At 49.3% G+C, this 134433-nt stretch overlaps 43 protein-coding genes and 2 non-coding genes across 45 annotated transcripts in view; 21 read left to right on the forward strand and 24 right to left on the reverse strand.

The window, feature by feature from the left end:
* Positions 1-20593: 20593 nt before the first annotated feature.
* Positions 20594-22132, forward strand: J4E87_008612 (uncharacterized protein; the record flags this gene model as incomplete). The annotated part of the gene is made up of 3 exons (XM_049380199.1): positions 20594-21047; positions 21101-21248; positions 21304-22132. 3 exons carry the CDS (start codon positions 20594-20596, stop codon positions 22130-22132), a joined length of 1431 nt encoding a protein of 476 aa, XP_049229941.1.
* A 1292-nt stretch (positions 22133-23424) lies between these two features.
* J4E87_008613 (uncharacterized protein) lies at positions 23425-25248 on the forward strand (the record flags this gene model as incomplete). Its single annotated transcript, XM_049380200.1, has 1 exon — positions 23425-25248. The coding sequence occupies one exon, from the start codon at positions 23425-23427 to the stop codon at positions 25246-25248; it is 1824 nt and encodes a 607-aa protein (XP_049229942.1).
* Positions 25249-25615: 367 nt separating this feature from the next.
* On the reverse strand, positions 25616-27407 carry J4E87_008614 (uncharacterized protein; the record flags this gene model as incomplete). The annotated part of the gene is made up of 3 exons (XM_049380201.1): positions 25616-26224; positions 26398-27209; positions 27266-27407. The coding sequence occupies 3 exons, from the start codon at positions 27405-27407 to the stop codon at positions 25616-25618; spliced, it is 1563 nt and encodes a 520-aa protein (XP_049229943.1).
* Positions 27408-31015: 3608 nt separating this feature from the next.
* J4E87_008615 (uncharacterized protein) lies at positions 31016-31804 on the forward strand (the record flags this gene model as incomplete). The annotated part of the gene is made up of 1 exon (XM_049380202.1): positions 31016-31804. One exon carries the CDS (start codon positions 31016-31018, stop codon positions 31802-31804), a length of 789 nt encoding a protein of 262 aa, XP_049229944.1.
* Positions 31805-32134: 330 nt separating this feature from the next.
* On the reverse strand, positions 32135-33984 carry J4E87_008616 (uncharacterized protein; the record flags this gene model as incomplete). Its single annotated transcript, XM_049380203.1, has 2 exons — positions 32135-32980; positions 33037-33984. 2 exons carry the CDS (start codon positions 33982-33984, stop codon positions 32135-32137), a joined length of 1794 nt encoding a protein of 597 aa, XP_049229945.1.
* A 314-nt stretch (positions 33985-34298) lies between these two features.
* Positions 34299-35849, reverse strand: J4E87_008617 (uncharacterized protein; the record flags this gene model as incomplete). Its single annotated transcript, XM_049380204.1, has 1 exon — positions 34299-35849. One exon carries the CDS (start codon positions 35847-35849, stop codon positions 34299-34301), a length of 1551 nt encoding a protein of 516 aa, XP_049229946.1.
* Positions 35850-36580: 731 nt separating this feature from the next.
* On the reverse strand, positions 36581-38614 carry J4E87_008618 (uncharacterized protein; the record flags this gene model as incomplete). The annotated part of the gene is made up of 1 exon (XM_049380205.1): positions 36581-38614. The coding sequence occupies one exon, from the start codon at positions 38612-38614 to the stop codon at positions 36581-36583; it is 2034 nt and encodes a 677-aa protein (XP_049229947.1).
* A 1211-nt stretch (positions 38615-39825) lies between these two features.
* J4E87_008619 (uncharacterized protein) lies at positions 39826-42875 on the forward strand (the record flags this gene model as incomplete). The annotated part of the gene is made up of 4 exons (XM_049380206.1): positions 39826-39968; positions 40016-40367; positions 40415-40661; positions 40708-42875. The coding sequence occupies 4 exons, from the start codon at positions 39826-39828 to the stop codon at positions 42873-42875; spliced, it is 2910 nt and encodes a 969-aa protein (XP_049229948.1).
* Positions 42876-43120: 245 nt separating this feature from the next.
* Positions 43121-44557, reverse strand: OLA1 (Obg-like ATPase; the record flags this gene model as incomplete). The annotated part of the gene is made up of 3 exons (XM_049380207.1): positions 43121-43669; positions 43865-44422; positions 44483-44557. The coding sequence occupies 3 exons, from the start codon at positions 44555-44557 to the stop codon at positions 43121-43123; spliced, it is 1182 nt and encodes a 393-aa protein (XP_049229949.1).
* Positions 44558-45168: 611 nt separating this feature from the next.
* On the forward strand, positions 45169-46028 carry J4E87_008621 (uncharacterized protein; the record flags this gene model as incomplete). The annotated part of the gene is made up of 2 exons (XM_049380208.1): positions 45169-45507; positions 45555-46028. The coding sequence occupies 2 exons, from the start codon at positions 45169-45171 to the stop codon at positions 46026-46028; spliced, it is 813 nt and encodes a 270-aa protein (XP_049229950.1).
* Positions 46029-46181: 153 nt separating this feature from the next.
* Positions 46182-46838, reverse strand: J4E87_008622 (uncharacterized protein; the record flags this gene model as incomplete). The annotated part of the gene is made up of 1 exon (XM_049380209.1): positions 46182-46838. One exon carries the CDS (start codon positions 46836-46838, stop codon positions 46182-46184), a length of 657 nt encoding a protein of 218 aa, XP_049229951.1.
* A 207-nt stretch (positions 46839-47045) lies between these two features.
* On the forward strand, positions 47046-48751 carry J4E87_008623 (uncharacterized protein; the record flags this gene model as incomplete). The annotated part of the gene is made up of 2 exons (XM_049380210.1): positions 47046-48028; positions 48076-48751. The coding sequence occupies 2 exons, from the start codon at positions 47046-47048 to the stop codon at positions 48749-48751; spliced, it is 1659 nt and encodes a 552-aa protein (XP_049229952.1).
* Positions 48752-49318: 567 nt separating this feature from the next.
* J4E87_008624 (uncharacterized protein) lies at positions 49319-50653 on the forward strand (the record flags this gene model as incomplete). Its single annotated transcript, XM_049380211.1, has 2 exons — positions 49319-49325; positions 49866-50653. The coding sequence occupies 2 exons, from the start codon at positions 49319-49321 to the stop codon at positions 50651-50653; spliced, it is 795 nt and encodes a 264-aa protein (XP_049229953.1).
* A 1256-nt stretch (positions 50654-51909) lies between these two features.
* Positions 51910-54381, reverse strand: J4E87_008625 (uncharacterized protein; the record flags this gene model as incomplete). The annotated part of the gene is made up of 1 exon (XM_049380212.1): positions 51910-54381. One exon carries the CDS (start codon positions 54379-54381, stop codon positions 51910-51912), a length of 2472 nt encoding a protein of 823 aa, XP_049229954.1.
* Positions 54382-58933: 4552 nt separating this feature from the next.
* RPL26B (60S ribosomal protein L26B) lies at positions 58934-59499 on the reverse strand (the record flags this gene model as incomplete). The annotated part of the gene is made up of 4 exons (XM_049380213.1): positions 58934-59091; positions 59145-59238; positions 59291-59353; positions 59404-59499. 4 exons carry the CDS (start codon positions 59497-59499, stop codon positions 58934-58936), a joined length of 411 nt encoding a protein of 136 aa, XP_049229955.1.
* Positions 59500-59934: 435 nt separating this feature from the next.
* Positions 59935-63573, forward strand: J4E87_008627 (uncharacterized protein; the record flags this gene model as incomplete). Its single annotated transcript, XM_049380214.1, has 3 exons — positions 59935-59939; positions 59964-63175; positions 63251-63573. The coding sequence occupies 3 exons, from the start codon at positions 59935-59937 to the stop codon at positions 63571-63573; spliced, it is 3540 nt and encodes a 1179-aa protein (XP_049229956.1).
* A 300-nt stretch (positions 63574-63873) lies between these two features.
* Positions 63874-64221, reverse strand: J4E87_008628 (uncharacterized protein; the record flags this gene model as incomplete). The annotated part of the gene is made up of 2 exons (XM_049380215.1): positions 63874-64026; positions 64138-64221. The coding sequence occupies 2 exons, from the start codon at positions 64219-64221 to the stop codon at positions 63874-63876; spliced, it is 237 nt and encodes a 78-aa protein (XP_049229957.1).
* Positions 64222-64461: 240 nt separating this feature from the next.
* Positions 64462-65608, forward strand: J4E87_008629 (uncharacterized protein; the record flags this gene model as incomplete). The annotated part of the gene is made up of 3 exons (XM_049380216.1): positions 64462-65053; positions 65106-65142; positions 65215-65608. 3 exons carry the CDS (start codon positions 64462-64464, stop codon positions 65606-65608), a joined length of 1023 nt encoding a protein of 340 aa, XP_049229958.1.
* Positions 65609-67120: 1512 nt separating this feature from the next.
* J4E87_008630 (uncharacterized protein) lies at positions 67121-69062 on the forward strand (the record flags this gene model as incomplete). The annotated part of the gene is made up of 2 exons (XM_049380217.1): positions 67121-67759; positions 67809-69062. 2 exons carry the CDS (start codon positions 67121-67123, stop codon positions 69060-69062), a joined length of 1893 nt encoding a protein of 630 aa, XP_049229959.1.
* A 648-nt stretch (positions 69063-69710) lies between these two features.
* On the forward strand, positions 69711-71298 carry J4E87_008631 (uncharacterized protein; the record flags this gene model as incomplete). Its single annotated transcript, XM_049380218.1, has 3 exons — positions 69711-70862; positions 70915-71129; positions 71196-71298. 3 exons carry the CDS (start codon positions 69711-69713, stop codon positions 71296-71298), a joined length of 1470 nt encoding a protein of 489 aa, XP_049229960.1.
* Positions 71299-71806: 508 nt separating this feature from the next.
* On the reverse strand, positions 71807-71911 carry J4E87_008632. The gene has a single exon. It is a non-coding gene; the product is annotated as a tRNA-Met (tRNA).
* Positions 71912-72423: 512 nt separating this feature from the next.
* Positions 72424-72497, reverse strand: J4E87_008633. The gene has a single exon. It is a non-coding gene; the product is annotated as a tRNA-Ile (tRNA).
* A 595-nt stretch (positions 72498-73092) lies between these two features.
* Positions 73093-73794, reverse strand: J4E87_008634 (uncharacterized protein; the record flags this gene model as incomplete). The annotated part of the gene is made up of 1 exon (XM_049380219.1): positions 73093-73794. One exon carries the CDS (start codon positions 73792-73794, stop codon positions 73093-73095), a length of 702 nt encoding a protein of 233 aa, XP_049229961.1.
* Positions 73795-74056: 262 nt separating this feature from the next.
* J4E87_008635 (uncharacterized protein) lies at positions 74057-75316 on the forward strand (the record flags this gene model as incomplete). Its single annotated transcript, XM_049380220.1, has 2 exons — positions 74057-74233; positions 74285-75316. 2 exons carry the CDS (start codon positions 74057-74059, stop codon positions 75314-75316), a joined length of 1209 nt encoding a protein of 402 aa, XP_049229962.1.
* A 5334-nt stretch (positions 75317-80650) lies between these two features.
* On the reverse strand, positions 80651-81103 carry J4E87_008636 (uncharacterized protein; the record flags this gene model as incomplete). The annotated part of the gene is made up of 1 exon (XM_049380221.1): positions 80651-81103. One exon carries the CDS (start codon positions 81101-81103, stop codon positions 80651-80653), a length of 453 nt encoding a protein of 150 aa, XP_049229963.1.
* A 1273-nt stretch (positions 81104-82376) lies between these two features.
* J4E87_008637 (uncharacterized protein) lies at positions 82377-83377 on the reverse strand (the record flags this gene model as incomplete). The annotated part of the gene is made up of 2 exons (XM_049380222.1): positions 82377-83044; positions 83374-83377. The coding sequence occupies 2 exons, from the start codon at positions 83375-83377 to the stop codon at positions 82377-82379; spliced, it is 672 nt and encodes a 223-aa protein (XP_049229964.1).
* A 238-nt stretch (positions 83378-83615) lies between these two features.
* Positions 83616-84772, reverse strand: J4E87_008638 (uncharacterized protein; the record flags this gene model as incomplete). Its single annotated transcript, XM_049380223.1, has 2 exons — positions 83616-84698; positions 84740-84772. The coding sequence occupies 2 exons, from the start codon at positions 84770-84772 to the stop codon at positions 83616-83618; spliced, it is 1116 nt and encodes a 371-aa protein (XP_049229965.1).
* Positions 84773-85029: 257 nt separating this feature from the next.
* On the reverse strand, positions 85030-85370 carry J4E87_008639 (uncharacterized protein; the record flags this gene model as incomplete). Its single annotated transcript, XM_049380224.1, has 2 exons — positions 85030-85161; positions 85308-85370. 2 exons carry the CDS (start codon positions 85368-85370, stop codon positions 85030-85032), a joined length of 195 nt encoding a protein of 64 aa, XP_049229966.1.
* Positions 85371-86236: 866 nt separating this feature from the next.
* Positions 86237-87121, forward strand: J4E87_008640 (uncharacterized protein; the record flags this gene model as incomplete). Its single annotated transcript, XM_049380225.1, has 3 exons — positions 86237-86288; positions 86345-86452; positions 86538-87121. The coding sequence occupies 3 exons, from the start codon at positions 86237-86239 to the stop codon at positions 87119-87121; spliced, it is 744 nt and encodes a 247-aa protein (XP_049229967.1).
* A 196-nt stretch (positions 87122-87317) lies between these two features.
* J4E87_008641 (uncharacterized protein) lies at positions 87318-87927 on the reverse strand (the record flags this gene model as incomplete). The annotated part of the gene is made up of 2 exons (XM_049380226.1): positions 87318-87346; positions 87396-87927. The coding sequence occupies 2 exons, from the start codon at positions 87925-87927 to the stop codon at positions 87318-87320; spliced, it is 561 nt and encodes a 186-aa protein (XP_049229968.1).
* Positions 87928-88689: 762 nt separating this feature from the next.
* On the forward strand, positions 88690-91129 carry J4E87_008642 (uncharacterized protein; the record flags this gene model as incomplete). The annotated part of the gene is made up of 2 exons (XM_049380227.1): positions 88690-88797; positions 88865-91129. 2 exons carry the CDS (start codon positions 88690-88692, stop codon positions 91127-91129), a joined length of 2373 nt encoding a protein of 790 aa, XP_049229969.1.
* A 415-nt stretch (positions 91130-91544) lies between these two features.
* On the reverse strand, positions 91545-92284 carry J4E87_008643 (uncharacterized protein; the record flags this gene model as incomplete). The annotated part of the gene is made up of 2 exons (XM_049380228.1): positions 91545-92180; positions 92237-92284. 2 exons carry the CDS (start codon positions 92282-92284, stop codon positions 91545-91547), a joined length of 684 nt encoding a protein of 227 aa, XP_049229970.1.
* Positions 92285-92929: 645 nt separating this feature from the next.
* J4E87_008644 (uncharacterized protein) lies at positions 92930-93876 on the forward strand (the record flags this gene model as incomplete). The annotated part of the gene is made up of 3 exons (XM_049380229.1): positions 92930-92951; positions 93130-93458; positions 93511-93876. The coding sequence occupies 3 exons, from the start codon at positions 92930-92932 to the stop codon at positions 93874-93876; spliced, it is 717 nt and encodes a 238-aa protein (XP_049229971.1).
* A 421-nt stretch (positions 93877-94297) lies between these two features.
* J4E87_008645 (uncharacterized protein) lies at positions 94298-95259 on the reverse strand (the record flags this gene model as incomplete). The annotated part of the gene is made up of 3 exons (XM_049380230.1): positions 94298-95103; positions 95153-95199; positions 95249-95259. 3 exons carry the CDS (start codon positions 95257-95259, stop codon positions 94298-94300), a joined length of 864 nt encoding a protein of 287 aa, XP_049229972.1.
* Positions 95260-95497: 238 nt separating this feature from the next.
* J4E87_008646 (uncharacterized protein) lies at positions 95498-96304 on the forward strand (the record flags this gene model as incomplete). The annotated part of the gene is made up of 1 exon (XM_049380231.1): positions 95498-96304. The coding sequence occupies one exon, from the start codon at positions 95498-95500 to the stop codon at positions 96302-96304; it is 807 nt and encodes a 268-aa protein (XP_049229973.1).
* A 2220-nt stretch (positions 96305-98524) lies between these two features.
* Positions 98525-105934, forward strand: J4E87_008647 (uncharacterized protein; the record flags this gene model as incomplete). Its single annotated transcript, XM_049380232.1, has 1 exon — positions 98525-105934. The coding sequence occupies one exon, from the start codon at positions 98525-98527 to the stop codon at positions 105932-105934; it is 7410 nt and encodes a 2469-aa protein (XP_049229974.1).
* A 585-nt stretch (positions 105935-106519) lies between these two features.
* On the reverse strand, positions 106520-108226 carry J4E87_008648 (uncharacterized protein; the record flags this gene model as incomplete). Its single annotated transcript, XM_049380233.1, has 4 exons — positions 106520-106770; positions 106870-107213; positions 107275-107381; positions 107543-108226. 4 exons carry the CDS (start codon positions 108224-108226, stop codon positions 106520-106522), a joined length of 1386 nt encoding a protein of 461 aa, XP_049229975.1.
* Positions 108227-109010: 784 nt separating this feature from the next.
* On the reverse strand, positions 109011-110407 carry J4E87_008649 (uncharacterized protein; the record flags this gene model as incomplete). The annotated part of the gene is made up of 2 exons (XM_049380234.1): positions 109011-110301; positions 110349-110407. The coding sequence occupies 2 exons, from the start codon at positions 110405-110407 to the stop codon at positions 109011-109013; spliced, it is 1350 nt and encodes a 449-aa protein (XP_049229976.1).
* A 1644-nt stretch (positions 110408-112051) lies between these two features.
* On the reverse strand, positions 112052-114725 carry J4E87_008650 (uncharacterized protein; the record flags this gene model as incomplete). The annotated part of the gene is made up of 2 exons (XM_049380235.1): positions 112052-112796; positions 112846-114725. 2 exons carry the CDS (start codon positions 114723-114725, stop codon positions 112052-112054), a joined length of 2625 nt encoding a protein of 874 aa, XP_049229977.1.
* A 4921-nt stretch (positions 114726-119646) lies between these two features.
* Positions 119647-120034, reverse strand: J4E87_008651 (uncharacterized protein; the record flags this gene model as incomplete). Its single annotated transcript, XM_049380236.1, has 2 exons — positions 119647-119760; positions 119813-120034. 2 exons carry the CDS (start codon positions 120032-120034, stop codon positions 119647-119649), a joined length of 336 nt encoding a protein of 111 aa, XP_049229978.1.
* A 2716-nt stretch (positions 120035-122750) lies between these two features.
* On the forward strand, positions 122751-123472 carry J4E87_008652 (uncharacterized protein; the record flags this gene model as incomplete). Its single annotated transcript, XM_049380237.1, has 2 exons — positions 122751-123011; positions 123065-123472. 2 exons carry the CDS (start codon positions 122751-122753, stop codon positions 123470-123472), a joined length of 669 nt encoding a protein of 222 aa, XP_049229979.1.
* Positions 123473-123715: 243 nt separating this feature from the next.
* Positions 123716-124171, reverse strand: RSM19 (mitochondrial ribosomal small subunit component; the record flags this gene model as incomplete). Its single annotated transcript, XM_049380238.1, has 4 exons — positions 123716-123758; positions 123825-124004; positions 124055-124070; positions 124129-124171. 4 exons carry the CDS (start codon positions 124169-124171, stop codon positions 123716-123718), a joined length of 282 nt encoding a protein of 93 aa, XP_049229980.1.
* Positions 124172-124450: 279 nt separating this feature from the next.
* On the forward strand, positions 124451-126832 carry J4E87_008654 (uncharacterized protein; the record flags this gene model as incomplete). The annotated part of the gene is made up of 3 exons (XM_049380239.1): positions 124451-124481; positions 124534-126701; positions 126755-126832. 3 exons carry the CDS (start codon positions 124451-124453, stop codon positions 126830-126832), a joined length of 2277 nt encoding a protein of 758 aa, XP_049229981.1.
* An 876-nt stretch (positions 126833-127708) lies between these two features.
* On the forward strand, positions 127709-130865 carry J4E87_008655 (uncharacterized protein; the record flags this gene model as incomplete). The annotated part of the gene is given in 3 exon segments (XM_049380240.1): positions 127709-127713; positions 127729-127814; positions 128119-130865. The coding sequence occupies 3 exon segments, from the start codon at positions 127709-127711 to the stop codon at positions 130863-130865; spliced, it is 2838 nt and encodes a 945-aa protein (XP_049229982.1).
* A 1616-nt stretch (positions 130866-132481) lies between these two features.
* Positions 132482-134433, forward strand: part of NRC2 (serine/threonine protein kinase, AGC) — a gene marked incomplete at both ends in the record, with an annotated part of 2060 nt that continues 108 nt past the window's right edge. The window contains 4 exons of the mRNA XM_049380241.1: positions 132482-133316; positions 133366-133665; positions 133713-134097; positions 134145-134433. The exon at positions 134145-134433 is cut by the window's right edge and continues 108 nt beyond it. Coding sequence (XP_049229983.1) covers positions 132482-133316; positions 133366-133665; positions 133713-134097; positions 134145-134433 — 1809 coding nt within the window. The remainder of the gene's footprint in view (positions 133317-133365; positions 133666-133712; positions 134098-134144) is intronic.

Genomic DNA, 134433 nt, shown 5'->3' on the forward strand with positions numbered 1-134433 from the left:
TTTGCGTTAGACTATATATCTTAAGCTTATAGATATATCTATTAGTGTTAATCTTATAGTTAACTTCTAGATAGTAAGGCGCTAGCTTACTAGTATTAACTAGATTAAATAAGTCTAGCATCTTCTTGTACAGCTAGTTAGAAACTAACTTATAGATCTTAGCCTTACTAATATAAAGGCTATCTATTTTCTTTATATAGTAGTTATAATTCTTCTAACTAATAGTAGTAAGCTCTATAATCTTGCGCTTAAAGGTATCTAAGTTATAGTTATTATTATTATCTAGTAGATTAGTAAGCTTTTTCTAATTCTCTAGTTAGATCTAAATAGCTTTATTAAGGTTACGCGCAGCTATTAAGTAAGCAGCTTTAGTAGTAATAATATAAATCTTACCTAGTAGACTAGCGCGTTACAATTCTAATTTAGAAGAAGTACTATTACTATAGACTATTTCTAGTAGGCTATAGTTAAGATAGAATAACGTATAGTAATGTAAGTTAAACGTTATACTCTATAGCAAAAAGGTAAGCGTTAGGTTATAATCTTTAAGCTATATTATTTCTAAGATAAGATTATATTTACTAATATCTACTATAAAGTATATTACTATAGAAGTGTAGCTACTATATTTAACTAGAAGCTCTACAGCTTTGTTTAGAGTATTAATAACCTTACTATTAGTAAGAAAAAGTCTAATAGGCGTAGACGTTACTATAGTTAGTAGACTATTATTCTTAATCTATTATTAGTTTACAAAGTAGGCACTAGCTCTAGTGTTAATAAAAGTGTTAGTCTTCTACTACTACTCTAGACATACTATAGTGTATAAGTCGTAGCGTAGCTAGTTAGTAGACCTAGAGTAACCTATAGTAGTTACTATAGAGATATAGTAATTAGAAACGTTATAGATATAGATATTAGAAGCTAAGTCTAATAATAGAAGTCTAGCGGTAGTAATCTTAAGGCGATTATAATGCTTACGTATCTTATAGTTCTACTAGATATCTTTACACTAGTTTAGCTTCTAAATACAACTAGTATTAGAAGTATTTAGTTTTCTAACACTAGGTTACCTATCTTATCTAACTTCTTCTTATTATTAGTAGTTACGTCTAATTAGGTATTAGCGTTAGTATTATTATTAGAGTTAACTATATACTTAGTATTAAGAGCGTTAAGGTAGACGCTACTAATCTTTATCTTAATCTTATTCTAGTCTAATACTAGGTAGCTCTTCTTATTATAGGCTTAATAACTCTTATTACTATATTAGAAGTAAACCTAAGCCTTTATTATAGTATTCTTTTATGCTTAGGTACGCTAAGAGATAGCTTCTTACTACTAATCTTATACAGACTTATTCTTCTAATTAGTATTATAGTTATTAGATAAATAAGTATAAGCCTTAGATATATAAAACTTATTCTTACTATTAGTAGTTATAAGAGCTAATAAGGTCTTACCTTAGTTAATCTACTACTATATTAAGTCTACTTTGTAAATAGAGTTAAGAAACTTAATAAAAGTATTCTCTTATTTATTGTTAAAGCTAATAGATATAGCCTAGATAAGTTGTAGATAAAGCTACTATTAATAGTATAAGATTATAATAGTATTAGCTATCTTAGTTAGTTAGTGCACTACTATAAGACAGCCTTACTAGTTAGTAAACTTCTCTATTTAACCTATAAGAAGAGACCTGTTACTAATCTTAGTCTAGGCCTTCTAGACTTACTTAAAAGTAGAGTAACTAAAGTAGGTATTAAGAGTTTTTAGAATATCTATATATAAATAGAAGTTATCTATAAAGTCTTTAATATAGACCTAGGTATTGCTATTAACCTTAGCTTCTAAGTACTAGATCTATTAGTCTATAGAGAAGGTCTTATACTTCTAAACTATAAGATAGCGCTACTTTAAGTAGTTCTTGCTAGTATTACTACTTTTCTATACTTTAATATCTAGAAGCTTAAAAGTAGTTATACGCTTACTACTAATAGTAGAAGTAACTTTCTATATAGTCTAGGTACTATTATATAGAGGCGCAACGTACTAGTAAGAGTTTATATTTAGTAGGTTTACAAAGTAGTAGTTACGTAAGTAGAAGTATAATTATAATAGTAAGAAGTAAGAGTAACGCTATTAGTTACGTAGTGTATTACGTTAGAAGAAATAAAGCTCTAGTTTGTAAGATATATTACGCTAGCTTAGGTAAGAATTTAGAGAAGTAGTGTAATAGTTAACACGCTAGGTATAGCGCTTAGATTCTACTAAAAAGCGTTATTATAAGGTAAAGAGTTAAAAGGTAGAGTTAAATATCTAAAGACGTTAGAGTACGTTATTATACTAACGCAACTACTAGATAGTAGATTTATTTAGCTTTATATTTATATTAGTAGCTAGAATAAGCTACTATTCTAGAGCCTTATTCTACTATACAACGTCTTTATAGTCTTTATTCTTCTTAGCGCACTACTTATAGTAACGCTTAGAGCGCGCCTTCTTCTTAACTAGTTATTTCTTAATAGCGCTATACTTCTTATAGTACTTTATATATAATATATAGAACTTATACGCGTCTTACTTTTTAAAGTTATAGTCTTTTTATAAATTAGCGTGCACTAGATTATTATAAATATTATTAGAGAAGAATAATAGCGTCTAAAGCACGTTAATATTATTCTTAAAGTTCTAGTTCTAAGCTTTAGCAGCGCTAAGAGAGGTGTAAAGTTTCTTAGTCTTAGCCTCTAAGTACTAGACTCTAATAAGAAGCTTTCTATTTTGCGCTTCTAATCTAGGTATAGCTCTAACGTGCTTATTAAAGTTTTTCTTAGAGATAGCACCTTTGCTTATATACAACGTAGAAGCTACTTTCTTAAGTTTATATATAATTTTAGTAAAGAGAGTACGTAGTAGACTAGGCTAGTTAGTAGTAAGCGCTTATAAGTTATTGTTAAAGGTAATAGTAAAGCAGGTATCTTCTATAATAGATTCTTAGCCTAGGTTTAAGTTATACTATTTAGTTTTATTATTATTCTTATTATTAGTATTAAAAATCTCTAAGTATACTTAGCTATTGCTGTAGCTTAGCTTTGCATACACTTATAACTTATCTTAGACTAACTATAGTTAATAGCTACTAAGATAGACGTTATATAGTTTATTAGTAGTAATAGAAACTATTATAAACTCTACCTAGGTAGTATCTTTACCTAGCTAATCTAATTCTATAATATTAGAAAGTGCAGAGTAGCTAAAGGTACTCTGCTAGCTAGGCTTAGTGTAGTAAATAGTAAAGAGAGAAATAATCTCTATATCTTAGCTAAGAGTGTTTTAGGTGTTAGTTAGAGAATTAGAAGTAATAGTAAGTAAATTACTATTATTTCTGCTAGTTCTACGTTACTTATAACTAGAATCTTAACTACGTAGAGTAGTAGATACTTTACTAGACTTAGTATTACGCTTAGTGCGCTAGACTAGGCTAGCAGAAGAGACGCGTAAGAGCTTAGCTAGCAGTAGACTTATATTTAATTAGTAGTAGCTAAGAGCAACGTTAGAGTAGAAAGTATTACTATTAGATATTATAATAATAGTTAATAGTTAAGTGTAATAGTAGTAGTATATATAGAGAGAGAAAGAGAGTAGAAAGTAAGAAAGTAGTGCGTTAAATAGGTAGAAGCAGAGCAAGTTTATTTACTACTATATAGTTCTACTTACTTATTATAAAGTAGTAAGCTAAACCTTCTACTATTTACTAAGGTATAGTATAATAATATTATTAGTTAGTAATAAGGTTAACTATAATTGTTTCTGCGTAGTAACGTAACACTCTCTTAGAGTTATAATACGCTTAGTAATATTCTTTAATAATAGGCTTCTAGCGTAATATACTTTCTGTAATTAGTAATAGCGCGCGCGCTATCTACTTAGTAAGTTCTACTCTATAGTTATATAATAGAGCCTTATAGTAGTAGCAGCTATTCTAATCTAGAGATATAACTAAAGGTAAAGAATATATTATAAGAGTGTAATAATTGTTAGCGCCTTAGCTATAGAGTTATAATTAGATATTTGCAAGCACGCGCTAATTTCTTTAGTGCAGTTACTACTACGTGTGTTCTAGGTACTATAAGGTAGACGTAATATAGTGTAAGAGACATTAATAGATAAGATAATTATATTAAGTTAAGTACTAAGTAAGATATTATATATAGGTTAAAGAGAGCTATATAGGCTAAACTTTAATATTTAGCGCATAGGCTCTCTACTAGTAGCTTAGCAAGCAAAGGTTATAAGTTTAATCTATAATATATTAGAAGTAACTAGCTAAGCTTTACTAGATTACTATTAAGATTAGAGAACTATAATAATATATAAGAGTTATATAGAGATTAGATAATAATATTATATTAAATTATAATATTATTATAGTAAGACTTAGAAAAAGTACTTAAAGGTTAAATATATATAGTATAGGCTATTAGCCTAAGATAGACCTAATACCTAAGAAACTAAACTATTATAGTTTTAATAGCTACTAATTTTCTTCTAGCTTTATAAAAAGTCTTTTTTTTTTTTTTTTATATTCTTTTATATTACTTATAATATATTTTACTTATAAAGAAGAAGATAGTATAACTCTCTTTATAATAGACTTAACTAGAAAGTTTATTTTCTAGCTAATATAAACGCTACTAGAATATCTATATAATATATATATTAGAAGTATTATTAACTTTTAATTATCTAGCTTACTAGAATTATTACTAAAATTTTATTAGTAGGTTAATTATACTAAGCGCGTAACGTATATCTTATATTTAGACTTCTAGAGTAGAGCTATAAGTTAAAGTAATCTCTACTCTAAGATAAGAAGCTATATAAAACTATTTTTTACTAATTATCTTATACTATATATAACTATTTTTGTATTTTTTTTTTATTTCTAAAGTAAAAGTGTTTTTATAGTAACTATATATTACTTCTAAGATAACTTCTTTTACTACGCTAGTAACCTCTTTTTCTATAGAAAGGTTATATAATTTCTAGTTTTTCTTAAGTTTAATATCTAATTACTTAACGTAGTAGTAAAAAAGTATTTATACTATCTATAGTTTAATAGAGTTAATAATAGAGTTAAACTTAATTACCTTAGTATAGTAGAGGCTTATAAGTATTCTTTCTATTAAAGAATATTTTAATATTAGATTACTTATTAGAAGATAAGACTAGAGATCTTCTAGATTCTACTTATAGTAGAATTTAGTTATAAAGTTTTCTATATTCTCTTAAAGAAAGAAATTACTAATTCTAATAAAGTAATATAAGTTTTTATAGAGGCCTCTATATAGATAATTTAATTAGTTATAGTAGTAAAGCTAGTAAGTTTTTATTATACTCTTATAGATTAAAAAGTTTATTTTAGTTACTAGACTTTTATTCTAGTTTAAAGAGAGTAGAGATAGTAATAAAGAACCTAGTCTTCTTTAGCGTAATAAAAGAAGTAATCTTATACTCTTTTTATCTTCTATCTATAAATTTAAAATTACTATATAATTACGTATCTAACTTTAGTATTTTAATAGATTAGATTTATTATAAGCTAGATAGTAGGTTATAGAACTAGTAGAGGTATAATAGTCTAGAATAAACTACTTATTAGCTATTTTTTTTTTATTTTTTTTTATTTAGAGTCTATTAGTTTTTGCTAATAAGAGTATATTTCTATTCTATATTACTTTAGTTATAATAGCTATAATTAAGACTTTACTCTATCTCTTTAATTAATAATAAAGTAGTATTTATATATTTTATATTTTTTATATTATAAAGCTAAATTCTCTATACTTATAGTGTTAAAATAGTATATAGAACGCTTCTATAGCTCTTAAAATAGCTAAGTTAGCTCTATATAGGTAATAATAGTAATAAGAAAGTATAGCTTATAACTATAGCTAGTAACTATAGCTAGTAACTATAGCTAGTAACTATAGCTAGTAACTATAGCTTATAACTATAGCTATAGTTTAAGCTATATTTATAAAGCTACTATATAAAGTATAGTAGTAAAATAGTATATAAAATCTTTTTCTCTTATATATAGAATTTCTTCTTACCTTCTATATAATATTATTCTACTAACTATTATCTTATATATCTTATTAAGATAACGCTTTATTAAAAAGAACTATTCTAACTAATAATTAAATATCTAATATACTATATTCTACTAATAGTTATATTCTAGTACTAGCTAACCTTATACGCGTCTCTAAAGCGCTTATAATATTTTCTTTACTTAGTAAAAAAGAGACTTTAAGAAAGATTATACTATTTACTATTACTATATATATCTATAAAAGATAGGCTTAGAACTACCTTAAAATATATAATCTCTAGAATATATATCTAGGTTATAGTAGTCTATATAAGAAAAGAGGTCTTACTACTTTTTAGTTTAGCGTTCTTACTACTAAGTAGTAAAAAAGAAATAAAATTAAGGCTTTTTATAATTATACTTATAAAAATAGGCTCTAAAAGTAATATAAGTATATTAAGTATATAAAGAAATAGAATTCTAGTAAATAGAAGTACTAGAAATATAACTAGATATATTCTTAGAATCTAGTTAAGAAGACTAAGCTTATAGCGTAGGCATAAAGAATCTATAATATAATTAGTATATTATATAGTAATATTATAGACTAAGCTAAGTCTTACTACTATTTATCTAGAGCTTATATTATAAGTCTAGTAGGTACTACTAAGTTACTACTAGGTTACTTATAATATTCTATAATAGATTATAATATATCTTAATAAGTAATATAATAGATAATATAATAGATAATATAATAAATAATATAATAGATAATATAATAGATAATATAAGAATAAAAGTAATCTAAATAGAGAGCGTAAGCGCGCGTATAATACTAGAGGCTAGTAGAATAAGCTAAGTAATAGTAGAGATATACTAGGCTATAGCGTAAGTACTATATAAGGTATAGCTAGATTATTATAATATTACTACTACTACTATAGGCTATATAAGTACTACGTAAGGCGTAGCAGAGCTATTATAATATTACTACTACTACTTTTATTATTATTATTATTAGTAAATAGAGAAAGTAATTAGCTAAGACTTTAAATAATATTATTACTTTCTAAGTTAACTATGTACCTACCTACGCGCGTATTTATAACTATAAGTAAGTAGTAAAGCGCTATAAGCGCGTAATATATATATAACTATAGTAATAAAGCTATAGTAGTACTTATTAGCTATATTCTCTAAATAAAGTCTAGAGTTCTATATATCTAGAAGATTACTATAAAGCTATAGATCTACACTAGAGTCTATATAAAATAAGTCTTTATATAGTATAGAATCTCTAAATAATAACTTATATAGTAGAAGTTTTATTTAAATAGATTTAAAGTACTTATTCTTTATAGATATAAGTAGAGATAGAAAGGCTTTACCTATATATATAAACTATCTAAAGTTAGTAGTTTTTGTTTTAGTTATATTAATCTATATTATCTTTCTCTTCTTTTATTCTTCTATATATATAGTGTAGTAGCGCTTTATTATTATAATATCTCTAATTAATATTAGAAGTAGTATTCTTATAGAGTATAATTAGGCGTACTAGTAAAAAGAAGCGTATTATTATTTATAGAGTAGAATAATTAAGAAATTCTTAGTATAATAATATAAGGTAGTTATAGATAAGTATAGTTAGTTAAATAACTTTAGAAACTATATAGAAAAATACAGAGTGTAAGAATTTTTATTATATAATTAAGTAGAAATATTATAGTATAGTAAGGCTAGAAAATAGTGTATATATAGTACTATTTATAGTATTCTAGCTTAGCTTATATTTAAGCTATTATATAGCCTAATTAATAATATAGTTTATATTTATAATAGCGCTTAGCCTAAGATAGTTTTCTATAGTAGTTAAAGTTAATCTTATTACTATATTACCTAGGTAAAAAGATATAAATACTTAATAAGTGTTAGATTATATAGGCCTCTTAAGCTCTTTAAACTAAGTTACGTACTTATAGTTTTATATATAGAGTTTATAGTGTTCTTTATCTATTATAAAAGTTTATAAACACGTATATAATAAGTTAAAGTATAAATAATATATAAAAAGAAAGATTACTACGTTTATCTATCTATATTAGTGCGTAGAATACGTATAGTTAAACTTTACGTACTCTACTATAATAACTATTTATATAAATTACGTTATAACTCTATAAATATAGATCTAATTTAGAAAGTAATTAAAGAAATTAAATTATATAAGTTAGGTATACCTATTTTATATTCTTAAGTTATAAAAAAGTATAGTATAGTATATAATAGTTTATAAGGTAGAGATATCTAGGTACTACGTAGTAATAAGATAGTTTCTTCTTCTCTTAATAAGTACCTTCTATATCTATAGAGATTATATATATATTATATATATAGATCTTTCTAATAGCTCTATAAAAGACTATTATAATAACTAAATAGAATAATATATAAATAGTTAGCTTTAGCTTTAATTTTAATAATGTAATAGCTACTACTTTAACTAATAACTATTAGTACTTCTATAATAGTAGTATTAGCTTAATATAGTTTCTAAACGTATAATCTAAGTAATTAAAAAGGTGCTTTATAGATATTCTATAGCGTAGCTCTAGTAGTTATAAGATTATCTACTATACTAATTAAATAGAAGTAGAGTAATATATTATATATACTATTTCTAGTTAAGAAAAAACTTACTACTAGAGAAGAACTATATATTATTAGAATATATAACTAGCTATAACCTTATAAGATATTAATAAAACAAAGTAAGTCTAAAACGTTAGGTTTTAATATAGTAGATTTAAACTCTTAAAGTTCTAGTATATAAAGAATCTAGCTAATCTAGTTAAAATAACTAATATATAAAGAAGCTTTTAATACTTCTAATAATATTATCTCTCTTCTACTTTATATCTATTATATTCTTAAGAAGCTAAAAGAGTAATAAGTTCTTAAGAAACTATTATAGATAATATATTATATTAGATATATATAGATATTATATAATTAGTAGCTATTACTTATTATTTTAGAGGTATTAAAACTATCTAGTAGTTAGAGATAATACTATTTATCTAGCTTTAGAATTATTAGAACTAGTACTTATAAGTAAGTACTCTAGTAATAAGAAAAAGATTAAGTAGCTTAAAGAATATACGTTGTATAAGCTAGAAGAGATAGCCTTAAAAAGTAACGCTAGTAAAACTTTTCTTCTTATAAATTAACTAATGTTAGTACTAAGTTATATAGAATACTAGCCTAAGAATAATAGTACTAAAGTAGAAGTTCTTTTAGATAAACTAAATAACTTAATAGAGCTATAAAAACGTATTTTAAGTAAATTAAATAATATAGTCTCTTATCTTAAATAATTTACCTAGAGAAGCTTACTTAAAAGTAGTAACTATATTAGATAGATAGATAGTGCTAGTGCCTATAACTTTAATAATAATATACACTACTCTAGAAAAAAAGCACGTAGAAGTTTATAAGATTAGATAATAAAAATTATATATTAAAGATTAATATAGAATATAGTATATAAGAGTTAAATATAATACTAATAGTATTTCTATATAGATACTAAAGTATAGTCTAGATTATAAACGTCTCTAAGTATACTCTAAACTAAACTTAGGCGCTAGATATTATATCTAATAGCTTAAGATTATATAATATAAATATACATTTATATTATTTTTAGATCTATTCTTTTTATTTATTAAGTTATATCTTTTATATTCTAAACTTTTTAAACTCTTTAAGCTCTTTAAATATAGTATCTACTACCTTAGTTATATCTAGTAATAACTATAGAGAACTATACTTTTAACTATTTTCTAACTTAATCTTATATTTATAGAGACTATCTATATTTAGATAGTTACTTATATAAAAAAAGTTATATAAAGAAGTTAAAAATAGTAAGAAATATCTAGTTAATAAATTATAGTCTATCTATAACACTAGTAATAGCTACACTAGGTTTAAGATAAAATACTAAGTGTAGATTAACGTATATTAATAGAACACTAATATATTACTTAAACTAGGTAGTAAGTAAAAGTAGATATTTACTAGAGTTACTACTATTACTTTACTTAGACACTAAGCTATATTAGAGATTAGATATATACTTTCTATATAGAGAGAAATTTATTATAAACTTATACTCTTTTTTAATACTTCTATAGTTACTAATATGTATAGTAGCTACTTTTATAGTAATATATTATCTTACCTAAGCTCTTTATTCTATAGCTATTAATAGAATAGTCTACTATTAAATAGTTATTTTTAAACCTAGCGTTAAAGAGTATTAATCTAGTCTTTAGTTTTCTAGCGTAACTTTTACTAACTTTCTTAGTTTCTTTTTCTTTTCTATATAATTTAGATAGTAGTAAGCTTTATAATACTTTATAGACTTATTTTAGATAATCTTCTCTATTACTAGATAAAATTTACTAGATATATTTAAGTTAATAGCGTAGAGAGTTAAATAAAATAGAAGTAAAGATCTCTAGGTTATTAATAAGATAAAATAATTAATAGTTTAAGATATATACTAATAAACTAATCTCTATAGAAAATAAAGGTATAGAGCTAGTAATATAGTAACTAGATTATCTACTTTTAGTAATACTATTTAGCCTTACTAGAGTTTAAGATTAAGCCTCTAACTATTATAATTTATATAGCGTCTAAGTTATAGAATAAAGTAGTAGGTTTTATATAGTAAATATAGTAGAAAGTAGAAACTAGCTAGTATAATATAGAATAGTAAGATTTATATCTAGGCTTTAGAAAGCGTAGTGTATATTTATTATAGGCTAAGCGCTATTAGAAACCTTATTACTAATAATACCTAGTAATAATCTTTATATAAGCTAAGCTAGAATACTATAATTAATATAACTTATACTCTCTTCTAATTATTCTATCTATAATATCTATACTTAATTATATAATAGTGTTACTAGAAGGTTACTATTATTATACGTATACTTAAAGAGAGAAAAGTATATTTTAGAAATAAAGCTATTATATAGCTATATAACTAATAGCTCTCTATATAAGTACTATAATTAGTAGATAGTAAAGAGAAGTTTAAGTTATAGCGCTTAAGTAAAGAAACTAAACTTCTCTTAAATATAAGTATAATAAAGTATATACTATACTATAAGTAAAGATTATTACGCTTTATATAACTAACTAAATATAGTATACTACTATTAGTATACGTGTAGCTAAGTTCTACTAATTTTATTTAATTAATTCTACTTAGTTAAGTTATAGCTATAATTCTCTACACTTTTCTCTATAACCTAATAGACTAGTAGTACTAATAGTACTTATTTAAAAGAGATTATTATTATAAAGAAATAAGCTACTTTCTTTTCTATTAAAGAAATTCTCTATATTCTCTTTTTAAAACTATTTTAAAAGTACTTTATTATATTTTCTTATACTCTTAAATATCTAAGATCTATTATACTCTAGAACTCTTATTAGTATATTAAAAACTTTTATAATATCTTTATTAAAAGTATTAGCTATATATTTATACTTACTTTCTCTACCTTTAAAGCTCTAGAGGTTAATATAAGTAAGTATAGTATAGGTACTTAGAATACTATCTAAGTACCTTAGAAACTTTATCTATAGCTTACCTAGCTATCTAAAGTAGCTTATTACTCTATAGAACGCGCCTAAATAATAATATATACTTATCTAGCTTTTTAAAGTAGTTTATATACGTACTATATTATTATCTAGCTAGACTTATAGAGCCTCTATATTACTAAGCTAGAATAGATTAAGTAGAAAGTTTATCTACTTTTTTATATTAATATTATAGAAGTTAGAGCTAAACTAATTATTTCTATTTAGGTAAAAGAAAAGAAGTTTAAAAAGTTTATAGTAGTGCTTACACTATTACTAGTTTATAGAATCTAATATATAAAGTATAAGAGATTATATAATTAAAAGTATAGCTTAGTGTTTTTTAATATTAATTAGTAATATAGTCTTTATTATTATAATAGTGTAAGAAGGTAAAACGTACTATATTAAATTAGCTATCTAAGATAGACTAAGCTATATATATAGATAGCTATAATAAACTATTCTAACTTATACTAGAGTAGCTCTAGCTAAAGCTATAGACTATTATAATTATACGTAGAGATATAGTAGTAAGAAAAAAAGCTAAGTGTATTAAATCTTTTAAGACTAATAGTAGTAAGCTCTAACTTTATAATATCTAGTGTTATAATATAGTATATAGTGTCTATAACTTCTAAGTAATACTATTCTAGCTTTACTATAGTAGCTCTATATAAGATATTATACGTAATAGCTATATTTTTATAGCTCTATAAAAGAGGCGTTACTAACTAGTAGCTATAGTATTCTACTAATTAAAAACTTTATAGTTATTTACTAATCTATACACTATATATAGCTCTAGCTACTCTATTCTTAACTTTTATAAACTCTTATAACTTAGTATAGATAGCTATTCTCTTTCTTAATAAGTTTAACTATATATTAGAAGTATAATTATCTAAATTACTTTTATATCTAACCTTACTCTTACTTTTCTCTTTATATCTCTTTTCTAGTACTTCTCTAGTACTTTCTAACTATCTAAAGGTAGTGTTATATTCTACTTACTTATCTACTAGCTAATAGAGTATAGTATTCTAGTAGAGTATATTTCTTATTTTTTTACTAAATAAGTAAAGTTTAAGTAAAGTCTAAAGTAACTATAAAGTACTACTAGACCCTAATAAGTCTTAAGTAAATACTAGCTTTTAATAATACTAATAATCTTAATACTTATAGAACTCTAGCTTATAAATAGCCTAAAGTAGTAGTATAACACTATAGCTATTTATACACCTTTAGCGTAATAACTAGTACTACTTTCTAAGATAAGTAATATAATAACTCTACGTAAACTATTAATATAGTAAAGTACGCTAACTCTACTTAAATCTATAATATAGTAAACTACTATACTCTATATATCTACTTTTTATAACCTCTTAATATATATTATAATATTAAGAAAGCTCTATCTATTACTACTAGCGTAAGCTTAGGTACTTTAAATATTAGCTAAAGCTCTTTTAAAAAAGATAAGAAATTTATTATTATTAACTCTAGAGACTATTATATACCTAGTAATAAGTATAACCTAGTTTATAAGATGTATAGTAGAAATAATTTTATTTAGAATAACTTAAACTACTACTAGAAGTTACTCTTTTATATAAACTAGTAAACCTTTAAATTAGTATACGCTAAAGTTATTTTAAACTACTACTATAATTAGCTTCTAGCTATTCTTAGTTACTTTAATAAATAGTATAGTTAGATAACTAAATACTATAAGTCTAACTTAGATAGAGTCTTTTTACTATTATTAAGAGGTAGAAGTAGAGATAGATCTTAGATAAGGTAGTTTAGTACTTTACTAAGGTTAATAAAGCTATATTGCAATTTTAATAACTACTTTTATTAGTACTTTTACTCTTTAGTATACTCTATACCTTACTAAAAACTAAATTCTCTACTATACTATATTATACGTAAAAATCTAAACCTAATATACTTTTTAAATTACTCTTTAATATACTCTTATTCTTATCTATTTTTAATAGCTCTAACTTATACTTTTAAAATAACTACTACTAGAATATTATTAGCTTCTAATTATCTTAAAGTTACTATAAGAACTATAGCTAATACTACTATAAAAGCTATATTATTATATACTAAGCGCTATTAGAAATATAAGTCTTATTACTAATAATATTATATAAGAATCTATATATAAGCTAAGCTAGAATACTATAAATAATATAATCTATATACTTACTTCTAGCTATTCTATCTATAATACCTATACCTAACTAGGTAATATATATCTAATTTTAATATATCTACTTTATCTACTATATATAATATAGGCTTTAACTAGCTACTACGCTATCTATACTAGAGTAGAGTCTAGCTATAGTAACGTTTCTTAGTAGAACTTTTAGAGCTATAGTAGAATCTTAGAGAATACTTAAGAAGGTTCTTAGACTACTATTACTAAACTTATAAAAAAAAATACTAAGTAATATAGCTAAGCTAGCTACTAAAATAGAATATTATTCTCTAATAATAACTAAAGAAAAAAGGTTAGAGAATAGCTTATACTAATAAGATAAACTTAAGAGTAAGCTTACTTTAGTAATTCTACTATAGCTAACGCTCTCTACGTATCTAGTATAAGTATAATACTAAGCTAATTACTATTTCTTAGTAGAAAGTAAAGTAATTAAAAATAAAAATTAGGTTATATTTAATATAGTACTATATGTATTTTTACACATTCTATTTTAAAAAAATACTTAACTTATCTTTACTTACCTCTATACACTTTAAACTTAATATAGAGTATTATTAATAGAATTAGAACTAGCTTTAGATATAAAGCTTAATATTATAGAAATAGTTTAAATATAGTAGCTATATTACTCTATATAAGATTATAAAGTATTTTAAAGCTTATATAAGGTATAAAAAAGAAGTTAGAAAATATAATATAGCTTAGATTAAAGAGTAATTAGTATATAAATATAAAGGTAAGAATAAGAAAAGAATATATAAATATCTTTTATAGCTAGATTTACTAGAAGAACTACTTTTAGATAATAACTAAATAAATAAAAGTAACGTTTATTCTCTTTCTATAGTACTAAGTTATTAGTATATAGAGAGAGTAGCTTTAATAGTTTAGAATATACTTTAATAGATACTTTAGATACTAGTAGTAACTATATAAATACCTAGAGAATATAGTTTTATAAATCTCTTAAGTATATTATTATAAGTATATCTTATCTAATAGAAGTACTTTATAAAGATTATAACTAAGATTCTTTTTACTTTTAATATACTTTAAGTGCTTACGCCTAAAATACTTACTAAGATTATCTAAAGTACTAAAGAGACGTATATATTATACTAATAGTAGTTCTTTATTACCTAAGTAAAGAAAATATATCTTTAGCTTTTTATCTTTAAATACTAAGATCTTAGCTACTTCTAATACTTCTTTATTATAGTATAGCTAGCTCTTAATAAGTAGAGTAGTATTCTTACTCTACTTTTCTATTTAGATAGAGTTTATCTTTCTTTTTTTAATACTATAGTATAGAGTAACTATATAAATAGCTCTATTACGCTTATTTATCTTCTCTTTTATAGTAGTTTCTAGATTTAATAAAACTAAGTTAGCTAGCTTCTTTTAAGCTAGAAGTATAATATTATAAATAAGCTTTAGATTATTCTTAGATTCTAAGCTAGTAAGCTACTACTTAATATTACGTATAAGCTATTTAAACTTCTAGCGTTTTTTAATATTTTTAAGAAGAGTATACTATTAATACTACTTTTCTTAGTAGATTTTAGAGGTAAGCGCTTTATACTTAGAAAGTTTTATTATATTTAGAACTATATATTTAAGTTACTCTTATTAGTTAAGTAGAGAATAGATAGAAGAGTTATTATCTATAGATATAGACTATTTCTATATAAGTTATTATAGCTAGTAATAATTAATTAAATAGCTTATAGTATAAGCTACCTATATAAAAGCTAGCTAGAGCTAGATATCTTATATAATAGTCTACGTATTAACTATAATATATTATAATAGATAATGCTTTAAGAACATTAATATACTAGTATAGCTTATTATTAAGTTCTATATAGCTTTACTAACATTATCTATATACTATATTAATTCTATATTCTATATTATACGCCTTATATAGAATAGATTAACTTACTATTCTTATTAAACGCTTTCTTTCTAGTATATCTAAGTAAATAGAGATAAGTAACTTAAGTAAACTTTATAATCTTATCTAAAGTCTAGATCTATAGTAGTAGAGTAGAGTAAGAAAGAGGCTTATTAGAAGAGATGCTCTAACTATATAAAGTTTATACTACTTTCTAAAATATAGAAATATTATCTAATATCTAATTTAGTTATAATAGTAGCTTATTATAGTCTAGTAGAATTATTAGTCTACTTAATTTCTCTAGAGAGATTAGATTATAGGCTATAAATACCTAATTATAAAAGAGTAAGCTAAGAAGAAAGATATATAAACTAAAGAGAAGTGTTTTATTATCTATAATTTTAGAGAAAGAAAAGATATTTCTTAGAAAAAAGTTAGTAAGTGTATAAGTTCTAGTATAAAATAATTATATATAAGTTTTTAATACTAAGAAACTTTTTTATAAATTTAAAAGTAAACTCTAGTAGTACTTAATAAAAGCTACTCTTAGAATTCTATAGTAGTGTAACTTATATATACTAGTAGTAGAGACTAAGAAAAGTCTAGAGCTAATTTACTATAAATCTACCTAGTTATAGATAGAGCTAGGCTTATATTCTATAGCGTTTGTAGAGATATCTCTTTTTAGTTATTACTAGATTTATTTATAGTACTTACGCTAGATTCTTAATATATATATAGATCTTATCTTAACTAATCTTTTTTAAATTATACTTTTTTACTAGCTTTCTTAGTACCTATTAATTATATTAGATATAAATACTTATATAATACTAAATTTAGAAAAGTAGCTTTTTATATCTTATATATACTTTAGTTTATTTTTCTATTTAGTTTTACACTAGTTACTCTTTTATACACTAAGTAGAAGACTTTCTAATATATCTCTAAAGAACTAGTAAACTTAGTCTCTTAATATTTTTTACTTTTCTTTCTCTTAGAGTAAATAAGTAGCTACTTAAAGAACGCGTATAAAGTAGTAATAGATATAGTTATATAATTATAATTTTAATCTTAGTCTAGGTACGTCTAGTATCTATACTAGAGTAAGTTTATACTTTTTAGTGTAAGCTTTAAGAAGAATAAAAAATATACTAATTCTACTAATCTTTTATATAATTAAGTAAGTAAGTACTACTATTCTTATAGTTTTCTTTTATATACTCTTATTTATTAAAATTCTCTAGTTATTAAAAGTATTACGTAGGTAGATAATTCTTATTAGATAAAAGCTATATCTTATTTTTATTACTATCTTAAATAATCTAATAGTAATTTAGCTACTAATTGTAGTAGTTTATAATACTATTTCTAGATACTAACTTACTATAAAATCTCTCTAATTATATAGACTATAGCCTAAGTAGAAGTATCTCTAGCTTTTCTATCTTAGCTAGCGTAGGCGTTAAATAAGTCTAAGAGCTAATTTAGTTTTCTATTAGAAATACTATAGTATGTCTATAACTTAACTTACTCTTCTAAATACTATAAGTAAATACTAACCTAACCTAAGGTTATTCTACTAGTAGAGTATTAAAAGCTTCTTTTTTACTATCTAAAGTAATATTAATAGAAACTTTATTTTTCTTTTCTTATTTCTCTTTTATAGCCTATATTATTATTTAAACTTTAATTCTTATTATATTATTTTATTCTCTCTTTATACCTTACCTTAGATATATAGCTTTAGTTATATACTCTACCTTTACTTACTCTACCTTTTCTACGTCTCTATAAATACTATATAATACGTAATAACGTTTACTAGTTAAGAGTTTCTTTTATAATAGTAATTATACTAGATCTAATATATAATAGTATAGAGCTAGACACTAATTAGATAGATGTTAATAAATTTACTAATATTAATAATAAGAGTAATCTTTCTCTTATACGCTTCTTTTAGTTCTATCTACTACTTAGGTATAGAGAAAAATTAAATACTATTATAATACTAAGAAGTAGCTTAAACTATTAATATATATTATATAATAAAATAAAAAGCCTTAGAATTATTTAAGAAGCTTTGCCTTTTAGTTTTATATAGAGTAAGTTCTCTATAAAGATTTTTATTTCTTTAAAAGGCTGTTATTATAATATTACAGAGTTGTAAACTTTAAGTAAGTGTTCAATTTTTCCCTGCACCTAGGTGCCGCCTGTTGTGCCTTTCTTCCCGTTCTGCATTCTACACCCACAGACTTGTGTGGCGCCAGCCACTAACCTAAGAATAGAGTTAATAACGTAGAATCTAACTAATTAGCGCCCCGCACTAACGTGCTACAGTGATATATCCTGCCTAGCACGACACAGCAAGATTATTCGTTTTCCTTATCTCTGGAACACCACATATTTGTTGTACGGAATTTTTTAAGTCTTAAGCTTTTACGACGTATACCCAAGACCGATACTGTGGGCTAAGTCAAGCTCCTAAGATCAATACTGCCATCTACACGATGGTGCCCTCAATTCCCGCAATACTGCAAACCCCTTGGCCTGAAAGACCGTCGACGAGGATTGTACAGCGTGATGAAGAGTCTCTTCGGCATGAAGCGGGGGAGACGGAGAATCGACGTGCGTTGGAGGAGTATCGGAGCCAGAAGAGCGCGCTGCAGGAGGAGAAACTGTATGTTCTCTCTACCGGCGCTTCCTTATTCTCTACCTGATCTCGGGTGTCTATTATGTGTCTATGAAAGGGGTTCCTCCGATCTGATGTTGTGTACAGTGCCGTATGTCCTCGCCTCACGCTTCGACTCTCGGATGCCAGCACTCTGTCTCTCAGGGATGGAACCTTGGATTTCACGGCGACGCTATGCTACACAATGACTCCTGAATTTGTACCTAGCCAGCCAATCGTTCTACACCTGCTTGGTCCTAAAGCTGGAGGCCCACTATCCGAGAACGCAGTGTACTGGGGCCAGTACCAGATCTTTGCTTCGCCTGAGAACCTCCCTGAACATCGCCTTCCCTTTGAATGGCGCAATGTGAGTTTACGGCGGCCAAGAGATGCAAACGGGCGGTTCATCGATTCGAGCGATAGCCATTACGCAGCGGCGCAGACTTATGTTGTCAGCGAGGCTGAGGGATGGATTGAGCTGTTTCCCGGACAAGAAGTCAGCCGGCGCGTGACGTTACAGCTTGATCAGGCTGTTGCTTGGCAACGAGGGGTCAGCTCTGGGCGGGATTATTGGTTGCGTTGGGCGCCAAGTGGAACGGTTGGTAATCCGAAGACGTTGTGGAGCTGGAAGTATGGCGGGTTGAAGGTACGTCACCGAGTTATTGTTAGGGTTGGCCATCCAATGTCGGGCAGTTGCTGACTGTTTCCACCGCGCAGGATTGGGAAGGGATCATCCTCAACAAGAAGGAGGATTCAAAATGCTGGATACCGATTCCTATCCAGTCAGAGGAAAGCGGGCTGAAGTTCAAAGTCGTTGATGGGGCCGAGTAAGATGCAGCTGACAATCATGAAACGACTTGGTTCGCTGGAGCACCCAAAATAAACGCTCAGCAGCGAATCCTTAGGAGAATCATATTCGGCCCCATTTTTTGTATTTGGCCCCCTGATTTTCCTAGTCGACCCCTCTAGGCAGAAGTATGCGTGGAAGTTTTCGAGCCTCGACTTCAGGACTACGCATACGGATCGGCGCGATGCGCAGACTTGGCGGAGAATGATGGCGAAGAAGCGTATGACAACGCAGATAGCTGGATGCTCATCGCCCTTGGAACGTACTGGGCGGACAAGTGCGGCCGCGATATTCCTTTGAGTGAGGAATAGGAGGATTGGATGTGCGCTGGCTCTTTCTATTATCAATGGGCGAGGGGATCGTTGGCCATAGCCATCAATCCCTCGAGAAACCCTGAATATAGGTTGTTTTTGTAGAACAAGAAGAGATGTGATTGTTCTATAGAAGAGGGAGGAAGCCCTGTATAAATACTACTAGGGCGACGCTAGTGCTAGCGTGGGTGAATCACGTGATAGAATCCTAACCAACAGTTTTCGAAATATTGTGCGGTTTTTGAGCCAATCAAGGAAAATGGCGCTAGATCTAGTTTGTTAGCAAATCGTAGTACAAACAGTATCCTACTACATTTGGCATCGCCAGAACGCTCTAAAGAATGCAGCGTGTGCAGGCGTTATCTAAGAATCTCTTAGCGTATCGTTTTTTCTTTAAATATAGTGACGCTGTCTAGATGCAAATGCGTGCTTAGCTTTTAATATTTTATTGTAGAGATATAGGTAATTAACAAGTCTGTAAGAGAGATGTAGTTAGAACGAGGTGCAGCGGCAGGGTCCGCGGGAAGGGCTAGCGCGGTTTTAGTGCGGGGCAATCGCCGATATGTGCACGAAACCATGCGCTAATCTCTCTACACGCCTCGCTTCCTTATCCCTCACGCTGTAAACGCTACGCCTGTCTTCTTTGGGCGATGACTGTGCCTCTTCCTTTGTTCTGGTTATTGTTGTGCGACAATAGGCACCCATCGCGATGACGTGCGACGTCCGTGCGCGAAATCGCATGTTCACCGTGTCCCCAGCACTGAGGTTCGTTTGCGCTGCATCTTTTTACTTGGTCGTTCCAAATCGTGACGAAGATGCTCAGCGCACATCGTCTCGTTCACTCTCGTCGCCATGGAGTCTAAACCACCTCTACCTGTTTCAGCGGACTCGTATGTCTCGACTCATAGCACTGCACTTGAGAGAGCTAGTTCACAGGCTTTGGTCGGCGATGAGAACCCGCTCAACTGGTCGGCACTGCGCAAATGGCCCTTGTCCATTATCGTGATCCTGATGTCCGCAACGATGGGCTACTACTCCGGTGTGCATGCTGCCTCGATCCAGGCAGTCGCAGATTTCTACGGATGTTCGGTACTCGCGTCCACGTCTGCGGTGTCGTTCTTTCTCCTCGGATTTGCTATTGGTCCTCTCTTCTTCGCACCGTTGTCTGAAATGCTGGGAAGAAACCCGATTCTCAGAGTCGCGTTTGGACTCTTCGTCATATCCAATATCGGAGACGCGTTAGCGCCTAACATCGAGACACTGTTGTTCTTCCGCTTCTTGGGAGGCCTTTTGGGAGCGCCGACAGGTACGAGAACGAATAGAGAGAGATGGCACCCATACTGTGCTAATATCCTGCAGTTACCAACACGGCAGGCTCCCTCACTGACATGTGGGCTCCACATGAGCGAGCTGTCCCACTCGCTCTTTTTACCGCAGCAAGTTTCTTAGGTTTTGTCATCGGCCCCATCTGTGGCGGACCTATTACGCAGTACGCTTCGTGGCAATGGTGAGCAACTCCCTCTCCTACGAAACTTCTCAACAATGTCTAACAATACCGTAAGGGGCTATTGGACTTCCATGATCCTCGGCGGCATAACCTACATCTGCGCCCTCCTCTTCCTCCCAGAAACGTACGCCCCACAACTGGTCCGCGCGAAGCAAATCAAAGCTGGTGGCAACCTCTCCAATGTTGACTGGAAGAAACGCGCGCGCGATAACCTGGTTCGTCCATGGGTTATGCTCTTCACCGAGCCCATCGTGTGGGCCTTGTCAACGTACATGGCATTCCTATACGGAATCATGTGTCTCGTACTCGTCGCCTATCCCATCGTCTATAAGGAATACAGAGGCTGGTCAACTGCCAAGATGAGCGTTGGATACACAGGCCTGGCAATGGGAATGGCTCTTCCAACAATCCTATCACCTCTGCTAAATCGCGCCCATACACATTTTGTGCGCAAACTAGGTCCGCAGCCTGAAGCACGCTTCCCACTGCAGATAGCTTTCACATGGCTAACACCTATTGGGCTCTTCTGGTTCGCATGGACGGCAACAGCGTCTGTACCGGCTGTCGTGCCCATTCTGGCTGGGGTTCCGCTGGGTATCGGTCTTCTGACGGCTTTTCTGGATATTGCTGCGTATCTTACCGATTGCTATGGTATATACGGGGCAAGTGCCCTTGCTGCAAATGGACTTCTGTGCCGACTCTTTGGTGCAGCATTTCCGCTCTTCTCGAAACGGTTGTATGAGAGCTTGGGTGTACCGTGGGGAACTAGTCTGTTGGCTTTCGTCGCCACGGCTATGGCGCCTATCCCGTGGATCTTCTATCGCTATGGGCCGACGATCAGAAAGAAGAGCGCATACCATCAAGCCGCCATGGGTCGTACATAGAATGCGATATGCGTTTCTTTGTGTGTTACATAGATTGAACGATGCGAATAGTCTGAGAATTGACGGACGCGACGAACAGTGATCGGTGTTGGTACATATATCTAATGTGATCCGTGCTCAAACGCGTTAATAGCTTCCAACGCGCTGCGCCCAGGCAGCTCCCCTTGCCACGACAATTGCTTCCTCAACCCAATACGCGCCCTACGCCCATCACCAAAGACATCACTTTGCTTGTCTTGGGGAAGAGATACTTCCACCGTGAAGTATCAACGTGCGCAATGTGTGGGCCTCGCTCGAGCCAGCACCGCACGACTTCAACGCGCACCCAACCTGGCTGGACGAGCTGATGCGCCTAGGTCGAGCCTGTGACGTCCAACCTCGTACCAGCCATCCCCTACAAGCTCTCTAGCTACGCTCGTCAACAAACGCATTAGCACGCAACGGCACCAACAACAAAGACGACTTCTTCGTTTCGAGCGTTTCCCTGCCATTGCCAGTGGTATCGCACCTCTTTCGAGCCTGTATCCCCGAGACCGCCGATAATACCTAGGTGGATAGACTGTCGTCCACAGAACCTATATCGCTTGCGCATCAATTTTGGTGGAGCAATATGCACGAGGGCATTCGTCATACTCGAAGGCAGGGCAGAGACACGGTACATCAGGCGTGATCAGACTGTGGGCAATGGTGACAGCCCTGGGGCCATGTCTGCACACACAACAATTGAATATGGCGGTACTTTACGTATTCCAACCAACTGATGTGCGGATGCTATGGTGCTGTCTAGGATCTAGTCTGGCTTTTGCATCTTCTACCACAGCTGTACGTTGTGGTTAGTTTTGCACCTGCCGCTGTCACCCACACGTGGAAGCAGCGGCCCACGTGCTGCCGTGGACCCTGATTTTCACGCCGTTACCGTTAACCCCGCAAACTCCTCCTCTCACGACATCTAAGACACGTAGTTCAAGTTCTAGATGCATGCTATCAGTACGCATTCTTTTTTTACTGCCAATAGTGGCCTGATTCGACGGGTAAATTAATGTAGTTTGCACGTACTACTACTGAAGCAGCGGGTCTGGGGGCCTAGGCTCCTCTTGAACGAATGGCACAAGCGCCAGGCGCGCATGAGGCTCCTGATGTTCATTTACACCTACCTAACTCTGCTAGTATACTGTAGTGCTTATCTGCTGTTCGGTCAGGGCGCAATGCTTAACCATATTATGGAGTGGTCGTATAGCCATGCGCGGCTTCACGCTTCCCATCTCTCAACATCCACCGTCTTTGCTCTAACAATGCCAGGCAGAGATCACACCGCCGAGGCCGAGACCTTCGACTTCATTCTGGTAGGAGCAGGATCAGCAGCATGCTTGATCGCGTCACGTCTCTCGCAGCGGCTACCCGATCGCCGAATCCTCGTTCTGGAAGCCGGGGAACATGTTCGCGACGACGCCATAGTCCAAACGCCCGGTCTATCGGCAAAACTGATGTCATCTGAGTACGACTGGCAATACATTTCCGTGCCGGAGCCAGGTCTGAACAACAGGAGAGTGAAGCATCCGAGAGGGAAGTTGGTGGGGGGAACCAGTGCGATCAATAGTCATAGTGTGGTGTTCCCTAATCACGAATGGCAAGACCGTATCGCGAATGAGCTCTTATCAGATCCGGGGAAAGAAGAGTGGAGTGCAAAGAGCATGGGAGATTGCTACAGCCGATGGCAGGCAGAACACCCCGAACCCAAACTTGACGATGGTATAAAGACATCATACCCGCGTACCATGGACTATCTCCAATCTCGCTGGACGGAAGCCTTTGAGGAGCTAGGTCATCCGACGGGCACTACAGGATTTGCCGAGAGCAATGCTGGCGCAGTCACTGTCACCAATGCGATCGACTCATCAAAAGGCGAGCGAAGCCACGCAGGCCAAGCATTCCTAGAGCCCGCCTTGAAACGGGGCAATGTGACAATAAGAACCGGCATAAAGGTCGACAAGATTGCTTTTGACGAGGCGTTGACCGCCGAAGGGAAGCTTAATGCCACGGGCGTTCACTTCACACACGAAGGCGAGGAGTATCTGATCGATGGTCGAGAGATTATCCTCTGCGCAGGCGTATTCGAGTCTCCCGCGCTATTGGAACGATCAGGTATTGGATCCAAAGACGTCCTCGCGGCCGCGAATGTCCCACTCTTATACGAGCTGCCAGGCGTCGGCGAGAACTTGCAGGATCATCTGAACTGCGGTCTGTCCATCGAAGCTGGAGACGACACTCCAACTCGTGACGACGGACTACGAGACCCTATGGTGCAAAGGGCGGCATTAGAAGAGTACGGGAAAAGTCGCACGGGTCGACTGGCTGAAGGAGGAGCGTACAGTTTCGCTTTCACGCCACTGCAGTTACTAGAAACTCACTCAGAGACGGAGGAACTGGTTGCAATGGTCAAGCATTCGGTGGAAGCAGAGAGCAACCCCAGCCTCAAAGCCCAGTACTCCGTCATCCAAAAGGCCGTCGAGAGCCCTAGCGAAGCAACAGCCACGACCTTCATGCTGCGTTCACAGCGTCACAGAGACCTCGAATCGATGCCTCCAAACACGCCATCTGTGGTCGATGGCAACTACATCACCATTGTTGCCATGTTGGCGCATCCATTCTCGCGCGGAAACTGTCATATCTCCTCCGATCCTTCGCTCAAGCCAGAGATCAAGTTTAACTACCTATCGCATCCTCTTGACGTGGAGATCTTCGCTCGCCACCTCCGTCTCATTGAGAGGCTCTTCCAAAAGCCTGTCTTTACTGCTATGGCAAAACCAAATGGAAGACGATTGCCTCGAAGCTTTCCCCACCCAGTGACGTCGCTTGAAGATGCGAAAGGGATCCTTCCTATCAATTCGGCAACGAACTACCATCCTTCTAGCACTTGCTCGATGATGAGAGAGGACCTAGGGGGCGTTGTTGACGAACGACTGAGAGTATACGGAACGAAGAATGTGAGGGTTTGCGACGCTAGTGTTTTGCCGATTATACCACGAGGGAACATCTTGACCGCTGTCTATGCTTTCGCGGAGAAGGCGGTTGAGATTATCTGTGCGGAAGCGAAATCGGGCTTTATCAAACCCTAAAGACGATCGATCCTGAGTCGAACATCGGGTCTCTTGACGAGTGTAGTTTGAAAGCTCATTGTAAGACATGAGTAAATGCATTTTCGGTCACGTATCAGCTATTCTTATCCTAGGCCCTCTTCTTGATGATATCCGCCGCCTTCTCCGCAATCGCGTACATAGTGGCCTGTAGATGCGTCGCAGGAATCATCGGAATGATACTTGCGTCCACAACACTCAATCCCTTGACTCCATACACCAGCAATTCATCACTTACACAACCACCAAGCTCTTCAGGCATCATACTGCACCCACCACTGGGATGCGCGAATGTGGGTTGTAGTGAGCCCGAGGCAACACCGCCCTGGATGATCTCCTCATCGGTTTGTTACTGAGGGCCAGGAGCTGTCTCCACAGGGTTATATTGCGCAAGTTCCTTGGACGCCCAGTGTGCGCGGTTGTATCGTGTAAGGGCTACCATAACATCCGCATCAACAGGGTTCTGGAACGTGTTCCATTGGACAATCGGATAGGCGGCAGGATGTGTATTGTTGAGTGTGATAGTGCCTCGTGAGAAGGGCTTGTTGTTCGCGATACCAGAGAAACCCCATGGCTGGATGACAAGTTCGCCTACAGCGGCGTCAGTGCCGGAGAACTGCTTCGCAAGGATGTCGCGCTGCTTCTTGAAACCGGCGAGAAGCTTCTTGTCCTTTGCGTAGCGTCCCGGGAGGAAGTTGGAAGCTACTTGAGATCGTATCTTGGCAACAGTCTTCTTGAACGAGGAATCGAAGTGTTGTAGTGCAATGAAGACGAGACCGTTGGCTTTGCCAACAGAGTATGGGCCGGTGCGCGACTTCAAGTACTGATCGTAAGCTGTTTGGTTGAAGGATGAATCTGTGCCGAGGGCGTTCATGTTCTCTGGATTCAGGTTTTGAAGGTCAAAGTTCATGTAGTTGGCGATGTGGTCTTGGAAATTTGAACCCACGGCTGGGAGATCCTAGGAAATGTCAGCACAGGTCTCAGGATCATCACCACCATCCTTACACCTCATACAAGGAGAATTCTGAACAGGTCTGCAGCCTACATCAACATGGAAACCTGCAAAGTAGGTGTCCTAACGTCGATGTAGGCTCCAGCCCTGTTCAAATTTTTCGAGGTTGACGTGCTTACCTTCTTAACGGTGACACCGGCAGCTTTCAGAACGTCCTTTGGGCCAATGCCAGAGTACATGAGCAAGTGTGGTGTAAACACGCCACCAGCAGCAAGAATGACTTCTTTTGCGGCAGTGGCTTCGACTTGCTTGTTGGTGTCTTTTGGAGTATACTTGACGCCCGTGGCGGTTAAGGCGCCTACTCTGTTCTTTGAGAACATAATCTCATCGACATGAGCGTTTGTTAAAAGTTTCAGGTTCTTCCTCGACACAATGGGATCGTAGTACGCAGTGCGCGATGTACTACGCATATCAGTCGCCTTGTTGATTGAGTTCGGTGACCAGTAGTGACCGACAGGCTCTGCAAAGCCCTCCTGTGGGTGCGGAATGTCGACATCATCCCAGGAGTGATAGATAGTCTTCATATCGGGGAATTGGTAGTCCGGTATCGACACCTTCAGCGGGCCATTTCCGTAAGCCTTGGCATCATAGGTGATACCAAAAGCCTTGGTTGTCTTCTTCGAAGGCGCATCGAAGTCGTTGCTCTTCATGAAGTATGGTTTCAGCCCCTTCCAATCCCATCCTTTGTTTCCGAGCTGGCCCCACGCGTCATAGTCTGCATCAGCACCTCTGTCAAACTGCATTCCGTTCACATAGGACCCGCCGCCGACGACGTTGCCGACTGTTACTAGGAAAGTTTGGTTGCCAAGATTGGGAACGGGTGCGCTGTAGATGTCGTACATAGCAGCAAGGTTGAGGCCGCCCGAGTTGCCGGGAATGCTGGATAGGGTGCCATTGTCGAGAGCGCCGTTTTCGATAACCAGGACCGCCTCTGTAAACAATTGTCAGCTCATTGCTCGAAGCACCTCTTCACCTTTCGGTACTCACTCTTGGGATCTTCGCTTAGTCTGTTCGCAACGACCAAGCCCGTGGTGCCTCCTCCAACAATGACATAGTCGTATGTGGTTTGGGCTGATGCCACTGCTAACACCGCAGCGCCAAAGAACGAAGGAGCGATGAATGAAAGCATGTCTGACTACGTATGAGGTAAACGAGAATTACCACAAAGATAAATTTGCTTGCTGACCCGTACGGATCACGGCTGGCTGCGAAGCTGAAGGATTGACGGCGTGCGGAAGAAACCATGAAGCCTTCCTGGGAACGATTTATAGGCCCTCATCGCAACGCTGCCAAGAGATCGTCATGCGTGGTACGGTCTGTACATGTAGACCCCTGGCTTCCATCGATATTCGGACGCATGTGCATCTGCCGGTCTTACTGTGGGTTCTCATGGATGGCTAAGGACCTGCGCCTTCGAGCGATGGATCGTGGCAAAAGGCCGGGTCAACACATGGCGGCCCCAGGGGTGTCAAACATCGGAGGGAATACGCCGGAAAAAAAACTTGACATGTAATCGAAAAGGCGGCGCATTGCTAGTCATGAAGATCAATGCCATGAGAACGGGACGTAGTGCCAACCCCGTGGAAATAACCTTGGAAAGGGTACGCGGGGTGCCTGTCAGGCCCGTTCCCACGCGCGACCGGCAACGGAAGCTACGAAACGGTCCGCCTCGTGGAGTCGCGATGTTGCGACTATGTGCTCAATCAATAGTAAGAGCTATATGTATCGTATTCTCTTCCACAAGAGCCTTCCTTCGCAGCTGCATCGCCAGAATGCTGCGTGTTCTCCACGTGCCAGTCAGGGACACGGGGAGTTCTCTGCACGCTCAATCGGGTATAGCGCATCTGACATCCCACCCCTGCGGAGCCAAATGCCGTCCCAGAACTCCAACCGAGCCGCCTCGCCAGGAGCGGGACGCAGACCCGCGTCGATACCCTATGGCACTGCCTGCCTGACATACTCACGTCCATAAGTTCCTGTACCATTGAGAGAAATGCATGTCGCTTTCAGGTGTTCATGTCACACTCAGAACGCAATTAGTTCATACAAAGTGTGCGCAACCCAAAAGCGATATCTTGCTAAACCTCATAGTGTTTACGCCAATGTTCTGGAGCCCAAAATCTTGCGGCCCTCAAGATTCAGATAAGATACACTACCCGGTCATTTGCCTCAGCGGTTAGCCACTTGGACAGCTCGACCCGTGCCACGCCGATCCGCTCAGACAAACCCCGCACATCTGTCTTAATGATTAAGCAGTTCACATAGAGTGGGTCTGGAGTAATCATGAGCTCGAATTCTTGCGTAAGACCCACCAGCTCAATCTTGCCTGCCTCGTCGTCATTGTGAACTAAGTGTGGCCGAATGTCGGAATGTTCCAAGTCATCGCGACATAATAATGCTCCTTCCAGTTCTGAAAACTCCGCGACAGAAGCCTCCATTATGAGGAGCTTATCCAGATCATTCGCCGACAGCTGCAGTGTCTCAAAGTCCGCTGCCTCCCTCTTCAGATCATTGTTTGGTGACAGAATGCTGATCTTGCACAAGTCCTTAATTTCCACATGCTTTCTGCTGGAAAAGAACTCTTGGGAACTTTTATCTTGAGCGTGCGGTCGCCGCCAGCCTAGCCAGGACCAGCTAGGATAGCCGGGTCGTCGTTCCAGTCCTTTAGTCTCAAAGTCAAGACCGTCCAGTATACGGTCTGTAGGTGTGGCCCAGAAGAATTGGGTGCCTTTCTGTTCGAGCCACGCTATAACGCCCGTACACGCTTTGAGAGTATCGGAATCGTACGTAAGCTCAAGTCTGCAGAAGCATTCCACAAAGCACAGGAAGTCAAACTCATCCCTGCTCGCTGGCAAAGACATCCGAGTCAAAGTTATTGCTTGTTTGAGAATCCGCCCACTATAGTCGCAGTCGATGCTCTCGTCAATCCACCCATCTTTACATTGAAAGACCACTCGATTTTCCAAGAAGAACAGACATCGCCTTGAGAATATTTGTTCCTGGAACGTCCAGCCACGCTGAGTCCAGCGTGCGTTCTTCAGCTCAGCTCCCAGTGGTGGCAAAGCTTCCATGAGAGCTATGTTTCCGATGGACACGCGGTGTTGCGACATAGGGCGTGCTATCGACACCCCGCTAAGGCCTGTCCACGATGAATCGGCACAAGCTGCTACAATTGTCATGACAGCTGTATCATAAATCTCCGTCATCTTGTCCAGATGTCGTGGAAGATCTGGCGCGTCCTGAATCAGACAAAGAGCGTCGACCCAGAGATATCGAATGCCGCATCCGATACAAACTTCCATGGCGTCTCTGATCGTTGCTGGTACCTCATCCCACCGTCGCCTCAATGCATTGCGCTTTGACATGGCTTCCACTTCCGTTTGGTGCAACTTCAGTTGTGTAAGGTGAGATGGGCCCCAGACATAGCTTAGGGCAGCGTATTTCGTTGGCAACTGCTTTGATTTCAGGCACATTGCTTTCACATCGATCAGTCGTAGCGTGTCCAAAGTTCTTGTTGTGAAGCGACTCTTCGCGCAATCGAAATGGGAGTCATGCGGGTCCTCCAAACATTTTCTCACCCACAATGATAACCCTTTGATGTTACAGTATGGCGTCAAACGCTCTGGCAACACAGTGATCCATTCGCGACCAGCAGCCGCTTCGATGTAATCAGGCCATGTGTTGGAGTATGATGCTTGGGAGGCTTGTCGATCGATAACCCTTAGAAACACAGCCCCGTGACTATCGCTCAATGCAACCTTGTTGAATTGTACAACCAGATCTTTTTCTGAGGCTGATATGTCGTCTTCCTTTATCTGGCCTCGAATAACGAGTAGAGACACGAAGAAACTACACATCGGGCAAGTCTTCGCAAGTCTGACGGTTTGCAGGGAGCGGACATCCCAGACCGGACGTCTTGAATGGTCTCTGATGACTCCACACGCGTAAGCAGGATATTGTTTGCCAAGAAACACGGTTGAGAAGTCCCATCGTGCGCAATCTGCGCATAAGTCTGCTGATTTCGATATCGTGCCCTTGTCCTCGGAGGTTAGTTGCAGAAGCTTGTCCAGCCATACCTTGATGGTGCGCATCTTCAATAGTCTTCGATAAAGAGCTACAATCCGAGATGCCTAGGTAGCAGATGAACAATGAGATGTTGGAACAATTACAGAGATGCCTGGGAGTGAACAAGAAGGCTGCGCCTACTCTTGAGTAAGACGAGGCTGTGTAGCCAGCCGAGTCTAACTGCCTCGGGCAAGAACGTTCCAGGCCTGCGAACCCAGCCTCATGGATTTCAGCCAGCATCGACAACTCTTCATACACAGGCAAAACATGCGCATTCCAACTCCACAAAGCCGGGCGAACGGGAACCATACGTTTATCCAGTTTCTCTCCCGTTTTTCGCGGGATCGCATTTCCTCCGCGAAACAACACCGATGACGTTCCCGTTGATTTCCCCGGGCCCGATTGGTGGAAATGCATCAACACGAACGTTACAAGCTACCCCAGACCATCTACTCTACCCCAGCGACCATCGGCCCCGAAAAGGAAATGATGGGGTAAAATTCCGATCAATTGTCATCTAGAAGGTAGACGATGTAGGGATGAAGGAGATCAGTTCATGGGTATATAAGTAATGAGCATCCTTCATCGAAACCGGCAGGCAAACCATCAGCAGCTCGAAATTTGCGATTCCATTCAATCTATCTCACAGCGGCAGAGCCAAATAGCATCAAGATGCATCTCCCAATAACCCTCACCTACCTCACCCTCCTCGCCACCGCATCCGCCCTTCCCTCTTCCAAGCCCAAACCCAAACCCAGCGCCCAAAAACCACCCTACTTCCTCCTCGCCGGCGACTCAACAACCGCCGTACAATCCGCAGGCGGCGGCGGCTGGGGCACCGGCTTCCTAACCACAACCCTCCAAAACGGGGCTTCAGGCACAAACTACGGCCACAACGGCGCAACAACCGTATCCTTCCGGCAAGGCGGCGACTGGGCAACCGTACTATCCTCCGCTCAAAACGTCTCAAGCAAATACACGCCCTACGTTACCATCCAATTCGGGCACAACGACCAGAAACCCGATAAGAATATCAGCGCCGCAGATCTCACAAACAATCTAATTGCGTATGTAAAAGAAGCGCGGGATGTAGGCGCGACGCCTGTCCTCGTTACATCCCTAAGCCGCCGCAACTACGATGCCGACGGGAAGATCAAACTAAACCTCGCGGATGTGGTGGCCGCGACGAAAGAAGCGGCGAGTAAGAGCGGCGCTGATATTATCGATTTGAACGCGGCAAGTACGGCGTATTTGAATGCGATTGGAGCGGAAAACGCGCATACGTATAATCTCAAGGCGGATGATAACACGCATTTGAATGCGGAGGGGAGTGTTGTGTTTGGAAATTTGGTGGCGATGTTGTTGGATGATGCGGTGAAGAGCGTGAGAAAATATGTTAAGCCGGTGTCGAGTGTGCAGATGGCGTTGGAGAAGGGGGTTTATGTTTTCCCTGGTGTTTAGGGAGGTTGGATGAGGATGTCTCTGCTATCTTTTGTACAGCGTTGGAATGGAATTCAATGCCCTTGTTTTTCGAATGGGTAGTGTTGCTGCTGTCTTGTGTGATTCCAGCTGAGCATGAGCGGAAACTGACCGATTGAACTGGAAGTACGAAAAGAGTAGGAACTGAGAGGTAGGATAGACATGGTCTCCACCACTGCACTCACCATTTACATGTTCCCTGGCGTGCAATCAATGGTTGAACGTTGGTTGTGTCGTGTCGTATCAAGTTCTTTTTGTACAGGTATAATGATACATACCACACTTCCATCCCATACAATACACTCCAACACCCTACTTCCCACCGCCCGTCAAACTCTCCTTAACGTCCTTAACAACCGCCCCAACATCCACCGTCTTCCCATCCACGCCCGCCCTCTCCTGAACCCCTTGTTCAACAACGCCACCCTCTCTATCCACAAAACGCGGCCGATCCTTCCACCCATTCGCATGCATATACCCCGCCGTCACAAACCCAACAAACATTCCACCATAATGACTAGCATGATCCGCAGTCGACGTACCCTTCTTGAACGATTGGAAAATCTCAAGCACGATGAAAGCACCCAACAGCATCTTAGGCCAGAACGCCACCTCCTGCTCTTTTACAAAAGGTATTTTGAGCTTCTCTTGATCGGTGAGGAGGCAGTAGAGGACGGAGATGCCCCAGATAGCTGCGGAAGCACCGACGGAGTGAGCAGTAATATTTCCGCGGCCGAGATTAGCCCAGTAGAGGGAGAACAGTGTACCCACGGCACCAGCGGAGATGTATGTGCCCATGAAAGTGCCACGGCCAACGAGGTCGCAGCATGCGGGGCCGACGAGACATAGCATCATCATGTTGGCGAGGAGATGCTCGTACTGGACGTGACTGAAGACGTTGAGGACGCTTTGGACGGCGCGCGGGTAGCCGGGGACGTGCATAAAGTAGCGGGTTAGGATGGGCCAGAGGGGCATCACGCGCCATGCTACTGCTATACCGACGTTTATGGCCAGCAGCGCGCCGATGGTGGCGGTTGTGGGACTGAGGTCGGGGAGGAGGCGGTAGGAGGGCGAGGGAGGGAGGTAGTAGTGGGCGAAACCGTAGCAGATTAGGACTGTGAGGAAGACGAAGGCGGACATGGGGTAGAGGCGTTGCGCCTGCGATGGTGTTAGTGATCGTGTCAATTTGAGAAGAGAGGGGAGATGGTGCTTACAAGCGTGGTTTGTGCGAGTAACTCTTCTTCTGTCTTCGCATCCGTTATCTGAGCAGCTTTGCTGTATTTCTCCATTTCCTCTTTCCTTCGGCTGACTTGTTCGCGACCGAAGACATCGACGTAGGCTGTTTGACCGGGTTTCATGAGTTGCGTGCCAGTTGGCGTTCGCACGTATTCTCCAGTCGCCAGTTTCTCCTCCATTTCTCTCTCCTGTTGTTCCTTTTCTTCTGCTTTCCGTGTAATCTCCTCTAATCGCTGTCTCCTCTTCTCTTCAATGTTTAGCTCAAATTGACTCTTGCCTGCATGCAGTATGCCAATCTTCCGATTGTCCTCTTCCTGTTGTATCCTCTCTGCCTCTTCCTTCTCCATTTGTTCTCGGAAAGCGCGAGCGGGGTCCTTGTATTTGGACTCGGTTTCTGGGTCAGCCAGCCACAGCTCGTAGGCTATACGGTTTGCCTCCTTCTCCGCCCATTCCTCCGCCGCACGCGCCTCATCTATTGGGTACTTTTCTCGTAACCACTCCAGGCCCTTCAATGCCGTATCCCTGCTCACGTGTGTATATTGTTTCCCCAGATTGTCTACGCCATAGTCGGCTAGCGAGCCTGCTGTCCGCCGGTGGTGTAATATCCGCAGAACATTATTACCATCGTGGCCCGATAGCTTTCGCCCAAATATTCGATGTATCGTTGGTTCACTGACTGGCCCTTCGGGTAGAGGACCTATCCTGACTGTGCGCTTGCGTGATTGGGGGATGCTCGGGTTCTGCGGGGTGTCTATAACTCTTGCTCGATAGCGGGGCGTGGAGACGAAGGCACGACATTGCGGTCGTGAGGATCGATGTCGCTGTATGAGAGCTAATAAAGGCGACTTGAGGGTTGGCTCTGATAACGGTTGTGCAGTGCAGAGTCGCCGCGCGAGCGATGCGCATGTTGGTCGGAGGAGGGACATTGTTAGATGCGCCGGCCCACCACAATTGTCGCACTTAGGATTGGCGTTGAAGAGCGACTATCGTCGGATTGTCTTGTTGACAGCCGTAATTGCTGAGGCCGAACAATGCATGGTACGCACGTCGTGGGCTTCGATATGCTAGATGCATGATGCGCATCGCCAAAATGTTCCGTCGGCATCTCGGAGATGCACAGACGCTCCCCGTCAATCACTTGCACATGGCACTCACGAGCCAACAGGTGGGGTGTAAGTGCGACCAGGATCTTGGATATGCAATGTACGTGTTTGTGATCTTGTATCGAATCGGTTTTCCATCAAGTCTGACCCATTGCTTTCACCTTCGCCAACACGCCCATGTTCATACCCACGATCAGCTTGACCAACTCCCAATCCCCATTCTCTCCCACATTATCCATCACAACAACACCCGTGCTCCCATCACCGATTTTTGCCCTCCTCACTACACCTTCGGCGCTCTCATCTGCGACCTCCGGGTGGCGAGGTGTCGTATTTGGAGCCTCTAAGTGATGTCCCTCGCAAAGCCACTCCTCCATGCCCCTGTTGACAATCTTGGCGATAGCCCCAGGCCAGCAGGATTTCTTCCAGAAGTTGCTTCCGGAGAGAAAATTTAGGTACAGTGGTCCTGGCGGTACTGGGTTCGTGACATCGGTTGTTATTCCAGGAATGGGGTGAACGGCGGCGGCAGAACGCACAAGATGGTCGTTGCAATGCTGTATTTTCGTCGGTATAATATCCGGTATTAGAACCTCGCAGAAGTCTTGGAGACAGAACGTTGGTGCGGAAGAGTGCGATGGGAAGATGGCGTGAGTTGCGTTGTGCGGCCAGGCTGTTGCGTCTAGTCCGCCATTCTTGCAATCTGAACTCGAAGAAGAAGCCACAGTCCGGGCTACATTGTACCGCCGTACCAGAACCAGCTTACTCCTTACAGCTCCCAAGTACGGTATCGCTTTCTCCGTGTACCAGTGGCGCGCATTGGGGGTGATGTAGTGCTCCTCTAGGATGCGGGCAAGATGCTCGTCCGTCGCGCTTCCCACACCTTCTCGCTTCAAACTCACCAATACCGTCTCGCTGGGGTTGGCTAAGAGAAAGTCGTAGCATATCTTTAGGATAGGCTCAAGGTACTTCGGTCCTGTCAGACTCACAGGGAATGCGCCGTGGACTAGGTAAAGGTCTTTCTTTGATGCATCCGTCGCGTGTGTAGGCTGTACACGTATATCCAGGAATCTGATCCCGTTCTCGAGCTGTGCCTTGACATCGTGAACCTGACAACGAACGGACGGAAGAGCTCGATAGTGCGTATGTGCATTGTGCGATCCCGGGATGCTTATAGCTGATAGAGGTAGATCATCTGGTAGTGAACCCATCCACGAAGAGTAGTTTGGGAGGTGGTTAACATGGATCGAGAGATGGGGAACTGGTGTCGATGGGTGAAAGAGGGCTTTGTAAGTTGTTGAAGAGTCCGCGGATAGTGGGGTAAACGACTGTGTTGACTTTTGAGTATATGACGGGTGCGTATCAATGCGATGGCGTTCACCATTGGCTGTTTGAATGGTGAGACGGAGCGTTGGATTTGATAGTGTAGATGTGTTGGACTGCTTCGAGTTTGCAAATGTTAAAGTATACGACTCGAACGGCTGCAGGACAGTTTCAAGATCTTGATCGTTGAAGCTTTGTGCATGGCTGCTGAGTTCAGGTGAAGTAGGTGCCGCGGATGGGGTGCTTTGAGCACCGAGGAAGTACCCGCTTGCTTTGGACTGGAGCGTATTTGGGTCTTCAAATCGCTCAACTCGCTGGATCGAGAGGGTGGTAGGCGTCAAATTTCGTACGGTTAGTGGTGAAGCCATGCCCGATAGTTCCAGCTCTTTTTACTGCAATATCCTGCACGGGTAGGATTTGAGATCTCTCAAGACACGTCAGCGCGTAGAGATGTTGACAAGCTTGAGGTGCCGACCGAAGCTGTTCCAATTGAATGAGTTTGTTGCAGGACTGGTGATTGCGGAACGATGCCGTCGCGAACAAAGGGTAAGCCTTTGTCTCGCCAGAGTGTAGATGCTTGAACAATGAAAGGTTGAGAAATGGTCGTCAGCCAACGTGCACAGGCCGAATCAAGCGCCAAGGCGCCAGTCTTAAGAAGGCGCGCAAGGGAGGCGCAATTCTAGGGCACAGAGGTTCATTTGCAGGTATAAGAGAAAGGTGCAACTATACACCCATAGTTCATTCAAGTTCCTGTTATCGCCAACATCAACAGATTGTCTCAACACCAGGTAATAGTAAATATCTCGCATTTGTCACGAATATCAACAGAGGCCTAAGCCTTCAACTATCATCGGAACCACTACACTACGCTGAATAAGGACGCCAAAGCGTCCGATCTGCCTCTACCAGGGGTTCATCTGGGTATCATGCAGCCAAAAGGTAAGATATGCATGTCCAACAATGAGAAAAATACTGGTACAACTAACACCTCAACTGTACACTTGTAAAACCACAAACGCCTCTCATGCAATGCACCGCGCAGATAGATACGGTGTCTGTCTGGAAAAGAAACCCCGCCAACGCCGAGAAATGCAGTTTGCTAGCAGAGAAGGTGATTCATGTTTTTGGGTACCGGGCCGGTTGGGCTTTCAATGATGTGCCGCTGTGCGCTGCCCGAGGATGAAGGACGAGAATCGCTCGTAGACGACGTCGCATGCGCGTATGCCATCTCCTCCTGAATCTGAGCACTGGGTGTACGGTCCTTTGTGGGTGTGAAGCTTTCAATTGGTGGCCGTTTCGGTGAGTGGTTGTTGCGGCTATCTGCACTCGAAACAGGCTGGAACACAAAGTCTGACTTTATTTTGGTCAGTCTTGCTGGCTTCCTGGGGGTCGATGGGGTCCGTCGCTTCTCAATGTGAATCGTGTCGCTGGCATTCTCCTTTGGATTGAGCCGAGTCTGCTCGTTGAACTTTGACTCGATAATGGTAAGGGCCGGATCAGATGCTTTGGCCAGAGGCTTGCCTGTGGCTTTGGCGCCGCCCTTGGTAGCCTTGAAGACGTTGTTGATAGCGGGAGCCTCTTTCTTCGGCTCCTTCTTGCCCGCCTTGCTCTTGCTTGTTGCTGTTGCCTTCTTTGGTTGTGCTTTCGGCTTCTTTGCGGGTGCTTTGGTTGCGGGCTTGCCGAACAGATCCATCTGGCCGTCTGCCTTGGCGTCTGCCTTCCTCTTCGTGCCTTTCTTAGACGGTGTGTCTGGTTCCGCTTTGTTAAAAGATAGTGGCAGTATGCGAGGGCTTTGTCCAGGTGTGAGCTGGCCTGCATTGCGTAGGACACCAGGTTTTCGAGGAGTTCCGATGATGACCTCTGCTCTTTGCTTCTCCCTGACTTTGTTGAGATCCTCTTCTGTGACTGTCTTATAGTCCATGGGGTCGTCCCATCGTCGCATGTTGGCATGGCGCGCGACTTCATCGCAAGGACCTTTTACTACTAGGTCCCACTTGTCCTCGAGATCTTTACCCATCGGCTCCGGGTCGTTGTTCAGCCAGACCGTGACTCCATCCTTCCGGTCGCGAACGATGTTGCACATCTCGCGGGCGATGCGCCGCACGCCGGGGACCTTCAACGTGGTGCCAGCCACGATAACAGCGTCTGGCCTCATGCGCATGTCATAGGAGGCACAAGAACCGATCGACTCATCATCAGGATTATGTTCGTTGTAGAGGACCATACGAGGACGCAGGCGGCCAATGCCGTGGCTGCGCTTGTCTGCGACTTGGCGGATCTCGTCGTTCTCCACACAGCTTGGGCAGGGTGGTGGGCTAGGCCCGTTGAACTGCTCGGCGTCGAAAGGCTCCACCTTCTGACACTTAGAGCACACCATATAATCCAGACCACCGTGTACTTGGACAGTCTTGGGCCAAGGTCCTTTCTTGGGCAAAGGCACCGTTGTGCTTAGAGGGGGTAATGAAGTGTCTATGCCGTCGACGTTCTGGGTGTAGAGCCGCATGAGGCGCCCTTCTTGGGCTAGGGTCGCGAGAAGATGGTGGAAGGCGGTGGGCTGCGCAGATTTGGTGTGCTGGGACAGGGTGCGCACCATGTCGTGGAATGTCGACGTGGACGTGTCATCCTGGTAAACAGACGCGTCGAAGAGGTCCTTGCCGGAGGACTTGAGCTTGTGCTCCTTCTTGAGCGTGTTGAAGAGGCCAGTAGCTGATCGGAAATCGGGAATGCCAGCCGAAACCGAAATGCCTGCACCTGCTATAACCACAATCTTGCGCTTCTTGTGCAGAACGCTCAGCAAGCGCTGCAGCTGTGGTAGCTCGTCTTGTTCGACGTCGGACCTGGAAAGGTCGAGGTATTCTGCCGTGCGCTCCTTGGGCTCTGCCGTCTTCCTCCTCTTCACCGGACGCGGGTTGTCATCGTTGCTGGACGGGGGAGAAGGCATGTCTTCAGGCGCGGGTGACGTCTTGGCGGAGGAGCGTCGCGAGGAGGATGGGGACATGTAGGCGCGACGTTGAGCGAAGGATTTGTTAAGCTCAGCTGGTGGAGTGGGCGACCGAGAAAGAATAGAGAGATCGGAATCCGAAATCTCGGTCAAGGGCGAGCTGGGCTCGTTGTTTAGCGCGTTGTAAGCCATGGTGAAGGAGCGCCGTGGGGATTGTGGGGTGGACAGCAACAAGCAGTGACAGCCGTGTGTCGCGAGGGAGGTTCAATGTCGAACGCAAGGCGCCTGACGGCTTTCAGGGACCCGGCGCGTCTAGTACCACAAGGTTCTTTGTAGCTTGACCAATACGGTGGAATTCCGCATTAATTGCTCAGTATTTGTTCGAGATATGCCGCGTACGGTGGACGTGTGGAGATCGTGGTTGTGTGGAGGGCGTAGGTTGGGGGCTGTCGGTCGTCGCTGCCGTGCTGCCGCTGCTGCCGTTTTGGTCCCCTTCGAGAACCGTCAGATCGGGAAGGTACGCTAGATCATTGTGACGCTTCGTGAAGGCGCGTGAACAGTAGGGCAGGCAGGCGCGCGTCCGGAATAGACGCGTTTGTGGGCGGTGGTGAAGGGGGGTGGGAAGGTTGCAGAGGTTGGCGGTGGATGCGATGACGGGCGAGCGCTGGTTGACCTGGACAACCATGGGCGCCGGGTAGGTCTGCCAAGAACAGAACCTAAACACTCGACCTGTTTACGTTTGCGGCATGTCTGTGCTGGGCCGAACATGGCACTATCTGAACGGCAGCATCATTGAAGTAGTAGGCGTGCAAGAAGCATGTTAAGCCGTGTACATAGGGTACGACAGCGAGCTCTGAAGCAAGTCTTCGCTCGTCATGCTTCCCACTGGACGGCACGATGCCATGTTCTTCGTGACAGCCACAGCGCATGCAACCCCTCCCAGGTTCATAGAGATCGGCGCGATGCGCTTATTTGACCGTCGCAATCCCGGAGTCGCATAAGCATCCTGAGCTTATTGCACTATATTTCGAGCTCTTGCGATAACCTTCATCAGCATTCTGGGAAGGATGACTGCCTGGGATGACGATTGTGCGCGAAGCTCTCACGAACAGCACACCAGATGGAACCGCGCTAGTCATCGTTAGCTGCATCGCTTACTGCCGCAACTGATCCCAGACAACCGGGGCGCAGCCTCATCAACCCTCGACCCTCTCCACGTCCGTCTCTGTCTTGAATTTCGTGCCTCATTTCCTTGTATTCTCTGTGATACCCGACGATTCGCTCGTCATCTGTTCGTGTTTGTCTAGTGCGACTTTCTTGGCGGGGTTGTTTCCCACCTCTTGTTTTCTCGACTGATCTCACCTCTCAGCCGACCTGCCGCCGAGAGCAGCTATCTCACCACAATGGACGGCGCAAGTTATAACATGGATGTGGATGATCTCTTCGGAGACTCAGAGCATGTCAACATACAGTCTATCAATACGACACCGCCAGTGAAAGGGCTCGACGGGCGCATCGATGAGCTAGCGTCTAGCGGCTGCTGCCAGTAAGTAAGTCTTGGGTAAGTCTGCCAGCTCCACTAACAGGTAATAGAAAGATATCATGGTCCAAGAATGGCTGTGTTGCATACATAAGTCCAGACGGCTACTCTGTCCACCTGAAGATTTTCTCCCGAGATCCTGACACTGGCAAATGGGATCTCGGAAGAAACGTCCCTCTCGAATTCCCACAGGGCCGCGAAATCTTTCGTTTGACCCATCTATCATGGAGTCATCTGGGAAATGATCTCGCTGTCATGGACGAAGCAGGTCGAGTAATGGTCTTCTCATGCGCCATGGCCTTGGACCGCATGCATTTCACCAGAGCGGAAGTAGCTCATCCAGAGTCCGAAGTAGATGGTGTGGTAGGCATGCATTGGCTTGCGATCCTACCCTACGCGCAAAAGGTAACGTCTTTCGGATGTTTGTAAGCCTGTTTCTAATGTTCATCCAGAATCTCATTGCTTGGTCAGCTTCGCAAGAAAAAGGCAAATGGAAGTGGAATATCAAACAGCACATGTTCAACAATGCGCACCATCCTGTAGAAGGCAAAGCATGCTTCATATATCTGAAGAGACATGGCGAGCTCAAGCTTCGCTTTCAGCAGATTGACAACAGTTGGCAAGAAGTGTCCGCTCAATTAGGGCCTATGATCTCAACGAAGGAGTCCTTCACACACGCAGCCTTTACGTCTAATAATGGTACAGTCTCCTGTATGCTTCGATGCTATCAAACTAATCTCTTTAGACAACACCCTCCTACTGGCTGCCTACGACGTCAAGCGGCGGTTACACTTGTATCGTATTGAGACAATCTGGAATGTGCCAACCGACAAGCGTAGCCAGAACGCTGGTCCATTCGAGAAGCCAACCATCCAAGTCTCATTGATCGCTTTAGAAGACGACTGCAACCCTGTCGAGCTTGCTAACGACGACCTGGGTGACGGCACAGCATCGAGAGGTGCGGCTGCCGCTCAACTGACACATCTCAACTTCCTTCCCGTCACGCCAGAGCAAGACGACGGCTCAGTACCTACCATTCAGGCCATATTCTGCAAGCCACCGAACCCAATCTCGTATGATCTGAACCCGCAAGAAACGCGGTACAGCATCATCGTTAAATGGCAGGTGCATCAAGAGCAACACAGTCAGCTCCATTCCAGCCTCGATCAGGTGACATCAAAGAAGAAGAGCGTAAGCTCGGTATCTGCACAGAACACGTTCCTTCTAAAGAGACAGCCTGACTTCTCATTGCATGCTGTCGTATTAGGATTCTACCCGATATGGTACAGCATGCTTCTGGCATTCACGTACAGCGACGGGGCTATCGAGTTCAGGAAGCGATCGACCATGGAGATAGTCATGCCAGATGGCAATACCGACACTGTGAACTCGCTATTACAAGCTGGTTTCGTCTTCCAGCACGCCGAACCCTCGCTACACGTCGCCCTATCACCCAACCACTGCTTGGCGGTATGTATGCAACTGGATGGTAGCCCAAAGCTGCGCTCTATGGAGTACTCCCACGGCACCCTCTCATCAGACGATGACGATCCCCGCCATGCCGCCGCTCTCGCAGCACTCATTCTACAGTCTTCGTCTGCAGCAAACCAATACTATTCCAGCGACGACATCTTCGCTCTTGTCAGCTCCCTGAGCGACAAGCGTAAACACGACTTCATCAACCTCCTCTTCGAAGGACTGCAAGTCAACATCGACTGTGGCGTAGACGACACATCAAGCAACCACTTCCTTCTCCTCGGCCGCAGCCCCTTCTTCGTAAAGACGCTCTCGGCCATGAACATCCTCGGCCTCCAAGGCAACATCGACCGTTCTCTGAGCAGCAAGATGGCCTGGCAACTCATCAACATCAGATTTGTCACGCAAACCCTGACCACCATCGTCCGCCTCCACGGCGACCCATCGAAGAGCAACCTCCGACCCGAAGCCGTCCCCCAAATGATCGGAACCTGCAGATGGACAATGCACTTCATGGCCTACATCCTAGATGATCTCTTCGCCCTCGGCCGCGCCCTATCCGACATACCCCCAGCAGACCTCACGCGTCCCGTCCTTGAGGCCAAAATCCGTGAGCTCAACAAACCCGCGCTCCTCCTCATCCTGTCCGCCTTCCCCCGCGCCATGATGAAACTCTGGTTCCAACCTATTGCGTGGCTCTCGCGCAGCGCAGCAGCCTACGTCACGCTGCCCAATTCCGCAGCCGGGAACCCCAATGCACCGCCGCAAACGCCTGAAGCAAAGAAACTATACGCTCCTCTTTATGCTGCTATAACAGAACTCCCATTCGATTACCGCTACTACGAACAGCTGCTCACCGAGACACAGAGCCACGTCCGCGGCACATACAAGCAGCGTAACTTGACGGACATGCAACGCAACAGCATCGAGCGCGAGCTCCTCCTCGGAAAAATCCCAGACATCCTCTTCCCTGTCGCTAAACGCCTCGTTACGGATTACCTCTGGAAGAGCACGACGCAGCAAATTTGCCTCGCGGATAAGCTCGACATGGGTAGACTTATGTTCTTCGATACCACGTGGCTGGGCTTCACGGACTCAAAGCGCGCAAGGTACTGGCACGATACGCATGTGGTGGATGTGTGTCAGAAGATGATTATTCGGGGCACGGGCACGTGGACGCATCCGGTGGGGTCGGCGACGGGTGGCGGGAATCGCAGCAGGAGTGATAGTATTCAGAGTGCGGGGGCGAATGGGGAGGGCAGGAAGAAGAAGAATTTGCTCAAGCAGTGTACGAGGTGTGGTGCTTGTATGGAGGATGTTGTGCCGGGTTTGGCGGGTTATACTCCTGCGCATTCTCAGTACTTGCTCGGGTTGAGTAAACACTGCGTCTGTGGGAATAGTTGGATGCTTGTTGAGACGAAGGGAAAGGCGAAGTAGGCAGACTGGCAGAGGGGTGAGAAGGAGCTGAGTGAAGGCTTCTACTGAATAGTCTTCCAGCTTTGCGTAACATGTTGGAATAGAAGAGTAGTCACATATCACAGCATGGGAAAAAGTTGATTTGTTCGTGATCATGTTTATTCTCATTCATTCAGGGCAGTCTAGCTGCTTTTCACATAGCTCGTCATAAGACGCGCATGTAGATCATAAACACATACACACATAACCAAGACTCATCAAGCTGTCTATGCCTTCGCGGCACCAGCCTTGATGAGGAGGATATCACCATCCTCGACAACGTAGTCCTTGCCCTTGGTCATGATCTTGCCCTTGGCCTTGCAAGTGGCTTCATCACCCTCTTCCCTCAGCACCGCGTAGTTGTACACGATTGCCTGGATGAAGGTCTTCTCAAAGTCACCGTGAATGACACCAGCAGCTTGTGGCGCCTTGGTGCCAGTCCTTATTGTCCATTGTCGGACTTCGTCGGTACCGGTTGTGAAGAAGCTACCAAGTTGAAGGGCCTTGCGCATGACCTGGATGGCCTTGGGCAGCGCCGACTTGGTACCGAGGTTCTTAAGCTCCTCAGCGGCCTCCTCGTCAGACATGACGGCGATGCGCTCCTCGAGCTGTACGGAGATGGGGATGATTGGGTCACCGGGGGCGTTGGTCTTGACCCATTCGGCGATCTTGGGGAGATGCTTGTTCTTCTGGCGGATGTAGTCCTTCTCGCTCAGGTTGACAAGAGTGACGACGGGCTTAGCGGAGAGGAGGAAGAGAGGGTTGATGTGCTCGACCTAGCAAACTGTTAGTAAGAGCTTGCGAAAGGTATTCCATATAGATAGTATGGTTGGGATGTTGTTAATCAGAGAAGGACTTCACTTCAGAATAGCCCAGCGTTAATGGGCCATCAGAGAGCTGGGATTATAGAGCAATCGCTCTTTGTCATCTTGTAACGGGGTGTGCAGGGGGAGGGAGTGAGATGTACATACCTCCTTGGGCGACCAGTTGCCCTTCCGGACATCCTTGCCGTCCTTGAGCATCTCGAGGACTTTCTCAACTGTGGCTTGCTCCTCCTTGAGCTTCTTCATCTCCAGACTCTGACCGCCTCTCCTTGTCTCCTTGACAAGCGCAGCGTGTGCCTTCTCGGTGAACTCAATGTCCTTCAGGCGAAGCTCCTCGGCGATGATGTCCAAGTCACGGATGGGGTCAACGTCACCCTCAACGTGGATAATCTCGGCATCGTCGAAGCATCGGACGACCTGGAAGATGGCATCGACGGCGCGGATGTGCGACAAGAAGGCGTTACCGAGACCAGCACCAGTGGAAGCACCGCGCGTGAGACCAGCGATATCGTAGATGGTCAAGTGGGCAGGCACGACCGACTTGGGCTTGTAGTGCTCCACTAGCCAGTCGAAGCGCTCATCTGGGACGATGACGCGCGACTCTTCTGGGTCGATGGTGGCATATGGGAAGTTGGCGGGGTTACCAAGGGAGCACTTGGTGATGGCTTGGAAGAGCGTCGACTTGCCGACGTTTGCTAGGCCAACCTGGCAATCACTGTTAATGTGAGAACGCGACAAGACCAGCTAGGTATGGCTCTCACTCACGATACCAGTCTTCAAGTTGTTTCCCGGCCTGCCGAGCGGGAGCTTCTCCTCCTTGACCTGCTTCTTGGGAGGCATCTTTTTCTTCTTGGGCGCGGACGCGTAGGTGCGAGCTGCAGTGAAGGAAAGGAAAAATTTGGTGGGGGAAGATGAAGAGTGCAAAGAGGCTGGGAAAAAGCAGGCAGTGCTTGCTGCCGGGTTGTAAAAAGTGGGTATCAGAGAAGAGAAAGAAAAGGTGAGAGGCCTGGTGGGGGGCGTGATGAAATAGAGGGGTGGGAGAGCTACCTAGCAGCCGCTCTCCTGCGTTTCCTGGGTTAATTGACGGTGCAGCGAGTCCAATCGAATTTTCTTAAGTTTATGTGGCTAGGGCGGCGTCCGTGCAGCGCTTGCTTGAAGCAGCAAGCGCCGAAGCCGCGTATCCAGCTGTGCTCGAGCGCCAAACCGGCGGTCATGGCTACAACGACCTCCATCTCCATCTGCTCCCCCACACCTGTCCCTCCGCATATTACTCCCAGGGCTGGCCCCATTCACTGACCTCCGCCCTGCCGTCATTGTACCACTACCTCGCACCACTCATCGTCCCTTAACAGCGTCCATGATACCCCACCCTTCTTATTCGGTACCGACGTAGAGACCTACCCCAATACATACCACACTCGATTGTACATACATCACTACAGCCATAGACAATGTCATCCTCTACCCGTCCCAAACCGTCGCGCAAAAGTTCCAGCCAACATAGGACCACGCTGTCACTGCAGAGAACCGAGGTCTCCATACACGTCTATGACCTGTTACCGCCCGGCAAGGTCGCAACCGTACTCTGGGCAATCGGCAGCTCGCTGCTTCACACAGGCGTTGTTATTGGCGACAGGGAATATGCATATGGCGGACATGACCGGCGCGACTTGACAGGCGTGTACTGGACGAAGCCTGGGCAAGAACCACCGGGTGGCACGTTCAAGCAGGCGATCCTACATGGCTTCTCTTTCCGGCCTGAAGAAGAACTAGAGGCTATCATACAAGAGGTATGCAAGGACATATGTATATTCAAGAAACTAGCTAATAATTACAGGCCTCACACGAGTTCCAAGGAACATCGTACAACCTCCTCACGAAGAACTGCAACCACTTCACTTCCTACCTCTGCGAGAGGCTCACGGGTCGCCCAGCTCCGAGCTATCTGAATCGCGCCGCTAGCATCGGCGTCGCTCTACCATGCGTTGTACCACGGGAATGGATAGCGCCACCGGATTATGATACTGCTGATGGAGAGTTGCTTGACGAAGAGTTCGAAGACGAAGGAGCGTCGATGCTACGTCATGATCGAGAACGAGAACGCCATCGGACAACTGAGGAAGCAAGGGGCTGGGAAAACGCGGGCTATTCTGCTGGAAGTAGTCGTGGTGATCAAGGAAGCGCAAGAGGGCCTATTAGGTATGAGGCTGGAAATCTTGCACCCAGGCTTGTCAACATCGCGGAAACGGATTCTAGTGGTCGGACTATTCCACCCGCTGAAAGGGCACCACTGCCGAAAAATCTGACATGACTCTTGAATTGGTCTGATATGCCTTGGCCACTACACACTGCTCTTGTGATGCATGCCCAAGTGCTCATTGCCTCTACCCATGACGCCTAGTGAACCCCACTATCATCGTACACTTCGTCTGATTTCCATCCCCACATGCTCGACAAGCAGTCTCTAACCCAATCTCCTCGGCTTCTTGCTCCTTGTACCACCAAACTTCAATCTCGTCGAGTCGGCCAGCTTCACAATCAGCGGCCGTATCCTCTTTCCCTCAGCACCCAATATCGCCTTTGTGACTGCCTCCCTGCCTGCGCCAAACCCTCTGTATATCAACTCCAACTTCTGAATCTGCGGCAGCAGGCCCTTGTCCTGGATTCGGTTCATGAGGAAGGCGGCCAATTGATAGGCTGCATCGTATGTTCCGCGCCCCGCTTTCCTGAAGCCGATGTTTCCGCAAGATACCGAGATCAGTGGGTTTCGGTTTGGCTGTGTCAGGCACAGGTGTGTGTTGTGCTTGGTGGCGTAAACATGGAGTTTGTGTTTGTCGTCTTCGTCCCATTCGCGCGGTGCGAGGTTCTTGAAAGAAGGGTCGTTTGGGTTTTGGCCGGGTATCATATTGTATGGATTGGGGGCTGCGCCACTGAAGTTCTCATCTACATTGCTGAGCAGCTGGTCGAGACTCTTCTCAGGCCTCTTGCGGAAGGAGGGAGGAGTTGCAGCGAGGACTCGTGTGCTGTGCGAAAACGGTCGCAGGGGTTGCGTGTGTCGACATGATGAGCGAATTGAGCATGTGAGGGATCGAAACGTCTGTAGAGTTGTGTTGCTGGCCATGTTGAAGGCGGTAGATGCCCCGATTGAGGTTCGGGGATGCAGCGATTTGCTAGAAAGTCGCAGAAGGTTGCGAGGCTGGCTTGGCATTCGGAAAAAGATGGCGATGCTTCTCACCCACCTTCGCCGCGCCCACCTTCCAACGCTCACTGCTTGGGCCGGTCCTACTTCAATTTAATACCCAGATCCAATTGCCTTCAAGTCCAGAGCATGAGGCCCCAGACAGCAAGCACATTTGCCGCCACTGCGCGATGGAGCATACAACCCGCCGCTGCTACGCCTGCAAGCGCATGCGGAAGAGCTGCAGCGTATAGACGGATATCAACACTACCAAGAACATCGCAAGTCTCCTCCACACGCACGTCACTACCTTCCACATCTACGCCTTCCTCCCAACGCTTCCTCCGCAGCGAATTCTTGCCCCAAGATGTCCTCTTCCGCACGTCATCCGCATACGCCCGCCACTTCTCTTCTCGGCCCGCCCTATACGAGCAAGCGCAAAAGCAAAAAGACGTAAAGGAAGGAGAGCCAGAGACCACCAAATCAACAACCTCCGAGGGTAGCACCTCTGAGCAGGCTGCAGGCGACCAGGCAAAGAAAGAGGGCGAGGAAGCCAAGGAGAAGAAGGACGGAGAGGAAGAAGCTGGTGAACAGAAGGAGGGCGAAGAGGGCCAGAAGAAAGAGAAGAAGGATGCGCCCCCACCTCCACCCCACGGCGACAAGACACCATGGCAGGTCTTCACCGAGACCTTGAAGCAAGAGTTCCAGGCCTCGAAGGACTGGAATGAGGGTACAAAACAGTTGGGTGGTGCGCTGCACGACTTCCAGCAGAACCCAAACGTCCAGAAGGCCGGCCAGATCTCTGAGGCTGCCAAGACAAAGACCACGGAGGCATTGAAGGCGACGGCATCAGCTGTTGGTCATGGTGCGGCGTGGACATGGGACACCATGCCCGTCAAGGGCGTTCGTGCTGCTGCGAGGGTTACGGGTACTGGGCTTGAGTACGCAACTCGGCCAGTGCGACAGACCAAGGCTTTCCAGGCCGTGAAGGAGACCATCGACGATGGCAGCTCATCAAGATACGGTGGTTGGGTCGAGAAGGAGGAGCGCAGGAAGAGGCGAGAGCTGCGCGAACTCAACGAGCTCCAACGAACTGGCGGCAAACCCCTGGGCCCAATGGAGGAGGACCCAAAGTAAGACATTTCTCAGAAGACCAAGACCTTTGACTAACAACTATCAGTGCTGGCACAAACGTCACCCTTCACAAGGACGCCAAGTACAAGGAAGTCTGGAGAGAATGGAAGGACAACTCCAAGCTCGCCCAAGGCTTCTTCAACATGAAGACAGTCTACAGGGAGTCTGACAACGCCATCATCGAGACCGCTCGCAGTATCTCCGACCGCATCACCGGCTTCTTCGCCGAAAACGAGACGGCCATGGTCATCAAGCGATTCAGAGAAATGGACCCTAACTTCCAAATGGAGCCCTTCCTGACCGAGATGCGCGAATACATCCTCCCAGAAGTCCTGGACGCATACGTCAAGGGCGACATTGCCGTCCTAAAGGAGTGGCTATCAGCAGCGCAATACTCAGTATACGCAGCGCTGATGCAACAATACCAGGCTGCTGGCCTCAAGTCTGACGGAAAGATTGTCGACATTCGTGGCGTCGACGTCCTGAACGCAAAGCTGCTGGAGCCAGGAGAGATCCCCGTCTTCATCCTTACCTGCAGAACCCAAGAAGTGCACGTCTACCGCAACGCCAAGTCAGGAGAACTGGCCTCTGGCATGGACGACAAGGTCCAGCAAGTCACATACGCCATTGGTGTCACCAGGATACCAGAAGACGTCAACAACCCCGAGACACGAGGATGGAGGTTGATCGAACTGCAGAAGAGTGCCAGGGATTACTACTGAGCGAGTCGCCACTAATCTCTTTTTCCTTCCCTCTGCGTTCCACCCTGTACGATTACACTACCTTCTCACCACACCTTAATGTTGGTGGTCATGTTCTTGCTGCATCTTTGGCGTCCAAAAAGACAGTTGTTGCTCTGTTTTTGTAGTCTCCGGTCCCTATACGGGTTTGCTATGTTTCGTCACCTGGGTCATGGAAGTGGATAGACGGACGCCGTAGATGAGTATGGCGTTCTACATGACGCACTTCTCTACTCTGTATGTATAGTATGATGACTTGATGGATTGGTGGAGTGGAAATACCACGTGTAAAGCAAGTGGAACAAGTTTCCAAGGACAGAACTGGGATAATCAAATCTCAAGTCACGCATGATACATCGTCTCGAGCTATTTTCATCGTGATGTACAGTTCATGTGTAGACTGTGAGGTTTCTTTGAGTCGACAGCATACATAGGCGGGCATCGACGACAACCCGTTCAACTTAAAGGGGCACCTACGCCATAAGCTAATTCACCATCATCGGCCGAAGTACGTACCAAGAGATGCAAATACACACCATTCCAAAACCCATGAATAGTACACCATCTTGGCGACCATTGTCCCAAATTTCCCTCGCCCTTGCAGCCAACAACATCCCACCTTCTGAACCTCGGCACTTCCTATTCCGCAGAGCGTCCGAGCTCAGGGACCGAACGCGCGCGCATGCGCGGAACCTCCGACTGTACTACCAAACCGTGCTCACCGCCGACTTACCCTCTAGCCTAGCCGAAAGAAAAAAAGTCTCTGCCGCGAGATTCTAGGCGTCTGACTACTACGTAAGTATGATATCCGCAAGGTCTGCCTTATCTGGGCATGTGGGTCGCAGCAGAGTGTTAGGTTTCGGGGCATACAGAGCATTGGCCCCGCTGCGCGAAGTCCGCCCGGGTTGTATAAAAGGACAGAGAGGGCCGGCTGGGGGTGGGCTGGAAGATAGGATACGGATTGTTAGGTGGACGAGTAGTGTTTGTAAGTTTCATTCCCAATACCCGGTCTAAATTCAACTTCTATGTCCTATCGCTATGGAAGACTCGAGAAAGAAGAATTTAGTAAACTAATACTTTTCTATAGCAGCAGCAGAACAATCGCAAACCGCACAATCCACATCACCGCCTCCACCACCACCCAATTCCTCCTCCCAAAAACCCAAACGACCAATCTACATCCGCATCCCCATCGCCCTCGCCCTTACCCTCCTCACACTCACCAGCGGCTTCGTAATCGCCGGTTTCCCCGCCATGGCCTCCCTCCAAGACCTCGCGAACCCGCCCACCGACGCCGAAACCCTCGAACTCTTCGAGCCCAGCACAGAAGCCATTGCCGAGATAGAACGAAGCATATTCGAGCATCCCCTCACAAAGTCGTTATTGGAGGACCCTAAATACATTGCCTCAAGGCCGCATCTCAAGATACCAGAGGGACTAAGAGCGCAGAACCTGACGGGAGGCACACTGCTCGGCCCCGACAAAATCGCCGTTCCCCCAATCCAATTCAGCACAGCCGACGGCTCTGAATTCGTATCTTTGCAATACCTGGGTGAAGCGCTGTGCGGCCACCCCGGCATCGTCCACGGCGGCCTGCTAGCCACACTCCTCGACGAGGGACTAGCACGATGCTGCTTCCCCGCGCTGCCGAACAAAGTGGGTGTGACGGCGAGTTTGAAGATCGATTACAAGGCGCCGTGTATGGCGGGGCAGATTGTGGTGTTAAGGGCTGAGACAACGAAGGTTGAGGGCAGGAAGGCGTGGGTTAAGGGTCGGTTGATGACACTGGGGAGTGAGGAGAAGGAGGGTGTTGTGTTGACGGAGGCGGAGGCGCTGTTTATTGAGCCGAGGCAGGCGGCGCAGATGAAGAGGGTTGTTAATTAGAGGGGGTGTTTTGGTGGTGGGATGGTTAGTTTGCGGAGCGATAGACTTTTAGACTTTGTACATGGGAGGGTATTCGTAGAGAAGGGTGTGTGAGATCGCATCGTTGAGATATCTCTCGTCTCTCGGGCGATATCTCAACGATGCGATCTCACACGCTCTTCTCTACGAATACTTGTTTTTGATGCTTGGTCAAGATGTAATGATTAGGACATGGCAGCCAGTTTGCGTCTCGTGTACATGTCCATGTGAAGATCCAGTGTGAACGACGTTGGATGGGCTTACCATGCAAACTAACTGTACACTTAACCACTAGAACCAGACATCTCACTAGGATATGAGTTAAGCATCAACACATTTCCTTCACAAGTGCAAACATCACAGGCAGACGAAATGATTTGGTACGACACTCGCTTCTTTCATTAAAGTATTAACGTCCGATCCAATCCACCAGTTCAGCCACCACGTCAACAATAGACGTGTCCCTCGCACCAGCAACCCAGCACATCCAGGGTCAAGCCAGTCCAACTTCCCTCTTCCCTCCCTCCCAACTTCCCCACTCGACAAGCGAGCTACATACAACAAGACGAGACCAAGACAGCGAAGAGAGATCTTTCCAACCATCTTGCACGACGACGCCATTTCAAAACAAGCAAAAACATATCCAGACCCGTAGATCTGAGACAACGACAACAACAATAACGACGATCATCAACAAGATACTGCGATTTCCAAAGATACATTTGGACACAGACCAAGTTGAAAAGTATGTGGAAAAAAAAGAGATATCGGGAAACATGGTTTGGTGGGAAAAGAAAAGAGTGTATGAGAAAAGAAAGTGGTGCGTTGGGAGTGTGGGGTAAGAAGGTGGGCGTTCTATTTACAACTGAGACTCCTTCGTTTCGAGAGGAGAGAGCGGAGGAGGAGGTAGGCGTTTGTGGGAGAGGTATGATGGGTTGACGCGCTGTGAGGAGGTTGGCGTCGGGTATCTGTAGCGACTGAATGCCAAAAGCTGACATCGGCTTTTCGCGGCTAGCGTTTGGTGAACAAGGGGGGATTTGGAAAGAGACGCCCGGCGCTGATGAATGCTATGCTCGAGAAAGAAAGATCTGCTGTACAGGGTGGTGATGATGCGTTCGCTAAGTGATGCTGCTTTTCGAGAGAGAGAGAGGATGGAGGTGATGTGTATGGTCGAGGTAGAGACGGGGGAGCATGGGCTCATTATAGGCGTGACAAGGCTAAGTTCAAAATCCAGGGCTTTATCTGCTTTGGCCGAGGTTCAGCCATGACATGTCGGATTGTTCCTTTCCGTTGCCTTGGTTGGGACCTGGGCCCGGGAAGAGGGTTGCTGAGCTCTCGTGCCCGACTTTGGGTGGTGGGTAGAAGGAGTTGAACTTGGGGCTTGGTAGCGCCGCCTCGGCCTTGCCTCCTTGTGCACCGCCGGGACCACCTGGGAACACGGTTGCTGTGCTCTCGCGATCTTGTGGGAGACCGAGACGTGGTGGCACGGGGTACATCGAGCTGAACTTGCTCTTGGGCATCTCCTCGGTGGGTGCGGGTGGTGCGTTTCCTGATGGGAACATGGTGAACGTGCTGTCTCGCATGTCAGGGACGGTGGATGGGTTGTCGCCTTGACCGGGGTAGAAGGAGGAGAAGTTGCTCTTGGGGTAGAACGAATCGGTGCCGTCAGGGTAATACGAGCTAGCGCCATCGTACTTGTTAGAGTCGATAACCATGCTACCAGTGTACTGACTGCTCGTCCGTCGGTCATCGCCCACTGGAGTCCAGCTTTCTACGGGGTGGCGTAGGTAGCCGTCGTGACTGAGAGCAGATACTGTGCTGGCATTTGAGTTGGCGCGAGCAAGCTCTGCTTGCATGGGCTGAACACCATGTGGAATGACACTGTTGGGGGTTCCAAGCGTTGGACTTCCACTGGCAACTCGGCTTAGACGCTGCCCGTCGTTGAACTTGGGGATCTCTAATGGAGCGATATGTTGTGATGGACGCGAGCTGTACATGCGCGAGTTGGTGTATTGTGACTGACTGGCCGTACTTGTCCGGTCTGACGCAAAGGTAGAACGGTCAGCAGGTGGTGCACTTGCCAGGTTTGTAGCTTCGTTGTTGGCGAAGTACCGACTCCAGCCTGAGCTACGTGCTCTTGGTGCAGGCTTGTTCCGACTGGAGTTCTGACGAACCATAGGCTCGACAGGCTCCGGCTTGAGGTCAAACTTAGCAAGCTCGTAGGGCTCGTTGTAGCCTTCGGAGTAGCCAAGCGGGCTGCTCTTCTTCACAAGTCCCGCTGTACTGGCATCGCTCGCAACATTCTTCTTGTGGCCGTTGTTGCTACCACGTCCTTGTATGATGGCAAGCGATGTGACAGAGTCGTTGTTGTGTTTTGGCTGGTAAGTTACGACAGCTCCACCAGCCTCCTTCATGAAAGCAGCGCCGCGGTCCGCAAAACTCATGCGGTCGTTCTTCTCAATGTAACCTGGGTTCTGCTTGCTCTTGTTCTTCCTGTACTTGAGGCAGAACAGAATGAGAATCAGGATAGCAGCGATGCCGAAGATCGTACCGAGTGTAGCGCCAAGTACAGTCAACATCTTTCCCTTATTGCTAGGGGGAGCCGGTGGTGGGCCGACTGCTTCTGTGGTGCTGGCGCTGGGCGTCGCTGATACGGATGCAGTCGCGGTCGGTGTCGATGATGCGCTTGAAGATGATATCGAGTTCACTAGGATCTCTTGTCCAGAGAACAGCGCTGTCGCGTTCATCCATGCGTTCTCCTTTGCGTCGAAGACAGCAATGGGCTCATCGGGGTTGCCACCACTTGCAACGGTGGTGCCATCCTCGCCTTGTGCTAACGAGTAACCGTTCCGTGTAACTGTCGGTGCGAGTGTGTCGTTGTACTTTGACCAGTCATCAATGACTACTCGCTTCACTTTGTCCCCACCGGCAAGAGTTCCCGGGGCTGCGGGCGATCCGTCCTTGTTCACGAGGAGGATTCGTTCCACGGCGTTCGGTGTTACACTCATGTCGAACTTCTCCAGAGCGATCCTTCCGTCTTTGTTGGAGACTATTGAGCATTTGACAGCATCGGCGTTAACGATCGGTTGTTCCAGGCTGACGCCGAGATCTTTCCATCCTGATGCTTCGCTGAACTTCCATACCGCAGTGTTGGTAGCGCCACCACCGACTAATATCGCAGAGTTTGCGTCCGAGTTCATCAGCATGGGCTTTACGGAGAGTGGCGCGCCGGACGGCGGCATACTCGATACCGAGTAGGGCTCGACAGTGGACATTAGGAAGGATTCCGACGATGGGCCGTTGTCCCCCTCTGTCTGCGACCCTGCGTAGACGAGAATCTTCTGTGAGTCTTGTAGGTAGACAGCGTCATGGTTGACGCGATTTTGTGTGTTCCAGCTCTCAGACCGTTGCCAGTCCCACTTCTTCTTGGAGAATGTGTAGTGCATCAATCCGGGATAGTTCCACGTCGAAGCGGTCTCGTTGACGCGTCCTCCAACAATGAACAGCTTAGCAGCTGCGGCGTCCCCCTTGGGCACTGCCTTCACGCATTGCGCTCCGGTAAGCGATATGTCCATAGGCAGCGCCTTCCATTCTGCCCCCTCTTCAAGCTTTAGCGATTGGAATCCAGATGGCGAATATACGTAAAGCGTGTTCTCGTAGATGATTGAGCAGTGCTCACTCAGCGGGTATACGGGCTTTGGGAGAGCCATGGTGATGTGGATCGTGTGTTAGATCCGGTAAGAATAGCGAACGTGATGTGAGTTTATCCTCGACTTGAGACGTAAAGCAATAGACTGATTATAATTCCACTCGACTTCGCATGACTAGGTGTAAGGTCCAAGGATTATTAGTTGTCCGAAGATGGAGGTTGGTCGACTGCGCGTTGGGAAGGCGAATGCGACGACTCAAGGATACGATTGGCTCGTAAAGACAATCGTAATCGTCTATAGTGCGACAAAGCGTCAGTATGGTCCAGCAAGTAATGGTCGTGTCGAACGTACTCGAATCCAAGACAGATGTCGAGACCGAGCGCGACAGGATGTTCGATCTGGCGAAAGACGACGATGGATTGATCCGACTAGTGCAAAGGGAGCGACGGGGCAACCCTCTCTCAAAGAGGCGAAGAGGTATACGAAGGGTAGGGCGAAATGAGAGGCAGCACAGCTCAGCGGTGTGCGGGAGTCGAGATGGAAAGCCGTCTAGGTGAGGCTGTTCAGGCACACGGAGGCTGAAGCTGGGGAGAGACAGGTGAGCCTGAGCGAGAGGGAGACGTCCAACCGGCCGCTGAGAGGGTCCGTTCGCGCTCACGGTCGTGCAAGGGCAGCCATCGGGTGGGCTTGGGCATCTCCCAAATGGCCTAAGCGGCGACGGCACGAGCGAGGGTGTGACCATGCACACGAAGAGTGTCAGGGGCAGATGGTGAGACAAACCAATGACGTCCCGCCGCTGTCGTCGTTATTCGCCAGTGCCCCTGGCCTTAACCAAGAGTATTTAGCGTTTATTTTAGCCAAGAGACATGCTTGCAGCGAGGAAACAGCCCCAGTGTCGGAACATGTCCCTGGGTTTCTGTGCAACCGCAGCACCAGCAGAATCTGCACCGTGAGGATGTTGAGAGCTGCGGGGTCAACGGCGAACAGTACCCGGCGCCATCGAACGCTGCATTATTGCAATCGAATACATGATGGCATCACTTCGCCCCGACTTTCGCTGCTGCGGTGCCGATCTTGTCGCTCGTTGTGCATCCCACGCTCTTTGCGCATGAAACTCCCAGGCTCGACACAGCAAGGGTTCTGATCATTTCCGCTCCTTCGACCACTTCACGAATCAAGACAGACCGCTCCTCTCCTGGCCTCTTTCTGCTCGCCTGTCGCACGCCATTCCACGATCGGATGATATGCTCCGGAGTAGAAAGACTTAAAAGAAGGTTCCGAGGACTCGACCTCAGTGCTCGCACTCTCGTATGCCTAAAAACGTGTGCAGCCGTATATGCATGCACGTAAAGTAGTACCTATCGATAGTGCGCGTCCGGGCGACGTCCCCGGAAGCTATGGCGAACAGTTTGGCGGCGCTGGGCAGACTGTGCACTTTGTGCACTCTCCTAGCCTGTTGTGGGGTTTAGGCACGACAACACGCCGTTTGCTGCTATCGCCCATCGTCGTCACATTTGCATCACATCCAAGTGACGACGATTCGAGATTACTGACTGTGATGGCATGATGGCAATAAAAAGAATGGGAGGCGCGCGCTCAAGTGGGCGGCTTCGTGACGGGAGGGACACGAGAGACGCTCTAGCGGGCACCTGAAACAGAAACACGGCCCTTCTCAAGGCGTGCCTACCCTGACTCAGCCCACAACACACCAGCTGCTAACCACGCGCCTCACGACGTAAGCGCAACACGATGGCCTCGACATCACGATCTATAGTTGTCTATGAGATCACTAGCGACCACGGAGCCTTTTCGTCGTTGCTAAAAACGCCCTGCATGCAGCCAACCTTAACCGTGACCGCATTGGTGGCACAGTGCACATCCTCATTAACCATTCGGATGCCTACCCCGCCAACTGCACTAGATTGGGACAGCAATATCCGGCTACGTACTAGGCACGCATAGGATGCAGTTGGCCGTCATCAATGTCATGCGAGCTGGAAACGACGTTCCTTCAGCGGACTCATGAACTATCGGCAAAACAACTCTCTGGCAGCTACCGACACACAAGGCGATCCCGGTCCCCAACTGTCACGCAATTCGAGACGGATCTTCTCGGATCTTCAATCTTGCTTTGCCACGTTGCTAAGCCCCGAGACAAGTTGTCCAGACTTTTTGGTGGTGAGCCCATCCCAAGGTTTTGGGCTTGGAGAGACTTTACGGCTCGGAGCGTTTGAAGAAGACGGCTGGTCCCTACCCACATGTTCGCTATGCGAAACAAAGCCTCCGCTGGCAACTCGCGACTCTCTGTTTCGCAGTGGTATGCCTGCTAATTAAGTCTTTGCCACGCAACTAAGCCAGCATGTTTCTTCATGCGCCCTTGGGTCTGGGGAAGCACGTGGCTGAGCATTGAAGCCCTCTATCCAGTGTCATGCGTGCGCAGATGCCCATGCATTGGAGATTGGATCCAGCGGCAGGTGAACGGCACTTGCAGCTGTCACAACCATCATGTCGGGCCATACAAAAAAGCATCGAGACGTTGTTACCCGAGGAGGGAAGAAGCAAAGGAGCGGACCGCAGCGTTCGATCTATACTCGGATGCGTTTCATTGCTAAGTGACGGTTGCTTTTTCCATATGAACTGTCGCGGGAAACCGGCATCGCCGCCACATCTCGTTTTCTCCCAACGGGTGTCATTACACACTGTAGCATGTATGCAGGCATCTACCATATCTCGATGGCGAAGTGGTCTCGTCATATATCGGTAATCACAATCGCTCTCTATGCGCAACCGATCAATCATGCAAGCGATCAAAGTGCCGTATTACCACTTTACGCCCACGGCACTTACACGCATCTGACGCCGTGCTATTTGAAGACGCCGCGCTTACACTGTACATGTACTTGCGCCTGAAACATCTTTGCTATTCATATGAGTGAGATATAAGATCGACATTATGTCAGATTCGTGAGTCGTGAGATTCGCGTACCGTACCGCAGCGGAGGCTGATGTCACATGACGCCTGATCTACACTTATCTTTACTGATAGCAAGGATGATGCAAAAAGCAGAGCTCGGGAGGGTCTTGAATAGCGAGGTAGAACATGTTCGGTGTGCGTTGCATACAAGAACAAAATACTTCCAATAGTGTTCGTGTCCGGATATAGAACACGAGATGAAGCATCAAGATCTCCAGCGCAGGCAACATCATTATCGATACGAACATCCCGAGGTCAGTCGTATCGTGTATGCAGTCTCCGTATCCAATCACGGGATCCCATGAACAAACATTGCACATATGTTAGGTGATATGGCCGTCTCGAAGATGATCTTCTTGAGTTTGTCATAATTGCTCAATTGCCCACGTACGCAATTCATGTAAAAAATCACCAAACACCCACACCACGAGAACACGACTCACTGACCAAGGATAACAAACCCATCTATCGCTTAAAACGAGCTCTACCTTCTATAACTCACCCGCCGCCTACCCGAGCGACAGATCCACTATCTGCATCTAGCCCTCAGCCTCCATTAGCACGAGATCTGGCACTCGCCAGACGACATCCGATTTGCCAGCACCTCTTACAGTAGTACACAAACCCAAACATAGAGTCCCGTAGTATCTTATCGATTAGTTATCGTTGGCGTTGGGCAGCTTTTGCTTCCATGTGCAGTAGGTACACCATAGTTGTGGCGATGTGCAGTAGCCGAAACAGCAGTTTACATGTACGAGCAAAATGTGACGAACGCCACCATATGTTTTTTTTTTTCGGAACACTAAGCTTGTAGGTCGACGCATGAAGGAACCAGTGGAGATGTCACGGTGGAGATAAGATGTGTTGAGCTCTGCAAAGAAGATGCGATAGAGGTGTGGGTACTGCGGAGTCGAGGCAGATAAATTGTATTGCTACTTAACGACTTCTACCGGGTCACTATGGAACGAATTGGTAAGTGTGATGCGAGAATTGATGAACTCCGAGAACCAGGGATGGGGATCTCTAAGATGCTAAGCCCGTAGTCGTAGCTACACAGGAGATCATGAGAGGTCTGAATGTGTGCAATTGAGCGGTACGCTGCACTGGTCAAACATGGCTGTGGTTTCATTCAAAGTTTACAGTTGACACTGTAGTCATACTAACATACACAAGCTATGTGTATAGTTGAAGGAATGTGTCTCAGCGTCAAACCATCTCCGTCATGGGGAAATCTCAAAGATGGTCTGCATGCGAGCAACGACTGCTGTCGTCTGGCGTTCTTCTCCGCTAGTCGTATAACTCACGTCAACCATCAGGTTCGGTTGGGGAGTAGATATACTAGCGTTCGTGTCAAACTTCACGTAGAGTGTCACTGCGACGGCTGGAGTAACAAATCTCATTCGTTGCCAAACTCCATTCCATCGTGGTATCATTTCGAACAGAAAACTTCGACGGGGCCGCATGATGGCAAGTCCATTGTTCGAGCTAGAAGCCGGTATAACGCCCTGCTTTTCCATGCGCGTGTCGCATGCCCAAACCGTGAACCCATGATATGCATTTCATCCTCTAGGGACGGGGATGCTCGTGTCGATGTCCCTCATAGCCATAGTGTATCGTCAATAGAAAGGGACGATACGCTTATTGCTGCTCCCTCTGCTTCTTCTTCTCCTCGCGACCGGCGGACTTGCGCTCCAGGATTTGCTCACGGTCCTTGTCGAGCTTGAGCTTGGTGACGACGACCTTGGAGGCAGCGATGGGGATGGGGACGGACTGGCCGTTGCTCTTCTCGCGAACAACTGTGTTGTGAATTAGTATATCTGCTGGCGAGTGGGAATAGAGGGCTACGCACTGCCGTTGACGTGGAGGCAGTACTTGAGGCGGTAGACGGAGGAGATCTTGCCCTCACGTCCCTTGTTGGAGCCGCGGACGACCATGACCTCGTCCTAGGAAAAGTCAGCATACGACGAAACTGGGGGAGAAGATCTGGATACTTACATCCTTGCGGACGGGAATGCTGCGCACTCCGTGCTTCTCGCGGAGCTCCTTACTCAAAGGCGCCTGAAGGTTGTTAGAACATGTCCCATGCAATGTTCCAAGTCTCTTCATACGCTCATGATGACCCGACGCACACTACTCGGCGCACTGAAGTGCGCCTTTCGGGACTTGCGTCGAGAGCTCGCGACCATTGCGTTAACCTTGGTCATTTTTGCTGTGGGATTGGCGGTTGTCGGGTTAGTAGACAAAGTTCGTGTCGCGATCACAAAATTGGTGTTGCGAGATGTGCCTCTGCTAGGGCCGCTTCGCTTCGCTAGCGCGGTCGGAGAGATGGTTTCTCCGCGCCGAACAGTCCGGCGCTGCAAGTCGCGTCTGCATCATAGAGCGCATCGCCGAGCCGTCGCGCACTTCCAACACGCGTCGCAGTCAGTCTGCCCTCTCGACCAGCGCATACCTTGCGCCAAGGTGCAGCCTCGATACGGACCATTCCCGAGTGCGGTATTAATATTGCATCTACACCCACCCGAACCCCCGCTCACGCCTACCCGAGCCCCTTCACGCGAACCACGGTCCACATGCAGCGACCGAATCTTCCCTATATAGTGGCTTCGCAAGGGCTTGCAGACTTTTAGGAATACGTTGCTATGTCGTCAAACAACTACAACCCTTATAGCTACCCGTATCAACAAAGTTCGGCGCAACAGTATTCGGCATACCAGACTGCACCCGCTGCGAACAGCGCCGCGCAACCATCCCGCCAGTATCAGCAGCCGCCGACGACACAAGCGCAAGACTACGTCTCCTACCAGCCGCAATCGTACGCGAACCAAAACAGTGGATATGGAACGGTGCAAGATAACTCATGGAGTAGCAACAACTATGGCGGGACACGAGAGACAACCAGAGGCGCTGCCGAGGTTTTGCGGAATATGAGCAGCTCGACATCGTATACGAATAATCCCGCGCCGACGAATACCCAAGCGGGCTTCACCGCAACGAATACGGCCGCCTCTTCGCACTCCGGTCGCTACGCCGCCGGCAATTCGCATTCGCCCCAAGTACAGGCGCAACAACCCCACGCAGGCTACGGACAAGCGCAAGCGCGTCCACGGAGCGTCAACAACAATCGCGCGCAGCCAGCGAGTCGAGGCTTGCCATCACCGGCGGTGACGGCAGGGTACCCTTCCCAGACTCAGAGAACCCAAGCGATGTACACCCAGCAGCAACAGCGCTCCGCCAGTCCAGCCCAGCCTCAGTACAACAATGCGCCTGTTAGCAACTCACGCAGCGCAAGTATGTCCACTACGGCGAACCAGCAGTATGGCGATTACAATGCTCGACAGCTCCCTAGCGTTGCTGCTGAAGCCTCGCGTAACTCTCAGAACGCCACATCGTCAACGGCCTACAACTACGGCAACGCGCAAATGCCTTCTGCGATCGTGCCGCCACCACCGGCACCGGCCACCAGTATGGCGGACACATACAGTGCGCAGGGCACCACCACTGTAGACCCCATGGCAGTTTACGATCCATGGCCAGAATATCAGCGAAAGCAGGCGGCGCAGCAGGCGATTCTAGATGCAGCGCGCGCAGAAGAAGAGAGGATAGCCGAGGAGACGCGCAAATTAGAGGAGCAAAAGAGGGAAGAGGAACGCAAACAACAAGAGGAAGAGGAGGCTAGGTTGCGCGCGTCACAACCCAAGCCAAGAGCGAAGAAGGCGCAAAAACAGCAAGCGAATGCGACGGAAGCAGCTTCTGCAGCATCTAGTGCCGACGGCCCTGCTGAAGCACTAGAGAGCGAGATCCGAGCCATGATGGCTAAGATGAGAGAGCTAAACAGCAAAGACCCGGCACTCCTAGCTCGAATCTGGGAAGAAGAACGCAGAGCGAAAGCGCCCAAGTCTCCGACTGCGCAGAACAAACCCGCTCCTCAGTCTGCCACCCCGCAACCCGCACAGGCTGCTCAAAACGTCACTCCCCAAGCGACGAACTCGAAGAAGAAGGCGGCACCCAAACCAGCAGCGAAGCCAGCTACGCCTGCCGTACCCCAAGCTGTTCCCGCCAGACAAGCACAGCCGACCCCTACTCGACCCACAGGTAACACTCACTGGCCACCCGAGAAGAAGGCACATTTGGCGAGCGCAGCAGCAGCATATCTCAACGCCCAAAATGACGTTCGCAAAGTTGAACCCAGCCAGATATTGGGCCTACTCAACAGCAACCCTTCCTACATCGAGTTGTGCGAACAACTGGAGCAAATGGGCCTGAAGCTAGATCGCGCCGTGTTCGCTAAGAGCCTACTCACAGCAGTACCAGACGTGAATTCTGCATCTCGCAAGGCAGTGCAGGCGGCGCCAGTTCCAGTTCAAAAACCGCCAGTGCCGCCTGCCGTCATGAGAAAGGAAGTCGCGACCCCCGTTGCGCCGACCCCTCAATACACACCAGCAACTGCCTCACCAGCGAACGGAAGCTCTTACCCGTCATTCCCAGGGAGCGCGTCGCCCGCACCTGCACCTGCGCCTGCACCCGTCGCCGAGATGGTGCCAATCAAGCCCGAGCTGAGAAAGCCAGCAAACAAGGAAGAGGCTGCTCGCAAACGCAATCTGAGCGATCTCATCGATTTGTCTCAACTTTCAGAAGAGGAAGACATGGGTCCGCCGCGCAAGAGAATGAATGCAGACCCTTACGCATCATACTCGCATCAAGATGCCATGGCCGTCGATGAAGAGCCTTCCACCCCGAACTTCCCCATTGCAAACACTCCTTCATATCAGCCACAAGCATCTGCGCCGCCGCCAGTTCATCCGCCGCCTAACGAACTCCGGTACCAGGTCTATGTTGAACCACTTGAGAAGAAGAATGCTCTCCGTCGAAACACATACAACCCTGCCACGATCGCAAGGGATGTACTCCTCGCTTGTGGACGCCATCCGTCTGAGCGCAATCTGAACCAACATCTAGATGGGCTGAGGACCACATTACCACAGATAACCTGGGAATCGGATCTTAGTACAATCAGGTGGAACTTGATTGATCCAGGACGACCTCCTCCAGGGTATTTCAAAGACGGCGTTCAAGCCTTGACTGAGGATGCAGACGATGAGGAAGACGATTCCGACGACGATGAAGCGCGTCGTGTCCGCGCTCCGCCCAGTGCGATTGGTGAAGGTGGGGCTCAGAAGGTCCAAGCTCTACCCGAAGCCATCAATCCGTTTAAGCAGAAGCGCCGCGGTCGCCCTCCTCGACACTCCCTCCCCAACGGTGCGGGTCCAGGTCCAGCGACACCCAAACGTCCGAGCATCCCCGTTTCTATGAGCCAAAGTGCCCCACGCCCTACTTCCGGTGCTGCTGGTGTTGGATATCAAGCATTCCGCTCCGCTACGGAGTATGGGCCTGATGGCAAGCCACTGCCGAAGAAGAAGGGCCGCCCAATTGGGTGGAGGAAGGCAATCCATGGATCTCCGGCTGCGCAGTCTCGTCCGGCTCTGAACGGTCACACAGGTCCTCTCAAGCACCAGCCGCCGCAACCAAGCTCATTGCGCAACGAGCCCATCCGTATCAGTTCCCGGTCGCCGAGTGTTGCAAACCATATCCCGCAGTACCGATCGTATAAGTGCAAGTGGCAGAACTGTCAGGCGGATCTGCACAATCTAGAGACACTTCAAAAGCATATATACAAGGTGCATCGCAAGGAGACTCTGGAATGCTTGTGGGATGATTGCGGAAAAGAAGTCACCAACTACGACCCTATGACGAATATGAGCATCGAGCGTCATCAGCCTCATTCCTTCGATCTAGAGAGCAACTGGCGCAATCACATACACGAAGCCCATATCAGTCCTCTGTCATGGCAGCTTGGTGATGGGCCGACTGGGGGTCTCTCTGGTAAGGAAGATAATTTATGGGCTTAGATTGTCGTTGAACACTTGGAGAGAAATGATCTAACGCTCTCATTCATAGACTCGCATGATTCTGAGGCATATCTCAGCGATGCGCAGGGACGTCAAGTCACACCACGTATCACAGTCGAGCCCGAGCGAATAGAAGCACTGAGCATGTCACCACAGGCACCTGTTGGCCAAGGTCGCGGTCGCGGACGTCCGCCCAAGCGTTCAGCGGAAGAAGAAGCCCGCGATGCGCATGAAAGACTTGTGTCGCTCAAGAAGCGCATTGGTGGACCCGGTATGGATCGTGGAGGCGTAACGCTTGCCAACGAGAAGCGTCGAAGGGGTTTCATCGAAGGCGACGAGGAAGAGGAGGAGCTGGTAGATGCCGAGGATTGAGGACTGTGAATAACTTCAGATTTGATAGTTTTGTATAAGTACGCGTATACCCATAGCGAGGACAAGGCGCATTGGGAGTCTTTATGGGTGCGCAGTAGAAGGAAACCGAAGCATGTCTCCATGCGTAAGCCATAGCCTATTGAACTATGTTAAATCCATCAGCGGCCAAACCGCTATATTGATACGCCAGAACTCCATGCCCCCATTTGATAAAAGTCGCCGACCTGCAAGTGGTATCCTTTGTCCTCCCTCCAGCCTCTTTCCTTGTTGTGACCCTCTCCCACGCATGCACCGCGCAACTCATGCCTTGACCTTGCCTGACGCGGCCTTGGGCTTCTCCTCAACTTTGTGATCGTCGGAATTGACCTCGAGGAAATGGTATAGGACGATGAGCAGCATGGCAGCGCTTCCGAGGAAGATGGCGAGCGAGTAGAGTTGGCTGTCGGTAATCATCTTGGGTGCGACCGCGCGTCAAGTGTAGCTGGGTGACAGGTGTAAGGCGTCAAGGGCGCTGCGGAGTTGTTAGTAAACACAATGGACGAGACGAAGATGCCAAGAGCTTACGGAAGCTAGATGCGACAGAACAATTCGAGAGCCGGGAATGTCGCGACAGTATTGGATGCGCAGCGATTGACTCTTGGGGTTCATGTGAAGGCCACCTTGAAGCTTCGGGAATGTCGGCGAAGGTAGGGCTGGCTCTAGCGCCAGATGCTCCGCCACTCGAAATTCCACCCCACACAGCGTCATTCTCACTTTGACACACACGACCCAGGTCCCATATCCCCCGCCAGGCACCGAATTTTCGACTCTCCAGGGCGCCCGGATCCTTGGAATATCCCAATCCACCCACCCCACTGTCACTTCAACGCCCGTACACAATAAGCCAAGATGCCACCCAAAGGCAAGGGCGAGCAGCCCAAGGTGAAGAAGGTCGCCGTAGACAAGACCTTTGGTATGAAAAATAAGAAGGGAGGAGCCGCCCAGAAGCAGATTGCGCAACTCAAAGCCACCACCGCATCAGGTGGCACACCCGACGAAAAGCGCAAGGCCGCTGAGAAAGCCCAACGCGAGAAAGACAAGGCGGCGGCAGAACAAGCCCGCAAAGAGACCGCCGAGCTCTTCAAACCAGTGCAGGTCCAGAAAGTACCTTTTGGTACCGACCCTAAGACCGTACTATGCCAGTTCTACAAGAAGGGAAACTGCGAAAAGGGCAAGAAGTGCAAGTTCAGCCATGACCTGGCCATCGAGCGCAAAACAGAGAAGAGGAGTTTATACACCGATAACAGAGACCAAGAAAAGGAAGAGGAAGAGGAGCGACGGAAGAAGGATAACATGGACGATTGGGACGAGGAAAAGCTGCGACAGGTCGTTCTCAGCAAGCACGGCAACCCAAAGACCACAACAGACAAAGTGTGCAAGTACTTTGTTCAGGCTATCGAGGATCAGAAGTATGGTTGGTTCTGGACATGCCCGAACGGAGGTGAGTTTCGACAACGAAATGCATGTGAGGCGCGCGCTGACCTGTATCTAAGGCGACAAGTGCATGTACAAGCACTCTCTACCACCTGGGTACGTATTCTCAATTCATTATCGCCATACAGAATGAGCACATCTGGGAATCGAAACTAACATGTCCTTCAGATTCGTTATCAAGACTAGGGAACAACGCGCCGCCGAAAAGGCCCTAATGGCCAACTCACCACTCAACACCCTCACCCTCGAAGACTTCCTTGAATCTGAACGACACAAGCTTACCGGCAAGCTCACACCTGTCACGCCTGAAACATTTGCCAAGTGGAAGAAGGAGCGTATCGACAAGAAGCAGGCTGAGGAGGAGGCCAAGAAGATGAAGGATGCCACTGGTAGGGCTATGTTCGAGAAGGGTGACTGGGCACAAGACAGCGATGCGGATAGTGATGATGAGGGTGGCGATGAGTGGAACTTGGAGACCATGAGGAAGGAAACCGAGGCAGCGAGAGCGCGAAAGGAAGAGGAGCGAATGGCAGTCGCACTCGGCAACATGACAGTATCTTGAGGATATCCATCTACTTTGGATCGAACACCACAGGGGGAGATGAAGCGGGAAAACCTCGCCGGTTGCCACACAATGCTGCAAAAGCTTGCGGGGCATTACCGGGACCTGGCTTCGATGGAAGTATGTGGAGGCGACAGATTGACTTGATGCAGTCTTTTTTGCATCATCAGCATGTTTGGCCGTGTCTGGGCTTCAGCGTTCATGCGGCATGTCCCGAACATTATACGCAAAGCTTAGTCGGCTTTGTGTGAACGGCGCTGGCGTCTGGGTTCTGGTATATATTATTGGTATCATACATGATTGTACGAATACAGAAGTACATTCACCGGGGCAAGTTGCTCTACGGACTCGCATTATTGTGGTACTTAATGGGTGCGTCTGATTGAAAGTGAGATGAATGTCAACGAGGTCAAGCGTGAATGCCGATATCGAAACAAGCTGGCGTAAGATGCCTTGGGTCGCAAAGATTATGATGATCTACATGATGTGAGCTTTCTTACACCCAGAACGTTTCGTCAATCACGATACATATCACCACGGCCAATTTCAACATCTGCACGGTACATTTCAGAGTCAAGACGGAGGATTTCGAGACCGTCACGGCGAAATTTAGATCGTGCTCATTCACTAGCAGCAAAGCTCCTACTGAAGCTATGACATTCTGCGGCAACATCCTCGATGGAAACTCCACGGGAAGCACACTCGGTACTCGCAAGCGTAGTCTTACTTACACGTGCAGCCTTATCATCATCTCAACGACAAGCTTCGGCCCTATTACCACCCCTCTCATTGGCAGTACACACACCCTCGTACGAAGTCAAAAAGCAAAGAAGAATCCTACTCACACACCGAACATCAAGGGAAGAAGAAGCGGTAAATGTAAGCGGCCGAAACACTCCACTTCACGATGCTCCATGCCATGTTCGCCTGCCTCGCCCAGATCGCGGCTGCGCGTCACCTAACCTGCATGCAACCAGACTAGCCCTCCAAAAGGCAAAGTGCAAGATGTGTCTTGGCGCTCAAAATGCCGCGCATCAGTTCCGCCAACGCGTAGTCAGACTCCCCGCAACATGACGGCATGCCCATTCGGCGCACGCGGCGACCCACGTACCCAGGTCCCCAGGCCCTGGTTCCCTCTCTCGCGCATCCGAAGTCGTGTGCCGGCGCGCACTACGCACTCCCGAGTTGTCTTGCCATGACGAAGACGCGGCCGAGGCTAGCCTTGGTCCGTGGTTTGATGGCGTCGTTTACTGATTCTTAAAGAGCAGGTGCCGGTCACTGGGATCGTCGGTTACTGTTCGAGTTAATATACTTTATACCCTTTTTTACATCCTTTGCGCCTCTTTCTTTACGCCCTGTCGCCTGCATTGAGCATTTCGGTGTAGCTGAGAGCGAAGAGATTACTTACTTTGATCATTGAGTGTGGGGCTTCATCCGTATTCCCGGATCGTTCCCGTTACGTCTTCATCTGCTTGAGAGACTCTTCGTTGGATCTGGCTTGAAAGAATAGCAATGGCGGTGGAAAACTACGATATCGTTATCGTGGGCGCGGGACCCGTTGGTCTCTGTCTGTCAACATGTCTTGCGAGATGGGGCTACAAGATCAAGCACATCGACAATCGACCGGAGCCGACCGCCACTGGACGCGCAGACGGAATCCAGCCGCGTTCTCTCGATCTCCTACGCAACATGGGCCTGAAGCGCAAGATTATGGAATACGAACCTGCAAAGGTTTATGAGGTGGCTTTTTGGGATCCAGCGCAAAAGGGTATTCACAGGACGGGGACTTGGGCTAGTTGTCCCAAGTTCATCGATGCGCGGTACCCGTTTACTACGCTTCTTCACCAGGGTATGATCGAGAGGACGTTTATTGGCGATATCGAGAAGAACGGTGGTCAGATCCAAAGACCCTGGACGATCAAGGGCTTCAAGAACGATGGCAAGGATCAGACTTATCCTGTTGAGGTCAACCTGGCGCATGTCGATGGCACCCATGAGGAGACTGTACGCGCGAAGTACCTGTTTAGCGGAGAGGGAGCGAGGAGTTTTGTGCGGGATCAGCTGGGTGTCAAGATGATCTATAAGGATCCTATTGCGCATGTTTGGGGTGTCATGGATGGAGTTGTCAGGACGAACTTCCCCGACATCAAGGTATGTATCCCCATGTTCTTTGCTCCTGTGGGTACTAACAGTGACATAGATGAAATGCACAATCCACTCCGACAACGGCTCCATTATGATCATCCCACGCGAGAACAACATGGTTCGCTTGTACATCCAAGTCGCATCTTCCACGGACAAAGACTGGGACCCGCGGAAATCCGCCACTGCAGAAGATGTTCAGGCGCGTGCCAAAAAGATCTTCGAACCGTACACCATCTCTTGGGACCGCGTAGAATGGTACTCAGTCTACCCGATCGGCCAAGGTATCGCGGAACGCTACACACTCGACGAGCGCGTCTTCATGGGTGGCGATGCATGCCACACACATAGCCCCAAGGCTGGTCAGGGCATGAACACAGCGTTTTTGGACGCAGTAAATATTGCATGGAAGATCCACCATGTGGAGAGTGGCTGGGCACCCCGATCCCTTCTCTCGACATACGAATCCGAACGTAAACTCATCGCCGAAACGCTCCTCGACTTCGACGCTCGCTACGCAAAGCTGTTCTCCGCGCGGATACCCTCAGCCGGCGAAGTCGCCGGCGCATCCGCAAAAGAAGCCTCGGAAGACAACGAATTCATCAAGACGTTCAAAGCCAGCTGCGAGTTCACCAGCGGATACGGCGTAGCCTACAAACCCAACATGATAAACTGGGGCCCCGAACACTCCGCCCAGCACCCCCTCATTCTCTCCTACCAGAACGGTACAAGCCAACGGACAGGAAGAATCATGACACCCGCAACCGTCACACGAGTCGTAGACGCCAACGTCGTACATCTCGAACAAGAAATCCCCATGAACGGCTCCTACCGCATGTTCATATTTGGTGGTAGCCTGGACAAGAGCGCAACAGCACTTAGAGATCTGGCGACGCAGATGTCATCTCCTACATCGTTCTTCAGCACCTTCCTCCACCGCGATATAAAGGAGAAAGACCGGTACCACGAACGTCATAACCCGCACACCGATTTCCTTTCCCTGGCCCTCGTCTTTTCAGCGCCCCGTTCAAGTATTCACATCGATGAGCAATTACCTCAGCCTTTCAGCCGCTACGCCGATCACGTTTATGCCGATGATGTCTGGGACCAGAGGGTTCCTGATGCAAAGGCTGCGGCGCATGCGAAGATGGGTCTTGATGAGGAGACAGGTGGTGTTGTCGTTGTACGGCCGGACGGCTATGTTGGTGTCGTTGTCAAGCTGGCGGAAGGCAAGGGCACGTGTGAAGCGTTGGATGCGTGGTTCTCGGGGGTTACAGGGAAGAAACTGGGGGGTGAGAGGGCGAGTTTGTAGATGGGTGGGATTTGCATAGCCTCTCAAATTCAAATAAGTTCAAAATTATCCAGGATCAATCATGTAAATACACATTTGGCGTAACACTGAGGTTCGCTGCGATGATAGCTTTCATGTGCAGGGAAACGATGACGTCATCATACATGGCCGTGCCGTTCAGTTGGAGGTTTGCAAGCCACTCAGATACTTTATGCACCATGCTGAATACACACGAACTATTCTGAGCGGCTATCGCGACTTATTCTAGCCTTACACCCGGATAGGCAAACGAGTATACGCGCCGTGCAACAAGCGATGTAAGCACTACCACGAGTACTGATACGGCCACCGATGATGATCTCTTTCCGTGTTTACTCATTGGCTTTGAATGACGCGACAATAAGTTTACGCTCACAAGAGGGGACGAGGCTTGATCTAAGATGCAGTAGTTGCTGCGAATGGCTTGAATTCGTCCCCGCTGAATGAGAAGCTGGAGTAGGCCAAGTACGTTGTGGGAGGCCTGAATGCCAGCGCGGCGTGTCTACCTCCTGGGCGTAAGTTGCAGGAGGGGTGATGGAGGCGTACAAAAGCATGGAGAAGTAGCTCAATCGTCATGCCCGACTTCTCTGTGCTCGAAGAAGTTGAGATCGATCTCCCAATAGAAACACCATGCCTCAAAGATCCCTCTACGTCGCAGGCCTGGCGCCCCTACTCTTCACAGTCCTCTACTTCCAACTAGGCAACCTCACCTCCCTCTTCAACCAAGCCACCCAAATCCTCAGCCAGCAGCCCTTACCCACCAAACCCCCCATCATCATGGCCGCAACCCCGGCCTTCAGCCACATGGAAAAAATCACTACAATAACCCAAGGCCTCATCTCCCGCGGCTACCCCGTTTACTTCATCTCCGGTCCCGAGTTTCAAGACTACATCGAATCAATTGGGGCAACCTACATCGGCATCGAAGGCCAAGGCGCGCAAATCATGTCTGGAGAAGACCTAGGCCAGTTTATTAGTCTGCAGGGTGATGAACAGGAAGTTTTTGCTTTTAAGAATATTTTTATCAAGACGATTCCGGCGCAATACCGCACGCTGCAACGCACGTTCCGGGAGTTTCGCGATCAGTACGGAGAGGAGGAGAAGATGGTATTTATCTTCGACTGCACGTACGGCGGCCTTGCACCTGTTATACATGGGGCGCCTGGTATCCGGCCTGATGCGTCCATCGCTATAGGTTTAGCTCCGTATGCAGCAGCCAGCAACGATACCTTCCCTTTCCGCTCAGGGAAGTACCCAGATACCAGTTCAGAGAGCCAGAAGATCCATTTCGAAGCCCAGCAAGCTCATCGTAGGGAACATCCGATTGATACGCCTGTTAACGCGGCTGTCGATGCTCTGCTACTGGAAATGGGCGCTACGACAACGACGCCGAGTTTGTACGATATGATGATGCGCGCTTCAGATGTGTATCTGCAATACGGGATCCCGGCTTTCGAATGGGAACGTAGTGATTGGCGTCCGCATCTCCGTTTTATGGGCGCGCCTGTTGCGGTGGGTATTGCGGAACATAGTCTGCCTGGGTGGTGGGGCGATGTGCTTGAAGCGAAGGCTGCGGGGAAGATTGTTGTGGCTGTGTCTTCTAGTAGTGTGGTATATGATACTAGTGCGCTTATCAAACCGGCTTTGGAAGCGTTTGGAGGGAGGGAGGATGTTTTTGTGGTTGCTACGTTGGTTACGTCTGATGTGGAAATGTTGGATTTCGCCATACCGGCGAATGCGAGGGTGGCGAAGTTTATTCCTTTGGATTTGGCGCTGCCGGATGTACGTATACTCAGTGTTGCAGGTGCATATGTGTTTGCTGACACTGAAGCAGGTAGACGTTTTGGTCACGAACGGCGGATACGGCACCATTCAACAATCGCTTCGCGCAGGTGTACCTATGATCGTCTCGGGTAACGGACAAGACAAACTGCATACAGGCACCCTGATCAACTACAGGGGCTTTGGTATCTATCATGCTTTACCGCAAGTAACGCCGGGATTGCTGACGGAGAGTTTCGACAAGATTATGGGCAACGCCACATACAAGTACGTTGTTTCTTACCTATCAGTGTTGTGAGACTGAGTGACGGACACGGAGCTGACGAGAAATAGGCAGAGGCTCGATACTATCAAGAAGGAATACGAGAGGTATAACGCGGTGGATGTTGTCGAGGATACGATCAAGAAGGTAGTCAATGGTGAACTGGTCTTCTAGGTATCTGAGTGGATGTCAGCGACGTACGATTATCGCGAGCGATGCCTAGTGTTCGCGTACTTAGTTGACGAGGGAATGTGAGTAAGGACTTGCATAACTCATGTCTTCTGCATGCAACTGTTGGCATGCTTACCGCCCTGTTGACGTATGTTACCGTCGCCTCCAGAAAACTCAATGATCTACCTACCTTGCTACTATGTGGCAAAGTGTGCGCAAAGTAAGAAGCTGAGTCCGGTAGTCCGCTAAAATTGTACTTTGTTGCAGCTAGCAAATCACTACTATTTCAAAGTCTCTACAAGTTACGTGTAAGTAACACCTTGGCCTGTTCGTCAAGAAGGAGAGTGTGCGAAGCAATTAGAGAGGTAAAAAAAAATGCAACATCTCCTGCAATATCCATGTCACGCAATTGACATGGTCAAAAGTAAAAAATAAAAAACCTAGAAGCTCAACCTCGTGGACACCAGCAAGGCTGTATTTACCTTGCTGACGCCGCGACTGGCAAAAAGAATGCCCTCTAGCAGGATCGAACTGCTGACCTCGGGATATCTGCTCTGTCGAACAGTCATATATGAAGATATGAGACCCACGTGATAACCAACTACACCAAGAAGGCTTTTGCGGGGAGGCTTGAAAAGGTGACATAGGATGCCACCTGCTGCGAAACCGCTGCACCGGAGAGATGCTGCTTGATTGATGAGAAAATCTTCCAGTAAAACATATATAATGTCAACATGCAGGGCGGTGGAGTGCGTGTGGAGCGGGAAATAGTCGAAATATCAACTGCGCATTTGATAGGCCGTGTCGAATCGATGCGCTGGTCGAGTGACACATCGCTGTTTGAAATGTGGGTAATCACCGCGATGTGCGCTGACTTCCGAGGTACGCTGCAGATGTGGACCCAAATCCTAAGCCTCTTACCAATGAAACCAAACAAGACTGTGATAACGAGACAGTGCTCGTAAGGTTGCTTTCCGTTGTATATCGACTGGAGAATGCATACAGACTTGAAGGGGTGCTATTCTCCCGTCTAAAAATATGCATTTTGGACGAATCTGCTCTGGCAAAAAGTTACAACTTCGCGGGCAAGCCTTCCCGGACGACAGGAGCCTACGCTCGCAAAAAGAATGGTCACTACGAGGGTCGAACTCGCGACCTTGGCGTTATTAGCACCACGCTCTAACCAACTGAGCTAAGCGACCGATGTTTGGTTGTTTCGATGGAAGTGTACCGACCCGACGGCCTATAAAGGAAGAACGTCAACAGCACTCCTCTAGATCGCTCGAGTGTTACAAGCCTTGCTGATGATGTTAGCATTGAGCAGACGAAGTTTGGTGGGGTGAAAATTCCACTTCGGAGATTTCGGATGACTGTCATGGTGGGGCAACCACAGAACTTGCAAGGTTAGGAGCAAGCCTGGTAAGTCTGACATGACCCCAGGACTCACGTTGACTGGTCGATGCTGAGGTGGATACGATGTATTCCTACTTTGACAAAGTTGAAGGAAATGTTGTTGAAAGGGGCTCGATTGTTGAGCCACGGGTATCTTAGAACGCGAACCAAACCAACGCCAGCGCAATGCGCTTGTAAAGCAAAATCTATAAGGAACATTAACAGTATGCTCGTGAATCGTAGTCGGTCATTTGTGGCACTCGGTATGCCCGACCGTCGATGTGTAGTCCGAAAGAGGAGGATCCGATGGTTGGCGGTAATGCGCCGCGACGCGAAGTCGCCATCAGACAATCCGAACGACCAAGTAACACACGTCGTTATGGGTCGTCAATCATCAGTCGTGTGTCAGCCCTCTAGCTGTCCCAAATACTTCTCAACCTCGTCGTTGCCGTAGAACATCCTTTGCAACTTCGCATCCTTCCTCTTTTGGACCTGGGCAAGCTTCCTAACTTTGCCGGCATCGAGCCTGCCCTCTCTGACGTCTGCACGGCTTGCGCCACCTAACGACTTCCTCTGGATGTGCTCTTTCTTGTCTATGCCCAAGCCCAGCTTATCGCGCTTCTCCTTGGGAACAAGCGGAAAGAGCATGCCCTGACCACTCGTACCCAAGCCTTGTCGCGCATCGACATCGTAGCCGTGCTTCTCCATGTATTTCAGTCCCATTCTTGTCCGATCGATCGCGGAGGGTATGGGCGCTCGCGGAAGTGCTGCCTGGTGTGCAGGGCTTAGGTAATGTATGCGCTGGTCGGTCTCTTTGACGGGCTCGCCGCATATGCCGCATCGAGGGTATGCTTCGGGTGCTGGTTGCGGCTGACCATTGGGAAACATTATGGCAAGATACTTCTCGGCCATGGTCTTGCCGTTTGTGGATGTGGGTGCTGGCTGTACTTCGGGGGCGGAAGAGACGAATTTGATGGGGTTCTTCCACAGACCGCGTCCGAAAGCGCGCTGTTCGACGAAAGGCTTGGTGGAGACATCGGGATCCTGTTCAAGAAGCTCGTCGGCGTCGTACTCGTCTGCGGTCGGTGTTGTGGTGGGAGCGGACATCGTGGCGGTTTCGTTGCGAATCGTGCGTGGTGCGCGTGGTGGTGACAAGACGTCGTGGATTTAAGGTTTTGCGGCGGTGGAAGGAGCGACACCGCCGGGCAAGAAAAGTCGAGGTGAAAGTGAAATGTGGGTGGTGAAGCCAGGCGACAATCTTCGACGCGCAATCACATGCTATGACGCCACGTGTATCCGATCTGCTTAGCGAGCCACCATAGATCCGCGTTCCTGAACCTTCCCGCTTCCCGTCCCACCAACAGCCAAGATGCCCGTCAACATCCTGGCCACAGCCTTCGACGAGGGCATCGACTCTATTCCATACGGCTGGGCCGTTTTGAAGTTCGCTTCTTTTTGTGCAGTCTTGTACGTGTTGAAATGGTTCTTCAGTGGCGCCACGAATGGATCGGAGAGGAATATGCATTCCAAGGTGGTTATGGTGACGGTAAGTTTGGGTCATGTGCATGCGTTGAACTACTGTACTGATAATATATAGGGAGGAACTGCTGGCATAGGTGCTGAAGTCGTAAGAGGCCTGGCAACCCGAGGTGCTCAGATTGTTCTCCTGGTTCGACAGCCCCTTGTCGACCCCTTCCTCGTCGACTACATCGAAGACCTCCGAACCCAGACAGGCAACGAGCTTATCACCGCCGAGCATGTCGACCTCGAGGACCTGTATAGCATACGTCAGTTTGCAACCAAATGGGTCGACAACGCACCGCCACGACGTCTCGACACAATCGTCCTCTGTGCCAACACGATGACACCACCAGGAGGCAAGGCAACACAGACTGAAGATGGGCTGGAGTCTACTTGGGGACTGAACTACATGGCCAACTTCCACCTGTTGAGCATACTGAGCCCAGCACTACGTGCTCAACCTCCCGATCGCGACGTTCGAATCATCTTCGGTACATGCCCGGCATACGTCGGCGGAAAGCTGCCAGGTGTCGACACAAAAGCAAATAAAGACGGAAAGAGCGATCCTGGACAACTCGACTTCACACCCTCCACCGTATACGCGACCTCCAAGCTCGCCCTCATGACCTTCGCCGTAGCCTTCCAGAAGCATCTCTCAAACTACGTCCGCCCCGACAAACAGCCCATGAACGCACGCGTAATCATGGTCGACCCGGGCTGGACACGAACACCCGGCATGCGGCGATACCTTACCTTCGGCTCGCTGTGGGGACTGGCGATATACCTCATTACATGGCCGCTGTGGTGGCTGGTGCTGAAGAGTCCTGATCAAGGTGCACAAACCTTCTTATACGCGGCTATGGAGGCACAATGGGGTCGTGGAGAAGGGGCATACTTCCTCAAGGAATGTAGGAGAAAGATATGGACAAGGAAGGAGATCGATGATGAGCTGCTGCAGAAGAAGCTGTGGGAGAGCAGTGAGAAGACGATTGAGATTCTTGAGAAAGAAAGCGCAAAGAAAAGGGCGGCTGAGAAGAACCAGAAGGAGAAGTCTGAGGGCAAGAGTACCGCAAAGGCGGCAAATGGTGATGCTAAGCAACGGAAGTGAAGACTGGCGGTCATCCTCGTCGAAGCTCACATCGCTACTAAAATCACTGATATAAGACCCAGATACTGTCGCTCAAGATCTTTAGCAAGATCCAAAATGAAGCATCTGGAATATGCTACGAGGGGTGTGATCTTGTGATTCCGTTTAAGTTTGCTCACAATCAGCAAAGTGATCTGCGTTCATATATCAACGCTTGCGCGGGTGAGTGCTGTCCACAACACGCCAACCATGTGCGAACCCAATTTTACAGGTCTTCCAGTTGAGCTGAAGGTACTGGTTTTTACTGATGGATGTCTTGAATACGACGACTTGTTCCACTCCTCATTGGTAAACCAAGAGTGGCATGATATCATCTGTAAAACGAATGATATTCGCCAGAGCATGTTTCTGCCACGCCTTCCGAAAACTGGGAATTCGAAGATACTACCATCTACAAGCGGGCCAGTCGCTAAAATGAGTATCTTTCAGGGCTTACCAGACTCTACAAACAAAGAGCGAGCATCTTTGCAAGGTACTCCATGGACTGATTTGAAGCTACATCCGTTGCTTCTAAGGTTCCGCACTCCTAAACGGCTACCTTCCTTGCTGACAAATGGAGGCAATTGGAGGAGCCAACGGCTGGGATTGCGGCGTCCAGGTCATCTGGAGATCAGCTATTGGCTATTGAAGCACTGTAACAAGCCGCACATGAAGGAGGATGGCGCGGAGTGGCGGGAAGTGCCCATCACCTACCCCCCAATCCGGCGCTTGCTTCTCAGAGTGGAGTACTACAACTGTCCGAGGCAGTTGCATGGTCCTCTCCAGTCCAATTATTTCTGCGTCACATTGGAAAACCCGACCGGTGTGACTATAGGAGACGTCGTGGACCGTGCTTGCCAGGGTCGAGTACCGTATAACATCGGCCTCATCCCCAACGATGGAAGCTGTGCTGGCTGGCATTGTTCGGAGGGTCCTCCAGAGAAATGCCGTCTTCACAACTATACCTACACGTTTGTGGAGAATGTTTGGAGAGAACCTTACTGGTCTAGGCATCTAAAGAAGAAGAAACGCCACTGGGCTGATGATGACACATTTGACGAAGGAGAAGAAACCATAAAGAATTCGGAGGAACAGAAGGAACAGAATAGAAGGGGCTATTACGGGGCATATAACGAATTCGATTTATGAAACCAAAGGCAGGAGAGCGAGATACGAGCGAGGGTTGTACCGGAAGAAAGGTGCCTGAAGATATGTCTGTTCAACTTCCAATTGCGATGGAGGATGTGAAGAAGCTGTTAACTTCGTCTTTCAATTCAATGCGGATTACCTCTGTTGTACATACTCGGCGCGAATCACACGGACAACAGCCACGGAAGAGCTGACGACAAGAGCGATGCTGGAAAGATCATGCAATAGCGACGAGCTTTTCCGGCTGTACTCTGCTTCAGTGTTTCCAAGTTTGCTCACAACCGGTGAAGCAATCCGTGATTATGTATTAATACTTCCACTGACGACGATCGGCAGGATCATCCTACCTAGGTAATCATGTCTAGTCCGACCAGTGCACACCTTCCCAACGAAATGAAGCGGATGATCTTCAGTGATCCCTGTCTTGGATACTTCGATTTGTTGCGCGCCTCCTGTGTCAATAGGGAATGGCGCTCCTTCATCTCGGACGCGGATGACATTCGCAAGCGTATGTTTCTCCCGTACCTAGACCGCTCTCAAAACATGGTAACGCCTCCAGCTGCACTCGGACCAGAGGTCGAAATCCACATCGATCACAGGCTCCCTCATAAGATGAAACTGGAAGCTGTCATCTTAAACGATGACCCACACCAGCTTCCGGACGTGACGGCTACTCCATGGGATAGTGTGGAAATTCATCCGCTACTCAAAATGTTCCGTACTTATCGCAGACCACATCACAGGGATGCAGCGAACCGGAAGGTCGACCTTACCATCAGCTACCAGCTACTGAAGCACTGTAAAAAGCCTCACGTTGCCAGAAGCTCCGCAACATGGCGCGCGATGTTCGCCGCCCAACCTCCAGTCATGCGCTTGACCGTCAATCTGGAGACTGAGGAGTGCTCTACCGAGGGCCTCCGAACCCTTCACCTCAAGTTCCCTATTCACAGTGAAAGCGGAGTAACGCTTGGGGACGTCGTCGACATCTTGTGGTACCCTCAACTCATGCGGAATATCGGTCTTGTGCCCGACGATCGCCGGTGCCGTGGCTATAAGCTGTTGCCGTACTACGAGTGGAACGTCTGTCATTGTTATCACAGTACCAACTTTCAGGAGGTTTATTATAGGGTGCAGATGGCTGTGGCACAAGGGAATGGTTTGGAAGAGGTGCGTAGTATACGCGAGAAGGGGATATCAGAGAATGAGCATGGTAAATTCCAGTGTCGGATCTTTCCTGGGGATGGAGAGTAGCGAAATGGCTCGCGATAAGTGTATTGAGAGCTGTGATTTGTAAAACTATGTGCTTTCACAGTAGTGTTTGGTTGCAGCATTGCGCGGAAGATACCCGAGGTCATCTTGTCTTCCTGTCCTACGCTATACAGAGACAGTTGGAGGAGCATGCAAGAACGCTAAGCTTTCACGGTTGTATCTTACTCCAGTACATCTCAGTGAAAGCAACTTCAACGCAGCTATTAGTGAAGTAACAGCACCAGCGGACGATGCCATCGCAACACCACGCATAGTGTCACACAGCGCACATATGCCTTCTGTCTTCCATTGCTCGTTCTCTTCCCGGCTTGTCAAACCTAGGGACAAACGACATACCAACCCAACCTCACACCAACGCTGAGTACCTAGGTAGCCTCCATCCTTCCCTACTGAAATCATCCCATCAGGCAGTCGGAAATATGTCGCTTCTATCCCATCTCCCAAAGTCCATGTCAGGCTGTATTCCTAGGATCACACACCGCTTCTGGCTATCTAATTCACTCCTGCGCACTGCACTCAAACGGCCAAACCCGCCTCCTCCATCAACTCCACCCCCGCCACCTCCATTTCCCTCTCCTCCAGGCACACCTATAATCAACCGTCTTCGTCTCCAAACTCACATGCATAAGAACATCATCAAGTCCAGCATGCGCCCGGTTCTCGCTGCTGGTGCACTGGCTCTTGCTGCCGGTGGTACGGTAGTTGCACAGACAGATGTGCTTTGTGTATCGAGAGCAAGGGAGGGGCAAGTGTGGTTTGAGAAGAATAAGGGGACTTTTTCGCTGATGACGGCGGAGAAGAGGGTTGTGCTGGAGAAGGGGGAGGATGGGAAGTGGAGGGCGAGGGTAAATCCTGGGGAGGGGAAGGAGGGGAAGTGAGTGGCATGGGGTTCAGCGATGAGTGTTAGCAGATAGGCATGTTCGGACATGATAGATCATTTTGGCTTTAAATTGTGCGTGTGAAGCACGCGATATCTACGTTTTAGTACCGTCTTCCTTCGGAGCACTGGTTATTTCTCCTGCAGTGGACATCTCCTCCCCAGCCCTAGCATCCACCTTCATCCTAATAAACTCCTTCTTCATACTCTCAAACTCCTTGAACCCCTGAAAATACTTCCTCCTAAAATCATTTAACTCACTAGCCCTAGTCCCCTTCTCATACTCCCGCCTCACAGCCTCCGCCGCCCCCTCAGGCACCTCTTCTTCCCTGCGCCTCCGATACGTCAGCAGCCTGCGTGACCACTTGTTAAACGCCTGGACGCAAACCGACGTCAGTTCGAGACAGGGATGGCTCGGGATGATGAGCTCGATGTCCTCGTCATTCGCCGTGGGCATCCACATGCTGATTCGGCCGTCGGGGACTAGTGTTGCGACTGCAAAGGCTAGTATGTCATCGAGCAGTGCGGTGAAGGAGTAGGGCCGCTTCGGGGGTATGTACCCGGGTTCTTTGAACTGGTCTTGGTGCGATTGGCGTTCTATGTCTAGCAGCGCTTGCCGGGATCCTAGCACTTTGAGGCCTTCGCGGATGCCGTAGGGTGGGTCGCATACGATGCCGTCGAGGTAGCCTGTCGTGCGGTCTTTGCTGGGTGGCGGTATTCTCAGTGGGGTGTTGGTGAGGTCGGAGACGAAGGCGCCTAGGTAGCTGGACTCTAAGTCGTACTGCTTGAAGTTGCCGACGACGTCGTACTTCCCCGTCTGTCCCCTTCTTGCGCTGCCTCCTAGGCCGCGGATAGTGCGGCCGTCAATGTCACTCCCAAACACCACTGCTCCGAAGTGAGCGCATGCTATCGGGAAGCCGCCCGTGCCCATGAAAGGGTCGTAAAACAACTTCCCCGGTGCCACGTGTGCGATGTTAGCCGTCAGCAGCGTGAGCTCGGCGTCCATCGATGTAGTGCTGATGTAATGTCTCTTCTTGAGATCAAACGTCTTCTTGGCTTCGTTCCGACATGAATCGGCGATGAAGCGACCAAAGTAAATGTACTTGGGCTTCTTAACATTAAGATCGTAGTCTTCAAAGACACGGAATGCGACGTCTGGGTTTCGCATCCGCGGTGGTCCCTTGAAGGCCATGTAGGAGAAACTGTCGATGATGTCGCGCTGCTCATCGTTTGATCTACTTCCGCGATAGCCTTCTATGGTAAAGCGGAAAGATGCCGTGATGTACTGCGGCCACCAGGATGTGGTCAGACTGCGAACGGAGTCGTGAAGGGCGTCGTATGTTGATCCCTGGCCCCATAGCTCGTAGATGCCCTGTGCGAGGATGCTCCGTGCGATGGCTTTTCGTGCCGCAGCCTCTGACGGCAGATCGACGATGCAGTAGGGTGACTTTGATCGTCAGAAATGTATGCTTTTGTAAGGTGTGACGCGACACCGGGATTGCTTTTTCGGGATCTGAACCAAAACAACACTGCGAGAGACGCGACGGATGAATTTGTGACAGTAAGACTGCTCAGTGAAACAAAAATGTACTCACATCTTCTTCATACTTGACGAAGTGTAAAGGCACTCCAGCAATATCGGCTAGCGCTTGCAGTTCGACTTTCCGAAAACTCTCATGCGCTTGCGCAAGCCGGACGAGATACTGAGGCATGTTGTTGTTTGATTAGAGAAATTCCAGGCTAGCAGAACCCTTCCGTGTACTACGCGTCTCAGTCAGGTATCGGCATGGCAGGCGACGATCACCGCGTCGACGCTTTTATCAGTGGTAGTCCCTTTGCGTCGGAGTCACGGACCAGCAAAATGGGGCACGAAAAATGGTGGGTCAGGGTCCTCATTCTTCATTGGCTCCCGACGTCGTCGCTTAAAGTTTAAACTACATCTTTCTCCCAACCTCGCACCGCGTCGCCTCGCATCCATCCCGATTCCGATCTTCAAGTCGACTACACGATGCAGGGTAGGACTAGTCTACCACACTGTCTCTACGCTTCCGCTCAATGAATTCCACGTCCGCTTGCGCTTCTGTCATGTTGCACACGAGATTCTCCACTAGCTCTTCTTTTGTCGTGAAGCCTTCGATCCACCAATCCCGGAACTTCATCAACTCACCCACCCATGCATCCCAGAGATAATACCGGCCGTCGTTGTCCCGTAGTATGAATTCGTCGCCTTTGGTTTCCTTGACCACTGGACAAAGACCTTCAATGTTGTAGTCTTTTGCAACATTCGCCTCCCGCTTCGGGTCGAAACACGCAGACAAGTACAGTTTCTTTGGATCGTTTGTCCATGATAACCGGAGGGTTGTGTCGTATTCGTCGTTGAGTTGGACGTATGGTATGCCTTCTTCGTCTTGTGTCTTTCCCTCGTTCGTTGTGTTGGGAATAAGCCGTAGCTTTTCTAGAATGGTTGCGAACATTTGCATGTCGGTGTCGCAGCGAGGTTATGGTGGCACAGTGAGACCGGAGTCACTGTTAAGGAAGTGCTTTGGTTGCGCAATCTTGAAAGTGGACTTGTGGTATGTAGAGAGACCCTGACCAGATACAACTTGCGGATTTAATAGGGAAGTACATGCTCAACTGACGTATATCGAGGCTTACACGGTGTAGACAGATCGTTTTACTTTTTTCCCGTACCAGATATTTCGATACCTACGTGTCAGTGCAAAGACGGGTGATCACGGCGCTATATGTGACGACTGCACGATAGTCACAATGTAACCGTCTCGCCCAATCGTAGCGCTCCCACAATACTATTTCGGATATGTTTACCAAAGTACAATCCACTTGTCAGCAGATGCGATCTCGGGTACGTAGCCGTGTAGCGAAACCACACTGTCAGGTGCCGCGGGGCCGGTCGCGTGAAGATCAGATCCATCATCAGGGTCATGTTCCAGATGGATGGGCTAAGCCTTCAGGTATTCTTCTCCATATGCCATGGCTTAGTGACCAGAACTTGGCCTACGGAGCTTGCTATCACCACTCACATTTCGAGGAGAGGTTACTGGCCGTTGTCATCCTCGTTCATCACGGCTCGAGGGTCTATGTCGTTGGAGTATGCCACTTCGCTACGGAAGCGCATTTTCGCAGCGGGATCACTGGGGTGGCATGGCCACGAGACAAGACTGCGCACATTGAGTCCAGTGGAGACTTTGGTTCCTGACCCGCTGAAGTTAGTTACTAAACCTCTCCCTTGGCCTGACACGAGGCTAAATCTCGAGGACTTTGGTACGTGTGGTAGACCATTGCGGGGTCCATTGATACTTTTTTTCGGAGACTTGATGTCAGAGTCGTTCGAAGTCTGATACGTGTCAGCTAGTGAGTGGTAGAATAGTGTAGCTCGCCCCTATTTTATGTGTTCTAGACATTCGCGATGAACGAGGATATGTACTGTTATGGTGAGTGTAGGTCAAATGGGATGCTAGTCTCGGGGAAACTTGTTCATCGTAGACGACACTTAGGAAGACTAACGATGGGAAACGTGCCCGATTTTTCGCGCCTCGTCATGGCCATGATCGAAGGACATGCAGGATAGGAAACATGCTGTGGAAGAAGAACTGTATATGGAGTTGTAGCATATTTGACAAAATGAACATGCAGACGCCAGAACGCTCCCACGATCCAGGGCATCGACTTAGGCAGCAAAGGGAACGATCGCTGTTGGCGCTAAATCTGCTTGGTCTTGGTGAGCTGCTACGGCCTATTTTTCCTTTCCCAAAACGAATGCAGCGTTTCTCCATCATCGCCCTCAACGAAAAGAACCACATGAATACTATATTCGTCCTGGTCGATTTGGTTGATCATAGCCCTATCGAAAAAGACTCGACTTCCTTCTGGGATGTTGCCGCTTCGAAGGAAATGACTGAACTCGTGGTCTTCTCCAGATCCATCTGCCCAGTCCCTGTCATCATCATCAGGGACGACTTCCACCGCTTTGACACCGTCGCCCAAGTCCACCGGGTTCATGTACAGTTCGTCTTCGCATTGCATAATCTCTTCCTTGTTGACATTGAGGTATGAGTGGACTTGCGAGACGAAATCATGTAAGCATATAGAAGAGCCATCCTCCTTGTCGATGATCAGCGGCTCTGGGGCAGCGTATCGGTCTTCCTCCTCTTGCTCGTCCATGTTGCGTTTCTCCTCGCAGACGTCGATGTAGACCGAGATTTTGGTGAACGGGGGACTTGCCAAGGACTCTGAGGCGATGCTGGCGCCCATGAAGGGCGTGAGAGCATTTCCAGGATCTTTGACTTGGATGTCGTTCAACGAGCCGAAAACGTCCCAACGGAGTCGTTCCAACAGGTCATCTCGGAGTCGGTCAAGGTAATCCACCACCGGCGGATCAGGCGTATCCTCGCGGTCTACCTCGTTAGGCAGGCTAGGCTTCATTACGAAGAGAAATAAAAAAGTAGATGGGGCGGAAAATTGCAGTTGGGGGTCAAGAGACTGAATGGTTCTCGGTGCGAGCGTGGGTGGTGGTCCGAGCGCTAACTGTGCTACCGGGTAACTTACCGGCCCGCACCCACTTTTTCCTACACCTATGTTGTGTTCTAGGCATTTATGATTAACGTAGCTGTGTGCTGGTGTGATGAATATGGTTCAGGAAGCAAGTCAGTGATGATAATGTTGGTCAGTCTAGATGACACTGGAAGACGAACGACGAAAAGCCTACGCGATTAATTGCGCTTACCCATCAGCATGGAAAAGACAACCTTGGACACGAAAGAAGGCTTCTGAAAGGATACACTGATATGGAATTGTATCATAGTTAACAAAATGAAAATGCAGACGCCAGAACGCTCATCGCTGATGCAGAGCAATGCAGTCGTCACATGAAGATAACCCCCTTACCAGTCTGATAGGTATCCCCCCTTCTCTCACACGCCGGCCTAAACTTTGTAGTATGTCGCGTGCGCTTGTACGGCACGATCCTCACGTCCACAGCCACTTGCGGCAATTCTTCACCCCGCAAAGACAAGGAAGCGCCCCCTCACCCGGCTCATCCATCTCCTCCCCCTCTTCCTTATCAAGGTAATCAAACGTCAGTTCCTCGCCCTTTGGAATGAACCTTCGTGCAAAGAACGCGATGTCATAGACCCTCGGGTCGTGCTTGTTGTAGGAGACAGTGTACTGCCGGCAATTCGGGTCACACGAGTGATTGATGAACTTCGTCGGTCCGCCCATGAACTCGCCATCCACAACATAGAGGTCTTCTTCTTTGAGGCCTTCTGACTCAGCGAACTTGTCGAGGGAGTAGAGGTAAGAGGCCTTTGCTTTTGACGACGAGGTTTCGCGGCGCGTGGCCTCGGCATCTGTTACGACTTCGCCGCGGTAGGTATCGATGAATTGGCCCTCGTGCAGATCTTGTTTGCAGCGGAGACCCCAGCCACGTCCGTCGTTTGCTCGGAAGATCTCAACTTCGACCTGACGCCCGAATTGAACGTTCTTGTTGCGACAATTGGGGCCGCAGTTGCACTTATCGTTGCACTCGTAGATTGGACGACGGGAGTTGAGGTAAAAGGGTACGAGACAGCCGGTCTTCTCTCGTTTCGTGCCTTCGGCGAAGTAAGGGAATTTCTTCGGAAAGCCCATTGTTGAATCTCCGTTTTCGAGCGCAAGTTGGTATTCCCGCTTTCCTTCTTCATCAAGGCGGCTCTCATCCACTGCAGCGTATTCCAGACAGTCACACTTCTTTGTGTATTCGCATCCAATGCCACGACCCATGTGGGGTGAACACTGTAGGCAGCCTTGCTGTGTTTCTAGTGACGCGCGGTAGACACCTTGTTGCTCATCTAGGACATATTCGGAGATGTACCGGAAGCGCAGTGAGGGTGTGGCTTTGTCTACCACGTTGAACAGATGAATAGGTTTGCCTGGTACTTTCGCTAGCCTCCGAACATACTCATTGCGGATGTACATGAGTGCTTTGTCGACACTAGAACGATGGGCAATGCGGTTCATCTCTGGCGTGGGCACGGTACGAATGTCAAGTTCGGGTATGTCGTGACCTGAGGCCTGCCATATGTCAGTGAAGCACACAAAGGAACGTTTGTTACGAAGACGTACTTGTCTACAGAAGACATGGCCATATTGATCAGCATCCAAAACGCCGTTGTAAATGTCACTGGCTGGAGACGTGACTGTTGCTGCAGATGACACGGATGAAGATCGAGAGGCTGACGGCGTACGACCCTCTTGTAGTCGTCGATCGAATGGTGAAGAGCGGCGTTCGTACGATGAACCTCCATCAGGGCTCTTTCGTTTCCTGGAAGGTTTTATGTCTGAAGGTAGCGGTAGGTTCCTAGATAGGTTGGTAAGAGACCGAAGACTAGTACTGAGATGCCGCTTACTTCTCCCTCACTTCAAGGTAGTCCTGAATCTGCTCTAAGCATCGCACTAAGTCCTTAACTGAGTGCCAGCTGAGCGGAGGTTTCGTGGTCGTCGTTTCCGATGTCCATTGTACTAGGTACTGCTCGTCCTAGACCCTGATATCAGCATCGCGCACGGACCACTCAGGGTGAAGGAACACTAACGCCGTTCTGAACGCGATTTGACACAATAGAGTGCACCTAAAGATAGTTTTAGTATTAAAACGCGTGCGACCGAGGTTCGGAATGTACTTACGCGGTCTACTAGGACACGGCGCCTCTCGTGTCCGTTGGCCGGGATCACGACCATAGATGGCATCCCTTGCGCTGCGACTGCATCGCGTTAGCCTTCTTTCTTGACTTAGCCGGCATGCTAGAGATCTTTTGTAATGAAATCGAGCCGCGTAGAAAGTATATGTCGCGTTACGAGGTATCTGGGTAGACTGCGAGCGTTAGACAAACATACCTAGAAGACAGCGGAGTCCGAACTAGCTAGAGACCTTAGATTCTAGCAATATAGTTACGTAGAAGAGCTTAGTAACATAGATAGTTTACGTTAGATATCTCTCTTTTACGCTGTTAGGAAACCTTAGAAGTAAAGTTAGGCATCTAGCTGTTTAAATTAGTGCGTGACTGTGATTAACAGCAAGTATTGCTTAGTAAGCATAGGCACGGACGATAGAGCATGAACGCCTTACCTAGTTTGTACTAGCTAGTTTTAGAGCTTTCTCCCTAGGTAACTAGCTAGCTAGCACTTTAATATCTAGGTAGTAAACATCTAGATCTACAATACTTTCTAATTGTTCTAAAAGCCTTACAAAAGATTCGTACAGAGAAGGCGTTTAGACGCCGCATTATCTACAACGCGTCGAAGTCGGTAGAATCCTAGGACAGGTCTCTTAGGCAGTATCCCTAGCCGTAACGCGCTCCAAAACGCGAATCCCGAAGTCAGCATATAGAACTTATTCAGGCATTATTCTAGCATCAGGATTGCGCAGGGCAATGAATTGTCGTGCCTGAAATACGCTTGTTCTCCAAGGTGCGCTAATTTGCATGTGGCGCAGCCATGGTGCCTTATCGCTATCTTAGCGGCATCCATGAGCCCTCCAAAAAAAGTTCGGCCCGCGTGTCAGGCCTCAGAGCAAAGACATCATCGCGAAATAGCACGACGCATCACAGTACATCATGGCATCAGACGCGCAAAACAACCCGTTCATAAGGAATCTTGCCTCTAGCGGTACGAAATCACTACGTTGGGGAGACACTCAATCGGAAGTCTAACGTTTGCGACAGACAAGAAAGTTCGCGACAATGCACTCGACTCACTCAAGACATACCTGGGCGCGCAATCAGAGATATCAGAACTAGACCTGCTGAAGCTATGGAAAGGGCTCTTCTACTGTACGCGCTCCTTATGCCTTGTCCTAAAACACTCCCCCAAGGCACTTCGCGACCCATCCTGCAAAGGCTAACAATAAATTTCTAGGCCTATGGATGCAAGACAAACCCACCCTCCAGCAAGGCCTGTCGCGTGACCTCGCGTCCCTCGTCTCAGCCCTTCGAACTCCCGTCGTACTCCCCTTCATCCGCGCCTTCTTCCTCACCATGTCCCGCGAATGGACCCGCATTGAAGCACTCCGACTAGACAAGTACCTCTACCTCATCCGCCAATACGTCAACGCGTCCTTCACCTTCCTCAGCAATAAGAAATGGAAGAAGAGCTTGGTGGAACAATGGAATGCTGTTGTGGAGGAGACCCCGCTGGAGTGCGAGAACATGAGGATCCCCAATGGACTGAGATACCATGTCATGGATGTCTGGGTCGATGAGATGGAGAAGGTTGAGGGAGAGGCGTGGGAGAAGGAGGATAAGAAGGAGACATTGGAGATACTAGTGTTGCCTATCGAGAGGATGGCCAAGGAGGGCAAGTTGAAGACGCTGAGGAATGCCGCGAAAGAGGTTTTGGCTGATGATAGGTTAAGAGCTTGGAGGGGGCAGGAAGTAGAGATGACAGAGGAGGCTAAGGATGACGAAGATTCCGAGGCGGAGTGGGGAGGCTTCGCAGACTAAGCACTATACCATCTGAAGGTCTGAGAGACACATTGCAAATGATTTCAGCGAGGCGTTTAAGGAAGATTTGTCCTGCACATAGGGCATGGAAAAGTATTGTAATTCGGAAAGCAATCTACAAGACACCGAACTTCAGACAGAGCATTGCAAGGAATGAGATGCCACTTCCATGGATTATCTCAGCTTCTCCACCGTCTCAGTCTACGCGGGTATTAATAGCACCATCTAGATCAAATCAGCGTACACCTTCGCCCATTCCGCACACAATACTTACATCCGTCACCCCTCCTCGCAGCACCGTCACCCGTCTTCTCCTCCGTGTACCGACCGAGCAGATCCGGCCTCACAAAAAGCACGTACAGCCTCCACAAAAGCGGCGGCGCCAAACACGCCACACTGACCGCAGCGACCTTCTTACTGAGTGCCGCACCCGGCCCCCCTCCCTCCAACAGGTCCAAGACGATCATTGGGATCAAAGCCGCCTCCCCAAGTCCCAAGAGCATATACGTAGGTCGTCGGCTCTCGATTCCATTGCGCGTATTGGTCGCGCCGGCGAGTAAAGCGGATGTTAGACCGCCTACGATTAAACCGCCGCACAGGCGAGCAAAGAGGACTGAGGTAGGATTGATATCGCGGGAGGGGTTGTTGAGGAGCAGGGAGAGCGTCCAGCGCGTATTTGTTATGAGCGGGATGGTGAAGAGGTTGGCGAAGGCTTCGAGTAGGAAGGCTTTGCGGATCGTGGAGCCGTTCTGAGATGGGTCGGGTGTGATGGTTGGGTTTGCGGCTGGTGATTTTGTTGTCGGCATTTTGATGGTTCAGAAAGTTGTTTGCATAGGGCGCATGGTAGGTCTTAGGCGTAGATATGGATTAGGAGTTTGTTTACATGTATCCGGACACGTCGATGTTGTAGTCCATATTCCAGTCTACTTGCACATGTGACTTGGCGTGACTAGTGCGGACGTCATGATTTCGTTACCCAAAAAGAAAGACCAAGGGAGCGAAATCGCCATTTTGATCATGCGGTCATGACAAAAGCCTAGCTGATCTTGGATCAGGTGGATGCATCGACCTCTCCTGACTCGCTCCGGATGTATACGCATGCAGGGCGCGTTGCATCCTGGTTAGTCGCGTCTCTAGTCAGGAACGCGTCCATGATCTTTCGAGGCCGAAACCTGGCATACAGTCCACGGGTGGTGCATCATGTGTGTCTATGCACCTGCGCTCTTTCCATCTCGTTGGCCTAGTGAGTTTACGGCTTGTGACGCGTGGTCTCCTGCTGAAGATCCGCGAGCTGGACGCTGTCAGCATTCATCCATCGACGCATCGTTCAGATACGTGAATATGAATGCCATTTATTAATGTCAGGCATCTAGGTATAGCGCTGGTGCAATAGTGATAGTTGTGAGGCTCGAGTGAAAGATGGGCTATGATGTCAGATGAGGGCTAACGGACCGACCAACCATAGCAGACCTCAGCTTTCTTGGACCGCCGGCTACTGACCGCCAAATACTTCCGGCAGTAATCTTTCGTCACCCACCACACAATTGAACGCAACTTTTGGGCCCATCATGGGTCGTCGACCCAACCAGTTGATTCTCGAGTACTTCGAGCGCGGACCCAAGCTGGAAGATGCAAGCAACCGCTACCAGCACACGTGCAAGTCGTGCGGCGAAAAGGTGAGTGACCCCGCTCCGCAAAAAAGTTGACGGTGTAGAGTGAGCAATAATAGCTTACACATGGCAGTTTCCCAAAGGTCGCATAGACAGCCTCACGAACCATCTCGTCAAGAAATGTCCCGCTTTACCGCTTCAAGACCGCCAGCGCGCGCTACTGCAGATGCACGAGCTGCCACTCCCCGACAATATGACGCAGACGGCCACCACCAACGCACCCGGGCCGAGCCAGTTGCAGCATGGCCAGAAGATGAACCTTCCTTTTGCGCCGTCGAAGCAGCTGTCTGCGCTTGAGACGCTGGCGGAGGTGTCGCGACAACACCTGGACCTCTCTGGGAAACGCATGGCAGAGAAGCAGCCATCGCAAGCTCACAACAACCATGGCAACCACAACCACAACAATAATGCGAGCCATGCAGGGCTTTTGGAAGAGTTTCTGATACAGGATGACCGGCCCGATGGCTCTGACATGGGCGGCCTCTCCCACGGGATGGACATGTCGCATGCGCCAGCAATGCCCTCCATGTACCAGTTCAATGGGTCGCTACATCACTCTCCAACTGCCTCACCGCACATGGGTCATATGCCTCTGTCAAGCTCTGGATCGATGTCGCACATGGTTCCGTCTCTCGTCATGGCAGCATCAGCAGCGAATGACCTCATGCCTCTGTCAAATGGTATGCCTATGGAGTCGGACATGAATCTCTCAGCGCATGGTATGCAGGGTATGTCAGACGGCAAGTTCTTCCATCCCCAAGGACGAGGACATTGGCCGAACATACAGCCCAACTCACTGGACCCAATGCTACAAGACCATGGCAAGGAGCAGATGCACGCGAACGACCAGTTGAATAAGGGAATGAGCCACCAACGACCACTTGCAATGAGTCCAGGCAACCAGACCCACTTCACCACGGACTTCAGCATGAACCAGAAGCCGGCTAAGCCAAAGGTTAGGGGACGTTTCACAGACTCCAGACGGAAAGAAGTACAGGAGGTGCGCAAGCGAGGCGCGTGCATTCGGTGTCGCATGCTCAAAAAGCCATGTTCGGGCGACAACCCATGCAACACTTGCCAGAACGTCGAGAGTGCGCGATTGTGGAAGCAGCCATGTATCAGAACAAGAATTGCAGAGGAGTTCGGTCTCTACTCTGCAGGTCTTCATAGCGTGTTAGCATTCCATGCAACGAATCAAGCCAAGGGCCAGATACGGCTCGATCAGACTCCAGGGCGCATAGAAGCAACCCACTTCCCTCATTCCGGTATCCTTGCTACTTTCACGCCGCTGAAATGTCAGCAGACGCAGACAGCGCAAAACGCGGACATCGATCCTGCGATCTTCGCTGGACTAGCTACTCCGGATCTCGAACTCATAGACAGTGATGACGATGTCAGTGGGAAGCTAGACCACTATATCAAGAAGATGGGCGGCCACTTTGCCGATACCGAAGACTCGAACTTCATGAGGATGACTGTACAGACCGCCAAGAGCGTTGCATCGTCAAGCGCAGATGGACTAATATCAAAGGCCCTAGAACTCTGGAATCTCACGCGCGTGCTCACGTCGCGGAACTTTGAATGGTTTCTCTTTTCAAATCCCTCGCTCGCGCCTACCATCACTCCATCTACATTGGCACCAGGAGATATGGAGGACGCCATTCGCACGCCCATCACGCCCCTCGAGCACGAATCTTCCTACAGCCTTATCACTACACAGCTCATGGGCGCGACGGAAAAGCGAGCCGCATGCCTAGCACGCATCGTAATGAACGACCTGGAACGACGCCTCCTACAGCGTCAACAAGCGAATCCCTTCGAAACCTTTCTCGTCGCCGTCATCCTCCTCGCCTGTGTAGAGCGCATGTGCTGGCTGTTCCGCTCCTGGGAAATGCCATCTACCAATCTACCCGCCCCAGAAGCCGACGAGGCATTCAAGCACCCACCCAGCGCTGACAACGATCTAGCCACAGCCCTCCAATCTACGTCATCACCGCCAGCCCCTCAACTAGACCTCCCTCCCCACCAAGCGCCCCGTAATCCTAGATGGCCGCTCGACAAGTCCCCCTCGCTGCTCTCCCAGCAAGGCGAGAAGTTCAGCGACATCCTCAACATGCTTCTCAAGATGCGCGGCGTCCCTCCTAAACCCACGCCTCGTAGTCCGGACGGCGTGCTCACTGTTTGGAGCGAAGACGAGGCTGATAAAGTAAGGGAGTGGTACGATGGCATTGCTGTGACAATGCAGATGTTAGATCAGAAGGCGAATGCGCGCTTTGTAGGCGAGGATCCCAAGGAATGGGAGTTGAAATTTGTTGGCAAGATTATTAGGGGAGACTGATTGATGTGTATGTGGGGGTTTCAGCCTCCCTTGTTTTGGGTTTATGTACTGAAGAGATGAATAGTGTTGTCATGATGGATTGGAGGAAAGCTTTGTTGTGGGTGGATGCATGTGCGTGGGAGGACGACTGATTACGAATTGATACCAAACACGTTATGAGGCATGCAGTTTGACATGGCGTCATAAGTCGCGTTCGCGCGCTTTGAACGAAGAGATGTTGCTACCACGTAGATCCTGACAAGAGATGTGATGATCATGCTTGCTACGACAGATGGACTGTGCCATCGTATCCGCAGTTCAGATTTAGGGATATGCAACTGCTCCTATAGTACGCCTCAACACCAAATCAGCGCATCACGCACGCTCTGTCTAGTCTAAAAACCCAAAAGATGCCCATATGTACAACCCCTCCCACTCAGCTCTTGAGCGCCTCCAACCGTCCCCGCATCTGTGCCAACATCTCCGCCTGATCCTCTTCCTCCTCCTCTTCCGCCTGCGGTGCAGCCGGCAACTCCTCCTCTTTCGCCTTACTCGGCGGCAACCGATCCTTGAGCACCTCACTCAACACCTTATCCACCTCCTCCTCCGCCTCATCCGCCTCACCCTCCAGCATCTCATTCTCGCCCAGCGTATCATCCAGCATCTCCTCAATAATCCCCGCCTTCATAAGCTCAGAGCTAAGTTCGCGCATCGTGCCCGTCAGCTCAGGTAACCTAACCAGGCTATTCACGTCCTTCATGATGCCCGTGCTCGCCTTGATGCTCCCTTCTATTTTCCGCACCGAAAACGCTTCGTTGACTTGCATCTGCACGCTGTTGAGCTGCGCTTTGGACGTCATGAGGCGGTTGTTTTGCTTGCGGACGCGGATTAGCTCGCGGGCGAAGATGCGCACGTCTTGGTTGGCTTGCTTGGCCATGGATGGGTTGCGGGCGGCGCGTTTGGAGGATTGTTGGATGAGGGTTTTGGTTTTTTGTTCTGTGGTCTTGAGTTGTTGGATGTCGCGGTCGAGTTTGCGGACGTTTTGGCGGACGAGGGCGTTGCATTTGCGCTTCTGGGGGGGCTGTTAGAGGAGGGTGGGGAGTGGAGGGGATGGGGGAGGGTAGGTACTTGTTCTTCGGGTGTGGGCTTCCACAGGAGACCTCTGATGGTCTCCATGGTGGGCGCTCAATGGGGTGTACGCTGCGCGATTGAACTGCCTGATGCCTTTGATAGGTGGTGTATGTGCAGGTAGATGCGGATAACGCGGGTGTCGGTGAAGGTGTTCAGATAGGGCGTCTCGTCGACTTGTCTAATGTGGTTGCGGTGGAAGCGTGTTGGTAGAATACAGCCCAGTGATTTGTGGTGGAGTGCACGTGTAAGGGTCCGAGGCGTTGTTCGGGTGCCTTGCAACCGCTCCAGGATCGAGCTCGGGCCCATTGTGACGTTGAGCTCTTTCGCGGGGCAGTCGCAACAACCCACTAGCCCCAAGCATCGCATCCAGCATTGCCTCGACGCAGCACTGGGAGAGACAGCAAGGCGCATCTAAGACACCTATCGAATCTGCCGCTGCATCTTCCTGCGAGTTGCTTTCCGTAATTGATCGTCCAAAACCGGGGCCCTCAACTCCAAGTTTCCATAGAGCTTCTATTGCTTTCCACGCTAGTCCCTCCACATACTGCATTTCTTCCACCTTCAATCTGCTTCGTCAACACAAACACTACACCACAACTACACACCACACTCCCCGTAAAACCACTCCCACATCCTGCACGACCCTCCGAACTCGATTGGAAACATCAACAGACAGCTACCACCCTCAACATGTCCACTGTCACTCCCGAAGGTAAGCTGCAGCCTTGCCCGCTATGCAAGCTCTGAGATGTTATCGGAGCGCACCACATGGCTGCTCGTCCGCTCCCAGCCCTCATTTCCACGTGCGCCTTGCACCGCCTTTCGCGACCGATATATACCATCTTCAGAGCCTGCAACCACTATACTCGACAGATGCTAACGCGCGACAGTCACCTGGGCGCAACGCTCATCCGCCGACGACCCGGAGAAGAACTACGTATACCTCACCATCGTCGCCGCCGATGTACCCGAGTCAGACCTCAAGCTAGACCTTAAGGAGCAGTCACTCAGCTTCAAGGGTACCTCAACATCCAAGAAGTGCACATACGCCATCGACCTCGAGTTCTTCGCCGAGATCGACCCCAAGGAGTCCAAGATAAGCCACAGCGGTCGCGATGTCACAATGGTACTGCGCAAGAAGGAGATGAAGGAGGAGTTCTGGCCCCGTCTGCTCAAGGACACCAAGAAGATGCACTTCCTGAAGACCAACTTCGACAAGGTAGGCTGAGCGATATCGGAACATCCAAGAGCAGTACGCTAACTCATCACAGTGGGTCGACGAGGACGAGCAAGACGAGGCACCCGAGGACGAGTCCATGAACCAGATGAACCCAATGGCCGGCGGTGGCGGTGGCGACGGTGGCTTCGGCGGCATCGACTTCAGCAAGCTCGGCGCTGGCGGCGGCGGTATGCCCGGAATGGAGGGCATGGACATGGCCAGCATGATGCAGGGTATGGGCGGTGCCGGCGGAATGGGAGGCATGCCCGGTATGGGCGGCATGGGCGGAGACGACAGCGACGACGATGACGACGACATGCCCGAACTCGAGAACGACGACGAGAACAAGGCCAGCCAGGACAAGACCCCCGAGGCGGCCGCATCAGGCGACAAGCCCAAGATTGAGGAGGTGGCGTAGTTGCTCCATCTTCTTGCGACAAGCGTATGACTGCACGAGATTGATTGGGTGGGCATGGCGCGCATGACTGGTGACCGGCGTTTCTGCCTCAATATCTTTTTGAGGCAAGAGGGGTTGGTGTCTGATACCTTTGACTGAAAGATGGAGAAGAGAGGTTGCATCTATAGGTCGCTTGCGTATTTCCGAGTCCTATCCTAGCGTGTCTGGTGCGCAATGCGGGTTAATGATCACATCATGGAGTATATGACAAAAGAATACGAATCATGTTTTCATGACTGATTTGAGATTGCAAACTGTAGGGTCATCCGATGCAAGACTCTATGACCTTTGGGAATCTTTCTCATATGTATAGTACACGCATCGGCCCACTGACCGCCCCGTACTCGTCATTTAGAAGCGTAAATAAGCCCATATCTATGTCTCACGCCTTGCCGCCCATCCCATAACTATCATACGGGAAGTCCTCCAAACTCTTATGCAACCTCCCCCACCCATCGTCAATCTCCCCCGGCATACCAACCTTCCTCTTGCCCTGCGTAACCTCCACCTCACTCTTCTGCAACTGCTTCTCCTCATCCTCCTTGTGTTCGCCCGTCAGCCCCGCCAACACCTCCTTCTCCCTCCCCTTATACTCCACCAGCAACTCCGGATGCGGACACCAAACCACCTGCATACCCGCTCTCCTTCCCGACTCAACACCTGGCACGCTGTCTTCAAACACGAGACATTCTTCTGGTTGAATGGGTGGCTGGCCTTCTGCTTCGAGCGACTTGTTTAGGGTGGAGAGAGCGAGGAGGTAGATATCCGGCGCGGGTTTACCGCGTCCGGAAGGTATCCTTGGGTCGTCGCCGAGGACTTGATGTTCCTTCTTGAAGTGTCCGAATAGATCGCCTAGGTGCTTGCTCTTAATCTCAAAATTATTCTTGTTACTACTCGTCGCAAGCGCCATGTGCACGCCCCTCTGCTTCAGCCCTGCAAGCAAGTCCATAACCCCCGGCAACGGCTTCGTGGTCGAAAAGATATCTTTCTGGAGTTCCTTTTGCTCGACCAGGAATTGCTCGTGTGAGATGGGGAGTTGCGCCCAGTCGTGGAATATCTTGCCGGCTTGAGGCCCGGGGCGTCCTTGCAGTTGTGCTTTTACGGACCAGGGGAGGGGTGGGCGGCCGTAGCGTTCGAGGATCGTGTTGGTTACTATGCTGTAGAGGTCTTCGGAGTCGATGAGGAGGCCTGAGGTGGTTATTAGTGGTGGTGAGGGGGGAAGTGATGGGTGGTTTACCGTCCATGTCGAAGAGCGCTGCGCGGATGCGGGGTGGTGGGGTTGTACTGAGGATGGTTAGTATGGGTGAGCGTTATATTCGAGCATGTTGCTTACGTAGAGCTCATCTTGGGCGTATATAGGGCTTGTAATCGAAGATTCGCCCGTGTCAAGGTGTTATGCAGGTTCAATTGAGGCTTCTCGAAAGTTGGGGTTAGGTGAATGTTTACCCCACGTGGCCGAGGCACGCTAGTCGGACCCTTGACCACAGACGTCACTTCGAAAACAGATCGGCCTTTTCTCCAAACACACCCGCATAATCCATACACTCTATACGCGTCAACCCTACTCTGATATCAAGCCACCATGGCATCACCGGAAGAAACAGCGACCAAAGCAGACGCATCTGCGATCGAATCATCAACACCCGAGATCTTCCCCCCAGACGAGGAGAAAAAGCTACTTGAAGAGTCCAACACGGAGAAAGCCTCAGCGAACAAAACCTTCACATCCGGCGAATACAACGGCGCGATACAAGGCTACGAAAAAGCCCTAGCAGTCTGCCCCTCATACCTCGAATACGACATCGCCGTCCTCCGCTCCAACATCGCAGCCTGCCACCTCAAGCTCTCAGAATGGAAGCAAGCCGTAGAATCCGCGACCCAAGCACTTGAAGCACTAGACCGAATAGATCCACCAGCACAAAGAGACCCCGGAAAAGATGGCGAGAGCGAAACAGGCGGCGGCGGCGCAATCGCCGAAATCGACGACACAACCGAACTCTACCTCGACGCTCTCACCCGAACGCACCACACCCTAAACGACGTCCACAAGCTCCGCACAAAAGCCCTTCTCCGCCGCGCAAAAGCCCGACACGAAGTCGGTGGCTGGGCCTCGCTCCAAGGCTCCCTAGAAGACTACCAAGCGCTTTCCAAACCGTCCCACCACCAGCTCTCGAGCCTCGACCAGAAAGCCGTACAAGCCGCATTAAGGAAGCTACCAAGTCAGTTGGATGAAGCGAAGAATACGGAGATGGCGGATATGATGGGCAAGTTGAAGCAGTTGGGGAATGGGATACTCAAGCCGTTTGGATTGAGTACGGAGAATTTTCAGTTTACGAAGGATGAGGGGAGTGGGGGGTATAGTATGAATTTTAATCAGGGGGGGAAGTAGATAGTGTAGATAATGTACATAATGTAAGGGCGGGCTTTGATGAGAGTTGGGTCGAAGGCTTACGGGGAGAGCAGACTTCATCGGATGATGTATCAAACCCATGCAGTGTAGTTACGACCTAACCATTCATGTCAATACACTAACAGTCATGTCATTGTGACAAGGGGAGCAAACCAACCATGAACATCTGTCAAAACGCGATATGCTCGCCCCTGATCATAGCTCCACCACTGTATATACCATTCTTGGGCTACCACCCCTATCGTTAGCTGTAACCGCATATCATAAAGATGGAAAAGACACATACCAGACTCATCATAAACCTGCCGATAAAAATGCCCCGCCATATCTGCCCGCCATTTCAACGGTCCTTGTAGTTTCACACGAACACGATGGCGCTGGTATACTTCCGGCGGGGGCTGGTCGTCTTCTCGGTGTTGTTGACCAAACAGTCCTGCGATCTGTGTTAGTTGACTTTGCTTTGGGGTGTATGTTCTGGACGTTGGTACGCTGGCAGGTGTGGATGTCTTGTGGAGCTGGCATGTGATTAGACCTTGGGATGGTTTGTTGGAAGATTCTTGCTGCTTACGCATGGGGAATGGCGTTGTTGGGAGGGGGTCGGAGATAGGGACAAGGATATCGAGATCTCCAGGCGATGGGGTTTCGAGCATTTCGGCGTGGTTGAAGTGGATTAGAAAGGTGAGTATGTAGGCTAGTTCGAGTATCATCTTGTTTGATGTATTGATGTGGAGACGCGGGTGTTTGATTGTGTTCAGTTGAGTGTCAAAAGAAGGACTTGGCGTTGATAGTGTGTCTGCTTGAAGCTGGCGACTGCAGGAGGTCATTATATCTGCCATGTCCTACGGTCTGAGGGCTGCTTGAATGTGGCGCGGTCATGTTTAATATTTCAGGCTACAGTACCAAAGGAGCATATTCAACAAGTCTGACTGTGAGGGCGTATGGCTGTCAAAGGGCTTCACCGACTTGCCAGGCTGGTGGATTGCATAGCTGACTGCATAGCTGACGCGTGGCGCAGCAACGTTAGGAGAGATGTAGACATTTTTGCTGACAGACTTGATTTGACCTCTGCACAAGTCGTTCTCATGGGCGGAACCACTGGAGAAGGCGGACAGTGCTAGTGCGGCCAGTAATTTTGAACGCGATGAAGTGTTCCAATTTTCATGTTCCAGCCATCCAGTCATTTACACACAGTCGCTTCAAAGGGGAGTATTTGCTTATTCCTCTTCACCTAGCTGTACATGGGTGCACAATGGATTTTCTAGAAGGGTGCCCGACAGGCCTGTCAAGACATCGTATCCTTGCAGGGCAGCATTAGCTCCCGTTGTCTAATCACTAGTCAGGTCCCCTTTCTCGATGTCGCTGCACCATGCTCGTCGCGTCGAAGAAGACATTATGAACATATAGGACGCGTGTGGTAGCCGGGAGATATCCATGGTTGGAGTTGGAATGTCCGGCAGCTTCCTCGGCGGGGTATCAGGATCTGTCGTCCAGTCGTTGGAAGCTGCCAATGACGCAGCCAGACATGACGTGCCGTTATACGATTGGCTGCGAGGGTTAGTCCCGGCAATGAGGCACCCATGTCATGTCGAAATGTCGTGTTATTAGCAGTGACGGAGACGCGTCGTAGCACCAGGCGGAGGCGTAAGAAGACTGCAGATTATCTCAGATGTGAGACGTAATAGTAAAGGCGACATTGATCTCCAGCGAACGAGTTGTTGGAGGGTCGGGTATTTGATGCATGGCGTTGCTGCAGCTCTTTCATGTGGCCTCGGCGGAAAGGCCCCTGACGCCAACTGGCATCAGGCGCTAGCAGCGTGCATGGCTGACATTAGCCTCGCCTGCTCTCCTGTCCGTGTCCACATTTTGTCGACGACACTGGCACGCCTCCGACTGCCTCTCTTCCTGCTTCATCCGCTGTTGCTGCTGCCTCGGGATGTTCGCTCGTCCTGTCGTCTCCAGAATCGTGCATCTATCCCACCCCATGTCGCTCTTTTAGCCACCAAGCCCAGCCTTTCCTTGATATATTACCTTGTAATCCTACTGCAGACCCGGCGCGAAACTCTCTACGCGCGTTTCTTTGCCCGAGCACTGACTGCAGCGTCGTCGGAACATTTGTCGCCTGTTTGACGCGCGCAGCATCCGAGACGGAAAAAGAAGAGTTGCAGCTCGTCGAGTTGTGCTGTAGCGGGAAACCCTTGGATGCACGCTCGACGGTCCACCTCGTCCTCGCAGCCGCCGCCCTCATCGCCCCCATTTGCTCCCGGGCACTTTGGTGAAGCTTCGACTCCGCCCGAGGCGCGTGAAGCAGTCTCGCCCACCTGGACGGCCCCCTCGCCGGCTCGCACCCTAGCCAATTCGAGCCCAGAGCTCCCTACGCTCCCGTCCTTTTCCATACTGGGCAACAACCCGCGCACCCCGTCCAACGCTGCGAGACACGACCGAACCGACACTTCCTACTACACGGCCAGCTGGGGCAGTCCGTACAGACACCCGCCGCCCGTCTTTAATCCGTCGCGTCAGGTCTCGACAAATTTCGGCAGCGACGACTTTGAAGAGGAAAATTCCGGACTCACATTCGGCCTCGGACATCTGCTTCCATCCCGGCTAGATCTGCAGGAAGAGTCACCGAACCAGTTCAATCTCGAGCATCTTATCCCGCGTCTAGAACGGAACGCCTCGCCGAACCAGTTCACGCTCGAACACCTAATCCGATCTCGACTGCCAAATTTAGTGACTCCCACCAAAGAACCGCGAGCCTCCGGTACTACTCCCCGCGCGTCCGATACGAACCCGACTTCGCAAGAGTGGGTTGAGAGATTCTTAGAAGAGCGTTGGAACCGCGAGACAAACGACTGGCGGAGTAATAACAGCGATACAGAGGGATCAGGTGGAGAACCGGATATACCACTTGCGCCTCCTCCGAAAAGAGGACACAAACAGGGGAACAACAACAAGACCTTGAACCAGCAGGACTTTTGGCGCCACTTTAGTAAAGACCAGAAGGAAGCACTCGGCAAGATGATGGCCTCAAAGTACGCGGATCCTGAGCTGGTGACGGCCAGGCAAAACTCCGCATCAGGTCCCAGTACGAACGGACACAGTGCCCAGGCTGAGAAGACGCCGGTACCGACTCCTTCAAAAACAGCTAAGCCGGCAGATGAAACTCCCAGCAAGCAGTCGAACAAGGACGCCTCCAAAGTAAACCAGGAGTTGTCGAACAAGCCACTTCCCGACACCCCAAGCAAGTCATTCTTGGCTCCTCCAGGTGCAGCACCTGCGCAACCTCGGATGCGAAAGAAGGTCATTGTCAAGGGCAAGGGCTGCATCATCTCGATACCGCGAGACATTCCCAGGGGCAACCCTGGATTCCCTCCGAAGCCGATGACCGCAGAGGCTGTTCACAACAAGCTCCGACAGCTTGAGCAGCAGGGCTACGATACTCGTGGCTTCAGTACTGGAGGCTTAGAGACACACAACCGTGCCATCTGGCCCGCTGAGGAAGATGTCAAGGCAGAACGCGCCAACTCCAACAAGCAGTACAAGGTCCGCGTCTCAAAGGAATCAGAGTGGAAGGACTATGAGAACTCTCTGCTTGAAGCTAAACTGGCAGCACTTGGTGTCAGTATCGGTGGCGAGGAAGATATCCCTCTTCCCATGTCACGAACAGCGTCATCACAGCAACACCCTGGGCAAGGCTTTACTCCACCAATTCCGACCTCCTCAGCTGGCAGTCTTCGCATGGCCAGGCAAGGCAGCATCGCCGGCTTTCCATTCGGACCCTCGCCAGGGCACATGTCCCGACAATCGATCGCGTCTCCGGCTGCTTTTGGAAACCAGCGTCCCAGCATGCACATGCATCGCCATTCAACTTTTGGGTCGCCTGCCAACTTTGCTCAACACGGTTACTCACCTTCGGGCACTTGGTCGCCTGCTGGATACTTCAACTCCCAAGATGGACGTAGTGGCTCCCCTGCTCTTGCTCTGAGCAGGCCTGATCTTTCCGGAATGATCTCGCCACACTCTCCATTCGGCATGAGACCCGGCCAGCAGTTTCCCATTACGCCGACACAGAGGGACGACTTCCAATTGCAGATGCAATTGCAACAACAGCAGCTACAGAACCAGCTTCTTCAGCAGCAACAGCAACAAGTCCTTGGACTGCGTCCCTCCTCCACGTTGGCCGAAGTACCTGAAGATGAAGATGAGGAGGATGAGGTTCCGGCTATGAAGCATGCCACTCAACCTGCACCGGAGATTGCTGTACCGCGTCCTCGCAGTCATCGCCATAACCTTAGTGAGAACCTTGAACGCGAGGCGGCGAACGAAGAGTATCACTTGGAAGAAGCTATCGACAAGCAGTTTGCGGAAGGAGGTGACTTCAGTACGGAGCCAGAGACTAACGTATCCTACAAGCCTTCCAATGCTGTGGCTAACCCTACGTGGGAGGACTCGCGAACGATCCTGCACCAACCTCAGCCGCACAGCAAGTCGCATTCACTCACCAAGTCTCAGAAGCCTGTCTCCTTCTCGTTCCCTGCCCAGCAGAACCCTCGCTCCGACAGCGACGGTGCGAAGACCAACATCTCAGAGAACACAAACCCCAGCTTGGAAGATGGAGAGGTTCGCAACCCTACACAGAGCTCTGCGCAGCACTCCCAAGCACCGTCCCAGGTCAGCAACTCATGGAAGGACAACAAGTTCGCATTCAGCAAGCCTGCATCGGCGATGCACAGCAAGCACGCTTCGCGTTCCTCGATCTCGAAGCTCAATGTTGAGGCTAAGGAGTTCAAGTTCAACCCTGCAGCGTCTTTCCAGCCCGGATCCTTCTCCTCAGGCTTCAGCTTTGCACCCGCAGTTAAGCCAGCTACAGCTGCTGCTCCTGCTGCTGTCCCAGCCAACAACAAGCCCAGCATCGATGCATTGGCCAACTTCAACGTGTCGGCTCCTGCCTTTAAGCCGGATGCACCCGTGTTCAAGCCTGATGCTCCAGCGTTCAAGCCTGTGGCTGAAGCTCCTGTGTTCAAGCCTGCGGCAGACAGCTCTCCGTTCCCATCTGGTGGCTTCAACTTCTCCAGCCCGCCAGCCTTCAAGCCAGAAGCGCCCGCGTTCAACCCTGGCGTGTCTACCTTCAACCCCAACAAGCCGGCTCCTGCTCCAACAAGCTTTTCCTCGAAGATCTTCGGAGATGTCAACCTATCTCAAAGCGACATCATCAAGCCAGCCACACGCTCGAAGGCCGTGCCGATCATCCGTCCGGACAACACGCGCTCGCAGACTCCCGAGACTGAAGGCCGTGAGGACCACGAGGATGAGTCTGGCCGACCCAAGCAAGCCGACGGGCGCGAAAAGCGAGCTCGCCGTGACCGCGCTGATGGTGACGATGTCCCCAAGTTTGCACTCCAGCCCGTGCTTGCATCGCAGCCTTTGGCAGAAGTCAGACAGCCCAACGCTAGCAAGCAAGAGCCTCAAGTCGAAAGGGAGGCCGTCGCAGAAGACAAGGAGAACCTGTCGCCCGTACGTGAGCAGATCAAGGCCAAGTCGAAGAGCCCCGAGCCTCTGTCGCAGCCAACGGAAGAGGTCATCATGGAGCCTATTTCGCCTGCACCAGAGAGCGATCTAGGTGCAGACGACGACACACCTCACGCGAGCGATGTGCCTACGCCAACCACCGAGGAGCCCGAGCCATTGGGCAACAAGCACTCTCACAAGAGCACGCTTTCTGCCAACGCCAAGCCCTTCGAGTTCCGACCGCAGTTCAACAGTGCTGGCTACGACTTCGGCTTCCACGTTACGAAGCCGTCCCAGGTTGAAGATCCCGAGAAGTCTCAAGTGTCTCCACCGAGATACGCAAGCAGAAGCCCAGCAACTACGTACAGGCCTAGCGACGACGGCTCGTTCAAGACTGCTATGGAATCTGGCAGGCACAAAGGCTACCCTGAAAGCGAAAGTGCTGATTTCGACCAACTTGGTGATGCTTCCTTTAACGACATTGATGCTGTCATGAAGCATATGGATGGTGAGGGCTCGGACTTTGGCGTCGAGCGCGACGAAGCCTCTTGGGACCAATCTTCCCCCCAGAGAACGCCAAACGTGTTTGAGCGCAATGACCTGCAACCCAACTTCAAGATGCGCAGTGACGCCCCCAGCCCCAGCCCCCGTCGGGGATTCTTCCCGGGACGCCCGATGCAGGGATCTGCAACATCAGTGCAGGATCCGTTTGACGATGAGCGGGCTGCGCTCCCATACGACTCGCCTGTACGCCACATGAACAATGCTGACGCCGGACCCATGAGCGATTGGGACGAAGGTCTTCTTACTGAAGACGAGTCCAAGGTCCAGACACGCAGCGGCTTTTTCGACAAGCATGTTGATGACCTCATGGGCCGTCTCCTGCAGGACCGCCTTGGCCCGCTAGAGCAAAACCTGCAAGGCATTCAAGAGGCACTTGCAATGATGTCGCAACGTCCGGGACGCGGCCGCCGTAGCATGTCGACTAGCGCACGCCTGGACAGCGATGCCGACGACGAAGATGACGAAGCAGAGACCGACGTTGACTACCGTAATCGATCTCGTGGAAAGGACAGGAAGTTGGAGAAGATCCGATCCATCGTCCAGGACGCGCTTGAGATGCACCAATCACAGATCACATCTATTCCGGTGCCCGTTCCCGAGCCAATGATCCCAGAGAAGATCCGGGAGATCGTCACCGATGCGCTTGCGCAACACCAGCCACCTGTACAACCTGTCGAACCTGTTCCTGCTGCTCAGATCCGCGACATTGTCCAGGATGCAATTGCTTCTACCACGATCGCATCCTGGACTGAGGCTCTCAAGCCTGACGACGTCCGTTCTATCCTTGCTGACATGCTCGCAACCCATCTTCCTAAGCCCGTGGAATCGGTCAAGCCTGACGACATCCGGTCCATCGTGTTGGAAGCGTTCGAGACGCACGCTCCTCAGCCAATGCCACCCCCAGTCCCTGAGCAGATCTGGCCTGACGACCTGAAGGCAATTGTCACCGAAGCCCTTGCGTCACAACAAACGCCAGCTGTGGAACAGTTACAGGCGGAGACTATTCGCTCCATTGTCGCTGAAGCACTCGCATCCCACCAGCCTTCAGCTCCCAGTGCGCCAACCGCCGAAAATGTACAGCCCGATATGATCCGCTCTATTGTTGCGGAAGCATTGGCAAACCAGAAGCCTGCCGCCACTCTCGAGGCTCCCGTCGATATTCCCCAGCCACAGGTCGATATGTCCGAAATCTACCAGGTCATTGGTAGCCTCAAGGCTTCCATTGCGCAGACCACTAGCCATCATCTTCAGGCTGAGGAGGTTCGTGAGCTTGTTGAGGATGCCCTGAAGCGCCACGGTGACGAGGTTGCCGAGCGTGAGAACTCCAAGGCCGTCCAGGAGAGTGATGTTCGTATCGCGGACCTTGAGGAAATGCTCAAGGAAGCCACGCTTCGATTCAACGAGGAAGCTGAAGCCCGCCAAGCCATCGAGGCTCGTGAAGCAGACTCTGCGCGCCTGCTCAAGGTCACGGAGGAAGAACTCACGCTTCTCCAGCAGACTTCCCGTGATGACGAACACAAGATTGGTACATTGACAGAGGAGCGAGATGACCTCCGCCGCAGCCTGAACTCATACCAGGCGGATGCAGCCAACATGCGCGATAGACTCGCCACTCTCGATATTGAGAACGAGCAGCTCAAGCTTACAAACATCGCCCTGGAAAGCTCGGAGGAGGACCTCAAGAAGAGACTCGATTCAGTCACCGCGGAGAACGAGGCACTCAACTTTACGCTCGAGGAACACCGTATTTCCGCCAACAAGTGGCGTGGTGACCTTCAGCACGCTCACGAGGAAGGAGAGCAGCTGCGCAAGGCTATCGGAGAGGCGCGCTTCCAGGCCGAGGAGGCGACCCGAGTACGCGAGTCGATGCGCACCAAGCTCGAGAAGCTACAGCAAGACATGGTTGCCGCTTCACAGCAGGTCGCATCTGAGCGTGCTCAATGGCAAAAGAACGAAGAGGCCTCCGCAACCAAGTACGAGGTTCTCAGCGCACGCATTGAGGCTGAAGGTCGCACACGAGAGCGTTTGGAGAGGGAGCTCGAGCGCTTGGAGACCCAGGAACGTGAGGGTATGAGACTCAGGATTCATCTCGAGCAAACCCAGAAGCACAACGCCAGACTTGAGGAGACAATTGAAGAGCTGAGGAGGGAATCTCTGGAGCACCAGAAGAACGCCCAGCGCTACGAACGTGACATGCGCGAGGCTAGGGATGCTGCGCACGTTGAGATCCGCCGCACCCGCGTGCTTATGGAGGCCGATGTTGACGCAGCTAATAACCAAGTCAACATCGTTCGCCACGAGCTTGAGAGCGAGATCGCCCGTGTTCGCGCTGAGCTTGACCAGGTTCGCCTAGATGCTGATACCGCCAAGGAGAAGCACGAACTGGATCTGGAGGCCGCTTCCGACCTCAAGAAGCAAGCCGTACAGGAAGCGATCGAGAACAACAGACACAGCCTGCAGGAGCAGCAGCGCACTTTCGAACGCCAACTTGAGCACGTGCAGCATGAGCACGCTCGCGCTCTTGAAATCGCTCGTGAAGACAAGGATCGTGCCGATGCTTTCCACAATGACAAGCTTGCGCTCGCCGACTCCAAGCTCGATCACTTCAAGGACAAGATTGCGCTGCTGGAAGAGAAGCTTCAGGTCGCAAAGGAAGCCGTCAACGCCGCTGTTGCAGCAGCATCCAAGTCCCCTACGTCTACCTCTTCATTTGCTCCTAGTGGCGCAGAGAAGATCTCGCCCCAAGCGCTGCGCGAATCTATTGGCGTTCTCCAGGAGCAGCTGCAAGAGCGCGAGGGTCGTATCGAAGCTCTTGAGCGCCAGCTTGAAGATGTCGATACCGAGGCCCCGGCTAAGTTGAAGGAACGCGACACTGAGATCAACTGGCTCCGTGAGCTACTTGGTGTACGTGTTGATGACCTGAACGATCTCATCAACTCTCTTGCCCAGCCAACCTTTGACCGCGAGACTGTTCGTGATGCCGCAATCCGCATCCGTACCAACTTGCAGATGGAGCAAAGTGAGAAGGAGCGACTCATCTCGGGCGGACAAAAGTCCCTCCCAACCTTGAGTTCGCTCTCAAATTTTGCTTCACCTAAGGCAGTCCAGCTCGCTGCTGCCATCGGTAACTGGCGCAAGGGCCGTGGCGAGGCTACCTCCTCTCTCGCAGGCACCTCAACCACCACGCGGACCCAGACACCATCCCGTGCGCAGCCCCACTCCGCTCAGTCCTTCCTCTCAGGCCTTATGACACCACCAACCTCCAACGCGCGCCGCGGATCAGAACTCTCATCCTCGTCGCAGCGCCCTCAGCCCCTGCGCACAAACTCGAACAGCTCGCGCGCGTCAACCGAAGCCGGTTTCCCCGCCTTGGGCAAGCAGCCCCGCACACCACCTCTGATGCGCAAGCAAGCCTACGACCAAGACGCCGAAATCGAGCCTTTCAGCGAAAGCGGCTTCTACGACGATGAAAGCACTGTTGATGGCGAACTCACGCCACTAGCGTTGAACTTTGGCCGGGAACTACAACAACGGTAGATTCTGCGACCATGACACACAAACAAGAACGACGAAACTGCAAAACCAACAACCTTTTCCTTTGTTAAAGAGTTTTTCCCTTTTGCGTTGCTCTACCGCTTGCTCTACACGAGCGTTTTCTGTCGCTGCCTTAACATGGGTTCTGCGCCTGTTTACCTACCTTAATGCTTGCTTCTACTGCTCGCGTTGCCCTTTTCTTCTGTCTTTTACAGCACAGCACAGCGACTTAGGTTGGCTATTGGAATATATACCCCCGCAAGACCGTTTTTTTTCGAAATTAAAGCTCAAATTGTATACACACACAACAGATTTCTCCTGGTTATATAGCTTTTCTTATGTATGTTTGGGGAATGAACGGGAGGGTATACTGGGCGGAGGAAAGGGAAGGTTGCGCGATTTGGAATTTGGGATTAGTTGGATAGCAAATTGGGTAATATATACTGTTCTTTTTGAAAATTGACGTGTGTTTGAATGGAGCTTCGAATGTCTGTACAGACTCAGATGGATTTAGGTGATGTGTGTTATTTGTGCTATGTCACACTACTTCGTCCTGTACTTGGAAAGGAGGTCATTTTTAGCATGATATCAAACCTTTCGAATCATAAACATCCTCTTCACGAACGGACTCCGTTGAAAGCTCTCCGCCTCAGCCACTGTGGGATCAACATCCCCCTTCGCAGCCGCCGCAGCATTCTCTTCATCTTCGCCAATCTTCCACGTCCTCACCATCCACAAACAAACCGCAGCGCCGATGTACATCCAGCCCGTGAAGAGGATAGCACCGGTGTAGCTCCCTCCGTTGAACGCGACGATCTCGAGGCCGATGGGTTCGGAGACTGTTAATCACGCGTCAGCACACGTTCCCACGTAAGCGAAAGCAATCATAGAAAAAAGACGGACAGAAAAACCAGGGCGAAAGAACAGTACAGACTCACAAGTAGTAGGCAGCACCAACACCAACCAAGTAATACTCAACGCACTCGGCAAATCCCTCAACCCCATAACCTCGGTCGTAACCGGCGCAGCCGTCGCCCAAAACGTGCCCGCCACACATCCACCCAGCAGACTAAAGAAAACCAGAACACCAAAGCTCTTCGCGAAGATCCAGATTAACAGGCAGAAGACGCCGACGAGGAACGTCATGCTGCCAGCCATGTTTAACCGGCCTATGGAGTCGGAGAAGTAGCCTATGGGGGGCCGGCCGAGGGCTTGGCCCAGGTTGAAGACGGCGCCGATGATGCTGCCTTGGTTGGCGGTTAGCCCGATTGTGCGGGCGTAGCTATAGAGGGGAGGAGGAGTCAGTGTGTATCTCACAGGTGTTTTGTACGGCGACAACGTACCTGGGCAGACTGAAGAGGAGGACTATGTAGCCGAGCATGCTTAGGACGCCGAAGGCGAGGAGGGCTATGAATTGGGGTTTGCGGAAGAGGGTGTGGTCGAAGCTGACCTGGGGGTGTGTTAGTATGAGGGTTGCGTTTGGTTGTGATGGAGCTCTCGAGCTGGTGCTTGGGATGTGCGATGTGCGTTGGAGGATACAAGCCACGTTCGCTGTATCCCGTCTCGCATCCATACCAACAAGAACAAAAAGAACGAAAAAAGCGAACATACCTGCCTACTCCCCACCTCCTTGTTCCGATCCCGAATCACGCACGCACAAACACTATTCACCACGCCCGCCACAACCGCCAGCGTGCGAAACGCCCACGGCAACCCGATATCCCTAATCATCGCCTGCGCCGCAAGACTATATATCAGCCCGCCGAGCCCACTCCCCGCAGCACAACACCCATTCGCCAGACTACGGTGCGTAGTGAACCACTGCGCTGCTATCCCCACAGACCCCACGAAAAGGAAGCCCATGCCCCATCCGAAACACACGCCTTGGGACAGGAAAAGGTGCCAGATAGACGATGCGAAGGACGCGCCGATGAAGGACACGGTTTCGAAGAACACGCCGATGAAGAGGGTGGTTCGCGTGCCGAAGCGCCGGGTTGTGTATGTGGCTACGGGCGAGACGATGAGCGCCTGGGAGATGGAGAGGCCGCCGATGAAGGCGTACTGGAGCGGTGTTGCGCCTGGAAAAGTAGAGGTAGAGAGGTAGTGCGCGAGGAAGACGGCGTAGGCGGAGTTTAAGCCCCAGGTGTGGCCGTTTATCGTTGCGACGGCGGCGACGCAGATCCAGCCGTAGCCGCCGTTGGGGGGGACGTCGACTGGGTGGGTATCTGGGGGAGAAGTGATTTTGTTTGGTTTTGATGCTTGAGGTGGTTGGTGGGTTGGCGAGGTTTCTGGCATGGATTGTGGAGTGTTGGTTGTGTAGAGTTCGATGTCCGGCTGCGGGTTTGCAGTAGTCATGCTCTTTTCCGATGTTGACATGTCATTTCTTACATGTCCATTGACTCCCTCCTCTTTCTCGCGTTGCGGTGCTTTCATCTCCATCCCCGCGTTTGCCAAATCCTCTTCGTCTTCGTTCGTCGTTTCTTCTCGTCTTCGCCTTCTCCCGGGAATACGGTATCACACAGCACAATCCTTCCCAATCTTACAATCCCGCTCTTCCCAATCTCTTGAAACCAGTGAAAAATAATCACCTACACACTTCTGCGCACCAAGATACACACAGATTCCAGCTCGCAAACGCGTGCGAACATGTTAGAAGTCATGTTTGCGCCTCCCGAGGTTGAAGAGTAGGAAGCAAGCAAAAAAAAGTGGAGGTTGACATCCCAACGCCCTTGTCCGGAAATAAACTCATAACCCGAACTTCTTACGTTAACGTTCGATAGGCCCTGCCTCTTCCGGTTAATGCAGAGACGGAACTATGCCGCTCGGCTAGACTTGGTGATGATGATGATGATGATGCGGATGTCGCCTGTCGGTACTGCGAGTCAAGATGAATCATGCATGCTCATAATGACTCTTAATTTTAGTTGCACTGACATCTTACGCATTGCATGACGGAGGTTTCTAATGTTACTTGATTCATTGATTCAATTCTACAAAGGAGAGGAAAATGTCCAAAACGCTATTCCAGCAATCTAAGCCAAGAGGTATCATCATTCGTCAACGCATTTCCTATATCCATCTACCGCGACTCGCACTGAGCCATGAACCTGTACATGCCTTCAACGCCCTGGTATTCCAACGGGGTGTGCATGTCCATTTCATCAGCCTCGCTAGTATGCAAGCTGTCGTATCCTGATGGCGACGAAGAGGATAACCACGGGTTTGGCTCAGTCTCAAAGTCGTCTAGCTGGTCATAGCTTTGTTCCGAATGGGTCGAGAAGTCTTCTGAAGCCGCGATTGATGGCGAGAGCATGTGCGTCCAGTCGATGTTCGGTTGTACGTGTTGGCGCTCGGCAACGGGCTTGTCGTAGAATGAACATTCGGAGGGTGTTTGGCTAGGTGCGAAGGGGAAGAGTAGCGCAATATCGGTGCCGACGAAAGAGTCAAAGTCTGCATCCTGATGAACTGCGCCTCTAGAGACTTCAAAGTCGTTGCATATCGTCTCCACTGTTTGCGCATCACAACCAGGGAAGTGGACTTTGAGAACCGAGTTTTCATACGAGATGGGAAGATCGCCTAGTGCCGCCAGTCGTTGCAGATCGTTCAAAACGGCTGCGAGCTCCTTGACGGCCCTTGAGAAGTCGACAGACAGGACATCGAGGAGACCCTCGCTGTTGAGTGTCTCCTTCTCCTGTGCGAACGAGGTGAAGCCCTTGACGGCCTTTAGGGGAGTAAGAGCGGTGACGGTGGGGTTAACGTTGAAGCTGATGTAGGATCCAGGGGTAGCCTTGGGAACCTTGTTCAGCGTACGGTTGACCTGGTCTTGTAGCGCGGACACAGTCTTGAAGCGCTTCTCGCCGTTGTGAGGGTTGACGCCATCGAACTGAGCCTTCTGTCCACCGACGAGGAATGCTCGCACAGCCTGAGACACGTTGTTGATGACTTGGGCGGGCGATGCGGGTCCATGCGAAAAGTAACGCGCGCCTCCGGCCCTGCCAGAACCCCAACCGTAGCCTCCTGCAGTTCGTCCAAATGCGCCACCGGTAAGGTTCGGGCGGAGGGTCGATGCGAAAGGTGCGCGGCCAGCCTGGGCGTTGACGATACTTCCAATTCGTGACTTGGGGAAGGAGGCCTTGTCATACTTCACGCCCGAATTGCGAGCTGCGGAGGTGGTGAAGCGACGGACGGCGGCGCTGATCTGGCTGTGGGTGGTGTACCATCGGCCCTTGCTCTGCTTGAGGTAGGCAATGCGGTGGAGAGGGTGCTTTGGGGCATTCCGAGCGAGGATAGGTTGCAGTACTGCATCGGCAGGTCGTGCGGATTCTGGTAGTTGTTTCTGTACGAGTTTCGCAGCATGTTTCCAGGCAGCCCTTCGTCTGTCAGTGCGCGACCTCCTCGAATAGTGTTGCGAACTTACTTGAACGCTCTCGCGTTCTTGGCCACCGAATTATACAGATGCACCACGGCAGGTGCCATGATGGGTGTGTGTTCCAAGAGAGGAGAGAGTGGTGATGCGTCGAACTGTGGGGAAGGCGACGTTAATGAGGCGCAGGGTCAATGTCGCCACCGATCGGCACCATTGGTCTGGAACGCCGAGCAATGACGACGATCACATGCCAACTCACTCACCGCACCCTGGCTTTCGTTTCAAGTGAAGTGAAGCCTGATCTCCTCCGCCTGTAAACTACCGCTGCAACTTTGAAACATCATTTACTTGATGGCGCAGTGATTGAGTGATGTTGCGCTGCTGTTGGCCGGCGGAGTGTGCCCGGATGCGAATCTCTCGTAGGGATGGAATGGTAGCGACTGAAGTAAAGTACCGGAATCGGAGTGGCAGCCATGCGACTCGACACCAGTAACCACTTCACGATACATGGGCGTATCATCCTGCGCCACCTGGAAGGTCGAAGTAAGATTTCACCATGCGGGTCTAAGCTCAATACCAGGAACAGAAGGTATTCATTTTCGTACTTTTACAAAGCAAAAGCCACATCCGCAGACCTGACATCCGCCTATATACTTTGCTTCATGGAAAACAAGACTCCCAAGCAACCACATCCACCTATAAGTAAAGGAAGAACATGATTACCATATATGCCTGAGGGGAGAGAAAGCTGCCATCGAGTTTTGTATGCTGAGTCGGATGAACATGCAAAAGGTAGACACACACACAAAAACGCCAGCTTTCAATGCTACGAGGCCCCTAGATCCAGGAAAAAGAGGGGAAAAGCCAGATATTCCTGAGAAGGGTATTTCGTATTGTGGGATTGGTAATTCGTGTGAACATTAAAGGAAAAGGTTTCCGAGACGCGAGGGCATTCTATCGAGGAAAAAACAGTTGGTCGGCCGCCGACCGGGTAGAAAACGCCAGAACATGAACTTTTTGTCAATGTATACACAGTCCGAAAACTCGCAAGGGGAAGATGAGAAGCAACAAGACCGAAGACCGGGACGAAGACATGCATAAACCTTGGCTCATACGACAGTTGAGACAGCACCCTGAAAGCATCATGGCGGTGTCAACAGAGCCAAGGTATCTGCATCAAGCAAATCATCAATACGCTGCCGGCTTCGAGGGTCCATGCTACCGCTGCGATAAACTGCTTTCAGCTGATCGAAAGCTGGACGTCGCTCGTCTTCGGTCCTGATAAGTTCAACAAAGTCTGAAGCTACCCGCTGTCGAATCACGCTCTGTGGCGAAAGCAAAGACTCGCCGTAAAATTTGGTAAGATTGGAAATGCCAGTATCCGTCCTCCGGTGGGCGGCGTCTTCGAAAGCCAAATGGCGGAACTCGTCATACATTGATTGATTGAAATTCCGAATCAAAAAATGCGACCAGAATTGGTAAAGAACGTTCATGTCGTAAGGGGTTGTGCCGAGGGGTGCGTTGGAACGCTGATGAAGAGCTTTGGATCGAAGGTGAAAATACGATTCATGCGATGAATCAGAAGGGATGGTGTGAACTGGGCTGTGGTGATCTTTTACCCAATAGAGGCGAACAGGGGCGATTGGAGAAGTCGATCGGAACGGGTCGGTGTCGAGTTGTGGGTGATGAAGATGGCTCTCAGGGCTACTATCGACGTGATTAGCGCATACTTTCAGCTCCTCTCAAACGGCAACTTACCCATCAGACGTTCCGGTACCGTTGACCCTCAATTGGCAGGTGATAGACTTCTCCGGCTCATCTGGCACGCCATGTTTACTATCGATGGAGCCATTAGAAAACGTTCGGGAAACGGAAGGAGGCAACGACATTTGCGACGGGGGTTGCTTGCGCATAACGACTGTCAAGCTGTCGAGTTGCAAGTCGGAAAAAGAATCAGGAATATCTCCACTCACAGCCTTTGTCGAGCTCTCGATTGGGTGACCATTCGAGACGGCCGCGTTCACTTCTTCGGCAGCCACGCCATTCGTCTCCGCCGGCACTGAACCGGCATCCTGGGCAACGGGATGGAAACCGTTCATTTGGGGGTACGCGCCCTCGTTACCGAACGGGCTGAATGCTGGGGACATGGCCGACCACTGAGGAGGGTTGGACGGGTCGAAGCCTGCAGGGCGAGAGACCTGAGGCTGGTTCAGCTCTTTTGGTCCCTCGTTCTGTGCAGACGGATCACGCTCGGCCATGTCAAGAACCCACTGTTGCCAGCCTTCCTTGCGACGTAGTCGGTCCTGGCCGTTCTCGCTGGTGCGGTACTCGATTGTGGCAGACTGTTGGCAGACGAGCCTAATCATGTCGATGTCAGGAGACAGGCTCTTGATGCGGTTGAAACCGGCAATGAATTCAAGAGCAACGAATCCCTGAGAGTCCATGTGGCGACGTAGGTACAAGTCCTTGATCAAGTTATCAACAGAGAAGTAGTACTCCCTAGTAATTTGTTAGCATGGGTATTGTAACGGGCGGATAAAAAGCATACACTTGGGTCGTGATCATAGCGAAGACCGAGTACTGATCGACGCCGTATGGGCTGTACGGTAATCCAGCGCTCATGGGCGCAGGCATTCCATAAGGATACATCTCATGCGACGTTTGAATGGGAGCTGGGTACCCAGGCTGGAACGGCGGATACCTGTATGGATCGGTGGTCAATGACTGTGAACGGTGGTTGTTGCGACCGAATTTGCCGTGAGGCGCGGGGAAGAAGCTGTTGCTCTCAGGTACAAAGGTCGTGGGCGATCGTGGGCCCAAGGGAAAGCTCGACGTGGAGTGCCCGTTGGTGAAGTGGTGTCCATTGGTGTAGTTTCCACGGCCGCCACGACCTCCACGGCCACGTTCGCGGCCGTTAGAGAACGAGCTAAAGCGCTTGGAATGGCCATGCGCGGAGCCGTCCTGGAAGGTATGCGCTCTACGCTCACCATCTCCAGCGGCGTCTGTCTGCGTTCCAGCAGAATTTTGACGCTCACCCCAGGTGTTATCCTTGGTAGGTGAGGATGCGCCATCTCTCCTTCGCTCTCCGGCACCGTGGAATTCGCCTCGGCGGCCCTTGTGAGGCTTGGTGGGGTACTGACGTTGGTAAGCGCCGTTTTGAGCGGGCACGTTAGACAATGACGATCGCCTGGGCTGCGCTTCAGACTCGGAGGGTACGGGGCCGGCGGCTTTGCCAGCGGCGTCGCCGTTGACTACAGGGGCCTGGCCGTTGAGTGTAGGGGCATCTGCGCTACCGTTACGCTTTGCCTTGGGAGACGCATCCTGAGTAGCTGTCTCAGCGCGCTCGCGCCTCGTCTGTTCGCCGTTCGTTGCGAATCCATCCTTCTCGGTCTGTTCAGCACCGTTGCCGAAGCTAGTAGGCCTGCCGCCGTTCACTGCTCCACCGCGTCCTCCAGGACGGCCACCTCTCCTGGCACCTGCCGCATTTGGCAGAGGCGTGTTGAACACAACTGTTGGTGTGTAGGGGATTTTCACCCACTCATGCTTGCTAGTCGAAGCGCCATCCTTGCGCTCCTTCTGCTCCTTCTCGCCCTTCTCTTGGGCCTTCTTGCGATCCTCGTCGATGACGGTCTCGGGAGTTGGCCATGACTCCTGGTCGCGGTTTGGTGGAGGAGGCAGCGCGCTCGAAGCCGGAGCAGCCTTGGCATCCTTCTCGGGGAACCTGCCCTTAGCACCGTTCCTCACATCGAGGTCACCCTTGAACTCTTTTCGTCCCTTGTTTCTGCTCTCGCCGTTTGTGATCTTCTCTTGAGATTTTGAGTCGCCGTTCTTGGCCTGAACTCCGTTTGCCCCATGGGACACTCCATTGGGAGTTGTTTGAGGCGCAACCTTCTGCACCTGAGACTTGATTGTGTCCGCTCGTATCTTCCAAGGGTTTACAGTCGGTACAGGCGCCTCTTGGAGAGGCTTAGCAGGCACGTTCTTGGCCTTCTTGACCTTGTCAGAGGTCTTCTCGACTGGCTCAACCGACTTGTCAACCGAGGTGGAGGCCTGAGACTTGTTATCCCAGGTGGTCGACTCAGAGGAGGTGTTCGGTATCGAGGAAACATCGTCGTCCTTGGTGACTGTCGACGAAGTGGAGGCTCCCATATCCGGCGAGGATATGTTGGAGGCATCTACGGGTTGTGAAACCTTGACCACATTGGGTGCGGCTTGCTCTGTGCGCGCCTCGCGGGCTTTCGCAGGCTGCTCAGGGCGCGACTCAGACTCGACGTCTTCGGCCCAGTTGCTGGGTGACGCGCTAGTCTCTGGGACAGATGCGCCGTTGCCGTCCTTGGCTGGTGTAGCAGAGCCGGATGCCGACTTGCTCGTGGTGGCAGGCGTGACGACGCCCTTCGCGGCTTGCGCATATGAAAATGTGGAGGCCATTTTGGAATTTGTGTGGATCTCGACTAAAGTCCGGCTGGTAAGACGAGAGTAAGCGCTTAGGGTCCCCGATGGGAGCGCTGCGGCAAGCTGGCCAACAGGTGTTGACGCTGGTATGTCCGGAGAGGTTGCTCTTGACCTCCCCGCACGCAAATCTCTTTGCTGCTAACAAGCCTTGCGTTGACGACTAAGCGGTGCGGCGACGATATAGCTCTGCACTGATGGAGAGCTGGGCAGTGTGCTAGACGAGGGCTTTGTACCGAGGCGGTCTCGCACAATGTGAGGAAAGTAAATGCTTCCTGCTTCGCTGTTTGGCGGCTGTGACGGTAATTGCGCGTACTGCAGTGACGGGGGTTAGCGAAGGACAGAGGTGCTACAAGCGCAGTGTGGGCAGCATATAAGGCGTGGTGGTGGAAGCAAGTGACGTGGGCAGTTGTGGTGGAGGACTGGGAGCGAGCGCACGACAAGTCGAAATGACTGCGTGGGCCGCCGAGAACTAAGCGGGAAGGAGCGCGAGTGAAAGACAGAGCGCCACTGGGAGAGGCTGCAAGGCGGAGAAGGGGAGGAGTGTTGCGCAGAGTGCCGAGCAAACTCGAGGCGGGGAGCAAGGCAGGAAGCAAGCGTGCGGCGGGCGTGGGCGGTGCTGTGGGCGGAACTAACCTCTGGAGCGAGTCTGCGTGGGCGGCGGGGTGGGCAGGCGCGCAGAGAGGGCAGCTGTGACTGCGTCGGCGGAGTGCTCGGGGTGGGTGGTGGGTTGCGGGCGGATAATGAGGGTTGGAGGGTGCAGTGAGGTACGGGCTCCAGGCACACGAGGGTTGCGGTACAGGCTCGTCTGGCGTACGTGCAACAGCGACGGAGCGGGCTGAGGCGGCGTCTGAGGGTCGGATGCGACGTGATCAAGGCAGACGGGGCGCCAGGCAAGAAAATTGGCTGTCGTGTGTGCGGGAGAAGCAAGCGTAGGTGGGAGAAAGAGGGTCACTCTCAAGCGCGAATTTTTCTTCGTTAAGGTGGTGCTCTAAGAGAACCCGACAGCCCACGCTACTTCGGCGCATTCACTATTCCCTCGCCCAGCGCCCGAGAGCCGCCGTGTAGCTGCTAGCAGCTGACATGTCGCTGGCCTGTTCTATGGCTGCCTCTGCGTTGACACCCCTCGCATTCATCGTGGTTCTGCATTCACTTTCCAGCAGCGCAGTTGACGCGCTTCTACACGCCAATGACGTCTCGCGAGTATCTTCGACCCCTCACTTGCCAAAAGCTGTTTTATACATGGCTGCCTGCGCTCCAACAAACAGCAAATCTCGCCGTCTGCTCATGTCAGCGCACCTGCTTGCACCCAATTGGCCTTGGATCTTGGGACATCGGGCGCCTCGGTGAGGGCCGTGTTGTGCCGGCACTTTCATGTTCCTATGCCAATGGTCGGCAGCACGAGCGAGCCATCTATCGATCCCTGTGCCTACGGGAAAACGGAATACCGGCCATTGACCTTCCCGATTTCTGCCGCGAGCTCCTAGCAGTCCGTATTGTCTGTCTGCGATATACAAGCCTTCATAGTTATGCCTGGCCAGCTAGTCCTCAACTGTCCACCTTCTCCGCTCTACCAAGAGCACCACTATGTCTTCACCCATCCTACCCGCTGTACCCGATGCATTGGAACTGATAAGCTGCGGATGCTAATCCCGTTGTAAATGGTTTAACTCTATGAAGCAAGACCAAGGCGCGTGTTGCTGCACGTCAACGTCGACATGGTGTTCATGACATGGGGTTTGGACGTTCCGCCACACCTCGAGGCCAAATGCGCCTCGGCATCCAAGTACGCGTAAATTAAGAGTCATTCTCAAACACAGTCCAGCAACAAGCAGGCCACAATGATGTCAAATGGATGCCTAACATGCGTATCTCAGGTATCATCCATGATCGATAGAATTTGCGTCATGATTGCTGCCCTGTTCTAATTCCATAAGCATTCAGGCCTGAGGCTTAGAAGTTTCGGGCCTTAGATCGATGATTCCTTTTGACGACAGCCACAATCCCAGCCACAATGCCTCGCTCCGGCCCGCAATTGTCTTAGTCCACATACACGAAAATAGTCACGTCACATGATGGCACATGCAAACTGCAACAGGGAATTCAATTTTGCCAACGACTCAGGTTGTCCGAGTTGTTGAGCTGTTTTTGTGTTTTTGTGTTTTCGCGTTCGATGTTCGGCACCATGAGTAACCGCTATGTACCCCGGATATGCAGTATGCGTAGATTGGCCCAGGATGTTCAGGTACGCGTATACGAGGCAGCTGACTACAGCTTCACCTGAACCTCTACTATCGTGCACGTCCCGCGTCAAAATGAGTCCAGTACCAGAAGACTCCAATACCTGAGTCACAGGCTCTCTTGCATTTTCCCGTAAGGAACTTTGCGGCACAGATTCGCGCTACTGCGACCCCACCGTCTCCCTCAACCTCTCCATCTTCATCCTCGCCTTCTCCTCACTACCCGCCCACCACCAAACGCACCACCTGATCTCCTCCCACTTCTTAGGAAACACAATTCGTATATCCTTCAACCCCGTCCGCTTCGTCTCCCACATCTCAAACGCCACCATAGCCCGATCATAAAAATACCGCTTCGCGTGATCCGGTACTCTGAACAACGCCTCGCCAAGCGCCGGAGCACGAATAAGCCCTTGACTCATATCGTAGCGGTGTTGGTGGAAGGAAGAGCGCGTGATGAGCGTGAGATGCCGCATCGAATTATGCTGAATATGCGCCTTGTTGACTTCAAGGCAGAGGTCATTGTGGGGCTGGAAGTGAGTTCGTCGAGGGTGTCTCCATAGCATGGTTGAACGGGGCGTGTGGAGGGTGGGGTAAGGTTGGCGGCGGGATGCCTTGGAGCGGACCATGAGATCGATCAGGTCGGGGGGTTGGAAGTAGGTTTGGCCGGACATTAGGAAGAGCTGGAGTAGTCTGTCGCGGTGGTCAGTACATATACGATCGAGTGTTGCATGAAATGGGGTTGCTGATGCGCGATACGTACCTAGGACAGTGAGCCATGTCCTTGGAGAAGTCGGAGACAAATGTGAAGGGCAGGTACGTGGTACTAGCGTCGGCGAGGCATAGGGCATGAAGTGGAAGTACATGCTGATACATGAAAGCAAACACAGCATGACGGTCCAGCTCATCCAGCAGTGGGGTATCTTTCTCTGCTGCAATCCTGCTCTTGCACGACTCCAAGATCCCGATCTGGATAGTGAAGTTTGCCGGGTATGAAAAGTGTGTCAGCACCCATCTGATCTCGTTGAGAAGCCAGATGCACACTACCGCGGCATAGAATCGTCCTCTTTGGTCGGCGTTGAGACTGCGATAACCCCATGTGTGTGGCGTTTCCGGATTGCGTGGAGGCATATCGTCGTATGTGAACTCATCGCCACGGCCAACGAGCGTTTGAAATCGATGCACGAGCCGCTGAGCATCCGATGTGTGATCTACAGACAAGAAGTCCTGTTCTTGGAGTTCCCTTTCCATCCACGTGTTCTCCAGCACGCGTAACCCTTGGTAACGTGCTAGCACATCATAGATTGCATCATCTGTCCATTCTTGTGGCGAGCAGCATGCATTCGCCGTACTGTTTAGATAATGCTCCCAGTTGTTCTTATTGATTCCAGGTTGGCTGGCGGGCAAGCGCGACGTGTGGTGTTGGAAGTGCCCAACGATTTTGGAATGGAGGAACAAGGCTCTGTTGAGCTGGAAGTCGTAGCGGTGTTGGGGTGTTAAGTAAAGAATCGAGCGCATAATTTCGAGGTAGATTTTGCGATGTTGAATGACTTTGTGGGTTTTGGTGCATGTGCGTCCAAGATGGTGGACGTCGTCGATGCTTCCGAGGAAATGGAAGATCTGCTCTAGGATTTCTGGGGGTAGATCAGTAAGAGCGGCCATGATTTGGAATATCCTGTTCGATAGATGGCTCCTTCCACAAGAAGGCTTGCAGAGTCGCTTGCAGTTTGGTGTCGTGGTGCGGCGTGGTGCCTTTATGTTAGAGGAAAACGGATACAGCGCAGTATCACGCGCAGTTTGTGGTCAGTAGCGGAGGATCTTTAGCAGCGTCTGGATAGTTCTGTTGATGTATTGGGGCCTGAGCAGAATCCTAAGTTGATTTGGCTGATGTCGATATGGGGTGTCAGTCAATGGGAATCGCGCAGTTGCTACTGCAGGGACGGATGACACGCCGCCGTCTTCCCCGGGGGTGTGCGCAGCTGGAAGTGCAGCTGGGACAAGGCTGAACCCTCATTTTGAAGCTGGCTCGTTGCCTGGGTCAGGTGCTGCGGAGCGTTTGTCAAAGCGGGGGTCCCAACCAAGTCGTGGTGAACCCAGTCGAAGTCGTCTTGTTTGCTTTCTGATAGGTTCTATAGGATCGCATGTAGATTCGGCTATCAAAACGATAATGAGTCCCGCAAGGTGAAGTGGAGAGCGTGTCGCAGAGAGATCTGATGATTGTAAGTAGTTGAGGCACAACCACTCCGATTGGCCCCTCCGCGCCTGCCGCGTCCGTGCGCGCCATGCTATCAGCAACTACCTGGGTACTCACTCTCTATACCAAGGAACCATGATACGATAACTACCAACCTCAGCCACCACTTTTTTTCCAGAAAGAGTCTAGATTGCTAAGTGGAGCTCCGAAACTGTGGAGGGATTAGACACAACGCGCGATCGTGCAAAAAGGATATAGAAACACGATCTGGGCGATACAGCACGAAAGTCGAAGATCCTTAAACATGGTGATGAGTACGATGATTTCTCGAACGATTTCATTGTATCAAGACGTTGTCAAATAAGTTGGCGGTATATAACCTTGAATGAGAGACTTCTCCACCACACGTCCTTGCAATCCTCAAACTCCACTCTTTGACACTCGTGACCGAAAAGCAACCAGTAATTTAACCAGACTTGCAAACCAGGTCGCCACGCTTGGGAGTACCCTTGTTGCACCTGCAAATCTGACCAGCTGCGCAGCGGTGGTCGATGGTCCAGATACCGCCCTTGCAGTACAACTTTACAATTGTTAGCATTCAGTTTCGCAGATTATTCATTGGAGACACTTACGACGACCTGCCTGTCCTTGACACCGCAAGCGTGGGGGTCGTTCTCGCCACCACCGAAGGTGCAAGCGCCGCCAGCAGAGCGCAGATCACTTCCGCAGAAGTCCTTGCCGCCGCGGGCCTCGAGGGGGAAGCTGTTGACGGAAGTGACACCCTCAGCGTCGACTGGGGTGGCGGCGACCATGAAAGGCGCAATGGCCAGGAGGAGGATCTGGGTGAACTGCATGTTGAAGGTTTGCGGGTTGAGTTTTGCGGTTGTAGAGTGAATGAAGTGGTTTGAGGAGTGAGTGGATGAAGAATTGAGAAGAGGGAGGCAGGTTGCTTTATAGATGGAGGATGGCTATGCTAGACTCCCGGTGCTTGAGTTGAGAGCTATGGCAGAAAGCCCTGGTGGAGAGAGTCTAGCCATCGAGAGGCTGGCACTGCTTGCTCGTGGGCCGAAAACAATCTTCGAGACGCTGTGGCCCTTCACGAAGTGGATTATCCTTGCGTTCTCGTTAGCAGATATCGGCCCGTCGGGCTTCTCCATCCATAGACCGACGTTCCTGTGATGAATTGAACTAGAGATGAACGCCGAGGAGGCTTCAATGTGATGTCAACGTTGGAGGCCTTGCATGAGGTCTTTATTCGAAGTGAAACCGGCATGGAAGTCCATGTAAGCCCTAGAGACGAACCGGTCAATTCGAGTGTAGATTGCTGTGCGACGTGGGTCAGACTTGACTGTGGTATCGACGGCCCCGAGTACCAGCGTGCCTCTACTCTTCACATGGGTCATCTTCGCGGTTTGCAGCAGGGATACTAGCCAACGGAGCAAAGGGGAACGCCTGACAGTAGCGCGCGGAGCGGGCCTTAGTAGTCGCGGCGGATGCAAGGCTTGTCCATACACTACGCGACTGTGCGGTGCTGTGGCACCATCTCATGAAGATGACCTTGGAATCATTGGAACGAACCGATGTAGTGGCTGATCGTGACGCGAGTTCGGTAATTTCGTTTCTGGAGAATTTGATCAGACACCCAAGCAGCTGCTGCGGTGTTTGTGCACGATATAGTCTTCGTCGTTTTCATGAGATGGTGGTAGTGGATTGCAAGCCTCGTCTGGTGGGGCCAAGGCCAGCGCATGCGCCACAGCTGTCTCCAGTAACCTGCAGAGGGCTAGCCTAGCCGGGTAATTAGCCTCAGGCCTCGGAGACCCTTTTTTATCTCCAATATAGATACGTTGCGCTAGACACCCGAATTGTGGACATGCAGACGTAAGGCCCCCAGATCTAGATCAGGTTGCGGTTGTACAACGTCCGCACAATTGGTGAAGGGATGTAATAAAGTGAACGCCTCAAAACAGTGTCAGCGCTACGGATGCAAGAGCGGGTGAGGCATGACGCGGACGCGGGCCACGGGAAGGATGCGAAGCTTTCTTGGTAGAAAGCACTTTATCTGCTATGGTACCAATTTGTAAGATCGCCGACCTACCACGATGCCGGTATGGCTCTAGTACGGATACAATCCAAAATTACGTATCTGAACAAACTGTGGAATTTGATCAGCAAGCGGCAGAAAGACCCTTCAGGTTTACTCACAAAATTGGATCCGGCTAGTTATCTCTCGAATTGGAAGGCGTGAAGGCGTCTCGCATCATGGAGCTGAAAGCAGCGTCTGTATCGATGCATGTCTCAATTGCCACACAAGCTTTCTTGCGCAAGGCGCAATAGCGCATCTCGCTGCGCTGGTCGGCCGCTCTGGAAGCGTTTACAGATATTCTTCCACTCCGAGCTTGCAATGACCTCGTACGAGAGTATAGCCTTTAATCCAGCTCTGAGCGTCGATCACGTGTTTCCAGGTGGCAGCGCGTGTTGCTCCTACCAGAATTGCCAAACCTTCTGCTTTTCGCCCTTGCCATCTGGGTGGTCGGCGTCGTACCCGCTCTTCAGGTCCGTGTAATGATAGGCTAAATTGTCGATGGTAGACGTACTTAGTTCAGTATCGTCAGGTCGGCGACCCAGTAGCATCCACGGTTCCGGTGAGAGCGGTGACACAAGGATGACATGGTGGCACAAGGCTGCCCGGGCTTGTGGGGAAGGAGATGAGTTTCCCGCAACGTTCTGACGCTGTCACGGTAGACAAGCCTTCCGACACGCAACTACGCGCGAGACCGTTTATTTGACAGGCCATGTGTGAGCTACATCTGCTGTTGATGTTGGGTGTATCTTTAGCCCTCGCTCGTACCGACGTCGTGGACAAGAGGATTTCGTGACTGCTGCACACCTGCCCTATGTCAAGAGACAGACGGGACTCGCACAACACCCATCACGGTGTCGTTGTCGGCGACGTTCCTTGGGTTCGTGCGCGAAGAGACAATTCGTAGGCTGTTATGCTCCTGGCTCCAGAAAGCTTCCGAGGCCTGGCTGAGGCTCTGCGGGGCGCCGCATTGACTTCCCTGAACACATCTGCATTAGTTCCGTCAAATCTCCCCTCACTGGTATTCCTCCTACCTTTCCGCTTCATCCGACTCCAGCTCTGCGTTTCGTCGCTTTATTGCTAGGGGACTGGGAGGTTCAACGGAAGATGACAGCAGAGGATGGACGTTGAGGTTGTTTCCCATCCAGGCGTAGTGCGAACGCCTTCCGCCAGGACCGGAGTACCCGAACGGGGCGTATCCGTTCCTGATGCAGAATCACTGAGGAACTACAAGTAGCATAAGCTGATCGCAATAACACAAGTATTACGACTTTTAAGATACACGCGATAATAGCTATTGTACGTGCCTGTAGAATCGTCGTGGAGTCAAGTTGGCTGATCCAATCATTCACTGTGTCACGTGACCGTCCCTGCTGCTTGGCGGGCGCGTTCACTCCCGCGCTTGTCTCCGCAGTCCGCAACCCGAACAAACCACCCCACGTCATACCTCGCATTACCACGTCGCAACACATATCACTCGTATCGCAACTATGTCCGATACCAACTCTCAACCTCCGGACACGAACATGGAGGTCAACGACGAACTAGACCAGACGGTGGACGACGAGATCAAGCAAGACGCGACACGACTGGAAACCGACGCTATGAACCTCGACGGCGCAAATGATGCAGAACCCGCAGCGGTTAACGGCATGGCAGACTCTGCCGCCGCCTTTGAGGCGCGCATACCTGCGAAGAAGGACGCAACATTGCGCGAGTTCCTAGGCAAGATGGATGACTACGCGCCGATCGTATGTTACATGCCGTCTCCACCCCAAGCATCGCGCACTAACCAGGCCCCCAGATACCCGATGCAGTGACCAACTATTACTTGACACGCGCCGGTCTGCCACCGCCACCTCAGACATCACAACACCTCGCACGTCTCCTTGCGCTCGCGACACAGAAGTTCATCGCCGACATCGCAGCCGACGCCTACCAGTTCTCTCGCATCAGGTCATCCAACACCACAAGTAACAACCCTATGGGTGGCGCAGGAGGAGCGCCGGCAGCAGCAGCGCCTGGTGGTGCGCCTGGCGGCAAGGATAGCGGCTCTAAGGCCAAGGACTACAACCTCGGCATCCAGCGCCCAGGATATGGAGGTGGAGGCCAGGGTGGCAATCAAGGACGCACCGTGCTTACTATGGAGGACCTGGGTATGGCAGTAGGCGAATACGGCGTCAACATCAAGCGCGGAGAGTTCTACCGCTAGGACCTTCAACCAACGGAGAGGAACCCATGAAACTGGAACACGACGGGATGTGGTAATTCGGGACATCGACATGCATTTTAGGCGTTGGACGGCATCACAGGCGCAGGGACTGGTCATTCGGAACATGGAGGCATCCCGCCCAACGAAGGGCTCATCATATGTGTACAATAGCAGTACAGAATGGCTTCTAGATAAACCAAAATGATACCCAAACTCCCATTTGATGCACATTCGTCCCATTGCTCATTTGTTCTTCGTCTGCTTGTACATGAACTGCTTCCGTGTCCTAGAATCAAAGTCAGCACTCCGTTATGATATCCTCCCGCAGATACCATAAGTGCAGTAGACGTACGGCGCAAATTCCCCAAGCTTTCGTCCTACCATGTCCTCCGTTATGGTGATATCCAGGTAGCTCTTCCCGTTGTGTATCTGGAACTTGAGGCCGACGAAGTTCGGTAATATGGTAGCGGAGCGCGCTTGTGTCTTGATCGGTGGCATGCGTTCACCCGCCTTCTTCTGTGCTATCGGGAGACTTCGAGATGATCAGGGCGCATTTCGCAGGGCTTGATTGTAGTGGCTTACGGGACGATATTGGGGCCTGTGAAAAGTTAGATTGATAGGCATTGACAGACGGACATCTCCAGGCGGCATCTCACCTTTCCAGACCGATCGAGCGCAGAGCGCCCGTGTGGGAAACATTGCGACGTTATGCGTGAATGATGAGGTCGGCGAATGTTTTCGACGGCTTCCGATGGCTTCAGGATGCACGTGAGAGCGCGGGGGACGCTAAGGGCTTGGCTTAGGCGGAAGCGCGTCGCGAATGGTGAGTGATTGCTCGCAACTCTCTGGCCTGCAGTGGCGTGTTTGCTGAGAACATACATCTGCAGTGCCCCAGGGGAACTTTGAGGCGCCGAATTGCCTCTGCCAGCATTACGAGTCGAGGAGTCCACGTCTCTTACAATCGATCAACCGCCCACCATGCCGCCACGAGCACGCGGTCAGCAGCGAGGTATAAGCGAACCTGAGATGAGACGGGAAGCATATGCTAATGGACGATGCAGGCGCAGACACCATCCGAATACTCGTCGCCACAGATAGCCATGTCGGATACAACGAGCGCGACGCTGAGCGAAAAGACGACAGCTGGAGAACATTCCACGAGGTGATGTGCCTAGCGAAAGAGCACGATGTGGACATGGTACTGCATGCGGGAGACCTTTTTCACGAGAACAAACCGTCGAGGAAATCCATGTATCAAGTCATGCGATCACTGCGTATGAATTGTCTCGGAGAGAAGCCATGCGAACTGGAGATGCTGAGCGATGCGAGCGAGAACTTCGGAGGCATGTTTGACCATGTCAACTACGAAGACGAAGATATCAATATCGCTATACCCGTATTCGCCATTCACGGCAACCACGATGACCCGTCAGGCGAAGGCTCATTCTCCCCGCTCGATCTACTACAGGCGTCTGGCTTTGTCAACTATTTCGGTCGTACCCCAGAAGTCGATAAGATCAATGTGAAGCCGGTGCTGCTCCAAAAGGGTGGCACGAAGCTTGCTCTCTACGGTCTCAGCAATGTTCGCGACGAGCGGTTGTTTCATACCTGGCGAGACGGTAATGTGAAATTCTTTCAACCTGGTACGCAAAAGGACGAGTGGTTCAACCTCATGAGTGTACATCAAAACCACCACGCGCATACACCTACCAGCTACCTTCCTGAGAACTTCCTACCCGATTTCATGGACCTTGTCGTGTGGGGCCACGAACACGAATGTCTGATTGACCCGCGATACAACCCCGAGATGGGTTTCCATGTCATGCAGCCGGGCTCCTCCGTTGCTACCTCACTCATGCCTGGAGAAGCGGTCCCCAAGCACGTCTGCATTCTGAGCGTCACCGGCAAGGAATTCACGACCGAGAACATCCGCCTGAAGTCTGTGCGACCCTTCATCATGAAAGAAATCGTACTTGCGGAAGAGAGAGAGATTAAGGAGAAGGAGCTCTGGCGCGTCAGCGATAACCGTGCAAAGATTACCCAGTATCTGAACCAGGTCATTGAGGAGCTTATCGAAGAAGCGAAGAGGGATTGGCTTGAACTACAGGAGGATCGACAAGAAGATGACGATGACCCTCCGAAACCGCTTGTTCGGCTTCGTGTCGAATACACAGCTCCACAAGGAGGCGAGTTCCACTGTGAAAATCCGCAGCGCATCTCGAATCGGTTCATGGGCAAGGTCGCCAACATCAACGACATAGTACAGTTTCATCGGAAGAAGAAGGCAACGAACCGGGCGTTGAAGAATAATGCCGAAGAGCCAGATGCGGAGATACTTGCGGAGATCTCGATTGACTCAGTCAAGGTCGACAAGCTGGTGAAGGAGTTTCTTACGGCCCAGACCTTGACGATCTTACCACAAAATTCCTTCGGAGACGCAGTGTCGCAGTTTGTAGACAAAGACGACAAGCACGCCATGGAGCAGTTTGTGAAGGAGAGTCTCAGCACTCAGCTCAAGCACCTCATGGACGCAAATGACGTTGAAGAAGAGGAGATTGTCAAGGAGATGGCGGAGTACCGAGAACAATTAGAAGACATGTTCGCCTCCGGACAGTTGAAGAAGACACGGAAGTCCAAGGTCAAGCCCAAGCCAGCTGGATGGGATAGCGACTTTGATGGGTCCTGGGTCGATCAGCCAGCCGCTATCATTAGGTCTGATAACGAAGGCGAGAAAGACGATGACGAGAGCTTAGCGTCCATACCCACAAAGAAAGCCGCCACCCGCGGACGCGGCAAAGCAGCTGGCACAACCCGCAAGCCGGCTGCGGTTACTAAGAAAGCAGCAGCTCCCAAGAAGGCCGCACCTGCGGCCAAGGGCGGGCGAGGCAAGAAGAAGGTCGTAGAAGAAGAAGAGTCCGACGAAGACGACGACGACGTAATCATGATCGACGACGATGATGACGAGGAAGTACCCGAAGAGGAAGAAGACGATGACAGTGCCGAAGACCTCTTCGTAGCTTCACAAAAGAAGAAAGCTCCCGCAAGGAAACCTGCAGCGAAGACAACAAAAGCCCCTGCGCGAGCCAAGTCACCCGCCAAGAAGACTACTACTGCGAGAGCGAAGGCGCCGGCGACTCAGACGAAGCTGAACTTTTCGCAGCCGCTCACGCAACGCAGTCAGCCCACGCGACCTGCGGCTTCGAGAGGAAAGAAGGCTGTGCAGGAGCCGGTAAGTGAAGATGATACTTGATGATGGGTTGACATTTGCTAACATGTGTGCAGAGTGATGATGAGATTGAGTCTGATGATGCTTTCGAGTCGGCGCCCCCTCCCAGTGCGAGGGCTACTCGCAGGAGGTAGATCATCTCATCGACATACAGATGACTGGCAAGGTAAAAACTGTGGGGAAGAGGTGGTGCAAAACGGCGTACTTGATTTAGTACAGAGCATAGCGAAGGCGTCTAGGGGTTTCCAGCTAGGTATACCAGAGTTCAGGCAGGAAACATGTCTAACCGTCTACATTTACGAGAGTTCAAAAAAGTGAAGAGTATCGTAAGTGTTTGCATATTTTGAAAGAGCCATGCGACCTCTTCACTCCAAGTCTTCCTCCTCCTTGCATTAGGTGTTATGATGTCACAGTCGCACTTGTTCACGCCGGGGTCCAACACCGAGGTGTGTCGACCGCTCTTTCCTCAATTATCTCACCTGGAAGCTGCGCTTGTCCGCATCCCCACTTCTACAAATCTCACGATGCTTCTCTTCAACCCTTCCTACGCCGTCTTTTGGTCATCTCTTTCCTCAATGGCCAGCTCCGATCGGCTATTCGATGAGAAGTCGCGACAGGATGCGGGCTATAACAACCTACCCAACACCGGTCTTCGTCCACTCCTCAACACACACTCGTTTTGGTTCCATCTTCTTGTTCCGCGTCTTCTTCTTTCGCATTGCTGCACTTCGGCTTTTTGGATAGCTGTCGCTCGCTTGTTCACCTTGGCTCGCATCGATCAGCTTTGAGGTACGTCGTTGTCTTACATATCCTCTACCACACGAGCATGCAACATCACAGCAGTATGTGGAGTCGAGAACCAGCACTAACGGCGACAGGATATTCGCATCACACCATCTCAGTCTTCTTCGTGTCTCCGGCTCGACATCTCATTGGCCCCGTAATACCAACGGCTCAATCAGGTCCGCGGCTCGTTGCCTTCGGTACACCTATAGGGTGACGGACCGGCCATGATGTCATTCGCATACAGGGTGGATGAACTGCTCGCACTTCGCGACTCGGTGTCGGAATCAGCTGTGTCGATTGAGAAGTTTCCTGATGAGGATGTGATCAGAGGTCAGTGCCGGGCCTATTCTCCTCACCCTTTCACTTTTCACTTTTCACCGTTCACCTTCCCTATCGAGGAACATCATACCCGACGCGTCTTGTGTTTCCTTACCCTACTCACACTACACCCGACCGACTCTATCACACTCTTCTATCGCTAGGCTCACAGCCTTCCTTTCTTCCTGCTACTGCTACACAACGAGCAGTAACTAATTGCGCTTCTCGTTAGAACACGTCCTTCGCCCGTCAGCGTCCGCATCGGCGAATCTGCCCAGCAGAGCATCAAACAGAAGCTTGCGTGTACCCACTCCAGCCAATCTTGTTCCTTTCGGACCTCACAAACGGCCATCACCCACGCCGTCAATCAAGCGCGGCAAGGCGGAGAAGCTTCTCAAAGAGCACGGCAGCCCACCCGGTATACGAGTCACTGCAGGTGGCCGTATAGTTCCTAGCGACCTTCCACCGCTCGGCACGTCCCGATACGGAGACGCTACTTACAGACCACCACAACCATCACTGCGCGTCGCACCAGGCAACGTTATGCAAGCCCCGACTCACCAGAACCCCAACAACACCGCTCGCATTGAAGTCGTCGGAGGTCAACCTGTCATCTTCGTTGGCGATCGCATGTTTGCACTACCAGCAGTCAACGCAACCAATCCTACGGTACCTCCCGTCGGCCCCGCTACTATGGATCCCATAGGCAAGCAGATGCCGGATCCGTCTACCATGACCACTCATGGAGCACCATCGGGAGCCGCGTTCGGACCATCGCGCTCCAACACCCATACACCGTTTGTTGGCTTGGACCTCGCGACTCTCAAGACGCAACAAGCTCTCAAGAAGCAGGAGCTCCGCACGGTAGAGCAGACTGAGGTACTGCAAGCAGGCCAGCAGAGCGAGACATGGCGTGCGGGTATGATCGAGAAGAAGCGGTGCCTCATCGTCGAGCTTGACGCACTTCGAAAGCAGATAACGGCGGTCGAGTCAGACAACAGCACCACTCAACATGGCGCCTTCTCCGGCGCGAATGCAGACCCAAGAGCCATGCCGCCTTTCGGACCGCAATTTCAGCAACCGTTTGCTCCTCCCATGTACCCCTTCGCGGCGCCGTATCCGCCCATGCCGATTTATCAACCCCAGCCTCAGCCTTTTGGCCCGCTGTCAACCTTCTCTGCGGAGCCACCACCTTTTGTTCCTACCGCGACGAACCCGCCTCATTCCCCTCCAGGATCCGCGAGCCGCCGCTCTCGAGCTATTGAAATCAAGCCACCACCTCCCGAGGAAGTCAAGAAGGGATCTGCTCTAAACCCGAAGAGTCCTACATACGAGCCTGTCATAAAGACTAGTACCACCCAAGGCACTGTTCCGCCCACTCCGTCACCAGAGAAGCACTCTCCTTGGCGAGGACAGCAAATGCCAGTGGCTGGCAAGCATGACCGCCGAATGTCTTCGCAGAAGCATAGTCTGTCTAGCGTTGACACCATGGACTTCTTCCCTACAAACACGCATGAGCATTCCTCAACACGAGTAGCGCCACAGATCAAGGAGACTGAGCAGTCATCCAATGAGAATACTGCAGTACCATCTACACCCGAGAAACACTGGCCAGCTAGTCCATGGAACGAAGGCGATTCTGGCCGTTCCAGGACTAACGATCCTGCACCCAAGCTCACCTCATGGCCCGAGGCATTTGGTAAACAACCTTCTCTGCCTTCCATACGTCAAGGTCTTTCGGAGCAACCTCAATCCACTATGATAGACCACGCTCCTACAATGGGCCCTAACATGTCAATCTCCGCTTCTAGCAGCAACATGGCGCCGCGAACCAGCTCCAGTCAACGCACCGGCACCGACGAGAACTGGCCTTTCAATGGCAAGCCTGTAACACATGTTCCGTCTACATACCAGGAAGGCTACCAGGCCGGCTACGACCACGTTGGCATTCCTGACAGTCCCGAGGTTCTACAAGGCTACATCCAGGGTCTTCTGCACTTCCTTACAGACGAGTCGAAGAAGCGTCAAGCTGAGTATCGACGCGGTACTGATTCCAGGACGCCTTCGCTTCGAGGGCTTGTTGCCGGATCCCTACCTCACGACTCTGCTGTCGAGATGACTTTCAACCACAACAACGCCAGCGGGGCCCAGGAAAACGTTCGATCAGCGAAGGGTAGTATACCAGATGATATGCGCCGCGACTCAGGGTATGGCCAACAAGGAAATGTTAAGGATATTCCCATTCAGTACATGGTTCGCAACGAAGCCATGCAAATCCCCAATCGCGTCGCCTCTGCCGCGCAGTATCTGAATCCTCCAGTGATGTTTCCTCAGAGGATGACGTCTGGATATCGACAAGTATTCCCAAGCATCGAGGATGATGCGAGCAGGGGCATGCAGGACAAGGGTATCGCGTCCCGGGTAGACACTATGCCAAACGGCGGCATGTCCAACCAGTCTTTCGGCAATCAGATCCAGAATCGAAGCTACAGTACCGCGCTCAGCATGCAACGCTTCTATCCGACACCCAAGGAGTTGAGCCCAAGCGAGGTCGGTGGCTACGGCGCGCCTGCTCCTCGACACTTTGCCAATCAGCGCTTGTCGGGGCTCGATGGCGCCATGGACGACTTGTCGGAGATGATCAACGATACACACCTTGAGGAGCGTCGTTCGTCTGTTGCGGTGGATAGCCGCTCTACCGAAGCGCCCATGTCTGTGGAGTACGAGGAGAGCAACGCAAGCTGCTTCGGGGTATCCAGCAGCAAAGGCAAGCAGAAGGCGCCATCTTCCCCCGCGAAAGCATCGGATGTCGACCGTGGCACCGCAGCATCTTCACCCGCCAATGCGCCGAGCTCCCCCAAGAAGTCCGGAGAGCATTCGCCTGCAAAGGCCAAGCTCGAGCAGGTGACGAACAAGTTCCGACGCAGCAAGAAGGACGACCCTCGAACCATGTCTCCCGACGAGAGGCAGAAGCGTTCAGACAAGTGGCGCCAGCGCTTTCAGCAACTCAAGAGGACCGAGATCGATGAGATAGAGGCGCATCGTAGGAACTCGCGCACCTGATTGCTCATTGTGCGTTGTCGTCGTTGTCCGCGTCAGACGGCCTGGTACGCTGGTTGGATACGTCTTCGGAGTCGTTAGGTCTTGGTATGATACACCCTCTTGACTCTCTTCTCTGTCGCAGAAAGTATCCTTGGATTCGGCCGAGGATTACATCACCCTCATCGAGTACGCGACACGTCCGACATCTTCTCTTAACGGCAACATTTTCCACGTCCACAAACTTCCTTGAACAACTTTCAACTGCGGCACAGCAATAATTACGGCATCCCACGCATATCTCCGACAGTCTTCCTTCAATATTTCTTTTGACATTGGTGGACTGGCAGAACACGGCAAGGGACGTGTCATGGGCGGAGACGAGTCATCTGGCCAGCCATCCACGTCTTGTCTCCTTTCCGTCAGCATCTTGCGTATAACTTCAGCCATTGTATGAATAGGTAGTCAGTATAGTCATCCGTTGCGTAGTAGAATAATGATAATAATAAAAGCGTGTCTTGTAATCAGTGTCCCTTCTTCGCAGTCATTCAGTGTGCGTTGCGGAGTGAGCTGACGAGATGAATCGCGCACGGCCGATGTGTCGGAGTGACGGATAGGGTCCGAAAGCCACGCTATGCCGAAACAAGAAATGGTTCTAGAACAGATTGGCGTCCGAGGCCGTCGTCAGTGGACGAAATAGCGGAAACATGCGCGTCGCCATCACCAGCATCCGACATACAGCTACGTTCAGCATGTGTGTGCGCGAGTATAAAAGGCTGGTGTCATTCATTTACACTTGGCTCAATTCAAGAATCACGATGGATGCAATGTCTCGGAGTCGCACAGCCGTGTTTGGTGCGATGACGTGCCGTTATGGTTTGCGCGTTGCTGATAAATCGGGAAATAGCGTGATTTATCGACAGCTGCGGTCGTGGGGAAAAGAGGCACGGTGCTAGAACGGTTAGATGGGTGCGCGTTCTTGGCTGGGAGCGCGGCACAGGGTTCGGATGGCGGGTAGGCACTATCACGACCCCAAGGCGCAATTGTCACAGGATATGGATTTCCAAGCATTGCAAACCCATGTTTTGATGTTTGAGTGGTGGCTGAGTGATTGGTGATGGATGCGGTGTCGGTTTGGCTGGCTGGCTGGAGTGAGGCTAGGTGGCTTCGCACGCGGCTTCCCTAGGTAGACAGGGATTCGGGCGGTCCCACTTGGCCTCCGCCATCATTCGCCGCAGTCCGTACTTGTCGCCGGCACGGCTCTGGCTTCCTTCCTTCCCAACCTGCTGGCTGGCCCTACTACACCACCACTACTCCTCGCTCCCTGCTCCCGACTCCTCCCTGCTTGTCTCTGCAGTGCCGCCAACCCCATTCACGCGCACTCCCCTCTCCCATCGCCTGCGCCTTCGTGACGGAGCCATTCTTTCACCGAGCCGCCCCAGCCACACGCACCGCGACCCTGGACATTGCCCTCACCCAAAGTGACATGGCCCATTGATCGTGCAACTGCGCAAACACCGTCTCCCTGCACCCGCCCAGCTTCTGCCCCAGACACCAGAGTCGCCCGCTGCACTCGCCCACCGGCCTGTGTAACTGCTATGACGCAGCTCTTCAACTCGTCCACATCAAGCCACTCCACCATGGCCGAAAAGACGGAGAAACGCACCTTCTCGGGCAAGGCGCTGTCCACCAACAAGTCAGTCAATCCAAAGGACGGCCAGGTCTCGCAGCGCATCAAGAACTTTTTCCGCATCAACAGCAGCAACGACGCCAACAAGTCTTCCGACGACGGCAGCACAAACTCCAAGAACGAAAAGTCGGGGTTCCGCCAATCGCGGTTCATTCCCCACATCTCGCGCAATCGCTCCCAGACCGTCGCCAGCGAAGGCAACCCCCTGGATGACAGCGTGTCGCCGACCGCGCACGCAAACCCGTACTTTGCCCACCAAGGACCGCCCGCGCTGCGTCATCACAATGCAGGCAGCGTGCCTCCATCACCCCCAGACACCCCCGCAATGCCCAAGACGCAAGTAAATGGCGCAGCGACTACCGACGATCACGCCACAACAGCTGGGAAAGAGGAATTGGCTAGGAAACTACGAAGGGTGGCTTCCGCACCCAATGCCCAAGGTCTCTTTTCTTCGGGAAAGAATACTGATAGGCCACAGACTGCAGAACTCGGCAAGCAGCCTGTATTACACCACCCCAACTCGTCCACCTTGAGCATGGTCGAGACGAACACCCAGGATCCGACTCACCTCCTACCCATAGAAGCTGGCAAACCCATACCCTCGGCAGGCCAGATCCGACAGTCTGTGGCTTTCAGGAGAACCTACAGCTCGAATTCCATCAAGGTCCGCAACGTCGAGGTTGGACCGGGAAGCTTCGACAAGATCAAGTTGATTGGCAAGGGCGATGTCGGAAAGGTTTACTTGGTGCGGGAGAAGAAGTCCAGCAGACTATATGCTATGAAGGGTGTGTGAATCGCATCCACAATTCAGACAACTTGCGCTAACAAATCCAGTGTTGAGCAAAAAGGAGATGATCAAGCGAAACAAGATCAAGCGCGCGTTGGCTGAGCAGGAAATCCTGGCGACCAGCAACCACCCCTTTATTGTTACTCTCTACCACTCTTTCCAGTCCGAAGACCACCTCTACCTCTGCATGGAATACTGCAGTGGTGGTGAGTTCTTCCGAGCGCTCCAAACACGACCGAACAAGTGTGTTGACGAGGATGCTGCGCGATTCTACGCAGCTGAAGTCACGGCTGCGTTAGAATACCTCCACTTGATGGGCTTCATCTACCGAGACTTGAAGCCAGAGAGTATGTTAGATCTCACGCTCTATGCATCCCTGTACTAACAACCTTAGACATCCTCCTCCACCAGTCTGGTCACATCATGTTGTCAGACTTCGATCTGTCGAAACAGTCGGAACCCGGCGGTCGCCCGACTATGATCCTCAGCGGCCGAAGTGGTACTTCCTCGAACAACCTACCAACCATCGACACGAAATCATGCATAAACAATTTCCGAACCAACTCGTTTGTCGGAACCGAGGAATACATTGCGCCAGAAGTCATCAAGGGCTGTGGACATACGAGTGCGGTCGATTGGTGGACCCTTGGCATATTGATCTACGAGATGTTGTACGGAACTACGCCTTTCAAGGGCAAGAACCGCAACGCGACGTTTGCCAACATTCTTCGAGATGAAGTGCCCTTCCCCGAGGGTTCTGGTGCGCCGCAAGTGTCAAAGTAAGTTCTAACTAGTACCTAGTATGTGTCTGTGCTAACAACCATAGTCTCTGCAAAGCCATCATTCGCAAGCTATTGATCAAGGACGAGACTAGGCGACTTGGATCCCGTGCCGGCGCTTCCGACATCAAGACTGCACCTTTCTTCAAGACGACGTCATGGGCCCTACTCCGGCACATGAAGCCACCGATCGTCCCTCACCAAGGCCAAGGTGTCGAGACACCCAACTTCCGGAATGTTAAGGAGTCCCAGAGTGTTGACATTGGCGCCGCGAGAGTCAAGGGCGTCCCGCTAGACTCTGGTCTCGCTACGCCCATGGGCGAGTTGGCAGATCCG

Source organism: Alternaria ethzedia, assembly GCF_023757985.1.
Source record: "Alternaria ethzedia strain BMP 0044 chromosome Unknown scaffold_28, whole genome shotgun sequence".
In the NCBI taxonomy this organism is placed as follows: Eukaryota; Fungi; Ascomycota; class Dothideomycetes; order Pleosporales; family Pleosporaceae; genus Alternaria; species Alternaria ethzedia.